Source organism: Anolis sagrei, chromosome 10 (genome assembly GCF_037176765.1).
Source record: "Anolis sagrei isolate rAnoSag1 chromosome 10, rAnoSag1.mat, whole genome shotgun sequence".
In the NCBI taxonomy this organism is placed as follows: domain Eukaryota; kingdom Metazoa; phylum Chordata; class Lepidosauria; order Squamata; family Dactyloidae; genus Anolis; species Anolis sagrei.
The window spans coordinates 4,622,742-4,755,614 of record NC_090030.1 but is presented as its reverse complement, the minus strand read 5'-3'; the positions used below and the strand labels follow the sequence as shown (position 1 = coordinate 4,755,614).

The 132,873-nt window shown below is 41.0% G+C and overlaps 2 protein-coding genes across 4 annotated transcripts in view; both read right to left on the bottom strand.

Moving 5' to 3' along the window:
* Positions 1-11,449: 11,449 nt before the first annotated feature.
* On the bottom strand, positions 11,450-82,212 carry STAG2 (STAG2 cohesin complex component). The gene is made up of 34 exons (XM_060756397.2): positions 81,891-82,212; positions 58,004-58,142; positions 57,592-57,670; positions 55,112-55,273; positions 53,337-53,433; positions 53,138-53,214; positions 51,607-51,811; positions 51,070-51,221; positions 49,817-49,890; positions 49,593-49,716; positions 48,823-48,921; positions 48,642-48,721; positions 47,718-47,825; positions 47,344-47,455; positions 45,342-45,459; positions 44,191-44,294; positions 42,810-42,902; positions 41,594-41,683; positions 41,078-41,281; positions 40,777-40,847; positions 39,563-39,650; positions 39,356-39,436; positions 38,323-38,415; positions 36,967-37,141; positions 36,407-36,546; positions 34,763-34,864; positions 31,845-31,993; positions 27,530-27,658; positions 25,315-25,520; positions 23,743-23,932; positions 23,542-23,655; positions 21,196-21,322; positions 20,576-20,653; positions 11,450-17,056 (listed from the first exon to the last, which is right to left on the bottom strand). The coding sequence occupies exons 2-34, from the start codon at positions 58,045-58,047 to the stop codon at positions 17,033-17,035; spliced, it is 3,789 nt and encodes a 1,262-aa protein (XP_060612380.2). The 5' UTR covers positions 58,048-58,142; positions 81,891-82,212; the 3' UTR covers positions 11,450-17,032.
* A 42,099-nt stretch (positions 82,213-124,311) lies between these two features.
* Positions 124,312-132,873, bottom strand: part of XIAP (X-linked inhibitor of apoptosis) — a 14,141-nt gene continuing 5,579 nt past the window's right edge. For 2 of the 3 annotated variants that reach the window (XM_067471514.1, XM_060756399.2), the window contains exons 3-7: positions 132,728-132,827; positions 130,305-130,383; positions 129,798-129,831; positions 128,435-128,623; positions 124,312-125,776 (exon numbers count right to left, since the gene is read on the bottom strand). In XM_067471514.1, coding sequence (XP_067327615.1) covers positions 125,583-125,776; positions 128,435-128,623; positions 129,798-129,831; positions 130,305-130,383; positions 132,728-132,827 — 596 coding nt within the window. In that variant the 3' untranslated portion in view covers positions 124,312-125,582. The remainder of the gene's footprint in view (positions 125,777-128,434; positions 128,624-129,797; positions 129,832-130,304; positions 130,384-132,727; positions 132,828-132,873) is intronic. The other variant, XM_067471515.1, reaches the window with a different exon arrangement.

Here is a 132,873-nt window from a genome sequence, read left to right as displayed (position 1 = left end):
GTTCTGCCTTTTCCCTACCCCCTGTCAGCATTGCCCCATCTTCTCCTCGAAGAGGCCCTATCGCCTCCTTGTTTTTCCTTTTTCCACTGACATAAGAAAAGAATCCCTTTTTATTGTTTTTAATGTCCCTGGCAAGCCTGAGCTCGTTTTGTGCTTTAGCCTTGTGGACCTTTTCCCTACAGGTGTTGGCTATTTGTTTGAATTCTTCTTTGGTGATTTCTCCCTTTTTCCACTTCTTGTGCATGTCTCTTTTGTGTCTCAGCACAGTTAGAAGTTCTTTGGACATCCATTCTGGCTTCTTTGCACTTGTCCTATTTTTTTCTCTTTGTTAGCACAGTTTGCAATTATGCCTTGAGTATTTCACTCTTGAGAAATTCCCATCCATCCGTAACTCCCTTATCTTTTAGTATCTGTGTCCACGGAATGCTGCTCAGCGTTTCCTTCACAGAGCAGAACTTGGTATCCACTTCATTGAACTTTTCACATTTCTCCACCTGAGGAAGACGTTAGACAGTCGAAACCGGTCTGGAGATCCTCTACATGGATATCCTCTTACAAGGGATTGGAAGCTCCACTCAGTAGTATCTTTAGAGAAAGTAAGGGATCTTACGCCCTTAAGAGAAGTCTGCTTTACACCAAGAAAGACTCTACTTTTGTGACTGATGTAAAATCACTGTATAAATAACAGTTTTTTGTTCCTTGTATATCGCTCAATGCTGCATTATATACGTTGGTTATACGTTTAATAGTGTATTATATAAGCTGCCAAAAAATTACCTTTGTGATTTATGTACTACAACTTGTAATGGATTTGTGTTTGTTACATTACAAGAAAAGTCAGCAACTAATTACTTGATAACAGGGCTGCTTGTTTATACAGTCGAATCACAATGCGCTGCTCTACCAAATATGCTTGCGTAGGGTGAAATCTCATTGTGTTTCCATGAGCACCTAAACCAAATAGTATTAGTAAGGTCCTGAGAAAAGGACTTTGAGGAAGCAAGGGGAAAAAGGCCGAAAACAAGCTGTCAGGAAGTCGTTGGACCGCTTTCTAGAGACTGCACATTGGATCAACAGTGACACACACTTTTTTTTTTGTTTGGCGTTCCAGTAAATGGCCATATGCAGTGATCTCAGACTTCAACGAAAAACATAAAACTAGAGGCAAATGAACCAAATAGATGTTCAGTAGAGATCCGGGACAGTATACCTTGAAATAGGAGTGTTGGATGGAGGAAAGAAGAAGAGGAGGAAGTAGAAGAAAAGGAGTAGGAAGAAGGAGAATGGGAGGGGGAGCAGGATGAGGGGAAAGAGGAGAGAAGAAGAGGAGAGAAGAAGGAGAAGAAGGAGAAGAAGGAGAAGAAGAGAAGGAGGGAGTAGAGGAGGAGGGAGGAGGAGGAGAAGGGGAAGAGGATGAAGGAGAGGAGGAGAAGAGAAGAAGAAGGAGAAAAAGGAGAAGACTGGGAAGAGAAGAGGAGGAGAGAAGGGGAAGAGGAGGAGAATGAAGGAGAGGAGAAGAGAAAAAAGGAGGAGAAAAAGGAGGAGAAGGAGGGAAGAAAAAGGCGAATGGGAAGAGGAGCATAATGAGGAGATGGAGAAGAGAAGGAGGAAGAGGAAGAGGATGAAGGAGAGAAGAGAAGAAGGAGAACGAGGAAGAGGAGGAAAAGAGAAAAAGAGTAGAGAAGAAGAGGAGGAGGAAGTAGAAGAGGAGGAGGAGGAGGAGGAGGAGGAGGAAGGAGAAGGGGAGGGAGAGGATGACAAGGAGAAGAAAAGAGGAGGAGGAAGAGGAAGGAAGGAGAAGGAGAGAAAAAGGAGAAGAAGAGGAGGAAGTAGAAGAAGAGGAGGAAGAGATATTAATGTAACAAGTAAGAATTAGTCACCTCACAAATGTTGGGAAGTCTAATGGATGCATGGTATACAACCGCACTTTCCCCCTCCAATTCCCCTATTCCCATCACTTCCCTTCCCCATACCTTATCCATTCCCCCCCTTTCCCATTTCCCAGGTATGCGTGGAATTGTAGGTTTGCATAGGTAGAGACAGATACAAATCACGATTGATCGCTATGTTTAACTTGTGGGATTATAATGTACTGAACAACGTGCAAACCATACTGTAAGTATGTATGAAAGTATGTCTATGTTCAAAAATGTGCAATAAATATTTATAAAAAGCAAGAAGAGGAGGGAGAAGGAGAAGGGGAGGGAGAGGGTGACACAGAGAAGAGGAGGAGGAAGGAGAAGAGGAGAAGGAAGAAAGAGGGGAGAGAAGAGGAGGAAGAGGAAGGAATGAAGAGAGAAGAAGGAAAAGAGGAGTACAAGGAGGAAGGAGAAGAGAAGAAGAGGAGAGAGAAAGGAGAAGAATAGGAGGAAGTAGAAGAGGAGGAGGAGGAAGAAGGAGAAGGGGAGGGAGAGGATGACAAGAAGAGGAGGAGGAAGGAAGAAAGGAGAGAAGAGGAGGAGGAGGAAGAAGAAGGAACGAGGAGAGAAGAAAGAAAAGAGGAGTACAAGGAGGAAGGAGAAGAGAAGAAGAGGAGAGAGAAAGGAGAAGAATAGGAGGAAGTAGAAGAGGAGGAGGAGGAAGAAGGAGAAGGGGAGGGAGAGGATGACAAGAAGAGGAGGAGGAGGAAGAGGAAGGAACGAGGAGAGAAGAAAGAAAAGAGGAGTACAAGGAGGAAGGAGAAGAGAAGAAGAGAGAGAAATGAGAAGAAGAGGAGGAAGAAGATGGAGAAGGAGGACAAGAAGCCCCCTCATTGGGATTGTGCAGCTCTGTCCCCAAATGTGAATTCCTGTCAATTCAAGCTGTTTACCATGGCGTTGCAGACTGCCACATGTTTTCCATACTCTCATTATTCATTGTAAATAGCCCTTGAATCAGGGAACTCATTGGAGTTGATCAAGCAGCTTTGTGAAGTAAAACCAATCAGCCAGGCTTTTCAGAACTAATAGTTCCCATTTCAATAAGCAAAAAACTTATTTGGCTCCTCTTTTTTTAATAGAGTGTGTACGACATAGCAACGCCATTGACTATCTCTCACTTTTCATGAAATGCAAATGCTCCTCTATCAACACATAGCTGATGTTTCCTCTGAATGAGCTCGGTATTCCCACTATAAGTATTCCCACTATTCAAGGTAAACTTGGCACGACATTCCTTACACTAATTATTCATTGTGGAGGGTATTCTATTGATCTGAATACCAAATATCAGCAGGAAGGAAGGAAACTGACATTATCTCTCTTCTTCTCCAGAATGTTGTATCCTCTTCTTTGTCTCGTTACTCTTCCCTACATTGTTCGAAAGGCAGGCATTGACATTTCCTTCCTTTCTTGCCACCTGTAACACGGTGACTCCATAAGAAGGGCCAGGCTTGAAAAATAATCCAAAAGCATGGCAGGAAAAGGTGTCTCCCATCAGCACATCAACCATGTCTCTTGCATCTCGTGTGGTGATGCGTCTGCTGGAGTGATACAAAGATGTATAGATCTTGGACTGGATCCAGAGACACCTTCCTACAAATGGAAAGATTCCTCTTCAAGTAGAGTGGCTTCAAAGAGCAATGATGATCACTCTGCTGGCTGTTGTATTGGATCACACGTCGGACACTTCCCTGGTTGCTGATGACACGATAAATAAATAAATGCTTAATGACATCATCAAGGACATCACCAATGTAACATCATAAGACTTGGCCTGCTTATGACATCACAAGGACCCAACGTTGGAGGCCACAGCTTTCAAAACTAGGATGAGATCTATATTCGGTTTCTTAAAAGTTGTCCCTTTTCCGACTTGGCTTCTGTGCAGAACACATTGCAAAATCTCAACCAGACCTGAAAGGGTCATTGGTCCCGATACAACCCATAGGATGTGTGTTTGGGAACACCTCCTTGATTCCCATCTCCCTGAAATAACACAAGCAAACAATGGGAGCCGGTCATCTTTGTTGACAATGGAAACAGAACTGTGCGGTGATTTTTTCCCCCCAGAAGATAACAACATTTTGAAATTGCCATCCCTTTCTCATCCAAGGCCTCAAGCACATAAGGATGGAAACACCACTTTGGAAAACAAAACAAAAAACGCTGTATTTGATGGCATAGCTGCCCAAAACAATAGGAGAGTCGTCGAAGACTTTCATGGCTGGAATCACTAGGTTCTTGTAGGTTTTTTCGGGCTATAGGGCCATGTTCTAGAGGCATTTCTCCTGACGTTTCGACTGCATCTATGGCAAGCAACCTCAGAGGTAGGCATCCTCTGAGGATGCTTACCATAGATGCAGGCGAAACGTCAGGAGAAATGCCTCTAGAACATGGCCCTATAGCCCGAAAAAACCTACAAGTACCTAATAGGAGAGTCATTTCACCATGTATTGGGAGCAATCAAAGGAAAGAGAAAACTTGAACTTTAGAGCTAAACTACATGATCAGCAGCAAATCTTGAATCTTTACTAAGGAGGTATAATGCAAGGTGGATATAATCCGCCATAGCAATGTCTCTCCTTCTCCCCTCTTTCCAATCCAATACTTCCTTCTCTGTGATATCTCAAAATCACTCAGCACGGATAGGGAAAGAGAAAGGTTTTCCCCTGGCATTAAGTCCAGTCGTGTCCGACTCTGGGAGTTGGTGCTCATCTCCATTTCAAAGCCAAAGAGCCGCCGTTGTCCGTAGACACCTCCAAGATGGCCATCTGTCAGGGGTGATTTGAATGCAATATTCCTGCTTCTTGGCAGGGGGTTGGACTGGATGGCCCAGGAGGTCTCTTCCAACTCTTTGATTCTATGATTCTATGATTCTAAGATAATATGGCCAGTATGACTGCATGGAGACTACCTTCTCGCTGGAGCAGTACCTACTGACCTACTCACATTTGCATGTTTTCAAACTGATGGGTTGGCAGAAGCTGGGGCTAACAGTGGGAGCTTACCCCGTCCCATGGATTTGAACCACCAACCTTCCCGTCAGGAAGTTCAGTAGCTCAGCAGTTTAACCCATTGTGCCACCATAGCCTCTTATAAGAGTGAAACTGCCCTAATAGTCAATTTTGAAGGATGGGGGAATTTGCTGTCCAACATTATCTACAGCTCTATATATTATTTAGTTTAGAGTAAAGTAAAGGTTTCCCCTTGACATTAAGTCCAGTCGTGTACGACTCTGGGGGTGGGTGTTCATCTCCATTTCAAAGCCGAAGAACCAGCATTGTCCGTAGACAACTCCAAGATAATACAGCCAGCATGACTGCATGGAGTGCTGCTCCCTTCCCGCTGGAGCGGTACCTATTGATCTACTCGTATTTGCATGTTTTCGAACTGCTAGGTTGGCAGAAGCTGTGGCTAAGAGCACGAGCTCATCCTGCTCCCTGGATTCAAACCTCTGACCTTTCGGTCAGCAAGTTCAACAGCTCAGCAGTTTAACCCACTAGTGGCACCTTGTATGATCTACCTCCCTGTAAATCCACGGAGTCTCTGAGCAGACCTGTAAAGGGTTGCACTATTTACTTTTTGCATGGATTTCAACAAAGCCTGAAACGAACAAGATCCAAATCATTGAAACTCTCGTGGGTGGGCAACATCAGGAAACGGCCCTGTGGCATGCATGTTCCCTTTTCCGAAAGATTACACTATCTCCTGCAAGGATTACACGATCTCCTGCATTTTGGGGATGCAAAGATGTGTGACTTCTGCTGGAATGCAAGAGCCAAACATTGCTGATAAGTGAGTGGCTCTCCTCGCACCGCTGCTGCGTGACAGATTGGATTGGACCTTTCTCTCCGTCGGCTTCCTGTTTCCTTTGCTGGGAGTGTGCTGAGAAATATTTGCATTTTCCCTAAAACAACAACACATCTTCCTCTTGGGGTGGTGGACATCCCTGTTGAACTTCCCTTCCCATCTACATTCAACAATCATTTCCTGGGGGATTTTTTTCCCCTTTCTTCTTTTGTTCTTTTTTAGCAACAGATGCAAGATCATTAAAATGCAATCATGCTTCCAATGAAATAGAGAATTATGGATTCTTATCCATTATGGAATTTTGACTCTGCAATTTCAACATTCAGTTCTTGTGCATATAGATATGCTCTCTTGGCCAAAGTATATCCATCTGCCTGTGTGGAAATTTCAGGGTTTTGCCATTCCTTTGGTTAGGCCTCAGTTTCTACTTTGTTGCTGGTCTACACAAAGGACATATAGCTCCCCCTCACACACTCTCTCTCTATATATAGATGTGGATGAAACATCAGGAGAGAATGCTTCTGGAACATGGACATACAACCCGGAAAACTCACAGCAACCCAGTAGATAGACGAGCTACCCTTTTTCCTATTTCCAACAGACCTCACTATCTCTGAGGATGCTTGCCATAGATGCAGGCGAAACGTCAGGAGAAAATGCCTCTAGAACATGGCCATATAGCCCGGAAAAACCTACGACAACCTACCTAAACTTTATTCTTTAAATGTGTTTTCTTAGATGACAATGTCTGTATCCCAATCTATCTAAATAAAAATGTACGTTTGTGGAATTAACATAACTCAAAAACCACTAGAAGAATTGACACCAAATTTGGACACAAGACACCTCTCAGGCCAACAAGTGACCATCACGCATAAAACACCGCAAAAGAGACTTAAAAAGCCACACCCCCCCCCCCAAAAAATACATTAAAACGCAGTCGCAAAACCAGATATATACACAAACACACATACATGAATATATATACACACATATATGCATATACACACACACAAAACACATACACAGAAATGGGGAAGGGAGGGAGGTAGGAAGGGAGGGAGGAAGGAGAGAAAGAGGGAAAGACAGAGGGAAGGAGAGAAGAAAGGAAGGGAAGGGAAGGGAGGAAGGAAGAAGAGAAAGAGGGAAAGAAGGAAGGAAAGAGAGAAGGGAGAGAGGAGGGAAGAAAGGAGAGAAGGGAGGGAGGGAGAAGGGAAGGAAGGAAGGAAGGAAGGAAGGAAGGAAGGAAGGAAGGAGAAGGAAGGAGAGAAGGGAGGGAGGGAGGGAAGGAAGGAAGGAAGGAAAAAAGGAGGGGAGGGGAGGAAAAGAAGGAAGAGAAGGAAGGAGAGAAGGAAATAAAAAAGTGAAAGAAGAAAGGAAAGAGAGAGGGAGGGAAGGAAGGAAGGAAGGAAGGAAGGAGAGAAAAAGAGGGAAAGAAGGAAGGAAGGAAGAAAGGAAGGTAGGAAGGAAGGAAGGAAGGGAAAGGATGGAAAGAGAGAAAGAGGGAAGGAGGGAAGGAAGGAAAGGAAAGAAGGAAGGTAGAAAAGGGAGAGAGGGAAATATAAAAGTGAAAGAAAAGAAAGAGAGACGGAAGGAGAGAAGGAAGGAAGGAAGGAAGGAAGGGAAAGGATGGAAGGAGAGAAAGAGGGAAGGAGGGAAGGAAGGAAAGGAAAGAAGGAAGGTAGAAAACAAAGGGAGAGAAGGAAATATAAAAGTGAAAGAAAAGAAAGAGAGATGGAAGGAGAGAAGGAAGGAAGGAAGGAAGGAAGGAAGGAAGGAAGGAAGGAACCAAAGAGCCAAGGAAAGGAGGAAAGAAACAGGAAAAGAAGGAAGGAAGAAGAAGGGAAAGAAGGGAAAGATGAAGTGAAAGGAAGAAGAGGGAAGGAAGGAAAGAGGGAGGGAAGGAAGAAAAGAGGGAGGGAAGGAAGGAGAGAAAGAAAGAATTAGAGAAAGAGGGAGAGAAGGTTGGCCACAGCCATCCGTGGCGTGTACAGTTTGTGTGTGTGTGTGTGTGTGTATTCCTGATACGTGTATTGACGCTAGGCAAACCTAATACAGAATCCCAGGCATCAAGTGCTGGGCCCTGTCATCCAGATTGCTGTAACAAAGCCGTTCTCCTTTGAGAGTGAGTCTCCATCACTTGATGCATTTTAGCTCACAGACTAAATCATACTTACGAAGTAAACACTTGTGGCAATCAATAAAACACTGCAGAGCACCTGCCAAACATATATATATATATATATATTTCTTTTTCGATCTCAGTCGTTTATTGTAAAGGGCTGTTTAGTCAATATGAGATTGAACGGCCAAGCAGTCGTTCCTTATTGCTTTTTTAAACACCGCCTTTAGCCATTGATTGGTGTGTGTTGTGCGACTGTTGTCTTCCAATCTGACGGTACAAGGCAAGACTTAAAGGTGAGAATTGCAGGCCTGTTCTCATTGATTGCAGACATTGGTTTCTCGATGTGCAGGCATACCTCGGTTAACAAAGCCTCTAAGGAAAAAAAATATCTCACTTAATAGATTCTCAGCTTTCCTTTTCCTCCTCTGTTTAGATAAGAGTTTGAGATACATTTGGGGTTGGGTTGCAGTAGACTTCCTACAATAATCAATGCAATATAATGCGTTGTCAAAGTTGGAAGGCGATTAGGTTTCTCGGTTATTAGACTGATATACCTGCCGTTAGGAACAAAGATATGCCAACAGCAGAATCATAGGGTTGGAAGGGATCTGGTGGGCCATCCAGTCCAACCCCATTCTGCCAAGAAGCAGGAAAATCGCCTTCAAATCACCCCCGACAGATGACCATCCAGCCTCTGCTTCAAACCCTCCAAAGAAGGATCCTCCACCACACTCCAGGGCAGAGAGTTCCACTGCTGAACAGCTCTCACAGTCAGGAAGTTCTTCCTCATGTTCAAGTGGAGTCAAACTGCATTAATTCTGCAGTGTAGAGGCACCCATGGGTTCAACAATATCTGGTGGGTGGCACAAGCTTTCATACTCCTTTCCTACAAAATCTTGTTGCCACTTTTGTAGAAACGGAAGCCACCGTTGTGTCCCATGCATTGAGGTTTTCCTCGCAAGGATGCCACCTGGTGGCTTTCATCAGAAAGAGTTCCACATAATAATTATAATTATAATTATTGTGTTGTCGAAGGCTTTCATGGCCGGAATCACTGGGTCGCTGTGAGTTTTCCGGACTGCCTGGCCCAGAAGCATTCTCTCCTGATGTTTCACCCACAACTATGGCAGGCATCCTCAGAGGTTGTGAGGTCTGTTAGAATCTAGGCAAATGAGGTTTATATATCTGTGGAATGTCCAGATATGTGGATGAAACGTCAGGAGAGAATGCTTCTGGAACATGGTCATATAGCCTGGGACTCACAGCAGCAGTTCCAAATTATTGTTTATATGTAGAATGAAAACATTTTACCACTTGATGATGAGCATGTGAGGCATTGTGCATGAGAAATGTAATGAACTTTTCAGTTTTGCCTCTCCAAAAACATTTGAGTCGCCCTCCTCTGGACACATTCCAGCTTGTCAATATCTCTCTCGAATTGTGGTGCCCAGAATTGGACACAATATTCCAGGTGTGGTCTCACCAAGGCAGAATAGAGCATGGGGAGCATGACTTCCCTAGATCTAGACACTACGACTCCTATTGATGCAGGCCAACATCCCGTTGGCTTTTTTTTGCTGTTGCATCACATTGTTAGCTCATGTTTAACTTGTTGTCCACAAGGACTCCAAGATCTTTTTCACACGTACTGTTCTCGAGCCAGGCATCATCGTCCCCCATTCTGGGCACATAGAAGGCTGGGCGACTTGGAAGGCACTGAACAGATTGTGCTCTGGGACCACGAGATGCAGAGCCAACCTTAAGAAAAGGGGCCACAAAGTGGAGTCCACGACATGCGAGTGTGGAGAAGAGCAAACCACAGACCACTTGCTGCAATGCACCCTGAGCCCTGCCACATGCACAATGGAGGACTTTCTTATAGCAACACCAGAGGCACTCCAAGTGGCCAGATACTGGTCAAAGGACATTTAATTGAATGCCAAGCTTGAAAACTTTTTCTTTTTAAAAAAATACAACACAGCTGTTCGGTTCGCTCCTGACATGATAAATAAATAACTAAATGGGTCCGAGCGTGGCACAGCAGGCACTCGCAGGAACACCTCAGCAAGCAAGAGTCCAAAAGTGGCAGGCTCAAACCCAGAACCTCAATCCATGGCTAATACCAAATGAGAGGGTCCCTCCTGGGCACACAGAAAATTGGGCGACTTGGAAGGCGCTGAACAGTGTGAAGAGCAAACCACTGACTACCTGCTGCAATGCAACCTGAGCCCTGCCACATGCACAATGGAGGACTTCCTTGCGGCAACACCAGAGGCACTCCAAGTGGGCAGCTACTGGTCAAAGGACATTTAATAGAATGCCAAGCTTGCAAACTTTGTTTTCTTTTTTCAAAAGTACAACACAGCTGTTTGGTTCGCTCCTGACATAAATAAATAACTAAATGGGTCCGAGCTTGGCACAGCAGGCACTCGCAGGAACACCTCAGCAAGCAAGAGTCCAAAAGAGGCAGGCTAAAACCCAGAATGTCAATCAATGGCTGATACCGAATGAGAGATTCCCTCTTGGGCACATAGTAGGCTGGGTAACTTGGAAGGCACTGAACAGATTTGCTCTGGCACCATGAGATGCAGAGCCAACCTCAAGAATTGGGAACACAAAGTGGAATCCACAACATGAGAGTGTGGAGAAGAGCAAACCACTGACCACCTATTACACTGCAACCTGAGCCCTGCTACTTGCACAATTAAGGACCTTCTTATAGCACCACCAGAGGCACTCCAACCGGGCAGGTACTGCTCAAAGGACATTTAATTGAATGCCACGCTTGAAAACTTTGTTTTCTTTTTAAAAAATACAACACAACTGTTTGGTTCGCTCCTGACATGATAAATAAATAACCAAAAGGGCTTAGCACAGCAGGCACTCGCAGGAACACCTCAGCAAGCAAGAGTCCAAAAGTGGCAGGCTAAACCCCAGAATGACATTTAATAGAATGCCAAGTTTGCAAACTTTGTGTATGTGTGTGTGTTTTTAAATACAATACAACTGTTTGGTTCGCTCCTGACATGATAAATAAATAACCAAATGGGTCTGAGCTTAGCACAGCAGGCACTCGTAGGAACACCTCAGCAAGCGAGAGTCCAAAAGTGGCAGGCTAAAACCCAGAATGACATTTAATAGAATGCCAAGTTTGCAAATTTTGTGTATGTTTGTGTGTTTTTAAATACAATACAACTGTTTGGTTCGCTCCTGACACGATAAATAATATTTCAGAGGAAGAAAGGAAGGAAGGAAGGTGGGAGAGGAGGCCATTGCATCATCCCTGGCTGAAGAAATTACTTAAGACCAATCATGATGGCATCACATCTCTACTTTAAATTATTAACCCAATTAGTGCTTTATTCACATTTTAAAAACTTGTACAATTTATTACAAATATAAAACAGTGCAGTTTTCCATACATTATCCCAAGTCTGAGACAAACACTTAAAAGAGACATGGAAAAAGCTTTTTAATTTTTTTTTCTTCTATCTTCTTCTTATAAACATAACATTTTGCACCATTCACACTCCTTTTTTTCAAAATTTTTCTTCCTCTACCCTTTTGATTCAAAAAGATCAAACTTACAACATACTGTAGGTTTATTTTTATTCAAAAAGTTACTTGTCTCAAGACATAAATACAAATCAGAAAACAGTACAATTAGGACAAAGAGAATGTGGAGGACGACAGGTTAAAGGTAAATATATAAAACGTCGTTTGTTTTGTTTTGTTTTGTTTTGAGTCTGAAAACGTAAAAGCGGCAAGAACTGCTTTTCCACAAAGAAAACGCTCCTTCCAAGAGGAAAAGGGGGTGGCGCGGGGAGCGGGGGAGAATCAACTTAAGTTTAAAATCATATATACAGTCCTCTCAGCAGTTCTATTTCGATGCAGTGGCGTCAAAGGAGGGAGGGAAATGATATAGAATAGGCAGTATTTTCAGACATGACTCTCAATGCAAAACGGAACTTATAGGCAGATCAGGCTCTCTGTTTGGGGAACCCATGATTTGTTTTTTTCCCAAAATATAGTTTTGTCGTTTTCATGATTCTATACAGAACGCATGGTTTATGGCTACCGCAGCCCAAGGTTTTGTTGGTTTTGTCATGGCCGGAACCACTGGGTTGCAGTGCGTTTTCTGGGCTGTGCGGTCATGTTCCAGAAGCATTCTCTCCTGACGTTTCACCCACATCTATGGCAGGCATCCTCCGAGGTTGTGAGGTCTGTTGCAAACTAGGAAAATGAGATTTATTTTTTTTGTTGTGAGAAACTGCAAGTCGCTTCTGGTGTGAGAGAATTGGCCGTCTGCAAGGATGTTGCCCAGAGGACGCCCGGATGAATTGATGTTTTTATCATCCTTGTGGGAGGCTTCTCATATCCCCGCATGAGGAACTGGAACAGATAGAGGGAGCTCATCTGTTGTTCTTTATTTACTGTTTTGATTTTGCACAGTAATGGGAGTTGTTACCTGGCCCTGACTGTTTCCCCGAGCAGGAAGCAGCCAGGCTTTGAAGCTACAAGGCTATTCAGTGCTAATCAAGGTGGCCAATTGCAATATTCACACTTGCCTCCAACAGACAAGAGTTCTTTCTCCCACTCTGGACATTATGCCACAGATACGTATACAGTCCACTTGCCTTACTTCCAACAGACCTCTAAGCAGATACCTTCACTGGTCTTCAGTCCTGCCGGCACAGGGTTTTAACCCACTGTGCCACCAGGGTCTCCCATGAGATGGGGTGAGCTCCCATCTGTCAGCTCCAGCTTCGCATGAGACACGAGATAAGCCTCCCAAAGGATGCCAAAACATCCAGGCGTTCTTTGGGCAACGCCCCTGAAAACAGCTGATTCTCTCACACCAGAAGCGACTTGCAGTTTCTCTGTGGAATGATGTCCAGGGTGGGAGAAAGAAAGAACTCTTGTCTGTTTGAGGTAGATGTGAATGTTGCCATTGGACACCTTGATTATCATTGAAAACAGGGGAATTCCAGACAGGAAACAATCAGGGCCAGCTAACAGCTCCCAACAAAGGATTCCCCCAGGCAGGAAGCAGCCGGGCTTTGAAGCTGTAAGGCCATTCAATGCTAATCCAGGTGGCCAATTGTGACATTCACACTTGCCTCAAGCAGACAAAGGTTCTTTCTTTCTCCCACCTTGGACATTAGGGATACCTATCAGCCCTTCTTGCCTCACAGGCATCCTCAGAGGTTGTGAGGTCTGTTGGAAACTAGGAAAATGGGATCGATATATCTGTGGAATAATGTCCAGGGTGGGAGAAAGAACTCTTGACTGTTGGAAGCAAGTGTGAATGTTGCAATTGGCCACCTTGATGATCACTGAATGACCTTGCAGCTTCAAAGCCTGGCTGCTTTATGCCTGGGGGGGACCCCTGGTTGGGAGATGTTACCTGGAATCCTTTATTGGGATGTGTTAGCTGGCCCTGATTATTTCTTGTCTGGAATTCCCCTCTTTTTTGAGTGTCGCTCTTTATTTACTGTCCTGATTTTAGAGTTATTTAATACTCGGAAGCCAGATTTTGTTCATTTTTGTGGCTTCCTCCTTTCTGTTGAAATTATCCATACTTGTGGATTTTAGTGGCTTCTCTGTGTAGTCTGACATGGTGGTCCAGTATTTCTGTATTCTCTAATAATATGCTAAACTCAATTTACAATCCTAGGCCACATAATCCAACCCACACAACTTTGTTGAACTTCAGTTGGCTTTGTAAATTACTGTGGATTTTAGATTTATGCCACGATATAACTCTTGTCTGAAACAGTCTGACCATGTTGGTTTAATTTACTGATGTTATGTTTAACTCACTGGTATTAGATTTAATTTGATGTTAGGTTTTTAACGCTGCTTTCATATGTGGGGTCTCTATGAGATTTTATGTCATTGTCTGTCTGTTTTAGGAAGGCATTGGATGCATGCCACTGTATGATGGAATCCGTCCTGAGTCCCTGCAGAGAGATAGAGTGGAATAGAATAAAGTTATCTTATTATATATTGCAGCCTCAAAGCCTGGCTGCCTCCTGCCTGAGGGAATCCTTTGTTGGGAGCTGTTAGCTAGCCCTGATTGTTTCCTGTCTGGAATTTCCACTGTTTTTTGAGTGTTGTTCTTTATTTACTCTTCTGATTTTGTACAGTAATGGGAGATGTTACCTGGCCCTGACTGTTTCCCGAGCAGGAAGCAGCCAGGCTTTGAAGCTACAAGGCTATTCAGTGCTAATCAAGATGGCCAATTGCAATATTCACACTTGCCTCCAACAGATAAGAGTTCTTTCTCCCACCCTGGACATTATTCCACAGATACATATACTGTCCACTCGCCTTACTTCCAACAGAACTCCAAGCAGATACCCTGACTGGTTGATTTTACAGCTGTAAGGCCATTCAAAGCTAATCAAGGTGGCCAATTCACACTTGCCTCCAACAGACAAGAGTTCTTTCTCCCACCCTGGACATTATTCCACAGATATACACTAAACCCCACTTGCCTACTTTCCAACAAACCTCACCACCTCTGAGTATGCCTGCCATAGACGTGGGCGAAATGTCAGGAGAGAATGCTTCTGGAACATGGCACACATCCCGGAAAACTAAACAGTGACCCATTTGTTGGTTCTGATTTCAGACAAAGGAAGAGGCTTTCAAAAAATGTTTAAAGTTTGTTGGAAGAACATTGTATTGCGAGCGTATTTTAAGGCGCATGGAATGATTAGGAAATAATAATAATATACCTTGAGAACTGAAGAGACAACTGACGAAAAGAGAGAAAGAAAGAGACATTATGTAATATATAAGTTAACGCTTCCTTTTGTTAAGTGATGTCTAGCTGCCTAAGCCTTGCAGAGTGGATGTCCAAATGCATGCGTGTTTAGAAAACTTGGGCCTTCCGGGTGTTTTGGACTTCAACTCCCACAATTCCTAACAGCCTCAGGCCCTTTCCTTTCCCTCTTCAGCTGTTGTATGTCAGCCCATGATTGTGTCTGATAATCATGTTGATTTTCATGATGGGAACGGGGATGATGCTCACGTTGACGTTCCTGAAGGGAATGAGGATGTTGATTCGGCTTCTGGCCCAGGGTCTGGGGATGAGAGGCCAGAGTTGCTACAAGAGCCTGAATGGAGTTTAAAAACAGGTCACAGAAGCCTAAGTTGCTGCAAGAGGATTCTCAAGACCCCGAGCTTGGGAAAGGCTTTTCATCGCAGTTCTCTGACCAGTTATCTGAGAATTGAGTTCATTTCGAGGCCCCAGGTGCAGGAGTTAATGAGGGGAGTGAGACCTTGAATAGGAAAATATGTTTCAGTAAACAGAGACAGCTCGGGCAGCAATTAAGACGCTCAGCCAGACTCCAACAGAAGTTAGTTGTGAAACCAAAATTAAGAAAGAATCCGTTCCTAGCTGTTTTGGAGTCAGGGCAGGGTTTATAAGTGATTTGTGAGACGTTGCTTTAGTTGAGGCAACGTCAGATTAACGTTAAGTTCCCTGCGTCAAGATCTACCTAGTTCATGTTTTTTCAATGGAATACACCTCTGTTCTGTTCATGGATTCAAGTGCCTATCGCTTCTGTTTTGTTCATGAATTCAAGAGTCTAGTTTCATGGATTTCTTTGGATTCTTTGTCCCTGTTTCCTTTTATATCGATTGGATGACTTTTTACTGTGGATGACTTTCTACTGCTTTGGCTTTTTATTATCTTAAATAAACTGCTTGCTGATTTTACCCAGCTGAGGGGGAAAAGGTAGAGGAATTATGGGAGTTGAAGTCCAAAACACCTGGATGGTCCAAGTTCGCCCATGCCTGGTTTAGAATGATTGAATCGTGAAAAACAAACCAAAACAAAAAAAATATATCACAAAATCTGATGTTTTAAAGCTTTAGCTTTCAAAGAATATTTTCACAGGAAGGGGGGGAGGGATGTCGAAGAAGAATTTCTTATCATCTGATTCAAATTTACATTACAGAGGAAATGTACTGTATATATAACCTGTTAGAAGTTATCATCGTTAACCTGAAGACTGCTTGCAAAGACAGAGATAGATAAAACAATATAAAATACAAATTTAAAAATCATTTTTTTAAGAGCATGAATTCCTCACGCTCATCTATTTTATTTTTTAAACATTGTTAAACTTTCAATATATTTCTGAAACCTCATAATTATTTTTATTTTAAGTTGGAATTTTTTTAAAAGTAAGAAAAAACTAAACAAACTGCGCAATTATAAAATCAGCACCAATTTATATATATATATACTTTTTTATTTAAAATTTAGACCCCCTATTCCCACACTCTAATAAGCTGTATATTTATTTTTTTTGTCGTTTAGATTTTTTTTTTCTGCAAACATACTACAATAAGCTTCTTTTATTTGGAGACAAAATACAGTGGCACTACTGGAAGGAAATTTCACAACATTACATTTTTGTTTTTGTATCTTAAAGGACAAGCAAACTCTCAGGGTTGTTAAATGGGTAAAGCGAGACTGACCTCAGTGCTTCCTGACAACAGTTCATGGTTCCTGGATACTTGTATGAATACATAGTTAAGTAAATATGGGTACGTTTTGTGTCGTCTTTATTATTTTTACGATCCTAAAATAGACGTCAACTAATCAGCTTGCACGTTATTAATTTCCATGATTATCCGAACTGGAACGACACCGCGATTGACCAGTATCTATCTCACCAAAAATGCTTCCGGCTTTTGCTTCTCTCCTAATTCTACAAATGACGTGTTATTAAGCCGCTTCGTTATTTCCACAATCGTCTAAGAAGAAGTCATTATTTGAATACATCCAACGGATTATAATTATTTAAAGGGACGGGGCTTGCAAGCGTCTCAAGCCTCTCCCCTAACAGCTATGAATCCCAAAAATGGCGGCACTGACTATGATTTGGAAAAGAAAAGTAATCTTACATAAATAAAATACTGGTTTTATCCCCAACAGAAACTATAGCTTATCCTCAAGTTGTTTACTTGTCCTTTATATGTTTCAGGCAAACAAAACTGCCCCTTCGATCAGCGCACTGGATCTTGTTTACGCACACCTTCTCCTTAGAGAAAAAAAGTCCTGTTCAGAATATTGACTGTATCTACCCCAATTTTTATTTTTGAAAATCTCTTCTTCCAAAACGACTTCACCGCGGAGTTGTTACATGCCGGGCTGGCATTAAAACATCGAGACTCCAAGAACCTAGAAGAGAAAAGGCGGGGGGGGGGGGGGGGGATATATACATTAAAGGAAACTGTGCTATGTTTTCCTCGTAAGCTTTACAAATATTATCAAACTTATATAACTGATAATATGGAACCACAGCAGATAACAGTGCCAAAGACAGGTAGCTAAAAGTAATTTCCCCCCCTGCTATTAATATTTATTTATTTATTTATTTGCGACATTTATGTGCCATCCTTCTCACCCCAAAGGGGACTCAGAGTGGCTTACAAGATATATATATATATATATATATATATATATACACACACACACACACACACACACACACACACACACACATACAATATATTATATTATTAGCATAGTACAATATCAGTACTATATATTACTATTTTGTACTATACCATTATATTGTAATACTAGCACTTTTTATCTCCTTACCCCTTGGTAATAACGCGTAAGACCACAGGCTTAAGTTTGGCCTGTGGGGGAAGGGTGATTGGGAAACTATGTTTTAATCTGTTTTATTGCATTAATATGTTTTAACTATTTTATAATGTGAAATGTTATATTTAGTATTTGTATGAATACTGAGACACTGAATTTTGTAAGCTGCTCTGATTCCCCTTCAGGGTGAGAAGAGCAGGGTAAAAATATAGTAAATAAATAAATACTAAGAGCAGGGTAAAAATATAGTAAATAAATAAATACTAGGAAAACTCTTAGCAATATGAGTTGCTATTATTATAATATCCTGTTATTAATATTTTAATATCCTGTTATAAATATTTATTTATTTATTTGCGACATTTATGTGCCGCCCTTCTCACCCCAAAGGGGACTCAGAGTGGCTTACACGATATATGTACATATAATATATTATATTATTAGCACAGTACAATATAAGTATTATATATTACTATAGCGTATTAAACCATTATATTGTAATATTATTAGTATTACATTTGATATAATATATAATTATAATATTGTATATTATTCGTATATAATACATATATAATACAACATTTGGAGAAAATATAAAAATAAACCCAAATTAAAAGATCTTTAATCTACCTTGAGTCCCCACCTGGGATAGAGAAAGGTGGGATATAAATATCGTAAATAAATTAGTTTACTGTTGTTATTATTTTGTAATTATGTCATATTGTTTTGATATATTTGCATTTGCTTGGGCATTGAATGTTTGACCTTTTTAAAATATTTAAACCACCCCCCTGAGTCCCCCTGGGGAGAGAGAGCAGTCTACGTATAAAGTTTTATTAGTATTTATTATTATACTACATATAAGGTTAGGGTGTCATCTAACCTGGGCCAGAGCGAGGGGGGGGAGGGGGGCAGGGGATAATTCAACCTTGTCTCCTGTGCTATGCTAATAATATAATATAATATAATATAATATAATATAATATAATATAATGTGATATAATATATTGTATATACATATAATATTTTATAATATTATAATGTAATGCAATATAATACTAATAATATATTATAATTATATATTTATATTATATGTAATATCAGTAATAATATTACAATATAATGGTATAGTACAATATAATAACATGTAATACTGATATTGTACTATGCTAATAATATAATATATTGTATGTATGTGTGTGTGTGTGTGTGTGTGTATATATATATATATATATTGTAAGCCACTCTGGGCCAGAGTGAAGGGGACATTTCTACCTTGTCTCCTGTGCTATGCTAATTATGTAATATAATATAATATATTGTATTATAATATTATAATGTAATATAATATAATACCAATAATAATATGAAATTATAATTACACATTTATATTACATGTAATATCACTAATAATATTACGATATAATGGTATAGTACAATGTAGTAACATTTAATACTGATATTGTACTATGCTAATAATAATAATATATTGTATGTATGTATATATTGTAAGCCACTCTGAGTCCCCTTGGGGGTGAGAATGGCAGCATATAAATGTCATAAATAAATATAAACAAATAAATCCGAAAGTCAAAGCGAGCATATGAGACTTTGGTAGAATAACTGACTCACTGCTGCCTCCGTGTGGTTTCACTCACGAACCACAGCTTTTCCAATTCAAAAGAAAGTAGTTTAGCAACTAATTGTCAAGAAACAGAGTACGTGTCTTACAAATAGGGTTATGAATGATTCTGAAAAGGACTCTGGCCATCATGTATCTATTTGCTGCATGACACGGTTTACCAAAACTGAAAAACGTCCGCTGGCAAATCTTCAAAGATTGTTTATTAGATCCTAACTTAATATATCTATATAAATAAAAATGTAATGTTTAATGTATTGTCAAAGGCTTTCATGGCCGGAATCCATGGGTTGCTGTAGGTTTTTCCGGGCTATATGGCCATGTTCTGGAGGCAATTTTTCTCCTGACGTTTCGCCTGCATCTATGGCAAGCATCCTCAGAGGTAGTGAGGTCAGGCGAAACGTCAGGAGAAAAATTGCCTCCAGAACATGGCCATATAGCCCGGAAAAACCTACAACAACCCAATGTAATGTCTGTTTGTGGAATTAGCAGAACTCAAAAACCACTGGACGAATTGACACCAAATTTGGACACAAGACACCCAACAACCCAATACATGTCCTTCACTCAAAAAAATTGATTTTGTCATTTGGGAGTTGTAGCTGCTGGGATTTATAGTTCACCTACAATCAAAGAACATTCTGAACCCCACCAACGGTGGAATTGAACCCAACTTGGCACACAGTTCTCCCATGACCAACAGAAAATGCTGGAAGGGTTTGGTGGGCAGTGTCCTTTGGTTTTGGATTTGTAGCTCACCTACATCCAGAGATCACTGTGGAGTCAAATAATGATGGATGTGGACGAATCTCTACACAAATACTCAACATGCCCAAATGTGAATGCTGGTGGAGTTTGGGGAAAATAGAATCTTGACATTTGGGAGTTGTAGTTGCTGGGATTTATAGTTCACCTACAATCACAGAGTATTCTGAACCCCACCAACGATAGAATTGGGCCAAACCTCCCACACTGAACCCCCATGAGGGCAACAGCAACGCGTGGCAGGGGACGGCTAGTGAGATAATATAAATGGGGAAAAAACAAGACCATCAAAGTTCTAATTGAATGTATATATTAAGTCAAGGAAACCAATGCACATCTTTTTAAACTGACGAGAGTTGTAGTGAAGTTCTGCAAACATAGAACAATACACCCTGCTTTTCTCCCATATGGAAGCTAAAGCAAATGTTATGCATGCAAAATAAGACTTTTTAACACTTGCTAAAGAGACGCTTGCCCTAGACCACACATGGGCAAACTTAAGCTCTCCAGGTGTTTTGGACTACAACTCCCATAATTCCCAACAACTGGTAGGCTTTTAGGAATTATCGGAGTTGAAGTCCAAAACACATGTAAGGCTGAAGTTTGCACATGCCTGACGTAGACAATAAACCTGTGACCACCAACTATTCTAACCCAATGTTTTAGATCACGTGACTTACAGACTCGTCCATGATTGATGCAGGATCAAAGAAATCCGGCTTGAGCTCTGTCCTTTCTCTCCTGTTCTTTGAAGGTGGCTAGAAAAGAAACCAGATAGGCCCACATTACATTCATATTTTTCCTTTATTATTTACTTAGCTGGTTCCAGATTAAAAGAAATTGCCTATCCGTTTTCCCACCCAGTACAAAACCTGTAACAGTAACAACAATAACACTAGTTTTGTTCCTGAGTTATTAATGTCATTTCCTCATTGGTTTTATCATAAAAACATAAGAAAAAGTTTATTAAACTGCAAAACATTTGTTTCTGCAGGAGGGACATCCTGCTATAGCACATTTGGTTTTGGTTTTGCAATGAATATCTCATCACTGAGTCTCAATCAATCAATCAAGTTTGTGGCTGACACAAAAATGACGTTTCTGGAGTAAAACGACGACTTTCAAAGTCAGGACCGCACAATTAAAAAGGAAATAATACTTCCAAAACAGGAACAGAACAATTTTTTCAAAATTTGTGACATAGTGTAATAATAGTTGTGCTTTACAACCTATTGTTTAGTAATACAGCCCATCTCAGGAAGACATTTGAGGAAAGCCTGAAGCAACTTATTTTCCTTACTAGATCTATGTCCATGGTGTCGAAATCCATGCCTTCGTTGAGATCCTCAATGCGCCCTTCTGATGACATCATAACATCTTCGACAATTGGCTCCTCGTCGTCTTCCATTAGGCTTGAGCCACGTCGACTGAAGGAATAACGTGAATATAGAATCCCGCTTAGTTATACAGTACAGACACCTGACATATCCATGCAAATGCATTCCTAGTAGGCATGGGTAGAGTTGCTCGGATAACTCGTTGCTCGTAATAATTTCGTTAAAATTACCTTTTTGAATTGATATCAAAACTTTTTTAAAAAATGGAAATCCCTTTGCCAATCTGAAGCTTTTTCTGCCATTTTTGTTACGACTCAGGAAGTGAGTCGGAAATTATTCAGCTTGTCCCCGCTTCTGGTCCCTGCCTCGGCTCAAGCCAGAGAAGCCAGATTTAAAGCCAGATAAGCCAGTTTTAAACCAGAGAAGGAAGGAATTTCCTGACCTTGGCTCAAGCCAGAGAAGCCAGTTTTAAACCAGAAAAGGGAGGAATTTCCTGGCATGGGCACAAGCCAAATAAGCCAGTTTTAAAGCCAGAGAAGCCAGTTTTAAACCAGAAAAAGAAGGAATTTCCTGGCATGGGCACAAGCCAGAGAAGCCAGTTTTAAAGCCAGAGAAGCCAGTTTTGAACCAGAGAAGGAAGGAATGTCCTCCGTTTGCTTTTCCCCACGTCTGGAGTAAAACAACTACTTTTAAAGTAAAGACCAACCATTGAAACAGGAAATAATACTTTCAAACCATTAACAAAAGGATTCAGAAGTCTTGGGAAAAGTTTGGATAATTTTTTTCTGTGAAAATCAGAATTGACTTTAGAATTGAACCACCAGCACCCCCTACATCTGAAACGAGTTTTGAACCTTTTTTTTTTTTTTTTTTTGGATCAACCAAGCATAATTCCTAGTTAGGTTGTTGTAGGTTTTTTGGGCTGTATGGCCATGTTCTAGAAGCATTCTCTCCTGAAGTTTTGCCTGCATCTATGGCAGGCATCCTGAGGTTGTGAGGTTCAGCCCAAAAAACCTACAACAACCCTGTAATTTTGGCCATGAAAACCTTCGAAAATACATTCCTTGTTAATTCTCATCCTGAAGTTTTAAAGACAAACCTGCCAATCAATTGCGCAGAAGCATCTCTGTCTTAGGGAGCCACGGTCGCGCAATAGGTTAAACCCTTGTGCCGGCTGAACTGCTGATCTGAAGGTTGGCGGTTCAAATGCACAAGATGGGGTGAGCTCCCATCTGTCAGGCCCAGTTTCCTTGTGGGGACATGAGAGAAGTCTCCCACAGGATGGTAACACATCCAGGCGTCCCCTGGGCAACATCTTTGCAGACGACCAATTCTCTCACACCAGAAGCAACTTATTATTATTAATATTATTATTATTATTATTTGGGGTGCTTCTACCTCGCCCTTCTCAACCCCCTAGGGGGGACTCAGGGCAGCTTACAAAAGGCACAGTTCTATGCCTAACAATTCACAAAATACAATACAATATACAATACACAAATTTACCATATAATGTCAACAGTTATAACTAATTAAAACAATCAACTTGCAGCATATTCTCAAGTCACTTCTGACATGATAAAAAAAAAACTCTGTCTTGGCTGGATTAAGTATCAGTTTGATTGCTCTTATTCAGACCATTGCTTTATTTCATATCAAAAGCATTGCATAAAGAATGCATCTAAATTTCCTTTTCCGTGTGGTCTCTTGGCCATCCCATTTCTGCAAGTGGACCAGCACACCATCCTCTAATGCAGGGGTCCTCAAATTAAGGTCCGGGGGCCAGATACGGTCCTCCAAGGTCATTTACCCAGCCCTTGCTCAGGGTCAACCTAAGTCTGAAATGACTTGAAAGCATGCAACAACAACAATCCTATCTCATCAGCCAAAAGCAGGCCCACACTTCCCATTGAAATACTAATAAATTTATATTTGTTAAAATTGTTCATCATTTTAATTATTGTATTGTTTTAAAGTATTGTTGTTGTTGTTTTTTTTGCACTACAGATAAGGTGTGTGCAGTGTGCATAGGAATTCATTCATTTTTTTTTTCAAATTATAATCCGGCCTTCCAACAGTTTGAGGGACTGTGACCTGGCCCTCTGTTTAAAAGGTTTGAGGACCCCTGCGCTAATGTCACAAGACTCTTTTCTGTCATCTGCTGGAGCATGTTTTGAGCATTATCCGGATCGCTGCATCAAGGGACTTGGCAATGAGCGGGGAAGAATACGGGCAAAAGCAAAAGGAGAAAAGGAATTTGAGCAAGGCCTTTCTCTCCTCTTTGAGGGGCAACTGGTGCTTGCGCTTACATGGCGTGCTGCAAATTGGTTCTCAGCTTCACGTAGTTCATGGCCGCTCTCTCCTGCTGCTGCCGGGCTGCTTCTTCCTGCTGCCTTTGAGCCAACATCCATGTGACCTGCGTACTTGAAAAAGAGAAGTATCTTCATTTAAAAGAGGCACAGACCAAGTATTTCAGGAATGAGAAAACAGTTGTTTTCAAGTGTATATACTTGTAATCAATGGGCGGTTGGTGGTGTTCAGCTTGCATGGGATAGACACCCATGTAGCTCTCTTCGGGCCGCAACCTTTTGGGTTCCCGCATGATGGTGGACGTGAGCTGAGGGGTCTGCATCATGACCGGCGTGTGCATCGTCTGCTCCCTGCTCATCCACATGCTGTCGCTACTGCTGCTTTCCTCAGCTGGAAGGAGAAAAACTGCATGAGATCACATCACAAGCCTTGCACTTCGAAATGTCAGGGCTTCTTGCACCCCAGCTAGACAAGACATCAAAATCATTAACCACCCCTCTTTTATAGCTTTGCCACATTTCTAAGTCTGAACACAACAACCAAATTATGACTTTGCTACTTTATTTCCTGTTTTTAATACAGTGAAATCTATTAATTCAGGACACTGTGCATATTTTGTTTTGATTGTTGTCTATAGGCCAAGGTGAGATCTCAATATCTATAATAATCAACCCAATTGCCAAATCATCTTATTTTTCTTTCTGGGGAGGATCAACACTTAGTCCGCTGCATAGCCAAATTCATCACAAAAGCCCTGAGAGATCTCTTTATCTCACAAAATGGGGGTCCCTTGTAATGAATTTGATTATTTATTTACATAGATTTACGGCATTTGCATCCCGCCTTTCTCAGCCTTACGGCGACTCAAGGCGGCTCACAGAAATAGCAATTTTAGTGCCATACATTCATAAAGATACAGTTAAAAACATTCAACTCAACATTTAAAAAAGCATTTAAAAACATATAATTACCGATGTCCTGTTAAAATTATTATCCAGCATCATCGTCCAGCCATTCCATGTTCATTCTTCCTATTTCATAATTTGCTTATTTCTATCTAACTTTTCTCCCAGAGTGGAACTCAAAGCGGCATATATAAATAATAAATTTAAAAAATAAATTTGATAATGAGAATGTAAAATAAGTTTTAATTTGTTTTTGTTAACTATTGTGGGAGTTTTAGCACGGTGATTAGTGACTATTTGTCTGTGTGTTTTTGTTTTTGTCTTTTATTGTCGATATGGTCAGCTGATTTTTACTTTTTTGTGTCAGGAGAGACTTGAGAAACTACAAGTCACTTCTGGCCGTCTGCAAGGACGTTGCCCAGGGGATGTTGCCAGGATGTTTTGATGTTTTACCATCCTTGTAGGAGGCTTCTCTCATGTCCCTGCATGAAGAGCTGGAGCTGACAGAGGGAGCTCATTCGCACTCTTCCCGGATTTGAACCTATGAGTCTTCAGTTCTACCGACACAAGGGTTTAACCAATTGCGCAACAGGGTGCAACTTGCTCAGCAGATAATCAATAAACAGATAGATAGATCTGTTTATTGGTCAGTGGATAATCAATAAACAGATCTATCTAACTATCAATTAATAGCTTATGTTTGAGATAATGATCTGCTGGCTTATAAAAATCAACCAACCCATAGTTTAATTCACATAGTACTCCGTTCCCTCCTTCTCCCCTTTTTACCCGACTATTCTATTTTAAATATACAATAAGGTAAGCACACTTGATGTAAAGGGGGAAAATGACGCAACGAAACCCCACCTTCAGGTAGTTTCCGTTTCCCTGTGGCCGGCTTGGTTTTCTTGCTCCGGACTGTCGACCCCCGGTTGCTCATTCCGCTGAGGACGGACATGGTGTCGTCGTCCCCGCCGGCGAGCAAAGAGTTCCTGTAAGACATGAGTGGGAGCCACACATCTTCCCTCCGGAGAGACATCTGGAAGGTCATAAACTTCTCCAGGTAAGCATACCTTTCAAAAGAAAGAAGAACAAGCCATGAGAAAACTGACTGCGATACCTTTGTTAGGAGATGTTAGCTGGCTCTGATTGTTTCTTGTCTGAAATTCCCCTGTTTTCTGAGTGTTGTTCTTTATTTAGTCCTGATTTCAGAGTTTTTCAAAGCATGGCTACAGGAAGCACCCAGGCTTTGAAGCCGCAAGGCCAGCGAACAAAGGATTCCCCCAGGCAGCAATCAACCAGACTTTGAAGCTGCAAGGCAATTCAGTGCTAATCAAGCTGGCCAATGGCAATATCCACGCTGTGTCCAGGTTGGTTCATCAGACAAGAATAAATCAGGGCCAGCGAACACCTCCTAACAAAGGATTCCCCCAGCAGCAATCAACCAGACTTTGAAGCTGCAAGGCCATTCAGTGCTAATCAAGCTGGCCAATGGCAATATCCACGCTGTGTCCAGGTTGGTTCATCAGACAAGAATAAATCAGGGTCGGCGAACACCTCCTAACAAAGGATTCTCCCAGTAGCAATCAACCAGACTTTGAAGCTGCAAGGACATTCAGTGCTAATCAAGCTGGCCAATGGCAATATTCACGCCGTGTCCAGGTTGGTTCATCAGACAAGAATAAATCAGGGCCGGCGAACACCTCCTAACAAAGGATTCCCCCAGTAGCAATCAACCAGACTTTGAAGCTGCAAGGCCATTCAGTGCTAATCAAGCTGGCCAATGGCAATATTCACGCCGTGTGCAGGTTGGTTCATCAGACAAGAATAAATCAGGGCCGGCGAACACCTCCTAACAAAGGATTCTCCCAGTAGCAATCAACCAGACTTTGAAGCTGCAAGGACATTCAGTGCTAATCAAGCTGGCCAATGGCAATATTCACGCCGTGTGCAGGTTGGTTCATCAGACAAGAATAAATCAGGGCCGGCGAACACCTCCTAACAAAGGATTCCCCCAGTAGCAATCAACCAGACTTTGAAGCTGCAAGGCCATTCAGTGCTAATCAAGCTGGCCAATGGCAATATTCACGCCGTGTCCAGGTTGGTTCATCAGACAAGAATAAATCAGGGCCGGCGAACACCTCCTAACAAAGGATTCTCCCAGTAGCAATCAACCAGACTTTGAAGCTGCAAGGACATTCAGTGCTAATCAAGCTGGCCAATGGCAATATTCACGCCGTGTGCAGGTTGGTTCATCAGACAAGAATAAATCAGGGCCGGCGAACACCTCCTAACAAAGGATTCCCCCAGTAGCAATCAACCAGAATTTGAAGCTGCAAGGCCATTCAATGCTAACCAAGCCAGCCAACTGCAACATTCATTCTTGCCTCCAACAGACAAGAGTTCTTTCTCCCACCCTGGACATCCCACAGATATATAAACCTGAATTTTCCTAGTTTCCAACAGACCTCACAACCTCTGAGGACGCCTGCCATAGATGTGGGTGAAACGTCAGGAGAGAATGCTTCTGGAACATGGCCAGATAGCCCAGAAAACACACAGCAACCCAGTGATTCCAGCCATGAAAGCCTATGACAATACTATGTCCTGATATTGCATTTGTCAACACAAATGTCTATATTATGCAATTGTGTTAATCAATCTTAGTCTTTCTCTTCTCTACCTGACCAAAACAGAAGCAGCAGAAGCAACAGCTGCTGAGTGAATCCTAAACTAAACAGAGGCATAAGACACAACCAAATTTTATGGCTGGAACGAAACACCTTGGATCTAGTATTCCATTCAATTAGAAGCCAACGTTTAAAACAGAGGTAACTCTCACGTCCTCTTCTATCAACACGCCCTGCACATTTGCAACCATACTTTATTTCCAATGCTTGTCCATTACAAAAGCAAAATAGCTAATTTAGGGAAATAATGTACAAGAATGTATTTCAAAGCCAACTAGAGGTATACAAAATAGAATATGTTTGACACAACTTTATTTCCACATTAAATCACAGCACAGACAAACACGACTTGCGAGAAAACCCATGACCAAGAATTTGCCCAAAATACTTACACTGTTTTTTTGTCTTGCCTGAGAAGTTTGGAAGAGAATTCGCTCAATATATCAAGGAATGCCAAATATAAAGGTGGATGGCTTTCACCCTGTGGATTCGGCTCTTTAAAAGCAAACTCAATCCCATCTCTGAAAAGAATTAGGAATCTAAGTCAGCATTTCCAATGAAATCTTTGTGGACTTAATATAGCAAGGGAAGCTATTGTGTCTTGTATTATTGTATTTTTTTGTTTTATTACTCTTAACACTGTATATACTCGAGTATAAGCCTAGTTTTTCAGCCCCTTTTTTAGGCTGAAAAAGCTGCCCTCAGCTTATTCTCAAGTCAAAGTTATTCATTATTTTACTCTGTTATTACTATTATTTTTATTACATTTATTATTTTAGGGTTACTCTATTATTGGTATTATTACATTTACATTATTTTACTCTATTATTTTATTACATTTATTTTACTCTATTATTATTATTACATTTATTATTTTACTTTAGTATTATTGTTATTACATTTATTATTTTACTCTATTATTGGCATTATTACATTTGCATTATTGTACTCTTATTATTATTTGTATTACATTTATTTTACTCTATTTATTTTTATTTTTATTATTACATTTATTATTTTACCGGGATTGTAGCGCAGCTGACTGAGTGTCAGCTGCATTAAGATCACTCTGACCAAAAAGGTCATGAGTTCGAAGCCACCCTGGGTTAGAGTGGGTTTCCAACCAATTGTGTGTAGCCTGCTGTCAACCTTTGCAACCTGAAAGACAGTTGCATCTGTCAAGTAGGAAAATTAGGTACCACCTTAAAAAGTGTGGGGAGGCTAAATTAACTGATTTATGAGGCCATAAAGAAGACTCCAGCAAAGCATTCCAGCGGGGAAGCATGCGGGGAATGCGGAAGTGCTTCATCAGCGTCACAGATGGACGATGAAAGCGACAGCTCCCCTGGCAGCCAGAAAAAGTTAAATAGCCTCTGTGTATGTCTGTATATGTTTGTATGTCAAAAATTGGCATTGAATGTTTGCCATGTATGTGTACACTGTAATCCGCCCTGAGTCCCCTGCGGGGTGAGAAGGGCAGAATATGAAAGCTGTAAATAATAATAATAATAATAATAATAATAATAATAATAATAATTTATTGTTGTTATTACATTTATTATTTTACTTTCTTTATTATTATTGGAAGGATACGTAAGCACATTTACACTGAAAAAGGTTAGAATAATGGTTTAATCAAAGTTGGTCAGTCTTATTTTAAATTACAGTTTTATGTAAACATTGAAAAACATTTAACCTACTGTTTCCTCAATTAAAGTAATTTTATTGGTATCTATATTTATTTTGTATTACCAGTAGCTGCTGCATTTCTCACCCTCAACTTATACTCAAGTCAATAAGTTTTCCCATTTTTTGGTGGTAAAATTAAGTGCCTCGGTTTATATTCGGGTCGGCTTATACTCGAGTATATACGGTATATCCCGACATAAGGTGCATATGGTTAAATCAGTCCCAATTTTTGACTAAATAAATTACGATTTAATAATTAAAAAACACATTTATATAATACCTAAAAATCCTATAATTCTTTTTTAAATATATTTTTATTGTTTTAAAGACTAAAATAGAAAGAAAGAAGACAAACAAAAATGTATATACTCTGGAAAGTATACAAGCAAAGTTGGAGAACAATGCAATTAGAGAAAAGTAGGAAATAGTAAGAAATGGAATTATATATAGATCAAAAAAAGAAAAGATATAAAAAAAATAAAGTAAAGTAAAAATAAAAAAATGAGGAGGTTCTTGACTTCCGGAAGTTAAACGGAAGTCCTATAATTCTTCAAAGCTAAGTACCAAAATGAAGCCAACACCAGTGCCAACTACATCAACTTTTGCAAAATGAGTATTTCCATAAAATAACTCGTGCTACTTGATTCAGTTTGTTTCCATTTTAATGTGCCGCACGTCCCAATGACTTTCTGAGTGTGAAATCAAAGTCCAGCTATCATATTTAAAGTAAACTGAATGAAATCAAATGGACATGGGGTGAGTCATCCAGTCACATCTCATTTCATTAAATGGCTCCGCGCCAAGCAGTGAGCCAATTTCTTGCTGTGAAATCCAGCAGAATTAAGTAGTTGGAACCAGGGATTCAAATATGTGCTTCCTCCATGAGTTAAAGACTTTCCAGAAAACTGTATGCACACGTAGGTAAAGGTTCCCCCTTGACATTAAGTCTGGTCGTGTCCTACTCTGGGGGTTGGGGCTCATCTCCATTTCTAAGTCAAAGAGCCGGCGTTGTCCATAGACATCTCCAAGGTCATGTGGCCGGCATGGAGCGCTGTTACCTTCCCACCAGAGCAGTACCTATTGATCTACTCACACTGGCATATTTTCAAACTGCTAGGTTGGCAGGAGCTGGGGCTAATATATAGTATAAGACGACCCCCAACTTTTCCAGTTAAAATATAGAGTTAAGACGACTCCCATGCATAAGACTACACCCGTGTATAAGACAACCCCTGACTTTTGAGAAGATTTTCTTGGGTTAAAAAGTAGTCTTATACGCCAGAATATACTGTAATATAATATAATATATATACATATACTATTTATAATTTTATAATGTAATGCAATATAATAATAATAATAATAATAATAATAAGATATTATAATTATATATTTATATTACATGTAATATTACTAATAATATTACGATACAGTGGTATGGTGCAATATAGCAATGTTTAGTGCTAATATTGGACTATGCTAATAATATAATATATTGTATGCAATATATACCTTGTAAGCCGCTCTGTGTCCCCTTCGGGGTGAGAAGGGCGGCATATAAATGTTGTAAATAAATAAATAAACAGTGGGAGCTCACCCCGCTCCTCGGATTCAAACCCCCGACTTTTCAGTCAGCAAGTTCAGCAGCTCAGCGTTTAATGCTACCTGGGGCTCCAATATGCACACACATATATACATATACAAATATCTTTGCCAGCCAGAAGGAAGGAAGCTCTAGCTCAGAAACTGGTATCAGATACAAAAGGTCTTAAAGGTCTGAGTGTGTTGTCATATAGAAAAGGGCATTGGCACTGTTTTCATATTGGCTTTGAACACATTCACTGAAATGGTCAATTTAATCCTTGCATTCTCTCCGTAGATTCCTTCCTTAATGCTTGCAGCATATAACACTTGAAGTAATACAGTATGTTTTATTTTAACTGCACGGCGCTCCATGCAGTGATGCAGACCACATGACCTTGGAGGCGTCTATGGACAACACCAGCTCTTCGGCTTAGAAATGGAGATGAGCACCACTCCCCAGAGTCGGACACGACTGGACTTAATGTTAAGGAAAAACCTTTACTTTTACTATTTTAACTGCTGCTTTACTTTAATTACACTATGTAACTTGATTTTTTTTCTGTTCCTGGTTTGAAAATGTTATTCCTGTTTAATTATGTGGTCCTTACTTTAAAAGTAGTTGCTGTCCTCCAGAAAGGATAGCAACTTTTATTTGTTGTTATTGTGGTTGCCACAAATTAGGTTGGTTGTGACTCTATGATATTAATAAATAAATAAATAAATAAATAAATAAATAAATAAATAAATAATAATAATAATAATACTTTATACCCCACCACCATCTCCCCGATGGGAACTCTGAGCGGCTTACAAGCCCGGACAACATATTACAGTAATAAAATCAAAACATAAAAACAAATAATGACAACATCAAAGTACATTACTAATAAGGAAAAAAAAAGCACTCTTAAAATAACATTCTAATAAATACAATCACGATAGCGATTATTATCATTATCATTATTATTATTATTATTTTGAAACACAACAAGATGAGTCCACAGCAGACACCCTGCTGGTTATCCTGGACGACGACCGAGCCAGTATAGACTTCATTATTATTATTATTATTATTATTATTATTATTATTATTATTCACTGTAAAACTAGAGCAAAATGTGCAAGATGTCCCTCCCACAGAAACAAAGTTTTTTGCAATTCAATAAACTTTTCCCATGTTCTTATGATTGAACCAATTAGGAAATGGTTTATAATCCAGGAACAACAATTGTGTTACACAGTGTTATTACAGACTGGCTTGAAATCCACAAGCTGCAGCAACTTCATTAAAGTTATTTTAAGATTTAACCATCCTATCTATTTTGGAACTCCCTTCCCAATTTTGGAAATTGCGAAAAGAGGAAAACAATTACATCAGTAACTCTACAGCAGGCAACATATTTGAGTACAAATCAGAAAAAAATGAGCAATTACTTGTGCAACATAGCAATGGCTTCTCTTGTTTTCAGCTGATCGAGCCCAAATGTTAAAGCAAAGCGCCGGGCTAATTCCTTAATGCCGCTGAACGTCGGTGACGATCGATCAAAATTGTACCCATTTTCTTGAATCATCTCATTGAAAAGCTGAAAAGACATATGTATTTTAGTAAATTGTTTGTGGTTAGCAAAAGTGCTTTGGAGAATGAATGCATCGTGAGTGTATTGTTACTTCACTGACTATAGTAAAACAACTCTTCTGACAGTAAGAAAACAGTTTAGAGAGACTTGTGTCTTTCAACATAAAGGGCCCATAAGAAGTGGACATAGAGTGCCAAGAGGAGTAACTAGACCAGTGTTTCTCGACCTTCCTAATACCACGAGCCCTTAATACAGTTCCTGATGTTGTGGTGACCCCCAACCATAACATTATTTTCATTGCTAATTCATAACTGTAATTTTGCTACTGTCATGAATCATAATGTAAATATCTATATACAGGATATGCCCAAATTTAAATACTGGTGGGGTTGGGGGAGGATTGATTTTGTCATTTGGGAGTTGTAGTTCCTGGGATTTATAGTTTGCCTACAATCAAAAAGCATTCTGAACTCCACCAACAATGGAATTGAACCAAACTTGTTTGGCACACAGAACTCCCACGACCAACAGAAAATACTGGAAAGTAGGGCTGGGCAACCACGGAAAAATTTGTTTCTAAACTCGATTTGTTTTTTGGGGTTTTTTGCGTTTCGATATTTAAAAGAATTCCGAAATTTTTCTTTGAAAAAGTTTGATATTTACGAAATTTCGTAAAATTACGAAACAATACAAAACGAATACGAAACAAATACAGATCGATTAGTTAATGGCGGACGCGACCGCGCAATACGCTAAAAAACCTCCATATGGGACAGGAGGAACTTCTGAAGCTTCCCTCTCCCTCTGTTGTTGACTGTTGGTGTGATATTTATAATTTTTTTTCACTGATTAAACAAACAACAGCTATAAAACTTGCCCCAGACATGCAGAAATAATAACGAAACGATTTCGAAACGATTTCGAAACGAATACAAAACAAATACGAAGCAATTACGAAACGAATTGAAAAATTCGTTTCGTTTTTTTAGATGCTCCTGAATGGTTCGTTATTGCTTCGTAACAAAAAAAAAAAAAATGAATTTTTAACGAATTACGAAATTACGAAACGAAACCGCCCAGCCCTACTGGAAAGGTTTGGTGGGCATTGACCTTGAGTTTTGGAGTTGTAGTTCACCTACATCCAGAGAACAGTGAAAGATCTGGACCACACTTGGCACAAATTCTCAATCTGCCCAAATGTGTGGAGTTGGAGAAAATAGACCTTGATATTTGGGAGTTGTAGTTGCTGGGATTTATAGTTCATCTACAACCAAAGAGCATTCTGAACCCCACCAATGATAGAATTTGACCACACTTCCCAAACAGAACCCCCTGCCTTGAAGGGACTCACTGGCACGAGCCTCCCTCCAGCCTCACATGCTCCCCCTCGCCCGCACATGCATACCATGCTGTTTTGCAGCGAGCATGCCTGCTCTCCCCTCCCCACTTGGGAGTCTTAGAAATAGCCCTCCCCTTGGCTGAGAAGCCGGCCAATCACAGCAGAGGAGGGCTTTTGGCGGGAGGATTCACCATATGTTTCCAAAAGGGCTAGAAGGCAGGATCATCAAGTTTGCAGACGACACCAAATTGGGAGGGATGGCCAATACTCCAGAGGACAGGAGCAGGATTCAAAACGATCTTGACAGATTAGAGAGATGGGCCAAAACTAACAAAATGAAGTTCAACAGGGACAAATGCAAGATACTCCACTTTGGCAGGAAAAACGAAATGCAAAGATACAGAATGGGGAATGCCTGGCTCGAGAGCAGGACGTGTGAAAAAGATCTTGGAGTCTTCCTGGACAACATGTTAAACATGAGCCAACAATGTGATGTGGTGGCAAAAAAGCCAATGGGATTTTGGCCTGCATCAAGAGGAGCCTAGTGTCTAGATCCAGGGAAGTCCTGCTCCCCATGCTCTATTCCACTTTGGTTAGACCACACCTGGAATATTGTGTCCAATTCTGGGCACCACAATTCAAGAGAGATATTGACAAGCTGGAATGTGTCCAGAGGAGGGCGACTAAAATGGTCAAGGGTCTGGAGAATAAGCCCTATGAGGAGCGGCTTAAGGAGCTGGGCATGTTTAGCCTGAAGAAGAGAAGGCTGAGAGGAGATATGATAGCCATGTATAAATATGTGAGAGGAAGCCACAGGGAGGAGGGAGCAAGCTTGTTTTCTGCTTCCCTGGAGACTAGTACGTGGAACAATGGCTTCAAACTACAAGAAAGGAGATTCCATCTGAACATGAGGAAGAACTTCCTGACTGTGAGAGCCGTTCAGCAGTGGAACTCTCTGCCCCGGAGGGAGTGTGGTGGAGGCTCCTTCTTTGGAAGCTTTTAAACAGAGGCTGGATGGCCATCTGTCAGGGGTGATTTGAATGCAATATTCCTGCTTCTTGGCAGAATGGGGTTGGACTGGATGGCCCATGAGGTCTCTTCCAACTCTTTGAATCTAGGATTCTATGATTCTATGAAAAAGGAAGAGACGGACAGCCTTCTTTGTCAAAGGGATTCCTAACACCATCAGAAATATGTGTTTTCTGATGGTCTTTGGCGAAGCCTCTGCAAAGCCCTCACTTCCACCCACCCACCCACCCAGGGCTCCTGACCCTCAGACTGAGAAACGGAAATCTAGACAATTTAAATAATTGTAAGTAAAATGTGGCCAGTCTTGAAAACAAACATCACTGAAGTGATTCTATGAATAATATTTTGGCCTCACTTAAAAATAGACGAATGCCCACAGCAGATACTTTGTTTACAGTAGCACTCACCTGTTGTAAACTGAGAATCAGTGTCTTTGCACATTGGATTTTGTCTATCTGCCTTGTTTTACTCATGGTTTCTTTGATGATATCACCATAGTCGTTGTAATACTAACAAGGGGGGGAAACACAAGGAAAATACAAGTCTGACTTTAGTTTATGGTGGAAGAAAAATGTGTCAAAACGAGCATTTCAAAAGGCTGAAAGGCTAATAGAAAACATTTATAATTCGTAATCTTTGCTTCTTGCTTTAAGACAAAGAAAAACTACTGCCCAGAATAAGTCCACATAAAATCAGGGCCCTTCCAGACAGGCCCTATTTCCCAGGATCTGATCCCAGGTTTAAACTGGATTATATGAGTCCCCACTGCCAGATAATCCGAGATGAACAGAAAATCTGGAATTTATTTATCATGTCAGAAGCAAGTTGAGGGTACAGTTAAAATGTATTTAAAACACAAACAAAGTTAAACACTTGGCATGATGCTAAATGTCCTTTGATCAGAAGCTGGACACTTGGAGTGCCTCTGGTGTCGCTGTGAGAAGGTCCTCCATTATGCATGTAGCAAGCTCAGGCTGCATTGTAATTGGTGGTCAGTGGTTTGCTCTTCTCCACACTCGCATGTCATGGACTCCACTTTATAGCCCCATTTCTTAAGGTTGGCTCTGCATCTCGTGGTGCCAGAGTCAGTCTATTCAGCACCTTCCAAGTCGCTCAGTCTTCCCTGTGCCCAGGGAGGAGTTTCTCATCCAGTTTCAGCCATTGATTGAGGGTCTGTGTTTCAGCCTGCCACTTTTGGACTCTCGCTTGCTGAGGTGTTCCTGGAAGAATCTCTGGGGATCTCAGGAAGCCGCTGGCTGATATTCGAACAGAGGATGGGCCGGAGATGTCAATACCTTTGTCCTTTTATTGCTGGCTGCTACTTCCCGACAAATGTTAGGTTATATAATACTGGCTAAACAGTATAATTTCTCCAGCAGTATTGGGCATAGACATCCTGTGACAATGCGGCATGTCTCATTAAGAGCCACATCCACTGTTTTAATGAGATGAGATGTGCCCCACACTGGGCATGCGTACTCAGCAGCATAGTAGCAAAGCACAAGGGTAGATGTCTTCACTGTGTCTGGTTGTGATCCCCGGGTTGTGCCACTCAGCTTTCGTGTGATATTGTTTCTAGCACCCACTTCTTGCTTGATATTCTTGTAAGTCGGAGCACGGTCTGGAGTGACTCCCAGGTATTTGGGTGCGCTGCAATGCTCCAGTGGGATTCCTTCCTAGGTCATCTTCACAGTTTGAGGTGCTTATTTGTTAGCAAGGGGGAAAGCACACGTCTGTGTTTTAGATGGATTAGGAATCAGCTGGTTTTCCCTGTAATAGGCAGGAAGGGGACCTAAAGCTCTGAAGAGCTTCTGTTCAACCATTTAAAAGCTCCCTGCTTAAGTACTGATGGCACCCAGGATTAAATTCTGGGATTTAGGGCCTGTCTAGAAGGGCCCTCAGTTCACAATAGAATTAAGTCTGCTTGATGACAGCACATCAATATTCACTCAATATTATAATGAGGAAATCAGGAACACGTTAATTTACTGCTAACGATTAAAATCAATCTCCCCACCCCATGACCCTTCATCTTTGGAGGAATCCAGTACCTTCATGTATTGCTTAAAAATATCCGCAGCAGTGTTCATCTCCACCACAGTGTAGACAATAAGTTTACAAAAAGCTGCAAGCAAGTTTCTTCTTTTATGCAAAGCTTCGATCTTGCTGGCTTCGTCATCTTGCTGTCCATCTAAAAAATAAGATGATTAATGAATGGTGTGAGCAATTTGAATTTGTACACTAACTTCTTCATCACCTCTAATCATGCAAACCGTTTTGCCCTCATGCTGTTATAAATGTTGTTTTAGTAGAAATAAGAGCACGAATCAGATGTTTTACAAGATGGGGGCAGAACAAGCTCCCTCCCTGCTGTACAAAGTGGTCTCATACCAAATTCTAATGCTAAGGATACAATTTTTCCTCCAGGAGAACAACTTTAGAATGTTAACCATAATATTCTTAAATCCTGGATCCTACCTTTCAGTTTACGATGGCTGATTTTTACCCTTTAGTACTATGGGAGTGGACAATATATCCCAAATAAGTAAAAGAGTGAGTAATGCATCTGTTGCTGTCGAAACGCCGAGAAGATGTTTTTGTGCTCTCCTACCTGTACTGTTGTTGTCATCATCCTGGTCAATGAAGACGTGGTCGAGGATAAAACTCAACAGTTCGGACTGCAACGAAGAATCAGGAGTGTAAACTAGTGGCTCTAACATGTCGCGTCCCCCTGACATAATCTGATGGCTGAAGATCATTAATACATCACACAAAATAGTGAAGGCCTGCAAAAAAAAAAAAAAACAGGACAAGGGAAATAAATGTATCACATTGATTTTAAACACTTTGAGCACAGAAAGAGAATTGCGAATTTGAGAGGAAAAGATACGCATGTTCAAAAGGTAAGTTTTCATGCTGGTGGATATCTGCCTTCAACCTGTATATCTCACCAGAGAATTTACCTACCTGCTTTTATAATGATGGTAACAATAATAACAATTATATTATTTGATACACAACAAGATGAGTACATAGCAAACAAGATCACAACGCTGCCTTTTGTACTGAATGACACGTTGGACCCTTCCCAAGTGTCTAGGACTGTGTGATGTATCGGTGAATAATGCGTGCAGATCTGAGTAAAGTGGCCTTTTGCAGCTGACAGGTGGTAACTTTGTCAGCGCCAATTGTTTTTAAGTGCAGGCCAAGGTCTTTAAGCACTGCACCCAGTGTGTCGAACACCAGTGGGACCACCTTGACTGGCTTTGTGCCAGTCCTTGCATATTATTATTGTACGATCCCACACGATCTCTTCGATCATCTGGAGAGGCCCTGCTCACGCTCCCACCTCCTTCGGAGGCGCGATTGGTGGGGACGAGGGACAGGGCCTTCTCGGTGGTGGCCCCGCGACTCTGGAATTCACTCCCTAAGGACATCAGACATGCCCCAACGCTGGAAGTCTTTAGGAGGAGCCTGAAAACGTTGTTGTTCCAGTGTGCCTTCCCAGAATAAGGAAAACTCTTAGCAATATGTCCTCAAATGCACTTTAATATTGATTTAGGATTATCTTTGAAAACCCTATCCTAGTTTACCCTACCTTGTTCATGCCCAGCATTTTAAATTTTAATTATTACATTTGGCCCGGCCATAGGTTTTTAAATGCTGTATGTTATTGTTATTGTTTATTGCTTATTGTGTATTTTTTGTTTCTGAGTTTTATTTTAACTGTTTTGTATTGATTATTTGTTATCGCTTTTGTTTATTGATGTGCTGTGGGCTTGGCCTCACCGAGTCCCTTGGGGAGATGGTAGCGGGGTACAAATAAAGTTTTATTATTATCATTATCATCATCATCATCATCATCATCATCATTGTTGTCATCATAATCATCATTATTACAATATGCTAACATTACTGAGTCATTTACTGTGGGAAGGCAGGACATAAATAGTATTTGCTGACTAACCTGTTCTTTCACAGCAGTATTTACGTTAGTCAGGTAGTGCTGGCAGATTTGACAGAATACTCTCATCTCCTTCTTTAAGCGTAGCAGGTTCTCCTGTGAAACAAACAATGCTATTAAACACCAATTAAGCTGATTAGGAATCGTACTTTTTCAAAATAAAAGTGTAAAGCTTTGCAAGAAACTGTAAAGCAAACTACTAAATATAATTGTAGCAAGAAAAGCAAAACAAAAACAGAATATCTGCAGGTCTGTGTTGGGTGAGAAATGAGTATCAAGGGTTATGAATTCTGCTTCAGCTCACAAGTAGCTTAGGTAAAGTTAAAGTTTGTCCCCTGACATTAAGTCCAGTTATGTCTGACTCTGGGGTGTGGTGCTCATCTCCATTTCTAAACTGAAGAGCCGGTGTTGTCCATAGACACCTCCAAGGTCATGTGGCCGGCATGACTGCATGGAGCGCCCTTACCTTCCTGCCGGAGCGCTACCTCTTGATCTACTCACATTTGCATGTTTTCGAACTGCTAGGTTGGCAGAAGCTAGGGCTGACAGCGGAAACTCACGCTGCTCCCTGGAATCGAACCTGCGACCTTTCGGTCAACAAGCTCAGCGCTTTAACCCACTGCGCCACCGGGGGCTCCCACACATGTAGCTTAGCAAGTGGGAAAAGTGGAAACTGTTCTACATATATGCGTGCCCCAAATGTGCAGTTTCACTGGTTTTCCGCAATAAGTCCCCATTGTCATGTTATACAAAAACAGCCCACTCACATCCCCATCTTATTCTTCTTTTATTTACTGGTAGAGATTTTGAGAAATAACCAAGGAGTTTTTTCTGTCTCTCTATCTGCTTCCATTCAGCAAAGGAGCAAATCACCACTGGGAGTGCTTCATGCCAAAAGTCAACTTATGCCCCCCCCCCCCCACGTGGATTTGACAGGGTTTTATTAGGAAGGAATATTCAGAGGTTAAACTACGACCATTGTGTGTGGATGTGTCTTAAAGGCCCCTCTCCACCTGCCCCAGAGCGTCTTTCTTACCTTCGTAGAACTGCTCTCACTGACTTTTGCTAGCTGCCAAAGGATAACATAATGAGTACACTGCAGTGCATGAATAACAATCTGCATTTAAAAAAAACAAAGAAAATGGTTTGTTTTAAAAAGAGGAACTACTTTTTTCATATTTTTTTTGAAGTATATATATATGTTTCATTTTGGGAGGAGGGGGAAGCACACAAAAACACAAACCTGTTCAGGCATGTCTCCATTCTCAATGCCTGTTTTTAGTAGCTTGTAGTTACAACTGAACAAGTCCCATTTTGACAGATCATGAGCACTGAAAACAGAAAAAAAGTAAACATGTTTTTTAAAGGCTCTAAAAAATTCATGCATTTTTCAATTACGCTAGGAAACGCATTTTTTGTTCTTGCTTTGAGCAACGAGAAGAGGCAGGTAAGAAATGAAATTATTTATTTATTTATTTATTTATTGACAGTATTTACATTCCGCCCTTCTCACCCCGTAGGGGACTCAAGGCGGATTACAATGTACATATACATGGCAAACATTCAATGCTATAGACACAACAACGTAAACACACAACATATATAGACAGACACTCAGAGGCTATTAACATTCCAGCTTCTGGCCAGGGGAAGCCATTTCCTGGAGATTTTTATGGCCTCCCCCCTCCCCGCAATCCAAGCCGGGCATTTTGGGATCTGAACATGAGGAAGAACTTCCTGACTGTGAGAGCCGTTCAGCAGTGGAACTCTCAGTGGAATTCTCTGCCCCGGAGTGTGGTGGAGGCTCCTTCTTTGGAAGCTTTTAAACAGAGGCTGGATGGCCATCTGTCAGGGGTGATTTGAATGCAATATTCCTGCTTCTTGGCAGGGGGGTTGGACTGGATGGCCCATGAGGTCTCTTCCAACTCTTTGATTCTATGAGGATGGAGGGAGGGGGCTCCCCTCACAAACCCCCCCTCCCTTTTCCCCTCCCTCTTTTGAAGAAGGGGCCTCCTCACTTGATAAACAATGGAGATCTCTATGCTGGGTTTTGTACTTCGTACCAAGGTTCTTGAAGGAGGAAGATCCAATTGTTTTTAAGTACAGGCCAAGGTCTTTAGGAACTGCACCCAGTGTGCCGATCACCACTGGGCCAGAGTCTTTGCAGTTCAATACAGCACATTTTGCTAACATTTTTCATTGACTATCACATTGATTCTCAACCAATTCAACCTAGTTTGTGGCAGCCACAAAAACAAAGTCTCTGGAGTATAACAACTACTCTCAGAGTAAAGACTGCAGAATTAAACCAGTGTAAGACTTTCAAACCAGGAACAGAACATTTATCAAATTGCGTTCTATAGTGTTATTGTTATCTAATTAGCTATATATTGACAGAAAATAAAATTTACACTGAATATGAAGTTAAGTAACACCTAGAGTATTCATTCCACTTACTTATGAAAAGCAGTGATTCGTTTTAATGTGGATAAGACTTGATAGGCATCATCTTCATCAGGCTCTTCACCCTATTTTGGAAAAGATTAAAGTTTCAAAAATTCAGGAAAGTAATGCAGTCACAAACAAACAGTGACAACTAGAGATGCTTTCCATTTCAGGCTATGACCAAGGAAAAACAAATACTCTATTGATTCTTGGGAACAGAATAAATCTTAGCGGATTTTTTTTTAAATGTTGTTTTGGTCAAATTCTTGCAGAACAAGAACTGTAGAAGAATAGTAAAAACAAAAAGACATGCCTCTTGCAGAAAATCTTCAAGAAGTCGGTTGAATTTGTCCGCTAGTTCGTCTATTAGCTGACTCCTTGCAATATCCACTCTGTTAAAGATGGTGAATTCCTCGTTGCAGAGCGCATGGTATGTTTTAGAGCAAGCTTCCAAAACATCGGTGTCTGTGTGCTTTTCCACAATGTCTCGGATCTGTCGCAATAAGGCATCCAAATGCTATGAAAGGCAAGTTGCACACAGGTTAGTAAGCAAGACAAGGGGGAAAGAATTCTGGTATGTTTTGATCAAACACATGAACACCACAACCACCTTCCCAACTTTCTTTAAAAAATATTAATAATCAATAATATCTACAACCCTGGCAACATTCTTTTGGAACCATTTATCCCACAGCTAAACCTAGAAGTGATGCTCGTCATGTCTACACAATCTGAGCTCTAAATACTGGATTATTTGAAGATACCGAAATATTTTATGTCCAGTTGTCTCTTCCACCTCAATTTCCGTGAGACGAGTACGTTTGCTTACCTTTTCTAATCTCCCTGTTGTGTAGATCTCCAAATCAAAATATTGTGGCAACTGTAACAAGTTGGTGACTTTCTCTGCATCTACAGAATACTGTGGAAATAGAGGGTTATAAAATCAAAGTCTAAAGATTTTTCAATGAAGCCAAGCCCTCTCCCAAGTGCACCACTGATAACAAAACAAACCATGTTTGGGAATAGGTAACAAAGCCAATGGCATTAACAGTCGTATTTACTCTCAAATCGGGGAACCTGGGAGGGCTATGTCCTAAAGTTTTCCTTTGTCATTAATATCATGCACTCCTGCAATTTAATCAAGTGCACTGAGCCACAGTGGTGCAATGGGTTAAACCCTTGTGCCAGCTGAACTGCTGACCTGAAGACCAGAAAGTTGGCAGTTTGAATTTGTGAGATAGGGTAAGCTCCCATCTGTCAGCCTCAGCTTCCCATTTGGGGACATGAGAAACCTCACACAGGATGGTAACACATGCGGGGATCCCTGAGCAACGTCCCTGCAAACGGCCAATTCTCTCACACCAGAAGCGACTGGTGTTGCTTCTGAGTTGCTTCTGACACAATTTAATAAAAAGTGGTGTATTGTCTTTAATCAGAATTTTTTAACAAAGTATGGGAAACCTCACAAATGTGTTGTACAGACGAACTTCTCCTTCTCTAAACTTTTAGAAACATTCAATACAAAAATATATTTCAATCCTAGACCAGCGCATGAGTAAAATATAATTTTAATAAATTTTAAGAATAACACTATGCAAAATGGTTTTTGATCCTGGATTATCAATGTCATTTTCTAATTAGTTCCATAATAAAAACACGGAAAAAGTTTATTAAACTGCCAAAGCTTTGCTTTTCCAGGAGGGACAACTTGCAGCACATTTTGGTCCAGTTTTTCAATGAATATCTGCAAGAGTCTCAACCCATTCAACCTACTTTGTGGCAGCCACAAAGTTTCTGTAGTAGAACAACTACCTTCAAAGTAAAGGCTGCACAATTAAACAGGAAATGACACTTTCAAACCAGGAACAGAAACATTTTCCACATTTCCCTACATAGTGTAATTGGTCAGGATTATAGCTCAGTGGGACATTGTTTGGAAATCTCTGGATTACTAACAGCATGTACAACAATGTCAGTTATTAAGTGAGACTAATCAATGTCTAGATGTATTGTAAGGCATAATTAACAATACAAATCATGCTCACTTTTGCTAATAGCTGAGGGAGTGCAACAGCAAAAAGTTCTGTGATCCTTGTTCTGTCATCCAGTTGTGCTTTCTTCTCCTTTGCTGTGAGCACCTAGATCACGAGAGCAGAAAGGTCGTCCTAATCACAACTGGGATTTACATTTATTTACCAAAACGTGTTTTAGCAAACAAAACAACTGCAACATTCAAAGAGGTAAATAGAGTTAACGTTTAAAAACACTCTCAAAATTTAGCAACGGGGTGAATAAGAACCATGTTTCTAACAGGTATCAGACATACTACTAATCTGTATATGTTCTTAATAAACAAAAACACCGCTTGCATAGAATGCTACAATTGGACCTCATGGGCCATCCAGTCCAACCCCATTCTGCCAAGAAGCAAGGAAATCACATTCAAAGCCCCCCCGACAGATGGCCATTCAGCCTCCAAAGAAGGAGCCTCCACCACACTCCAAGGCAGAGTTCCACTGCTGAACAGCTCTCCTCGCAGTGCAGAAGTTCTTCCTAATGTTCAGGTGGAATCTCCTTTCCTGTAGTTTAGAGCCGTTATTCTGCACCCTAGTCTCCAAGGCAGCGGAAAGCAAGCCTGGTAAAAATAGCAACTTTTCATCCTGGAAAGCAAGCCTGGTAAAAATAGCAACTTTTCATCCCATCCTATAAATCATGAGTCCTCAAACTAAGGCCCTCCAAGGTCATTTACCTGGCCCTCGCTCAGAATCAACCTAAGTCTGAAACTACTTGAAAGAATGCAACAACAACAGCAGCAATCCTATCTCATCTAGCCAAAAGCAGGCCCACACTTCCCATTGAAATACTAATAAGTTTATATTTGTTAAAATTGTTCTTCATTTTAATTACTGTATTGTTTTAAAGTGTTTTTTGCACTACAAATAATATATGTACAGCCTCCGTAGGAATTCATGTTATTTTCAAATTATAATCCGGCCCTCCAACAGTTTGAGGGACAATGACCTGGCCCTCTGTTTAAAGTTTGAGGACCCCTGCTATAAATGATTGTGAATCTCATCCAAATTAAAATTGCCACATGTCTTACATTTACTTCTGATTTAACACTATAATATTAGGGATATATTAATTTGAATGGTGCAACTTAATCATATGTGGGTGTTCACCACAACCAGAAAGCTTCAATAAAATTATGACCAGAAGAAAAAGTATTATCTCTAATACAAACATTTCCATGCTACTCAAGGAAGGAAGGAAGGAAGGAAGGAAGGAAGGAAGGAAGGAAGGAAGGAAGGAGGGAGGGAGGGAGGGAGGGAGGGAGGGAGGGAGGGAGGGAGGGAGGGAGGGAGGGAAGGAAGGAAGGAAGGAAGGAAGGAAGGAAGGAAGGAAGGAAGGAAGGAAGGGACATACCCGTTTTCCTGTGCCTCTTCCTACTGGGGGATGACATTCAGCTGCTTGTCTAATTGTACAGAGCATTATTTCAATTAGTGCACTTTCCTGTTTGTCTGTCAAAGCTGCAATTATTAGGGAGAAAAGAAAATATTTCAATGCATGTCCCTAACATAACAGCATATGTATTTACAAAAACTCAAAACATAACCCTAATTTTCACACTATGGCATGCAGTTTCCAAGACTTTTAGAGCTGCTGCCAGCTCATCTGTTGCCATCAATTCCTAATATTTGATCAGGAAATATTTTTCCATATTCAAGATTATGTGTCGTCAAAGGCTTTCATGGCCAGAATCACTGGGTTGTTGTAGGTTTTTCAGACTATATGGCATTCTCTCCATATATGGCATACTTTCTATTCCAGAAGCACTCTCTCCTGACATTTCACCTGCATCTACGGCAGGCATCCTCAGATGTTGTGAGGACCTCACAACCTCTGAGGGTGCCTGCCGTAGATGCAGGCGAAACGTCAGTAGAGAATGCTTCTGGAACATGGCCATAAAGCCCGAAAAACCTACAACAACCAAATTTAAGGCTATGTTTACATTAAAAATTGAGAAAATGATACACTGAGAGTTCTTCTTCACAAATGGGGAGATTATATTTTGGCAGCAAAACCAAAGAAGTGTCTATTTGATTCAAACTATCCATTTTCATGAATATAATTTCATACGCTTTAGAAAAATGTTGCAAAATGTCTCTGTTTGGTTAAAAAGGAGGAAAGGGTGTTCACATTATTTATACTATGTGCATAGAAGGAAAGCAAGAGGCAGCCTCCCAAATGTTCTGCAGCTCTATGGACATTCTTCTCTTTTTAGAAGATGAGCTACTAAGAGGAAAAAAAATCACAGTGCGACCCTTTCATTGCTCTACTGTCAAAACAGCAAAGCCCTGAATGTGCAGTTTGGTCCCAATCTTGAGACAATTACAAGAAATCCAATATTCTTGGGCTACAACCTAAGCTTACTCCATAGATCAGGACTACTTCTTGATATTATAGAACGACAACCATCACCAACAGCTATGATGACACTGATCTTTTTCACTTTCATAAGAAAAGTCCACATCTACAGCGGGGAATGTGTTTCAAAAAACACAACGAAATCTTACGTTCTTCTCCATTGAGTGGCTCCTCCAACAGAAGACTATTCATACATTCCCAGTCTTTCAAGAGATCAGTTGCACAATCCCACATGCTGTCAACCAAGTACGCTGCATGCTCGTGTAACTAAAAAAGATGGAGATGTGTTTTACATTTTGTCAAGAGCGTTAATATGCACAAAGCCCTTAAGCACCAAAAAAGCCCAAGTGCTGTTCAACCTGCAACAGGACAAACAGTCCTGGTGCCTATGGTTTGTAATTTTAAATTAGGAAAAATGCTGGGAACGAAATGATGGGCAATAGCCAAGAAACTGTTTCATGTTACTCAAATATATAACGAAGACTCAAAACTTTGAAAGTTACCATATATATTCAAGTATAAACGAAGTTTTTCAGCCCATTTTTTAGGCTGGAAAAACTCTCCACGGCTTATACTTGAGTCAAAGTTATTTATCATTTTACTCTGCTATTATTATTTTTATTACATTTATTACTTTGCTCTATTTATTATTATTATTATTACATTTACATTATTTTACTCCATTATTATTTTATTACATTCACATTATTTTACTCCATTATTATTTTGTTACATTTATATTCTCTATTTATTATTAATATTATTAAATTTACTTTATTTTACTCTATTATTATTTTTACATTTATTATTTTACTCTATTATAACATTTATTATTTCACTCTATTTATTAGTTATTACATTTATTATTTTACTCACTTTATTATTGCTCCTATTAAATTTATTTTTTACTCTTATTATTATTATGTTTATTATTTTTCTTTATTATTGTTGTTACATGTATTATTTTACTCTATTTATTATTTTTACATTTATTTAACTCTATTATTACATTTATTCTTTTATTCTATTATTGTTATTACATTTATTATTTTACTCCCTTTATTATTGTTCCTATTACATTTATTTTTTACCCTATTTATTATTACGTTTATTATTTTTCTTTATTATTGTTGTTACATGTATTATTTTACTCTATTTATTATGTTTACATTTAACTCTATTATTACATTTATTATTTTACTCTATTTATTATTGTTATTACATTTAATATTTTACTCCCTTTATTACTGTTCTTATCACATTTATTATTTTACACCCTTTATTATTATCACATTTATTATTTTACTTTATTTATTTATTATTATTATTACTGCATTTATTATTTCTCTCTATTTATTATTACATTATTTTACCCTATTATTACATTTATTATTTTTCTCTATTTATTATTACTACATTTAATTTTATTCTATTATTATTGTTATTACATTTTCATTATTTTACTCTATTATTGTTGGAAGGATACGTAAGCACATTTACACTGAAGAAGGTTAGAATAATTGTTTAATCGGAGAGTCTTATCTTAAGCTACAGTTTAATGTAAATATTCAAAAACATTTAACCTACTGATGACTCAATGTAATTTTATTGGTATCTATTTTTATTTTGAAATTGACCACTAGCTGCTATATTTCCCACCCTCGGCTTATACTCGAGTCAGTAAGTTTTCCCAGGTTTTTTTGTGTGGCAAAATTAAGTTCCTCGGCTTATATTCGGGTCGGCTTATACTTGAGTTTATAGGTATATCTAAGCATTCTGTTTTGTGAATGTATTTAAACTGGAACAGCATTTGTTTGAAAATTCTTAAAGCATCAAATTTGTCAAAGATGCCCAAGTAGGGAACTCAATTCCCCCAAAACAGGGAATGGCTGCTTTAATAACCAATGTATACAGTAAACAATTGTTAAGGAATATATCACACAGATACATTGAATATATCACACAGATACTTCGAGTCTATCACACAGATACTTCTATCTGTCACATTAAATTACTATCACACAGATACTTCTACATTACTAGGTCTTGGAGGCCATTCTTCCTAAGCTGAGAACAAGTGAAAAGAGAAAGAACCGCAAAAATCATTCCCTTAACTATCTCGATAAAAGAGACAAAGATATTCAAGCTTACCTCGCTTTCCAAAAAGAAAAAAACTAGCGTCTTGACAAGGTTAGCATTTGGACTTTGCCTTCCTCTTCTTTTGAGGATTCCCTCTTCTTCGGGCTCTCTTCGACTGAAAAGCCTTGCAAACAAGGGGAAAAAATAGCAACTTTATTTCCTATTAAGGCCTCAATTTTTATGTGTGCACTTTTGCCCATGTTTAGATCAAACTTGCTAAGGGAAAGTTTTAAAAAAGCAATGGGAGAGGCTTATACTGGAAATTGCTGATTTCACTGGAAATTGCTGATTTCACTTGGGTTTACTGACAAGAATGTCAGTAAACCCAATACAGCATGCTTCTGAACCCAGTGCCGATATAAAGGAATGCAAATGCTTCTCCTTACTTTTTATAAAGGAATTCCCCTGCAGCGACAGCCACTGGCCGATGAGCTGAGTACACCAGATGATAGACATTTTCACAGTCTTCTGCAGTCAGTACTTCTTCACTACTCCTGGAAATGCAAACGGATGAAAATGCAATCAGAATACTAAGGAAGAAAGGAGGGTTTTCGAGATATCCTTTTTAAAAAATATATCAATGAACTACATTTTTAAAAGGTGATAGTTGCGTTAAGGTCTTAAAGATCATGTGTGTGCATACTTGCAAATAAATGCACACCTTCAAGTTGCTTAGTTTGGAAGCTGTTGCTAATAGAAAACACAAGGCTGGATTGTTGAGTGGAACACCACACAGAAAGCATACCAAAATACTCTTAAAGGAAGTTTGTGTGTGTTTGTGTGTGTCAGGAGCGACTTGAGAAACTGCAAATCGCTTCTGGTGTGAGAGGATTGTCCATCTGCAGAGACATTGCTCATGGAATGCCCATGGGAATTCGAGACAAGAATAAACCAGGGCCAGCTAACACCTCCCAACAAAGAATTCCCCCAGAGAGAAAGCAGCCAGTCTTTGAAGCTGCAAGTGCAAAACATCTGGAGGGCCAAAGTTTGCCCATGCGTTATCTAGAGCAAACTTGCCCAGAATAACAAACTTAAGTACTGATGGAGTTTTTCAGGGTTAACGTGGCATGATGTGAGTTGTAGTTCACCCACAACTTTATGCATTTTGTACAATTTAAAAAAACAGATTTTTTTCAAATTACCTGGGCATTGCCAGGTTCCCAAGCTAGTTTATTTAATACAAACATTTAATACTTTTCATGATGCTGAAAAGCAGCATCACACAAAAAAGGCGCGCTGTCATTACATTTGGAAATGGACAACACGTACAAGTTAATTGCATGCATTTCGTTTACATCTGAAAAACTTACTGTAAAACAAGAGTAAGTAGTTTTATTGCTTGTACTGCAACATCGTATTCTTTGTCAAGAGTCATAGATACAATTCTATCCTGTTGGGAGAGGAAAAAAGCAATTTAAAAAAATGGAAAATGTTACAAATGGAAAGTTGAAAAATGGCAATCAAGGTCTTTGCCAGGAAACAAAGGCTCACCTTGAACCGACTGGTGAAGAGTTCCAATTTGGAATTAAGCTCTTTATTATAATAAAGTCCTTGCAAAGCTGTCAGACATTTCAGTCTTACCTCTCCTTGCTAAAAAAAAAGGAAAAGAAAACAAAGAATATTTAATACACATAGAACTAATTTTTCAGCCTAACATATGACATTAAACTGAGCATCTCACATTATGTTTTTCACAATTCTACCCCATTTTTCTACAAAATAGATGTAGTTATCCCCCAAACGGGTACAATGATTCACACACACAAAATGAAAAATTGTGGGGAATCTGAAGAACTGGTTTGAAAAATAAAAGAAAGGCTTTCATGACCAGAATCACTGGGTTGCTGTGAGTTTTACGGGCTGTATGGTCATGTTCCAGAAGCATTCTCTCCTGACGTTTCATCCACATCTGTGGCAGGCATCCTCAGAGGTTGTGAGGTCTGTTGGAAACTAGGCAAGTGGGTTTATATATCTGTGGAATAATGTCCACGGTGGCAGAAAGAATTCTTGTCTGCTTTAGGCAAGTGTGAATGTTGTAATCGACCACCTTGATTAGCACTGAATGGCCTTGCAGCTTCAAAGCCTGGCTGGTTGCTGCCTGGGGAATCCTTTGTTGGAAGGTGTTAGCTGGCCCTAATTTATTTTTTGTCTGGAATTCCCCTGCCATACAACCCGGAAAACTCACAGGAACTCAAAGTATATATAGTTTAATTAGTCTCACTCTTTGCTCTGTTAGTAAATTTGCATACTCTTGACCTCACCTTATCATGCATTGTCCATCCCACATATTTTAAATAGCTGTCATTGAGAAAGGCATCACTATACATTTTCATCCAAATCCCAATTTCTTCAATACATATTGCCCTTATTTCCGCTATTGCATCCCTGGAATGAGAGAAATATAAAGAAAAGCAGAAGCAGATTAAGAAAACGTAGGTATGCATCAAGCGAAGCTCTGACCGTTGCACTGGCCGATTGTACTTACCGATATCTATGTACAAATACGCCTTTAAAAATTGCATTCATCATGTTTTCGATTTCATCCTGATTTTCTTGAAGCTGAAAACCACAAGAAGACGAAGAAATAGGTCAATAAAATAAAGGCAGCACAATTCTCAAAGAGTTTTTCAAGAAAGGTTAGACGATGGGTTACATTCATCCAAATCCTCTTAAGCTAAATGAAACAATTCATAAACTTTTGGGAAAGGGATGATCTTTGAGATCATAGCCTTTTGGAAAACCAGAATCTCCACAGCCTTTTGGAAGCGTGACCTTGTAGAGATTAATTGAGTTGCCGCCTTGAGTTGCCGATATGGCTGAGAAAGGCAGTATACAAATACAGTAAATAAATAAATAAATAAATAAATAAATTGGCATTCATACCATTTGGAATGATCATAACCTTTTTGTAAAGTATGATCTTCCTGAGAAGAGCCAAAAACTCATTTAAGTGAATGTTCTCTTTAGCAGTATATATCCAGTAGTATTCACGCAAGGCAAATTGGGTTCCTCAGTTGTTAGACTGATAAACCTGGTTATCTCTTTGAACGGTTAGGAAAAAAGATTATGCCAATGCACAAAAATATATAGCAGATCTTCAGAAGTGTTTTTTCAGTTGCCCAAAAACATCTAGTCTAACATAAAATATATTTGGTTTTAAAACATGCTCTCAAGAGACAAAAATAAGTAGTCTTCGTTACAATAAACATTGTTTGTTTACTTACAAACTTCATGTATTCAGCATAAAGGTACACTGCTTATCATTTGAAGGTTTAAACAGTAAGGTCTCTAAGGCCTTCTGTTGCCGTCTCTTCTCTGTCTTATGTCTAATGCATACTCTCTTAATGCAAATGGAGCACAACCTAAACACAACTGACTATACAATACAGACTTCTAAATATGGAGTCTCAGTCTGAATAGTCCCAGATCTGGTCACATGGTCTGCAGCCCTCTCACAACCTCAAACAACATAGAGTTAAGGAAAAATTGCATAAATCACATATATAACAAATAACTAATATAGGAGGTTTGTAGGAGGTTGCTATTTCCAACATAGACAAGCAGATTAGAGACAGAGCCACAGAAGGCATTTCTTTGCACCCGTCAAGGAAATATGCATACAGGTAAAGCTCCCATGTACTTTTATTCATGCTACAGAAGCTTTTGCAAAACTACTTTTTAACAAACAGGACTCCCCTAATTCCCTCTTATGTGTAATTCAATAGCCAAGATGCTCACCTCTTTCCGTTTCTGTAGCAAAAGCTCCAACCTATCATTAGCCCGTTTTCCAATTATTTTATTTCGTTCTGCTTCGTACTGCCTTTGTGTATTATCCATATTAATGCTTAGATTCAATGCCACATTTACTAATGCAGTCATCAGCTTCATTGCTAGAAGGACAAGGAAGAAGGAAGAGATGGAATTATATTTGGTGACCAAAATCATGAAGAAACCAATATCCTAAATCTCCTGAATATTGATTTTTTTTTTGTTCTTTTCTTTCTTTTTTATTTTTTCCTGGTGCCTTTTTGGCACTGGAGAAGCATGAACTCCTATTTTAACACAAAACAATGGTCTCCAGGAAAATAAAATGTCATGGTGGGATTTCAGATCAAGCAAAGCACCTAGTGTGCCCACACTTTCGTCTGCCCACAGCAACACTCATATCGGCCTTTCAAACATAATCCAAATTCAGTAATATTTGGAAAACACAATAACGTTTAAGACTAATTTCATGTTAAATGAAACCACAACCACAGAATGACCAAGACATACCTGCCAGTGTACTAGTATGTCGAAATGCCCTGACTTGAGAATCGGATAATCCTGTAAGTAGCGAAATGACGGTGTCCATCATATATTCATCGTAGATGATGCTGTACTGACACTGCCGGACCAAGACCCCAATGAACTCACAAAAACTCGACTTAAACTTCTTCCACTGGGGACCAGCCATGGTAAGTGGGTAATCCCCACTATCCTAAAACACAGAATATGTACATTGTGAGTGAAGTTACAATTCTTCTATATTACTTTGCTCCTGCCTGGGGCCATGTGAAACCTTTTCCCCAAGACACTGTTAAACTGCAAGATTGTGCAGAATGCTGGGAGTTGTAATCTATTAAAATCTGAAGGCCTCACCACTTCTTTAAGTCTGCAGCTAGACTACTACTTTTAGCCAGGGAAAGCTAAATTGATTGTAGGTTAAAGGTAAGATAAAGTTTGTCCCCTGACATTAAGTCCAGTCGTGTCCAACTCTTGGGGTTGGTGCTCATCTCCATTTCTAAGCTGAAGAGCCAAGGTTGTCCGTAGACACCTCTAAGGTCATGTGGCCAGCATGACTGCATGGAGCACCATTACTACTCACTTCCTGCCGGATCTACTCACATTTGCATGTTTTCGAACTGCTAGGTTGGCAGAAGCTGGGGCTGACAGTGGAAGCTTACGCCGCTCCCCGGATTCGAACCTGCGACCTTTCGGTCAACAAGTTTAGCAGCTCAGTGCTTTAACCCACTGCGCCACCGGAGACTCCAAATTTATTGTATGGATCTTTTAATTAGCGACTATTGTTATATTTTATTGATTCTATTGCTGTTTTTAATTTTATGTTTAGTTTTAAAAGTGTTATTGGTTTTAATGTTGTAATATTGTATTTTATATGTTGTATGGCACCACTGTGTGATCTGTAAACCGCCCCGAGTCCCTATGGGAGATGGTGGCAGGGTATAAATAAAAGTTTATTAGTATTTAACAGATAAAAAGTAAAGGTAAAGGTTTCCCCTTGACATTAAGTCTAGTCGTGTCCTGACTCTGGGGGGGTTGGTGCTCATCTCCATTTGCAAGCAGGGGAGCTGGCATTGTCCATAGACACCTCCAAGGTCATGTGGCTGGCAAGACTGCATGGAGCACTGGTACCTTCCCAGCAAAGTGGTACCTATTGATCCACTCAAATTTGCATGTTTTTGAACTGCTAGGTTGGCAGAAGCTGGGGCTAACAGCAGGAGCTCACCCCACTCCCCTGATTTGAATCACCAGTTAGCAAGTTCAGCAGCTCAGCGGTTTAAACTGCTGAACCACCAGGGGCTCAATTTAACACATAGGAAATCTAGTATAATGCCAAGTTTTTAACTTTGTGCTTTTAAATACTGTATCATCAATTTCCTTCTAACACAATAAATAAATACTCCCCAAAGTGTATATCACAGTTGAAACATATAATCACATTTATATTAAACACCAATATAAGTCACAAAACAATATATGTCACAAATAACTTCTGTTTTAAAAAGTATCTGAGCAGTTTTACCTCATCAAATTCTTCAGTCATTTTTCGAATTATTTCAGAATTTTGCATATGCCGAAACATCTCTGCTGTTACAACCCCTACAAGTTAAGAGAGAGCTGAAATCAGTAACTTAAGACTTGTCTTTTTTGGGGGGGGGGGGGGGGGAGTTAGATGCCCAAAGAATCCCAAAGGAAGTAGCAGTTCCAAAATGCAACCTTACCTTTGCATCCTGAACATTGGATAAAAAAGTTGATGAGATCAAGAAGTGCTATATCCCTGTCATGTTTGTAGGATTCTATCCAGTCATCCACCACAGACTAGGGGGGGAAAGAAGCCATTATTAGTAACAAGAACATCCACCTCAAACATTTCGTACATATCTTTAAAACAATTTACTCCAAGTTGCAAAAAGTGAGTCAGAAGGGGAAAAGTAGTCTTATTTCACTGTTTAAGTTTTACAGCAAGGTCTATAAGGTTGATTTACTTTAAGAAAATTACCCATAGTTTAGGATTCAGAGATGCCGATACAGTGGAAGATTCTATCCTAGTTATATTTCACCTGGTCATTCTCGGCATTATTTTAAAATTTTAAGTATTACATTTGGCCCAGCCATAGGTTTTTAAACATTGTTGTGTTATTGTTAATGTTTACTTCTATTTTTTGTTTATGAGTTTTATTTTATTGTTTTGTATTAGTGGTGGAGGCTCCTTCTTTGGAAGCTTTTAAGCAGAGGCTGGATGGCCATTTGTCAGGGGTGATTTGAATGCAATATTCCTGCTTCTTGGCAGGGGGTTGGACTGGATGGCCCTTGAGGTCTCTTCCAACTCTTTGATTCTATGATTCTATGATTCTATGATTACTGTTGTTATTGTTTTTACTGATGTATTGTGGGCTTGGCCTCATGTAAGCCACACTGAGACCCTTGGGGAGATGGTAGCAGGGTGGAAATAAAGATTATTATTATTATTATTATTATTATTAAGATGAGAATCTCTCACCAAAATTGAAGAGGGCCCACACAGCATTTATTGCAGATCATTCTTTTACGATAACACAGACCTTTAAAATTCTACAGCCAGAATAGTCTTAAAAGTAACTTTTCCAAAGTCCAATTAAAGCACAGTTTGGCATTCCAAACAATATGTTATGTTAACTTGTCAAAGTACTGTATTCTATCCAGACATGTAAAGAATATTATTTGTGTTGTCGAAGGCTTTCATGGCTGGAATCACTGGGTTGCTATAAGGTTTTCGGGCTGTATGGCCATGTTCCAGTAGCAGTCCATAGCTTTTCCAATCTCTCTCTGCTACTAGTACATGGCCATAGAGCCAAAAAAACTCACAGCAACCCATATTTAGTAAGTTGCTGTGCTGTACGGAAATGTTCCACAAGCATTCTCTCCTGACATTTCATCCACATATATAGCAGGCATCCTCACAAACTGCCAACCATAGATGTGGGCGAAACATCAGGAGACAATGTTTCTGGAACATGGCCACAGAGCCCGGAAAACTCACTGCAACTCAATTCACAGCCTTCGACAACACAACCCATATTTATTTTATAAACTGCCAGCCATAGATGTGGGCGAAACGTCAGGAGAGAATGGTTCTGGAACATGGCCACAGAGCCCGAAAAACTCTGAGCAACCCATATTTAGTCAGTTGCTGTGCTGTACGGTCATGTTCCAGAAGCATTCTCTCCTGACCTTTCATCCACATCTATGGCAGGCATCCTCACAAACTGCCAACCATAAATGTGGGCGAAACATCAGGAGAGAATGCTTCTGGAACAAGGACGTAAAGCCCGGAAAACTCACTGCAACCCAATTCACAGCCTTCGACAACACAACCCATATTTATTTTATAAATTTAGCAATCAGTAATATCCTTAAGGTAGACAGTGTTTGGACCATTTCAGTTTTATAGACACTATCTTTGACTCTGCTGATTTCAGATCTTTCAACACTCAATTTTAAGACCTATAAAACTTACCTGCATAGCACTCTTGCCCATTTTAACAACTTCAAAGAGCATCATGTTTTCCACACCATTCTGCTGGTGATGCCCATTCATTCGATTTGGACCACCGGGCTTCCCTCCTCCGTTTCCAACTTTCCCCTTCTCTCCTGCAGGCTTCTTCCCCTTCTTACAAGTCTATACAAAAATCAAGAGCCAATATTTTTGTTAGCACAATATCACACATTAAATTGTACCAAGGCCTGAAGTATTCTGATTAATTTAAACATTAGACATGCCAAAAAGATTTTGGCAATATGGTTTCCCTGGATTTTTCCAGTTCTTTTTAGGGCTTTTTCATACTACACTATTATAGCATGCAGATTCCACTTTAAGTGACATGGTTCCATGGTACAGAATTGTGGTATTTGTAGTTTTGTGAGTAATTCAGAATTCACAAGGATTCCACAGAATGCAGCCAGGACAGTTCAAGTGGAAACCAGCCATACCTCTATAGTCTGAAAGGACCGTTGTGATTAATTATGGCAAAGTTTTATTAATTAATTAATCTATATATATAAAAATGCTCTGTGCATAATGAGTACCTTAAAAACAAAAGAACCAATGAATGAAATCACACCAAATTTGGAAACAAAATGTCTCATAACACAAGGAGTGGCCATCACTCAAAAAATTATGATTTTGTCATTTGGGAGTTGTAGTTGGTGGGATTTATAGTTCACCTACAATCAAAGAGCATTCTGAACTCCATCAACGATGGAATTGAACCAAACTTGGCACACAGAATTCCCATGACCAACAGAAAATATTGGAAGGGTTTGGTGGACATTGACCTTGAATTTGGGAGTTGTAGTTCACCTACATCTAGAGAGCACTGTGGACTCAAACAATGATGGATCTGGGCCAAACTTGGCACAAGCACTCAATACACCCAAATATGAACACAGATGGGAGTTTGGGGGAAATAGAACTCGACATTTGTGAGTTGTAGTCACTGGGATTCACAGTTCACCTACAATCAAAGAGCATTCTGAACCACACGAACAACCCCATGACCAACAGAAAATACTTAAGGCCATCCAATCCAACTCCCGTCATCAGGGCAAGAAAACATAATCAAAGTCCTCCTGACAAAGAGCCATCCAGCCATAGATATAGATAGATAGATAGATAGATAGATAGATAGATAGATAGATAGATATGATTCACACACAGAGAGATATAGTATCATAGATTTGAAAGGGACCCTTAAAGAAGAACAATGATATGTTGTATGTTCCAGGGTGGGCAAACCAGTCACTCTCCACATCAACACTGACAAAGAAACAGCAAGAAATACAGTTTACCCACAAGTATAAAAAATTACATATATTAGAAACCAACACTTTCTCATTACTTTATTTTCCAGATCAACAGACTGGGCCACAGCAACGCCTGGCAGGGGACAGCTAGTACAATAATAACAACAACAGCAACTTTATTTATAGACTGCCCTCTCTCTTTGAGGGGACTTAGGGCGGTTTACAATACAGAAAGGCAAACATTCAATGCCCAAATGCAAAACAAAATCAAACAATTAAAATAATGCAATATAATAAACATAATAATGACCGTGAACTTATTGTATAAAAATTGACTTCAACATGAAAAACAAGATACAAATAATCACATAGAAGCAGGTTATGCTAATCACATAGTCAACATTAAAACATCTCAAATGATAAAAATAATTAAAATAAATGGAAATTGGCTGATTATAGTTGTTCTTGAAGTGTACCCAAGTAGCCACGAGGTACAAGTAGGTCAGCCATCATTCCAATTGATCTAGAGGGTCCTAGTCCTCCTCCTCTCCATATGCCAAAGTACAAAGGTATGTCTTCAAAAGTTTTTTTTTAAGGAGAGAAAGGGGGGGAAGACTTCCAGAGACAGGGGGCGATCACGGATAAGGCCCCCTCTCTCGGTCCCATCAACTGAGCTTGTGACAGGGGTGGGACCAAGAGCAGGGATTCCTCTGCTGACTGCAGTACATGGGATGGACTATGTAGGGAGATGCGACCGGACAAAGAGCCTGAACCCAAACCATTTAGGGCTTTATAGGTAATGACCAGCACTTTGTATTTAGCACAGAAGCAGACCAGCAGCCAGTGGAGCTGCTGCAACATGGGGCAGCTTATAAGCATCGGTGTTAAGTTCATATGCATCAAAACAAAATTTAGTCACAAAAGCCAAGACAGAATATTTTTATATATTTAAGTGACTTTTGGATTCCCTTTCATAGCCATCTTTCTAAGGAAGCTGCCTCTAAGACCTTTGGACCATCTGAAGAACATTAAAAAATCAACTTTACATTATGACCACCACACTACATGAAACCTCTTCAGAACCTATGCATGCACACAGGAGGATTGCACATAGATACTTTTTTTAGTTCAATAATATAATACTTCAATACCACTAACTTTAAATAAAATTATCAGAATGTCAGAAATACATACCTTTCCTTTTCCCTGTTTTGGAGTTTTTCCTTCAATATCTTCAAAATCAGTATCAGAAGAAAAATGTGTTTCAGACTCCCTGAAAACATAATGTTTGGATTTTTAGTCAGAACTTTGCAATTTAAAACAATTTTATCTAAAATAATTGCACTATTACTTATGCATAATAAAGTAATCTGGAGCAAAATTAAAATTCCTTTCACACTTGGGAAGTAGCTCCCAAATCACGTGCGAAAAGATGAATCCAATACTATAAATTGGTTGATAATAAAAATATGCTTGCATTTCCAAGTTAATACAGATTACAAACTAAATCTGCTATGTAATGTTGTTTTCCGTCTTTAATACTAGGAAATGAATAAATAAGATAAGATAATTGAAGTTTTATAATTTCATAATTTCTGTTACTTACTGAATAAGGGCAAAATTGGTTGTTGGTTCTTGAGCTGCTATCATTTCTTTATCATCTTCTGGAGCACAGATGTTAGAAATACATTCGAAAAGTAGATGTAGGTGATAAATGTGCTTACTTTTCACTTTCTTCTCCACACCTGTTAAAACAAACCAATGGTTAACTTCCTGTAAAAAGTATCTTCTGATCTGGGTTGCTCTGACAAGGTATTTTTGTCTGCTTTAAAAAATAGTTATCTCCTAAACTTTCTTTACCAATAAATACAGCTTAGTTATCACAAATGAAGACGCAAAATTGCAGATCCCTAGATATTTTCTCCTATTCTTAAGAACAGCCCTAAAAGTCAATTTCTTTTATCAAGAGTCCTGTTATCAACAATAATGAGCAAGATGCTTCTGGTGGTGAATCCACAATGCAGAACTAATGCTATGTTCAATGCTAGAGAATTGTGGAAATTGTAGTCCGGTTAGGCACCGGTACTCTCTGGCAGACAAATCTGAAGACTCTGTAAAACTTCAACTCCCATGTTGAAGCCACAGAAGTTGAAAATATGTCAAACTGAATCCATTCTATAGTGTAGATCAGTGGTTCCCAACATTTTTTTAAACTAGGGACGACCTGACCAAGGACCACTTTGACCAGGGACCACACTGACCAGGGACCACTTTGATCAGGGACCACTGTGACCAAAGACCAAACATTAGTACTCTCCAACACTAGTATCAAAAGGGCTATGAATCGGTTTTTGGTCAACTTTGGATTTGGTTGCGTTATTTTGGTTGTTGATTCAGAAAATTGCATTGGATAGATCACATCAGCTCTAGTTTCTGATACAGAACATATGCTATCAAGTAGTCGCCATCTCCTCATCCACAGAAAACCTTATTTAATAAGCCTCGACAATATAAGAGGGTTTTGCAGGACCAGTCACTCTTGTTGCAACGGTATAGTAATAGTGAGGCCACAGAGCATATTTTAGTTCTTGTAGACCACTGGTGGTCCACGGACTACACGTTGGGAACCACTGGTGTAGTTGCATCCTCAGAATCTAGAATAGATGATAACAAAACCAATATTTTCAATTGTGCTAAACCCGTGCAAACAAAAGCCCGATCTAACAGGAGAATGATATACTATGCTTAGAGAAGCAGACACCAAGACCCACTAAAGTAGTTGTATTTTTTACAAACACCTCCACAAAGAAACAATTTTAATCACAAGGCATTAATTATTATAATTAAAAGTAAACATTTCACATTTGAGTTATTTATGTGTAATTATGTGTATTGTTTATTTGTTTATTTATTTATTTAAAACTTTTATATCCCGATCTTCTCTACCTCCATAGAGGGACTCAGGCCGGCTGACAGCAAGTGTATACCTTGAAGGTCTCCCAGAGTTGCCCACTTTCAAATTTACCTATTTGACTTAATACTTTTTTGCAACTTTATGCAATTTAATAGAAAACAAAATGGCTTTAAGCCAGCTGTCAACTTAAGCAACCTCATTAATTTCATATGCAAGAAACATTCAGAACTGGTTTTGGCAGCTCATTTCTCTGAAATGCAGCCAACAACACTTTAGCTTCCAAGATCAAACAAAATTTGGGTTTTTCGGGTATTCAGAAACAGGTACCCATCCGTGTTTCTTCACACACACACACACACACCAATCTCTTACCGTGCAACAAGGTTTTGAATATTTGTCTTCTAATATTTAAATCACCTTATTTTGTTTTAATGCTTTCAGCAGGATGGTAATCTTGCTCAACCTTTAAAAAACATGTTTATAATGTGTGTGCGCCTTTGTATTATTCTTATTTAGAAAAATGTATTTAGATTTCTTAGTCCTATTGATTCTGTTCGTTCACCATGATAACATCCCCTATGAGAAGGTAATGGTTTCCCCTGGCATTCAGTCTAATCGTGTCCGACTCTGGAAGATGGTGCTCATCTCAATTTCTAAGCCAAAGAGCTGGCGTTGTCCATAGACACCTCTTAGGTCATGCGGCTGGCACTGTTACTTTCCCACCGAAGCGGTACCTATTCATCTACTCACATTTACATGTTTTCTAACTGCTACGTTGGGAGAAGTTGGGGCTAACAATGGGAGCTCATCCCATCCACTAATCTGAACTGTCGACCTTCCCATGAGTAAGTTCTGCAGCTCAGCAGTTTACCCCACTGCGACCCAGCATCCTTGTCTTTAAATCTCATACATTGAGATTAAACACAACACTTTTCTGTCAAGTTATGCATACTGCATTTTAGCTTCCTGAGGTAACAGAGTTACTTTCTTTTTGTAAAGCATCCTAATATTGTGATTTCCCAGTTTTTCCATTCCAAACCACTGCTACAATGTTCTGTAGAAATTTGTGTGAATGCAACCTTTTAGCAAATTTAGAAACTGTGTTTTAAACCTTATGCATGTAGCTACACATATGGATACAAGGAGCAAAGTGGCAAGTGTATATACTGTATACACTTGCAACATTAATGAGATTTCCTTTTCTGAATTCTCCCTCTATCTTTTCCCTCAGTTCTCCTATGCTTTTATTGTATGTTCCAAAATTGCCTACTTAGTCTTATATTTTCAGTAGAAAGATGAGGATACTTATTTTAAAAATAATGTTACTTCTATAGATAAGCAAACAGCTTTTTACAATACAGAAAAGAAAGCTTTTTCTGTAGTTTACAAAGTAATTTGGTAGCATTTTGGTCACTAACAAAATACTTTAGTTGTTTAACCAGTTGTATCATGTATGAATCTCTCCACGAGTAAAACAGATTTTTTAAACAAGAACTATAACCTCTGTCCAGAAGGGAAAAGTAAATATTTTACACATGCCAAAATCAAATCAGGATGTTTTACTATGTTCTTGCACTGTATAAAATAAGAACCGAAAGAAATTCCTAATCCCAACTATACAAAACTCACTGGTGCAATGGATTCAATAGTTATCTTATCACTGGAATGAGCTATTCAGGTTAAACCAAGATGTTTCTTCTCTAATGACTGAAAACACAAAGCAAACTGAATTGGAGAAATGAACAGTGCCAACAAGACTATGATATTAATCTCCAATTTCTGTGTAAAATAATGCCATGGCAACTACTGGTGAATCACAACATGCTGCAAGTCCTGAAACAATTCCCAAACCGAAGATGATACACAAATGTCAGAGCGTTGCCTAATGTTGGACTCCAAATCATCAACCTGGAGCACTGTAAAGGAAACGAAATGCCAGGCTGCTGAAACTCTAAACCAGGAGAAGCAGCTAAAACCCAGATTGCCACTAAGGGATGCTAAAACATAATCAGCTTAGTTTTTGTTGAAAGAAAATGTATCGTGCTGAAAGATCACTTGGTGGAGCTCTAGCCCAAAGCTAAAGAAGACAGGTCACCAAGACATCGCTATTTCTTGACAGGAAGTTTCATGGAACTGCACAGAACAATAACTGAATTCTGGAAACTTGCAAATAAATCACCAAAGAGGAGAATGATTTCATTCAAGTTAGACCGAGTCTATCAAGAATATAAGTATCGTCTCCCCACAGGTGAGTGTTTGAAAACAGGGAAGGGGAACAATTAGTACTTTCACAAAATGAGATAACTGGGACTTGCTTAATAATGAAATGAAGCCATTACTATTTTTGTGACTTCAACACTACAAATGAGAGACCTCCAAGTCCAACATCATCAACAGCCCTGGTTTTCTTAATGGAGTTTCTCAATCTGAAATTATTGTTTTGTTCTGGTGAGTCATGTCTTCTCGTGATATGTCCGAAGTACAACCATCTTCTAGGGAAGAGGTCAAGCTTGGTTTCTCTGTCTGGCAGTCCACAGTACAGGGTGACGCGGCATAACTTCCTTTTCTAAAATGCAAGCCATCCAGTCGGTTGAAGACGTAGCGGAGCGCTAGTGGTCTCATTCGAGAGGCGGGAGTATGAGTTTTGTCCTGACACAGTTCAGTCACCATCATGCGTTGGAACAGAGAGGAGTATGCTTTTGCCGTTGAGGCCTACTTTTAGAGCGGATTTGGAGTGGCCGGCCCGCTCTCCAGATTTGGCCCCTTGTGATTTTTTTCTATGAGTTTTTTTTTTAAATTCTGTGTTTATGTGCATTGTCCAAGGCCCCTACAAGATTTGAAGACCAACATCCAGGAAGAAATTGCCAACATAATGCCTGCTATGCTGGCAAGAATTATGACAAACGCCAGAAATCGGTTTACTCAGTGTATGGAGGATGGAGAATGGGGGACATCACCTACCTAATTTGATCTTCAAAACTACGTAAAACAAAAACTTTAGGTATGCGCCTACATTATAAAAATATTCTGATTCATACAATGGGTTTTATTAAGTTTTGAAAAAATGAAATTATGCTGCCTCACCCTGTATTTACAGAACTCCCAACATCACACATGATATGAGCTAATCTCCTTCTTATTATCATCATCCTTCACTGTTCAGTGTCCACAACTATATACAAAAATTAGAAATATGAAAGCATGGACAGTCCTAAATTTGGTATTCTTAGGAGCTTGTCTAGTTCCTTCTATCTGTAGTCATTATTTTAGTTTTCTTGTTCAACTGTAAATCTTCCTTGCCACTTTATTCCTTGACTTCTTTCAGTAATCCTTCCAAGTCTACACTATTTTCTACTAGCAGTAGGGCATCATGTGCGTATCTTAAATTGCAATGTTATTTCCTCCAATTTTCATGCTTCGCTCTTCTGAATCTAGTCCTGTTTTATAGAATATATTCAACAGATTTATCTGACCCCACTGCCATATTGAAACAATTCCATTTTCCACAATTTATCTTGATGGTTGCCTCTTGTCCTGTGTCTAGGTTTGAGTGCTGGACTAAGTCTGAGGGAGATGGACATGCAAATCCCCACTCAATCATGAGTGGAAGAAGACACTAGTGAATCTCTTTTAAATAAACAACAACCCTAATACAGGATTGCCACAAGTCAAGGTCAACTGAAGGCACATCAGAGAACCAATAATTTAGATTATTAAGAAGTCTGCACTAATAAGCAGTATTTATTATTACATTTATGATACAATGTTCAAGGAATTAATTACCATGCGCTGAAATGTAACATCTACCAAACAGCCCTCCCCCCACCCCACCTCCAAAACCCCCTTATACCTGAGATGATCACAGACAACTTAGAATTGCCATTAAGTCAGAAACAACTTGAAGGAACACAACAAGAAATCATCTCTAGCAGGGCCAGTGGCCAGGGATAATTGTTGCTGTTCAAAATATCTATAGAGCATCAGGTTGATAGTCCTCCCCTGCAGCAAATGTTCAATAACTATTTATAAATCAAATTTATATATTAAAGGTATCACAATACTGGGTTACAAGTGTTTCTCTTTCTATTTTGGAGATGCTTCTGCTTGGGGTGAAGAATTATTTACTTTTTTTCGTGTCAGGAGTGGCTTGAGAAACTGCAAGTCGCTTCTGGTGTGAGAGAATTAGCCGCCTGCAAGGACGTTGCCCAGGGGACGCCAAGATGTTTTGCATCCTATGGGAGGCTTCTCACTCAAGTTTAGTAAAGCAATTTTTTTGTCTTTTACAAATGCTTTTCTTACATTAGCTTCTTAACTGTAAACGTCCTTTAGAAGAATGTGAACTATATTGAATTAGGAAATACCATCACCCAAATGCTTCTCAATAAATGAAAATGCAGACAGCACAATGCTTCTAAATATCTCATGTTCTTGAGGAGACCGTACATTTGGAAACAAACCAGCTGTGAGGGAGACTTCATTTAGCCATTAAAAAAGAAAATTCACACATTCAGTATCTTTCCCTGTGAACCTTCATTTTTGGCTGTGTTCTGAGAAGGAGATGTAAAAAGGTTTCCCTGTTCAGAAGCCACACTACATCTTCTCCAGTAGCATTTGCTCCTTTCTATCTCCTTTAATTGCCTAGGGCAGAATTTAAGAATTGCCTGTAATTTTCTGGTCACTCAAGTGTTGATTTTTTTTAAAGGCCATGTCAGCCAATTCCTGACAATGTTGGTAAAGAGCTGGTAATATTTTAAAAGACTCTACTGAATGACATTATTGTATTTTGCATTCTATCCACTTTTTCCACTTTCCAACCCACAAGCTGCAGTGTATAGCAGTACCTAGGATGCTGTTTGGACTTCCCTTCCCTTAACAGCCAAAGCAGGGTGATGATGTGATTAGAAGCAAGGCTACAGTGTGCATGCTAAGTATTCGCTGTTGTTCCTACAAAATTAGATCTAATGTGTAAAAACTATTATAATTTATCTTGAGTATCCTTTATCCAAATTGCTTGGGAAAAGAAGTGCTGTTAATTTGGGGTATCTTTTGGATTTTGGAATATCTACATATACATAATGATATATTTTGGCGATGACATAAGAAGAAAGGGGGAGAGGTTGGGTGGGTCCCTTGTTAAGTCATATAGTGTTATTCCAGATCTTCTTGCAGGAACTGGCTCCCAAACAGCCTTACGAATGGGTCACTGACAAATATATTTGGAGATCATTTAATTATTACACTACAATCTGCAGTTGGACAGTGTATTTTTCCCAATTCACAAAGTAGTATGAATGAGCGCCTACAGGATAAAACATCCACTGAGAACTGGGGAGAAGTACAAGGCAACTAACATGCATTCACTCTGCCAAAAGCTTAACAAAGTTTTCAGAACAGTTCCTTCTTCCATTGCATTTCCCCCTTCAGCCTCTCTAGAGATACTTCTTGAAATGTTTGCCCACTGGAGCTGATTTTTCATATCCCATCTCATTCACAAAGCATCCCTAAGTGATCTTGGGCCCTTCACAATCTCTAGGTCTAACCTACCTTCCAAGACTTAAAAAATGTACACGTTCCAACTTATAAACAAATTCAAACAAATAAACCTACAGAACTTATCCTGTTTGTAACTTGGGAACTATCTATATTGTCAAGTGTAATTTAAAACAATTTATAGACATTTTATGAATTTCTTCATCTAGGTTTGCTGTAGTTTACTTCTTTAAAAACTCATAACATTAAACATGTTAACAGACAATATTTGGAGTTCTAATTCCTAGATATATTTTCTATAAAGTGATAAAACTACTTTGAATTAAGCTAAAAAAACTGGTCTCTTACTTCAAAAACATTTCTGTCCATTAAACATTCAACCCAACTCAACTATGTAACTGAAACAGAAGCAATTTTACACAACTGTTATCTCTAGAGAAACCGCACAAAAGTATTTCATTCTGTAATCTATCAACTATAGATGTCCATGCAGCGACTATGTGGTAGGGAAACAGAATATTCAGTCTCTATTCCTGCTAACCGTCTCTCAAACTCTCCATCACTAAAATTTTAGTTAGTCTGAAAGGCATCTGTACACCCAGCCTTCAGTGCTCCATGTGCGCTCTATAATCTGTTGGTTCAGCATGTGTATCTTTTGCCTTCTAGCGCCTGAATTTCTAGTGCATCAGGAAGCCATCTGTTCCAACTCACTTTTTTCAGCAGCAAAGATCATAAATTTGTTTGCTGCCCATTAGCTAAAACTAGCGGGGGGAGGGGGAATGCTGTGCAAATCGGCTACTATAAATTGGCTATAGAAATCACACAACACTAACAACTCGTAGCTTAATCCTTTTCAAACGAAGCAATCTCTGCCGTTTTAAAAAAACCACGAGAGCAATATATATGGATTCTCACCTGCCAATAGTTCCTGCTTGACGTTTCTAAACCTCAACTAATAATGGCCACAGTTGGAAAGACAAATCTTACACAGTCATTCAAATGAACTCTAATGCAGGACAACCACCAGGAAAATATGTGAACACCTGACATTCAAAAACGGTGTGCATAATTCCAACTGATGTTCTGATAGCAATATCAAGGACAATTTCCTACAGGGAATCTCAATTGTAATCATGATGATAAATAGAAGTGGAATTGGGAGGTGAATGCAAGCAAAGAGCAATACAATTTTCACAATATAGGAAGTGGAAACAAATAGTGATGGTGGAAAACAAAATACACAGGCATACAATATCCGGTGGGGCGGGGGGAGTAGCTTTGACTCCTGAGTTCAGGTAATACTACTTGCAAGGAAGTGCCTCCAGGCCTGGATTGCAGAATAGCAGGATCCAAAATCTGCCGGAAGTGAGCACTTTTATGATTTGCCACATCACTGATTTTTTGGCAGCAGATTGTACCACTGAATCTTGTCAGCATATTATTGTTATGACTTCCTTAGGGAATAGGGAGCCACGTGTGGTTCAAAAGATACATTTTGACTACTATATTTATATCCACCTCCTGCAAAATCAAACCATTGCTCCAGTTAGCTCATTATTGTATACACTGACTGCCAAGATTTCAGTCAGGAGTAGTTCCCTGAGAAGGAACTGAGCCTGTGAAAACAAGTTCTCCACTGCTGATCCCTTTTACGTCTTGTTGCTGTTACTTGTTAAACCATGTCTCTGCCTCATGGAATCGTGGTTTGTTCCTTGGCTGACACCATCCTGCCACAAAAGCATATTCTTACAATTGCCTCCTTGAGCATTTGGGGAATGCTCCTTCCCTCACTGATTTTTTTTAAAATCTCAATTGGATATTTTATTTTTTAAAGCTTTGCAAACTTTAGTGTTACATTGTTGTGTAGTCTTGTATATTTTGATTACATCAGTTTGCTTTATATCACATTGTGTTTTAATTTGCATTTTATCGACATAGCTTGTTTTGCATTTGTATTGTATATTTTGTTATTGTTCCTTGTGTGTATTCATATACAAATATATTTTAGATTGCATGCCTTTGACAGGAATTATTTTTGCTGGTTTAGTTGGAAAGCACGGTGTACATTTGACGGCACTATATAAATAAAAACAATGCAAAGAATTGCTTTCTCTATTCAGGCATAATGTTCGATGTTCACTAAGGTGGTTAAACTTTAGTGCCACTGAAATTAATGGATCAATTAAATCAATCATGCAGTCAGTAGGACAAAGATCTAAGATTAGATCTAAGATCTACAGAGACACTCACTGGAAAACCTCAGCAAGCGAGAGTCCAAAAGTGGCAGGCTCAAACCCAGAACCTCAACCAATGGCTGATACCAAATGAGAGACTCCCCCCTGGGCACACAGAGGACTGGGCGACTTGGAAGGAGCTGAACAGACTGCGCTCTGGCACCATGAGATGCAGAGCCAACCTTCAGAAATGGGGCCACAAAGTTGAATCCTCGACATGCAAGTGTGGAGAGGAGCAAACCACTGACCACCTGCTGCAATGCAGCCTGAGCCCTGCCACATGCACAATGGAGGACCTTCTTGCAGCAACACCAGAAGCACTCCAAGTGGCCAGATACTGGTCAAAGGACATCTAATCAACTACCAAACTCACAAATTTTGTATTCTGTATTTTTATTTTTGTATTTGTGTGTGTGTTTGCTTTGTTCTGTTAGAAATGTAATATAATTGACTGGTTGCTGATGACTCGATAAATAAATAAATAAATAAATAAATAGAAGGACAAAATATTATTAATGTAGATTGGATCCACCCCATAACATAGTAGTCTTGTCTGTTAGAGAGATGGGCCAAAACTAACCAATGAAGTTCAATAGGGACTAATGCAAGATCCTCCACTTGGACAGAAAAAAGGAAATGAAAAGATACAGAACGGGGGACGATGCCTGGCTTGATAGCAGGACCTGTGAAAAAGATCTTGGAGTCCTCGTGGACAGGAATATGAACATGAGCCAACAATTTCATACAGCAGCTAAAAAAGCCAATGGGATTTTGGCCTGCATAAATAGGAGTCTAGTGTCTAACTCCAGGGAAGTCATGATACTCCTCTATTCTGCCTTGGTCAGACCACATCTGGAATCACACTGTCGAATTCTGGGCACCACAATTGAAGGGAGATGTTGACTTTAGCTGGAATATGGTCAGAGAAGGGTGACTAAAATGATCAAGTTTCTGGAGAACAAGCCGTATGAGAAGCAGCTTAAAGAGCTGGGCATGTTTAGCCTGCAGAAGAGGAGTCATGATGATGGCCATGTACAAATATGTGAGGGGAAGTCATAGGGAGGAGGGAGCAAGCTTGCTTTCTGCTGCCCTGGAGACTAGGGTGCAGATCAATTGCTTCAAACTACAGGAAAGGAAGGAGATTCCACCTGAACATTAGGAAGAACTTCCTGACTGTTTGTGAGAGAGAGCTGTTCAGCAGTGGAACTCTCTGCCCTGGAGTGTGGTGGAGGCTCCTTTTTTTGGAGACTTTTAAACAGAGACTGTCAGAAGTGCTCTGAATGCGATTTTCCTGTTTCTTGGCAGAGGGTGGACTGGATGGTCCACGAGGTCTCTTTCAACTCTATGATTCTATGGTTCTATGAAACGCAGCCATCCATTCAGAATGGCTCATTATTTTTGTGCCCAAAGAAAGGTGCAAAAAAATTCATTTTCCCCTAATAAACATGTTTTATAATGTACACCTTGTTCTATAAAGGGAATTTAAAAAAGAGAGATTTAAACCACATTGTGAAGGAGCTAACTGTCACTTGAGACAAGTTTGAAAATATTTTTTTCTCAGCTTTTTATCAATAGTCTTGATTTTGACACAGTCATAATTGAGGAAGAATGCTCATTCAAGAATAATTACATCTAAAACAGAGATTTGCTTTTTAATACCTTTTCATGGTTCAAGCTCCAGTTTCTATAGTTTCAACACAGTGGTATGTACAATATTTTGGTAAGCAATGTAATGTCTGCCTATGTAGAAAATGCAACATGTCATGTCAACTAATGAAGTGTATAAAAATGCATCTTACATTGCTCCTCATTCTAAAATGACACAACATTCTCCTCAGCTAAATGATAAAACCAAATCTCTGGGGAACTTTTAACTTTCACACATGCGATTACTAAAGATGGAAGATTGCATCCTGTATCCAGTAAACAATTGCTAGTTATTTTATCCTTAAGTTTCTCACATTCAATCCTTTACATTTAGTGCCAAGTTTACAAAAATAGACACATTATCTCAACTCTTATGCAGAGTTATCCTTGCAGACTTAATGAATATTCAAGATCAATGTGACAATTAGAAAGGATTGCACAGACTATGTTTGGAATCATTCCAATTTTTAAAGGGAGAACAGCAAAAAAGATGTTCATTTGAAATCATAACAAATTTGTTGACTTTTTTTTTCACTGACTGAAGAAAAAGATACTAGCAAAAATCAAAGGAATATGTTCACTCTATTGTTTTCAATCACCACATTCTATTCCCTCATGTATCATGAATAGTCCACAAGCATCATGCTTGGATAAGCATCCAAAACTACACTAAACTGCCATCATGCACAATTTCCCCAAGCTCTCTACACAAAAACATTCCAGATTCCCACAGCAAACCTCAATTAGAAGCTGTTAACAAACAGCAGTAGTAGCAAATCCTACTCACGCTTACCTTCACCATTCAAAAGGCTTTAACACTGATAGGCAGGCAGCACTGGGTAGCAGCCAAAAGCTGGCTACTAAGACAAAGATTTTATGAATCATATAAATGAATGCATTGTTTTCTATCCAGTATACCATATTTTACACAGGAAGATTTCTAAAAATGCTTTTTTGCTCAGTTTGTAGATGAAATAGTAATAATAGAAATGACATCTTGCCCAATTCATGTTATTTCATCTTTAAGATGGTAAACATACTTAACATTTAAACTATGAAATCAACAAGATTCTCCAAAACAAAATTCAGAGAATAACTTGATAAAAACGGGAAAAAACCATGGCTTTGCCTTCCTACATCAGCTAACCAGATTCTATAGGCAAGCTACAGAAAATATGATCATAATGCCCACCTACTGAGCCTGACGAATTTGTTAGTCAATACAACGGAGACTGTGGTCACATCTATTATGGTTAAGAACCCATCAGTAAATCGTCCTCCACAATTTTATCTTAAAAATTTATTAGAGAAATGGGTCAACAAAAAAGCAAGGAAATAGTACAACCAGTGACTAGGACTATGCTAACAGGAAAGAGAGAAGCTTGAACAGTGCAATATCTTCTTTACAGTAGTGTTCTTGCAAATAAAAAGATAGTGCTCTAGGTGGTTAAAACAGAACAAATGATGCAGTAAGTTGATTAGAGCCCAAAATAGATAAAGGTGATGTAAAATAATATTCAAATGACCTGCATCCAAGAGTACTTTAAAAACTTGCAGATGTAGTCTCAGAACCACTACTGGTCATTTTTGAGAATTTTTGTATAACAGGAGAATTCCCAGAAGACTGGAGAAGCGCAAATATTGCTCACCACTGAAAGACTGTTCATCATTCAGTTTTATATCAAAACCAGAATAGATTCTAGAACAAATAAGTAAGCAGTCCTTAAACACTTTGTTTAAATCGATGGGAAGAGTGCTATCCAGTATGGGTTTTTCTGTTTTTGATAGAGTTAAAAACATGATAAATCAGGCAGGTTTGGGAATAGATTGCATGTTTTGAAAGAGTGCTCTCATATTCTCTCAAGTAGGAAGATGAACTGTAGACAAATGATACTAGTATTAGGTGGATTTGCAATTGGTTGATGAATCAAACAATGGCTTCTCTTCATCTGCCAGGACACTGAACTTGGAGGACAATCTTACTCGGACAATGAGGGATCGAAGTAAAAGTAGACTCTTCCTCCTGGATGGAAATAACTAGCAATGACACTCAGGATTATGTCCTGGTCCCAGTCTTGTTCATCACCTTCTAAAATGATGTTACAAACCCTGTGCCATATCACAAAAAGTTCCCAGATGTTTCATATCTGTAATCCACAAGTGGATGGCAGGAAGTTATAGTTTGTAAATCACTGGGATAAGAGTTTGCTTGGCTTTTTAAAAAGTGTTGTGGGATTTACACAATTTAAATGTTTGCTTTCAATAACAGATAAAGGGACAAAAATGAGTAAGAAGAAGGTACTCTTTATCCTTTTTCTTTCACTGTATCCATGGCCCCTTTTGTTTCCTTATCAACAGAAGGGGAAGTGTGAGAAGCAGGTGCTCAAACCCAGAACAGTTTTGAACCAAAGTAATACAGTGGCTGAGGAGTCACCCACTCACCCTGCCTCTCGCTCCAACATGGCAGCAGGTGCCCCTCTTTCCCCTCTGCAACAGCAGTTGAGACAGAAGAAAGGAGCACGATGGAGGTTCTCTCTATATGTGTGCATAGGGGAAGGAGATGTATAGTAAGGTAGGAACTGATGAAGAGAAAGTAGTGGAGACAAGTGAGCAGAAGCATTCGGTGCTTCTTTTAGGTTCATTAGGACAGACTGCACCCTCAATACTCAGAGAGGGGAATGTGTTTTTTGTTTTTCGATGAGAATACAACATCTTACTTTTTTTAGAAAAAGCATTCCTTTCTGAGTAGAATGGTAAAAGGCCTTCTGAACACCTGGGTAGGAAAATGGCAGCAGAGGCAGCCACCAGGGATGGCTGGCCTTGATGCAGAAATTGCACCTTCCTTTCTCTGCAGAATGACTCACGGATTATCCACAGGTCATATCAAAATTTTGCCCATAGAGCAAGTGCAGGACACATAGAGCATTTATAAAATGGTTGGTGAAACTTGGTAACTCATTAAACTTTTTGAAACTACTTTATATAGTTGTTAACATGTTGCCATCACGAAATATACTGTTTTTGAAACAGCCTGTACATTGGAGTCACTCTTTTAGACAATATATTTTCAAGACTAAAGAGCACTTTATTATAAACTAGCTTGGGTACCCCGAGTTGCCCTGGTTATTTGAAAAAGTCATTTGTTTATTTTACAGAATGCATAAGGTTGTGGGTGAACTACAACTCACTTCATGCTAAGTTAACCCCCTGAAACTCCATCAGTGCTTAAAGTTTATCATGTTGGGCACGTTTGTCCTCTAGATGCATCATCGGTGGAGTCCATGTGATCTCTGGCTGCAGGATAAACTACAGCTCCCACTATGGTGAGTCAGTCCCCTCAAACCCCTCCAGTAGGTTTAGTTGGTCATGGGTGTTCTGTATGTCAAGTTTGGTCCCGGTCTATTGTCAGTGGTGGTCACAGTGTCTCTGTCAGTCCCTCGACCCCCTCCAGTATGAGAAGCTGCTGTTCAATTCCTCTGTGTTTGAAGTGTGCCATAGGAAAGAGTAGGAAAGTGTTATGGGAGAGGCAGTGGGTGAGGTCATGCAAATTCCACACCAATTGAGAGAGAGAAACACTGGGATGTCTGTGGTGGAGGAAAAACATAAAACCAAGGGTGAAATGGTCCCTGTATGAAAGCCTTCACTTGGGTGGGGGGCAGTATTGTGTTTGTGGAGGGCATTTGGCAGGGATTTGGACATATTCATGGCACACACTATAACCTGCAATGTCATTGGAGGGAGGGCCATTGGTATCTCCTGTGTGGTGGGAGCTATAGATGTTTGTGCAGGCAGGAGCTTGTCTGTGTAAGTAGACATCCCAACCACATACATATGTGTATAGAATACAATAGCATAGAAGATTAACACCAGCACTTTGAAGTGAACTATAAAACGAATGTAATAATATAGTATTTCATAATTTGACCATAACCTCCAATTGCAGTCAGTGCCTACCTATCAAAATGTCTTTCATGAAATTCCCAGACCATCTTCAGTGCAAATCTACATCCAGCACGTTACATTAATCTTAACAAGTTATCAGGGCATAGATCACTGAATCTCATCTAACTAAGCTGGTAAAGGAGCTATGTGTTCCTGAGAATACCTGACTACTTAATGGCAAAGATGGATCTCCAGTTATCTCCAAGCTATGAACATGATTCCCTTAAGAAATCACTATCTTTTCCAGAACAGATGTAATGACAATGTCCATCATAGGTTATCTGTCTTCTTCTACAAAGTACTGCATACTGTGTTGGTGCTCCACTTGTTTATTCTGTTCATCAGAAGTTGTAAGCCACAGTGCTTACAACATCGGGCTTTATTGATCTGCTACCTTGAAAATAAGTGCAAGAGGAAGGAAGTATACAGCTTGACAATCACAGAGAGCACCAGGCTTCTGTGAATTAGGATATAAGAATTCAAATATAACAAAGCAAAACTTTGAATCAAGAAAACCAGCAACAATAAAGTCCAAACAATTGCCTAGAGGTGACCTTCAGAAATGGCAGAGATACAATGCACTTATTAGACCCGTGATGGCTATTTTTGATGACACCCGGCCACATGCAGTTGCATACAGAGAAGTACACCTTATAAGAGCCAATCTAATTCCATTCTTAAATTTGTAAAAGGCTCTACACATTTAACATCTGCATGTTTGAGCATTGCTCACTCCACAACTCAGCATGGAATATACATTTTTCTTATTTAAACTATAAATATTGCAAAATTATGGGGGGTTTTCTCAAAGTTGACACCCCACCCAAGTTATGCTCAGGTTTTTGGCAAATTTTGACACACCAAGCTCAAAAGGTTGCCCATCACTGTATTAGACAGTTGTCCACACTGTCCATGTATCTTTTGCATTTCAACAGAAATGATATTTTGAAGCAGGAAAAGCCTAGTCGGCCAATGTATTTGCACCAGTGAAGCAATAATTATAGAATTATAGAGTTTGATGAGACCAGAAGGGTGAACTAGTCCAACCCCCTGCCATGCAGGAAAATATAATAAAAGCACCCCCGGCAGATGGCCATCCAGCTTCTGCCTACAAAACCAAAGAGCAGACCCCATCACTGTTGAACATCTCAGCTCTTACTGTCAGGAAATTCTAAGAACAACAAAATAAGGAGAAAGAATATGGCTTGTCCTTCATTACCAAGGAGCACAAAATCTTTCACATCATTACAACAAACTAGAAAATTCCTCTGTAAAATTAACAGAGAGATTTCACTCTTCAGAGACCTGAGGAAAAAGGATCAAACAAGAATAGAAATGACCAAGCTGGGAGAAGTATGTACAAATATGAAAAAAAATTACTAAAGAAACTGTTTGGAAAAATATGCCTTGCCACCAAGAGGAATTCTAACAGCTTCATAATCCATTCCTGTAAGCAAGCTGCTGAAATGTTTGAAGGGATTAGAGAAATATATAAGCATCTGTTTGTCGAATTGTGAATGGGACAGGCATGTTGAGAAATTAATAACATTTTGCAGGCACTGCTTCTACTCAAGATTGTATTTTAATGAAGCAGAACATGAATAGAGCATACACTGATCACTTTGGCAGATGATCCACTCCTTATACAGTAGAATTATACTGCAAAATGACTGTATAAATAGGACTAATGTTAAATTTTTATTTACAAATGAATTAACAATGAAAATGAATTTTCTAGTAGACAAATATAAATATGAAAGGCTGTCGGGGGGGGGATAAAGAATAACGTTAAAGTTTAGGTAGTTTAAAGTTTAAAAGTCATCAATCTATTGGGTTGCTATGAGCTTTCCTGGCCATGTTCCTGAAGCATTCTCTCCTGATGTTTTGCCCACATCTATGGCAGGCACCTTCAGGGGTTGTGAGGTCTGTTGGAAACTAGGCAAGTGGGTTTATATATCTGTGGAGTAATGTCGAGGGTGGATGAAAGAACTCTTTTCTGTTGGAGACAAGTGTGAATGCTGCAATTGTCCAGCTTTATTAGCATTTATTAGCATTTAACAGCCTTGCAACTTCAAAGCCTGGCTGCTTCCTGCCTGGGGGAATATTTCCAATATACCGCACATCCTCTGAGAATGCCTGCCACAAATGTGGGTGAAACGTCAGGAGAGAATGCTTCTGGAACATGGTCATACAACCCAGAAAACTCACAGCAACCCAGTGATTCTGGCCATGAAAGCCTTCAACAACACATCTATCTACTATTAACGACTGGGCTATTAACTATTTATTCTCCTAAAGCCCCTTCCTGGAGAAAATGCTTACCCTCTACTGATAACCAAGGAAACATCATTTACAAACTGGGATGACATACATGATCTAGCTAGCATCCAAGATAGGTAGAGAAACATTCCTCAGACATTGATAAGACTTTTTCGTGAGCTAAAGAAGAGCAGTTATATAACTAGGATTTGGGGGGGGGGGGGGTTACCATCATAACTATATGAATAACCAGGAAAGAAGTCTTACTGAAAGGCAGGAATGGCCTGAAACCCTTCAGTGTTTTTTAAAAATGTGATCCTGGCATACCTAAATCTGCTTTTTGTCTTTAAACACTTGAATAAAGGACCTGAGGAGAGCTGAAAATAACAAATATAGGGCAACATTCTTAAAAAGACAGTTTTAGACAGCTATAATACTAAGCATATCTCCATCATCACACTATAAAGCAGGGGTCCTCAAACTAAGGGTCGAGGGCCGGATGCGGCCCTCCAAGGTCATTTCCCCGGCCCTTGCTCAGGGTCAACCTAAGTCTGAAATGACATAAAAGCACACAACAACAACAACAATCCTATCTCATCAGCTAAAAGCAGGCCTGCACTTCCCATCAAAACACTAGTAAATATATTTATTTATTTATTTATTTATTTACTTACTTTACTTCTATACCGCTGTTCTCAGCCCGAAGGCGACTCACAGCGGTTCACAGCACATAGGAAACAGCAAAATTCAATGCACCAATATAAAAAAACAGTTAACAACATATCTAATACACAGTTAGTACACAATTACTATAATAACCATTCACTAACGTCTCATCACTAAAAACACAATCCAGATCCGTCATCCATTGTTCCATTCCTATGTCATTACCAATCATTGTACTAACTACTTCAACGCCTGCACAAACAACCAGGTCTTTACTTTTTTGCGGAATACCACCAGAGATGGTGCTAATCTAATGTTCGTAGGAAGGGCGTTTCACAGCCGTTAAATATTTGTTAAAATTGTTCTCCATTTTAATTATGGTATTGCTTTTAAGTGTTTTTTGCACTGCAAATAAGATATGTGAAGTGCATAGGAATATATTCATGTTTTTGCAAATTATAATCCGGCCCTCCAACAGTTTGAAGGACTGTGACCTGGCCCTCTGTTTAAAAGGTTTGAGGACCCCTGCTATAAAGCGTTAATACAGTGTGGAAAGTACTGTATTCTGCCATTATCTCTTGAAAAAAAACAGTACACAAGTCAAATGTGTGTTTTAATATCAATACTGCTTTATAATTATTTTTGAAAAGAAATAATATATGTCTATCTTCTAATTCTGGGCCTGGTACAGTTACAGTAAACATATGGAAAGAACAATATTATGAGGCAACTCTGGAATACAAATGGGATGTATGTGTGTCATATTTACTCCTGACTGTTACCATCTGACAGGTGTCCTGGAAACCCTGAGCCAGCCTACTCTGTGGGAATGACAATACTAACCCAACTTCCACCCATCTACGCAAACTCAATAGTTAATAAAAGGCTAGATGGAGATCGTGATTGAGAGCTAACAACAAATCCCCCCCCCCCTCCGAGAAATCTTAGAATAAAAAGGGAGATGGGGGATTGTAAACAATCTGGGCCGCTTTTGAAAAAGACAGCCAAAAACAGAAAAATGAGGTAACTGGCTTAACCCAGTCAGCCATTCAAATATCCAGGCTCCTGTATGGGAAATAAACCTTTCCTAACACATGTCAAACATGGGTTAATATTATGGAATCTGTCCCTGCAAGCCCTACCAAAATGCACAATCTGAGGCTATTAACCACAGCTCCCATCATAATTAACACATATACTTGGAGTGGGGTGGGGACAGAAAGATGGGAGGTGGAGTAGAAATTACTAATAAGAATAATCACACCTTAACAAAACTATAAGCAGCATTCTTCTATGTTAATAAAATGGCTGATTTGACCTGAAAAGGCTGATGTATACATAACTTTGGAATTACTGGTCCCTGGCTGAAATAGAACAACCTAAAATCGTCTTTGTGTGCATGAAAACAAGACGTGAGAAAAATACTGCTGGAATGTATCATCACATCGGGGTTGTTTATATGTGCAGGTCAAAATGCTAAAGCTACACATGCCACAAAACTTAACCTGTATTACTGGAAACTTTGATTTTCAGGCCAAAGACACAGGAGATGCTAGATTTAAAAGACCCCAAACAGTTGTTGTTTGTTGTTGTTGTTCATGACCCCAAGGTATGGATTTAAATGCCGTCCTTAAAACAAGGTCTCCAGGAGGCAACAAACAGAATCTGCAACACCACGATCCTCTCCGCACACCCACTCATATTGATGAATCTCAGGCCCTTTCCCCAAGCGCACTGAAGCCCGCTGTACTCTTGCCTGGAAAAAGGAGACTTGGAGCTTTCTGCCAGCAAAGCTGACCAATCCGGGAGAGCAGGGGGAGGGGATTATTTTTGCGGAGATGGAAAAGCAGGCCACTGTGGAGCAGGCCCCATTATGATCCAGGGCTGCCTATGACGCACTTCGGGAACCCGACTCCCCCCTCCCACAGGGCTGGCAAAAGAGCCCTCCTTCCCTCAAGATGACAACACAAGACTGGGCCCGGCAGGTCACCTCCGCAAACAGAGCTTCGGAAGGGGAGGGAAACCTGGCTGGCCTCTCTCGGGAGAAGGAGGCCTGGCCGAGCCTCAGATGGAATTTAACAAACCCTGGGAGTGGCAAGCGATGCGCCGCCCCTCCGTCTCCCTCCCCTTCCTGGGCCCAGCGAACTGCCGAATAAGGGCTGCAGCAAGAGTAGGGGGAAACTGGAAAGCTGGCGGTGTTTGGGGAGCCCCACAGCAGCTTTCAGGGGTTCTTAACCATGGGTCCACGGAAAGATTTCAGGAGGGTTCATCAGCTTGAATTGAAAAAAAAACTTATTTAATTTCTCTGACCTCTGAGTGAAGTATAGGGGCGTCTATCTACCACTACATCCAGAGACAGGGGTCTGTGGTTTTCATCTGGCTAGGAAAGGATCCCTGGAACAAAAAAAGGTTAAGAACCCAAGGTAGCAGGTTGTTTGCCAAGTTGAGGAGTGGCTTAGGTTAGCTGGATATGTTTATCCTGGAGGAAAGAAGGCTGAGAGGGGACATGCAAGCCATGTTTAAATATCTGACAGGTTATACCCACAAGAAACTAGTGATTCCAGCCATGAAAGCCTTCGACAATACATTGAACATCTCTACGGGGAGAAACTGTTCCAAGACACACGGAAATTGGAGAAACTAAGGACCTCTGAGGATGCTTGCCATAGATGCAGGCGAAACATCAGGAGAAATGCCTCTAGAACATGGCTCTATAGCCCGAAAAAACCCACAAGAACCATCTGACAGGTTGTCACATTGAGGAGAGGGAAAGCTTATTTTCTGTTGCTCTGAAGACTAGAACACGGAACAATGGGTTCAAATGGCAGGAAAAGAGGCTCCACCTAAATATTAGGCAGAACCTCCTGAACTGTTCAAACAGTGGGATATGCATCCTTCCTTCTCTGGGGGTTAAGGAGAGAGTGCTTTGATTGTGTTAACTTTGAATATGTTTTAATGAGTTTTGACAGGGAATTTTAAAATACTATTTATATTTAATCCTGTTTTAAGGTTCGTATATTTTAAATGGCCATGCTGATGCTTTTATATTAAGCAGCTTTGAGTCCCCTTCGGGGGAGGTAATGCAGGTTATAAATAATAGTAATAATAATATTAATGTGTCTTCCTACCTGGCAGAATGGGGTTGGGTGCCCTTTGGGGTTTCTTCTGACTCTATGACACTATGATCCATGTCCCAAAGGGAGTCAAAGCATCTGGGATAGGATGCCACCAGAAAGAAAGTGCAGCCTAAGAACCTCAGCAATCAATCGGCCTCCAGATCAAACGGGGGGGGGGGGGGGGCGCGCTGGTCATATAACCCATCATGAAACCAGCAGCTCTTCAACTTAAAAAGAGATCAAACACTTCCGGAAAACCAGGAACACTTCCTACCTGCACAAGGGCTAAGTTTCTAAGCAATGAGGAGAAGAAGGAGGAGGGGGTGAGAAGCAAGTGTTCTAAAACAAAAAACAAAAAAGTGGCGCCAAAGAGGGGGAGGGACACCCTCAAGTCATTAAGAAAGCTCCTTCCGCCCACACAGCGGGGTTGCCGGCATTTCTATCCACATCAAAGCCCCCAGATGTGGGGGTCCCTCTCTCCGACAAGGAATGCGAACAGAGCACCATAAACTTAATGACAGGGAAGAAGAGACACGGCAATGGAATAAGGGAAGTGAACAGCATTCAATTCAGGGCAACTAACTTACGAGGACTTCACAGAATTGGAAGGAACCCCCAAAGACCCTCCAGTCTAGGCACGGACACACAATCAAAGCCCTCTTGGCAGATGGCCATCCAGCCTCCAGAGGAAACTCTGAACTGCTCTGACCTGACTGACAGGAAGTTCTTCCTAATGTTTAGGTAGAATTCTTTCCTGGACATCCAGGACACTCTAGTCTACAGAGATGCCGAAAACAAGCCTGGCTTCTTTTCCAATCTTTAAGACATGGCTATATCTCAGCCTCCTTTTCTCTGAAGGCCCTTCCACACAGCCATATAACCCAGAATATTAAGGCGGATAATTCACAATATCTGCTTTGCACTGGGTTACCTGAGGGCCCTCCCACATAGGCCTTGTATCTTAGGTTTTCTACTTTTAACCAGATAATATGAATCCAAACTGCCAGATAATCTAGGATAAACAGAAAACCTGGGATCAGATCCTGGGATATAGGGCCTGTCTGGAAGGGCCCTGAGTCCACACGTCCACGTAATCTCTTTCATGTCATTTTGGAACTGTTTATTTTGTTATGTTATGTGTTAATTTTGATTTTTCTTCTTCTTTGTATTTTATTTTGTTGTACTTCTACTTTATTTTGTTGTGACTTTGGGCTTGGCCTCATGTTACCCGCCTCGAGTCCCTTTGAGGAGATGGTAAGGTAAAGGTTTTCCCCTGGCATTAAGTCCAGTCGTGTCTGTCTATATATTATATATTACATCTAATATATAATACAGCTAATATTAGGTAAAGGCAAAGGTTTTCCCCTGACATAAAGTCCAGTCGTGTCCAACTCTGGAGGTTGGTGCTCATCTCTATTTCCAAGCCGAAGAACCGGTGTTGTCCATAGACACCTCCAAGGTCATGTGGCCGGCATGACTGCCTGGAGCACCGTTACCTTCCTGCCGGAACGGTACCTATTGATCTACTCACATTTGCATGTTTTCAAACTGCTAGGTTGGCAGAAGCTGGGGCTAACTGTGGGTGCTCACGCCGCTCACTGGAGAGATGGTAGCAGGGTATAAATAAAGTTTATTATTATTATTGCAGTTCCAAAGGCTGGCTGCTTCCTGCCAGTGGGCTTCGACAACAATATTATTATTATTATTATTATTGCAGCTTCAAGGCCTGGCTGCTTCCTGCCAGTGTCCTTCAACATCATCATCATCATCATTATTATTATTGCAGCTTTAAAGCCTGGCTGCTTCCTGCCAGTGGCTCTCGACAATATTATTATTATTATTATTATTATTATTATTATTATTCCAGCTTCAAAGCCTGGCTGCTTCCTGCCAGTGGCCTTCGACAACAATATTATTATTATTGCAGCTTCAAAGCCTGACTGCTTCCTGCCAGTGGCCTTTGACAACGATATTATTATTATTGGGTTGTTGTAGGTTTTCCGGGCTATATGGCCATGTTCTAGAGGCATTTTCTCCTGACGTTTCGCCTGCATCTATGGCAAGCATCCTCAGAGGTGGAAAGACCAGGGTGGGACCAAGCTCCAGCAGAAAAAAGTCCTTTGTCCCACCCTGGTCTTTCCACAGATATATACACCCTTTTTCCTACTTCCAACAGACCTCACTACCTCTGAGGATGCTTGCCATAGATGCAGGCGAAACGTCAGGAGAAAATGCCTCTAGAACATGGCCATATAGCCCGAAAAAACCTACAACAACCCAGTGATTCCAGCCATGAAAGCCTTCGACAATACATCATCATCATTAATAATAATAATAATAATAATTTGCAGCTTCAAAGCCTGGCTGCTTCCTGCCAGTCGCCTTCGACATTATTATTATTATTATTTCAGCTTCAAAACCTGGCTGCTTCCTGTCAATGGCCTTACAACAAAGTAAGGGGAACTTTATTCACTATTGTTAGTATTGATTGCTAGGGGCGCCGCTTGAGCAACTCTTCCCTATGCTAAAGATACTCTCAGGGCTCGAAAGGCCCCACGGACAAGTTTCGAGCTGCATGTCACTTCCTGCGGAGTAAGGAATGTGGCCTCAAGTTTCCCACTCGCATTCCTGAGCGGGGTTTGGGGGGGCAGTTCATTTAGGGGGGGGGGGGAGAGACATAAATAAATACGATGCTAACAGTATGTAATAAAGTCTGAAGAAGAGGCCAGTTCACTTATCGGGGGAAATATAAATAAATACGACCCTAATAGTATGTTTAAAAAAAGTCTAAAGAAGAGGCCAAAAGGGGCCTACTCTCTTCCTTCGCCCTAAGGATAAGGAAGTCAACTTGGGAGGAGGAAAGAGGCCGTTTCCTCATATTCGAAACAGTACAACAAAACAACAACAAAACAACAACAAGGAGGAAGCTCGCCTCGTCCTCTTTCTCCATAACAGGCCTTCCGAGGCCTCCATCTTGTCGGCGGAGGGAAGAGTAGGCCTCGAGCAAGGCGCCGGGCTCCATTTTGCCTGGCTCTCCCTTCCTTCCCTCCCTCTCTCCTGCTTTCCCTTCTCTTCCCTCGCTCGGCCTCTCTCTTCTCCTCCTCCTCGGCGTCCTCCATCTTGCCTGCGCCGCCTTTCCTCTTCCTCCTCTTTGTAGGCCTCTCCACCTCCGAGGCCCCATTTTGTTTGGTCCCCCGAACCGCCTCCGCTCGGATCTCCCCTTACCTGGAGGTGGGAGCAGGCCTCCGCTTGGCTCCTCCGCCGGAGTAGGCCTCACTTCCGCGGCCTACGCGCCCTTTCGCCTCACTTCCGCGGCCTACACAACTCCGCCAAGCGCTTCCTCGATTTGCCTCACCGGGGATTCTTTTTTTGAAGAAAGGAAAAGAGTGGAACCAAAAGGAGGCCGAAGGGGGGGCCCCTTCCAAGCCCGAAGGGGGGTTTTCCGAACCGGGCGAAGGGTTTAATTCGACGGCGCCGGGGATTGTTTGCGGGGCTGTTGGCGGCTCGGCGGCGGGCGGAGGAATGGAGGGCGCAGGCGCCACCTGGCGGCCCCCGCGCCAGGCCCCATCCCACGAGCCGACAGCGGCCCCTGCCGGACGGAGCGCGCCACGGCGCCTCTCTACGCTCAGCCTCCATCCGGGACCGCAGCGCAGAACGAGGTAAACAAGGTGCGGCGCATGCGCACGCCCCAGCACGGGCTCCACCCTCCTCCTCCTCCTGCTCCACTCCGTCGCCACGCCCACCGCTTTCTACGTCACCACCCCTGGCTGTTCTTTCGGCGCGCGCGGGGGAGGCTCGAGGAGGCACGTAGCGAAAGGGGAGGGGGGACGGAGGGGCGGGCGCGCGCGCGCGGCGGGAATGCACGAAGCATTCCGAAGTTGTCCGAACGCTTTCTTAAGGTCTCTGCAGGCACACACGCTCTTGGGGCTTCGTGTCTGGACTTCTCTCCCGCGACATACATACACACACACACACACATATATACATTAGCATCACAATATTAGTATTACACACACACACACACATATATATATTAGCATCACAATATTAGTATTACACACACACACACACATATATATATATAATTAGCTTCACAATATTAGTATTAATAAAGCCTGGAGAAGACAGAAGACAGAGGAGGGCGACTAAAATGATCAAGGGCCTGGAGAACAAGCCCTATGAGGAGCGGCTTAAGGAGCTGGGCATGTTTAGCCTGCAGAAGAGGAGTTATGATGATGGCCATGTATAAATATGTGAGGAGATAATGGAGATAATACAATATAATAATATAATGTAATACTAATATTGTGACATGCTAACAATGTAATATATTGTATATACATATAATGGAGATAATACAATATAATAATACAATATAATGTAATACTAATATTGTGATATGCTAATAATGTAATATATTGTATATACATATAATGGAGATAATACAATATTATAGAATACAACATAATGTAATACTAATATTATGATATGCTTATTTATTTTATTCCATAGAATCCTAGAATCCTAGAGTTGGAAGAGACCTCCTGGGCCATCCAGTCCAACCCCATTCTGCCAAGAAGCAGGAATATTGCATTCAAATCACCCCTGACAGATGGCCATCCAGCCTCTGTTTAAAAGCCTCCAAAGAAGGAGCCTCCACCACACTCCCTCCGGGGCAGAGAGTTCCATTGCTGAACGGCTCTCACAGTCAGGAAGTTCTTCCTCATGTTCAGATAGAATCTCCTCTCTTGTAGTTTGAAGCCATATCTGAAATACTAGTATTGTGATGCTAATAATGTAATATATTGTATGTACATATAATGAAGACAATACAATATAATAATACAATATAATGTAATACTAATATTGTGATATGCTAATAATGTAATATATTGTATGTACATATAATGGGGAAAATACAATACAATAATAATAATACAATATAATGTAATACTAATATTGTGATTTATTATTATTATTATTATTATTATTATTATTACTTTATTTGTACCCCACTAGCATCTCCCGAAGGACTCAATGCAGCTTATACAGGCCAAGGCCTCAAAACACAACAATACAAAACAAAGACAAATTAAAAAAATTAAAGCAATATAAACAACAAGCAATAAACAATACATCGAGACACAATAAAACTGGGCCGGGCCAGAGTAATGGGTACAAGATTAAAAGTGCTGATGTGACAGGTGGGATATAAGGCTTATAGGGCAAGTGCAGTGTGCGGCAATCTTAGTTCTAATAAAGTGCTTATGGGACTTGGTATTGGAGACTTCCTATTCGGGGAAGGCACATCAGAACAGCCAGGTCTTCAAGTTCTTTCTAAAGACAGCCAGGGTAGGGACCTGTCTAAGATCTTTGGGGAGGGTGTTCCAGAGTCGGGGGGCCACCACAGAAAAGGCCCTGTCTCGCGTCCCCACCAAACGCGCCAACAACGCAGGCGGGATCACGAGCAGGGCCTCTCCAGATGACCGAAGTGAACGCGTGGGTTCGTAGCCGGAGATGCGGTCACGCAGGTAGGATGTATATACATATAATAGAGATAATAATACAATTTGTTGTTGTTCATTTGTTCAGTTGTCTCCGACTCTTCGTGACCTCGTGGACCAGCCCACGCCAGAGCTCCCTGTCGGCCATCACCATGATGGCGGAGCGCCCCCGCCAACTATTGGCCTGCACTGCAGCGGAGAGTTCCGCAGTTCCTGGTTGTCACGATTGGAAGAAGCTGGGGAAATGTGCTCCAGAGGCAGCTCAATAATAAGACTATTAATAAGACTCAGCCTTTCTTCGCTTTCCCTTCTCCCTACATTGTAACATTCCCCTAATAAAGCACTTGAAACTTGCAACATTTAATCTTTCCGCTTGATACTTTTGTATCTTTCCTGCCTCAGACTAATTCAACATTAAAATAACCCTTTTCCTAGGCTCCAGAGGGCCGTGAGCCTGCGGGAAGGTGCCTCCAGGCACCCCCCGGACCCAGGATCTGTGTTCGCCCAATTCGCGGATACCGAAACCGCCATTTTGGACCCCAGTAACCACTAAAACAGTAATATGGCGGATCGGCGCCGTTCTAATTTTGTATTTTTCTACCATTAATTCTAAGACTAACTGCTATCTTGCTTTCCTCATTTTTGGGCCCCTGCGCTCGGGGAATAATCGTTTTGTTTAAAGTATTATTATTAGACAGAAACAGCTGATTGTCAAACTGGCCAGGCTCTTCGCTTCTTCTTGGCGGCGCTCGCTCCCGCATGGATCCAACAGCCAGGGACCCACTGCGACCACCCGCAGGAATCCCGGAAAGGCGGCCAGGCATGGGCCCCAGCCCCTGATCAGGGAGATGTGGTTTCCCAAAGGACATTGCCCCACCATTTGCAGTTTGGAAATCCTCTTCGGACTCTTTTGCCCTCACTTATTGACTTTCTGCCTTATTGTCTTGGACTGTTTCCCTGCCATACTTTTGGACACAAACCTCAGACTGGGCTTGCCTGGAGGGACAAGCAGCCTCAGCCTACGTGCGCCTTTACCAAGAAGACTATGGTTCCGACAGAAATGAAATACATTTATTATTATTGTTTTTAATGAACTTTGCTGGGATGGGGATGGGAATTCATTTATGAGATGTATGAAGTATTTGGAATATATAAAATGTATGTAGTGGGATATCATATGAAATGTATCCTGATTCCCCTCCCCGCCTTTCCCTCTGAACTTCGCCCCAAAAAGGAATGTGACCTAAGATTACTGCAAAGAGGAAATCCTTTGTCCTCTCGAAACTGATCATATCTACATCTGCATGGGCCGCAGGGTTGGCCCTTCCTCAACTGGCTTTCAGAGCAGACAGCCTAGAGCGGGAAGAGTCAACAAAACTCAGGAAGAAAGATTGATTAACTCAATTTTTGGTATTTGTTGATCCCTCTTGTTTACAAGGCCCCTTGTTTACAAGACTCCTGAGGTCCGAATACCATCAATAGCTCCTTCTTTCACCTTTTCATACTTCCTCCCAAATCCAATCATAAGACCAGGAAACTCATTGTTTCCCTTGTCTGCCACCCCGCCGATGAGAACAAAGGCTAAATAACATCTGGCGGATGCCCCCTGGGCACTCCGTTTCCCCTGAGCTGTCAAACTTCGTCCCGCCTCCTGGCTGCGGATTGGACCATCTTCGGAGGCGCTAGGAAGGCGCCGATTGGCCCCCTAGAGGCAGCAGAGCCCACTGATTGGACAGGAGGCGGGGTGCACGGCCAAGCCTCCTCCCAGCTGTTCCGTGGCCAGCCAATCAGGGCGAAGCCGGCCGGCAGAGGGCGGGCGGGATTTTTTGAAAATGTTTCCTTTGTCTGTATGCTATAAAAATGCCTGGAACTTCTTTGAATGTATGCTTGTATGTGAATGATCACTGCAATCGCATCCTTTTCAGCTGAATCGCAGAAATAAACGCTTCGGTCACTGAACCTCTTCAGCCTCTGGTGGGATTAATTCTTAATATTTTTCGTTCTTTGGATTGGCTTTCGCTGGCTGCTCACCGAGGTTTAAAGACCCCTTTAGCGGTCTTCAGGGATCTCTCCCGCTGGGAGACCCTCCAAAAGAGCTCGATATCAACCACCCCCAGCTCCTTCAAGGTCAGTCCAGTCACTTCAAGGATGCCATCCATCCATCTTGCCCTTGGTCGGCCCCTCTTCCTTTTGCCTTCCACTTTCCCCAGCATCATTCCCTTCTCTAGGCTTTCCTGTCTCCTCATGATGTGGCCAAAGGACTTCCACTTTGTCTCTAGTCTCCTTCCCTCCAGTGAGCAGTCGGGCTTTATTTCCTGGAGGATGGACTGGTTGGATCTTCTCGCAGTCCAAGGCACTCTCAGAACTTTCCTCCTCCCATGACACATATATATCTGTAATACTAATATTGTGATGCTAATAATGTAATATATGTCCAGCACTTTTAATTTTATTCATTACATTTGGCCCGGCCCTTAGTTTTAAATGTGTCATGATGTTATTGTTTTAATGTTTTATTGTAATTGCTTTAATGTTTATTGGTTTGCTTTATGAGTTTTATTGTTGTATTTGTTATGCTGTTGTTTTATTGAGGGTCTTGGCCTTTGTAAGCCGCACCGAGTCCTTCGGGAGATGTTAGCGGGGTACAAATAAAGTTAATAATAATAAGTAATAATATATTGTATAAACATATAATGGAGATGATAATACAATACAATACAATAATAATAATACAATATAATGTAATACTAATATTGTGATATGCTAATAATGTAATATATTGTATATTCATATAATGGAGATAATATAATACAATAGAATATAATAATACAATGTAATATATATGTATTTTAATTTTTAAACTGTTACATTTGGACCGGCCATAGGTTTTTAAATCCTTGTGTGTTACTGTTTATTAGTTATTGTTTATATGTGATTTGTATTAATTGTACAGGCTGCTCACTGGAGCGACATATAGGGAGCATACCACCTCCCTGCTGTGTCAGCTCCACTGGCTGCCGGTTCAGTTCCGAGCCCAATTCAAGGTGCTGGTTTTGACCTACAAAACCCTGTACGGTTCCGGTCCAGTGTATCTGTCCAAACATATCTCCCTCTACGTCCCGCCCCGGAATTTGAGATCATCTGGGGGGGCCCTGCTCCCGACCCCACCGCTATCCCAATTGAGGCTGGTGGGGACGAGGAGCAGGGCCTTCTCAGTGGTGGCCCCTCACCTGTGGAACTCACTCCCGGGGGAAATTAGGACATCGACATCCCTCCTTTCCTTCAGGAGGAAGGTAAAGACGTGGTTGTGGGACCAGGCCTTCGGGCAATCTGCTAACTAGAGAAGGACAACCAGACGAATAGGACTGACAGGACTGACAATTGTGGAATTGGAATTTGAACTATGAGATAGCGAACGCTGACCAGCAATAAGGAGTAATTGGTTTGTATGATTTTTATTGATCTTATTGGTTTTATCGGTTTATAGATGTAATGTATAATTGTGGTTTGATTGCTAATTTATGCTATTTTGTTCTATTACTGTTGTATGATACGGGCATCGAATTGTGCCTTGTTTTTGTAAGCCGCCCTGAGTCCCCTTCGGGGTGAGAAGGGCGGGGTAGAAGTAAACCAAATAAATAAATAAATATTGCTTTTGTTTACTGATGTACTGTTGGGCTTGGCCTCATGTAAGCCACTCCGAGTCCCTTGGGGAGATGGTGGCAGGGTATAAATGAAGTTTTATATTATTATTATTATTATTATTATTATTATTATTATTTAACATGTAATATTGCTAATAATATTACAATATAGTGGTATACAACAACAACAAAACTTTATTTTTTATTTATGTTACCTTCGGGTAAGCTGGCAGATGGACAAAATACAATGATGACCAGATTAGGAAAGGACAATGTCAATGCTGGATGGATTATGGATTTATAAATCGGCGAACATTGATCACAAAATGATTTTATTGCTGTTATTGTATTGATTTCATTGTTTTAACTAGTAATAACTGTTAAACCGGCAGGAAGGCAACGGTGCTCCATGCAGTCATGCCGGCCACATGATCTTGGAGGTGTCTATGGACAACGCCGGCTCTTCAGCTTAGAAATAGAGATGGGCACCAACCCCGAGTCGGACACGACTGGACTTCATGTCAGGGAAAACCTTTGCCTTTACCTAGTATTAGCTATATTATATATTACATGTAATATATACAATCTATAATATATATAATATATTGTATATAATATAGATAATATTGCTAATACTTTTACAATATAGTGGCATAGTACAATAGCCATATAAAAGGCTAATATTGTGCTATGCTAATAATATACTGTATATACATATAATTTATATAATATAGATAGTATAAATTATATATTACATATAATATTACTAATAATATTACAATATTGCCCAATTTACATTCATTTTTTAAAATGCAAAATGCAGTGTTCCCTGATAAAATTGCATTTCAATATCCAATTTGACTTACTGGCCCTGACTATACTGCCATATAATGCAATTCCAATTTGTACTGTATGGTCAGTGTGAGTTCAAAATATGCTATTGAACTGCATTAGACGAGTCTACACCATCTAATGGACCAACTTCGGCCAGTAGGCTGTTAAGAATTGTGGGAATTAGAGTCCAAAACACCTGGAGGGTGTATTTACAAAGTTACAACTTGACATTTATAGAACATGCGATCGAATAAAATGCAGCAAAACAAACTATATTGTAATGTGGATGTTTAATGCTCTCACCGATGTAATGGTATGTCCCCTTTAAATGTTATATATGTTAACGGAAATACTGGTATGTAACCAAAATTGCCCAGGCCCCTCAAATGCAGAATTCAAGAGAAAGCAGAAAGGAATAATAATAATAATCAGAAAACACAGTTTTTGGGAAGTGTTTATTCTTGGAAATGAACAACATTAGAAAGGGATTGATTGAGCTCATCGGTTGGGTGTCCTTCGAAAAGGCAAGGTCTTCTCCTCTTCTCCTCTAAGATCCTCTTCCTTCCTTCGCTCTTGTCCAACGGGAGCCCCTCCAGGGTTTCAAAGGCAGGAAATGTGAGAGAAAGCAGGGGACAGGAGGGCCAAAGGTCTGCCTCAGCATCTCACTTGTAGGGAAGGGGGATGCAAAGGATGTAGTTTGCACCAAGATCTACCTGGCCACACATGAAGAAGGGGCTCCCACATGCCTGGATTTTCATAAAGAATAAGGATCCCCGTGTGCAAGGTCTTGAACTCTTAATAGGGGGTCCCAAATATCCCTGGGCTTTACATTAGGAACAGGGGGTCTCCCATACACCAGGGCATATATTACCAATGGTGCATCTCCTTTTACCAGGCTTTGCATTAAGAAGAGACATCCCTATATGCCTGGCTTTTCTTTAAGAATACGGGGTTCCCCCAATGTCTGGCTTAGCATTAAGAATACATGTCCCCATGTGTCAGGCCCTACGTAAGAAAAGGGGGTCCCGATGCACATGGCTTTGCATTAAGAATAAGGGATCCCATATGTCTGGCCTTTGATTAAGAATAGAGGGCCCCACATGCCTGGATTTGCATTAAGAATAGTAGGTCCCCCAATAAGTCTGCATTTAGAATAGGGACTCACACTTATGCCAGGCCTCACATTAAGATAAAGGGGTCCCTCTTATGCATAGCTTTCCATTAAGAATACAGGATTCCCCCATAAAACTGGCCTTATATGAAGAAAGGAGGTCTCCAAATGCCTCTGGATCTGCATTATAAATAAGTCTCGAATTTGCCTGGAATTTGCTTAAAAATAGAGAGTCTGCCTTTGTCAGCATTTTCATTAAGAATATAGAAGATCCCTATATGCCTGGACTTACATTAAGAATAGGGGGAATTCCCATTGCCTGGCCTTACAACATTAAGAATAGGAATCCCCATATGTCTGGTCTAACGTTAAGAGTAGGGGATCCCCGCATGCCTGGCCTTGCATTAAGAATAGAAGATCCCCGTATGTCGGGCCTTACATTAAGAGTAGGGGATCCCCATATGCCTGGCCTTACATTAAGAATAGGAGATCCCCGTATGTCGGGCCTTGCATTAAGACTAGAAGATCCTCATATGCCTGGCCTTACGACATTATAAATAGGGATCCCCATATGTCTGGCCTTATATTAAGGGTAGGTGATCCCCATATGCCTGGCCTTACTTTAAGAATGGGAGATCCTCATATGCCTGGCCTTACATTAAGAATAGGAGATCCTCATATGCCTGGCGTTGTATTAAAAATAGGAGATCCCTGTATGTCGGGCCTTACATTAAGAGTAGGGGATCCCTATATGCCTGGATTTCCCTTAATTAGGAGTCCCTATACCCCTGGCTTAACATTCAAAATAAGAGGTCTTCATATGCCTGGCCTTAAATCAAAAATAGAGGATCCGCTCTAATCAGTCTTTGCATTAAGAATAGAGGTCCTCATATTCCAGGATTTCCATTAAGAATTGGGGGGTCTTTTTTACCAGACCTTGCCTTAAGAATTGTTCCCCCATATGCCTGGCTTTAGATTAAGAATGGGGGAAGACCTAGATGTCTGGTATTACAGTAAGGTTACTGTAATACTTGATATTGCAGTAAATACATGCCAGGCCTTATTATTAAGCCTTGTATGAAGAATAGACGCCCCGACATGCCTGGCCTTTCATTAAGAAAAGGGGGTCCTTGATGCCTATCTTTGCATTAAAAAAGAGGTTCCCCATTTTCATTAAGGACAGGGGTCCCCTTGTGTTTGGCATCTAAGTCCCACTCAGGGATGCATGGGGTGTCCCTTTGCCCTAGACAGATTAAGGAGGCACCTTCGTATAGAGGCAATGGGGGTCATGGGGGGGGGGGGAAGCGGGGGGTCCAGCTCTGGCACCGTGGGGAACACTTTGGGGACCTGGGAGGCCGCGTCCAGCGCAGGTCAAGGGCAGGGTGGGCATTGGGGATGGGAACCTTTCGGCTTTGTTCTGCCCAGCAGGCAAAGACTGACCTATTTAAAAGGTTATGCTACCCTATTTGAAATGGTGTTAGTAGGTTAGTCAATATATTAGTGCTTTTATTTCAAGCTATCGTCTTAAGTTCTAAGGTCATTTTAAAATGCCCATAACGTATGCTGAGTGCGGCATCACTGCTCCTCAGAGTTCCCCAAGGTGCAAGGGCTGGACCCCTCTTCCTCCCCCCACTGACCCCCCTTGCCAGAAACAGGATGGCTCCCACAATTCTGCATGGACTCAGAGACAGAGGGGCCTTGAAGGCCTCAATCACTAGGCTACCCCACTCCTCAAAAGATAATCAGGAAGAATTGGATTGCCAAAACTTCCCGGAAACTGAGATGGACACTGCCACTAATTAAAGAATCGGAACCCCCATGCTTTTGCTTTTAAATAGACGTCCCCATATACCAGGCTTTGCATTAAGAATAGGGGGCCCCATAGGCCAGAGTTTGTGTTAAGAACAGAGGTCCCCAAAGACCAGGGTTTGTTTTAATGATACAGGGACACATCTGCCTAACTTCATCTTAAGAATAAAAGGTACCCTTAGACCAGGCTTTGCATTAAGAATAGAGGATCTCCTATTACCAGGCTGGGCATTAAGAATAGAGGACTCTGATATATAACTGGAATGAGATTAATAACAGGGGATTCCCATAGGCTAGCTTAAACAAAGACTAAGAGTCCAGGTATGACTGGCTTTGCATTAAGAATAGGGGAAACTCTTATGTTAAGAAAAGGGGGTGACCTTTAGTACATTTATTATAGGGGATCTACTCTTTAACAGGCTTTAAATTAATTGTAGCCCCCCCCCCAATGCCAGGCAATGCACTAAGAATAGGGTGCCCCACATATGCCAGGCAATGCATTAAGAATAGGGTGCCCCACATATGCCAGGCAATACATTAAGAATAGGGTGCCCCACATATGCCAGGCAATGCATTAAGAATAGGGTGCCCCACATATGCCAAGCAATGCATTAAGAATAGGGTGCCCCACATATGCCTGGATTTGCATTAAGAATAGGGTGCCCCACATATGCCTGGATGTATCAGACCTTACACTAAGAATTGGTGTTCTCCTTTATCCAGGGTTTGTATTAGGAATAGATGTCCCCATGTTCCAGGCCTTTTACACCTGGAATTCCATTACGAATAGGGGGTTCCCACATGTCTGGCTTTGCATTCAAAATAAGGGGTCCTCCTATGCCAGGACTGAGATTAAGAATAGAAGACACCCTATGCCTGGGTTTGCATGAAGAATAGGAGTCCCCATGTACCTGGCATTACATTAAGAATAGAGGTTTCTCTTATGACTGGATTTCCATTAAGAATATGGGAGCTCCTTGAACCAGTCTCTGCATTAAGAATAGAGGTAGCAGGCCTTTTTATAAAGGCATGCATTAATATGGGGGGTCCCCATAAACCTAGCACCGGTTCTCTTTGGAAGCACTTGCCAGGAAGCCCAAACTGGTTGAATGGCCAATCCCTGGAGTGTGAGTTCCTGGTCTGTTGGGGGAGGGAGGGAGTGCGTGTGGGCCACCAGCTCTGTGTGTGTCTGCAAGGCAATCTTGGAGCCCATTCTCCAGGGCTCTTCTGCAGGGATCTCTTTCTCAGAAGTTGTGGGGTTGCATTCCCCACAGCTGGTAGCATTTCATACGAAGGAGGGGAAAAACAAGCATGCCTGCAAAAATACAAAATGTATTTATGTTCAAGTGTGTCTCCTAATCATGTTTCACACATGGGTTGTACTGTGTTTTAACTTGTGGTTAATCCTCTGCTGGGATTAAACACGGAAACATATTCCTTTTAAATGGTGAAAAGACATACCTGCTTCTAGATGTGGCCAACGATTCCAAGCAGAAGAGCCGTGTTCGGATCCAGGCAGAAGGTTCCCTCTCCGCCGTTGGAGACAGCGTCCAGCAGGAACCATCCGGGATTCCAGGTGGAGTAAGTGGGAGAGAAGCAGAAAGCAGTGGGTCAGAAGGGACAAAGGTCTACCTCGCCTTGCAATAACAAAAGGGGTCCCCCCCACACATCTGGCCTCTCATTAGGAATAGGAGGATCCCATCTACCAGGCCTTGAATTAAGAATAGGAGATCTCCTTATAGAAGTCCTAATGTCCCAAGCCATACATTAAGTGTTTTCCAGGCTTTTCAATAAGAATAGGGGATCCCCCCAAATGCATTAAGAATAGGAGGTTGGATTTTAATTTAAAATGTGGTGTTCCCATATGCCTGGCTTTGCATTCAAAATTAGGGCTCCCCTTATGCGTGGCCTTACATTAAAAATATAGGACACCATGTGCCAGATTTGCACTTAGAGAATCTCCTTTTACCAAGTTGGCATTAAGAACAGAGGTCTTCATGAGCCAGGCCGTACATTAAGAATAGGAGACCCCCATATGCCTGGCTTTGCATTAAGAATAGGGATTCCTATATGCCTGGTCTAACATTAAGAATAGGAGATCCCTATATGCCTGGCTTTACATTAAGAATAGGGATTCCCACATTGCTAGCCTTGTGTTAAAGAATAGGAGATCCCTATATGCCTGGCTTTACATTAAGAATAGGGATTCCCACAATCCTGGCCTTGCGTTAAGGAATAGGAGATCCCTATATGCCTGGCTTTACATTAAGAATAGAGATTCCCACAATCCTGGCCTTGTGTTAAGGAATAGGAGATCCCTATATGCCTGGATTTACATTAAGAATAGGGATTCCCACATTGCTGGCCTTACATTAAGAATAGCAGATCCCTATATGCCTGGCTTTACATTTAAAATAGGGATTCCCACATGCCTAGCCTTGTGTTAAGAATAGGAGATTCCTATATGCCTGGATTTACATTAAGAATAGGGATTCCCACATGCCTGGCCTTGTGTTAAGAACTGGAGATCCCTATATGCCTGGATTTACATTAAGAATAGAGATCCCCACATTTCTAGCCTTACATTAAGAATAGGAGATCCCTATATGCCTGGCTTTACATTAAGAACAGGGATCCCCACATTTCTAGCCTTACATTAAGAATAGGAGATCCCTATATGCCTGGCTTTACATTAAGAATAGAGATCCCCACATTTCTAGCCTTACATTAAGAATGGGAGATCCCTATATGCCTGGCTTTACATTAAGAATAGGGATCCCCACGATCCTGGCCTTACATTAAGAATAGGAGATCCCTATATGCCTGGCTTTACATTAAGAATAGAGATCCCCACGATCCTGGCCTTACATTAAGAATAGGAGATCCCTATATGCCTGGCTTTACATTAAGAATAGGGATTCCCACGATCCTGGCCTTACATTAAGAATAGGAGATCCCTATATGCCTGGCTTTACATTAAGAATAGGGATTCCCACATTTCTGGCCTTACATTAAGAATAGGAGATCCCTATATGCCTGGATTTACATTAAGAATAGGGATTCCCACATTTCTGGCCTTACATTAAGAATAGGAGATCCCTATATGCCTGGATTTACATTAAGAATAGGGATTCCTATACGCCTGGCCTTGCCTTGTGTTAAGAATAGGAGATCCCTATATGCCTGGATTTACATTAAGAATAGGGATTCCCACAATCCTGGCCTTATGTTAAGAATTGGGGATATCTATATGCCCGGATTTACATTAAGGATAGGGATTCCCACAATCCTGGCCTTGTGTTAAGAATAGGAGATCCCTAATGCCCTGGCTTTACATTAAAAATAAGCATTCCCACATTCCTGGCCTTACATTAAGAGTAGGGGATCCCCGTGACCCTGGTCTTGCGTTAAGATTGGGAGATCCCCTTATGCCTGGTCTTATATTAAGAATGGGAGATCCCTACATGCCTGGCCTTACATTAAGAGTAGGGGATCCCTATATGCCTGGCCTTGTATTTAAAATAAAGGGTCCTCATTTTCCTAGCCTTACATTAAGAACTGAGGATCTCCTTTCACCAGCCATTGCATTGACAATACAGATCCCTATGTGCCTGGCTTTTGATTATGCCTGGTCTCACATTAGTAACAGGGATCATCCTCCAGGTTTTGAATACAAAACACAGGTCTCCTTATGCTAGAACTCAGTTGAAGAAATCTGGGGTCCCACTCAGGGAATGGATGGGTCATCCCTTTGCCCTATACAGATCATGGAGGAGTCTTCCTATAGAGGCAGAGGGGGTGACGGGGAGAAAAAAACGGGGGGTCCAGCCCTGGCACCATGGGGAACACTCTGGGGACCTGGGCAGCCGCTCCCAAAACAGGTCAAGGGCAGGGTGGGCATTGGGGCCAACAGCCCTTCAAGAGGCCAGGAGACCCCCCCCCCCCCCAGTTCTGTTCTGCCCAGCAGGCAAAGACGGTCCTATTTAAAAGGTTATGCTGCCCTATTTAACATGGTGTTAGTAGGTTAGTTAATATATTAATGTTTTTATTTCAAGCGATCGTCTAAGTTCTAAAGACATTTTAAATGCCCGTCACATGTGCTGAGAGTGGCATCACAGCTCCTCAGAGTTCCCCAAGGTGCAAGGGCTGGACACCGCTTCTTCCACACACACACGCACACACACCCCACCCCTCCAGCCAGGGACAGGATGGCTTCCACAATTCTGCATGGACTCAGAGACAGGGAGGCCTTGAAGGCCTCTACCACTAAGCTACCCTCATCCACAAAACATTAATCAGAAAGAATTGGATTACCAAAACTTCCCGGGAACTGAGGCACACAATGCCAGTAACAAAATATTCAGAGTCCCCATGCCTTTGCATTCAGAATAGAGGTCCCCTTAGACCAGGCTTTACATTAAGAACAGAGGCCACCACATACCAGGCTTTGCATTAAAAATAGGTAATCTCCTTGAACCAGGCTTAACACGAAGAACAGTGGTCGTCATGTGCCAGGCTTTGCATTAATAATAGGTTATCACCTTTTACCAGGATTTCCATTAAGAATAGAGGCCCCCATGTGCCAGGCATAATATTAAGAGTAAGGGATCTCCTTTAACCAGGATTTGCATTAAGAGTAGAGGTCCCCATGTGCCAGGAGGTATATATATTAATCATAGGGATCTCCTTTTACCAGGCTTTGCATTAAGAATAGAGGCCCCCCTGTGCCAGGCATAATATTAAGAGTAAGGGATCTCCTTTAACCAGGAGTAGAGGTCCCCATGTGCCAGGAGGTATATATATTAATCATAGGGATCTCCTTTTACCAGGAGTAGAGGTCCCCCTGTGCCAGGAATTATGTATATTAATCATATGGATCTCCTTTTACCAGGCTTTGCAGGCATTATATTAAGAGTAAGGGATCTCCTTTAACCAGGATTTGCATTAAAAATAGGTAATCTCCTTGAACCAGGCTTTACATTAAGAACGGCGGTCGCCATGTGCCAGGCTTTGCAGTAATAATAGCTTACCAGGACTTCCATTAAGAACAGAGCCCCCTCCCCCCCCCCCCAGTCAGGCATAATATTAAGAGTAAGGGATCTCCTTTAACCAGGAGTAGAGGTCCCCCTGTGCCAGGAGTTATGTATATTAATCCTATGGATCTCCTTTTATCTGGCCTTACATTAATTGTAGGGGCTTTCCTTTTATGAGGTTTTGAAGTAAAACTAGGGTTCTTATTATGCTTGCATTTCCATTAAGATTAGAAAATCCCAATATGCCTGGCTTTGTATTAAGGATAGGGGGGTCCCCATATGCCTAGCTTTAAAAAGGGGTCCCCCACATATGTCTGGCCTTACATTAAGAACAGAGATCCCCATTTCCCTGGCCTTACATAAAAAATAAGGGATCTTCCATATGTGTGGCCTTACATTAAGAGGGGTTCTGCTTATGCCAGGCCTTTCATTAATAGGGACTCCAGATATGTCTGGATTTCCATAAAGAATAAGGACCCTCATATTCCTGGTCTTACATTCAAAAGAGGATACCATGTGTCTGGATTTAAATTACTAGAGGATCCCCTTAAAGCAGACTCTGCATTAAGAATAGAGGTTTCCATGTGCCAGGACATATATTAAGAATAGAGGACCTCCTTTTGTCAGGCTATGCATTAAGAATAGTGTGCCCTCCCAAATGCTTGGTTTTAGATGAATAAGCCAGGCCTCACATGTACAGGGTCCCAATGTGCCTTGCCTTACATTAATTGTAAGTGATCTCTTTTTACCAGAGCTTGCATTAAGTATAGGGGATCCCCACATACCTGGCACTGGTTTCATTTGCAAGCAATTCCCAGGAAGCTCCAGACTAATTCAAGGAATTTATAATTGCTAATCACTGAGTGTGAGATCCGCACTTTTTTGTTTTAGGGGAGGGGGGAGTGTGTGTGTGTGTGCAAGACAGCCTTGTAGGCTGGAATGACAGTCTCACCTGTCTTCAGGGCTCCTCTGTGTGTGTGGATCTCTTTCTCAGAAGCTACCTTCTTTGCTGGGCATTGCTCACAGTTGCTAGCATGTCACTCAAAGGAAGGAAGAAACATCCAACCCTGCAAAAAATTCAAAATGTGTTTCAATTCATATGTTTCCTATTTTTTTTCTAGTCGCTTCTGGATGTGGCTCTTAATGAGACATGCCACATCATCACGGGGTGTCTGTGCCCTACACCACTGGAGAAATTACACTTTTTAGCCGGTATTGCGTCACCTGACATCTGCCAGGAAGTAGCAACCAATAGTGAAAGGACCAAGGCAGAGACATCTCTGGCCCACCCCGTTTGGGTATCAGCCAGCACGCCAATGACTTAAATCAAGAAATAGGTTTCTAAGATCTACAGAGACACTCGCTGGAACACCTCAGCAAGTGAGAGTCCAAAAGTGGCAGGCTCAAACCCAGAACCTTAATCCATGGATGATACCAAATGAGAGACTCCCCCCTGGGCACACAGAAAACCGGGCGATTTGGAAGGCGCTGAACAGACTGCGCTCTGGCACCACGAGATGCAGAGCCAACCTTCAGAAATGGGGCCACAAAGTGGAGTCCACGACATGCGAGTGCGGAGAAAAGCAAACCACGGATCACCTGCTGCAATGCAACCTGAGCCCTGCCACATGCACCAGGGAGGACCTTCTTGCGGCAACACCAGAGGCACTCCAAAGGGCCAGATACTGGTCAAAGGACATTTACTAGAATACCAAGTCTGCAAATTTTGTGTTTTGTTTCTTTGTCTGTTTTTTAATGCAATACAACTGTTTGGTTTGATCCTGACACAATAAATAAATAAATATTTTTTTTCACTGAATGGTTGCACTGCATTTTAACTTGTGGTTAATCCTCTGCTGGGATTAGACAGGGAAGAATCTCACTTTTAAATTGTGAAAAGACATACCTACTTCTAATGTGGCAAATGCTTCCAAGCAGGAAGAGCTGTGTTCGGATCCAGGCAGAAGGTTCACTCTTGGCCGATGGAGAATGTGTCTGGCAGGAGCTCTCCGGGATTCCCAGCGCAGAAAACAGGAGAGAAAATAGAGGGTCAGAAGGGACAAGGATCTACTTGACCTTACATGAAGAAAAGGGGTCCCCCACACACCTGACTTCTCATTAGGAATAGGAGAACCACAGTTGCCAGGCCTTACATTTATATCAGGCTTAGCATTAAAAATAGAGACACCCCCCCCCCCCCCTTGTGCCAGGCTTTAGATTAAGAACAGAGGATCAACTTTTTCCAGGTTTTAAATTAAACATAGGGTCCTCTTTTACATGGATTTTCATAAAGAATAAGGGATCCCCATATGCCTGGGCTTACAATAAGAATAGAGGATCTCCTTTTACCAGGCTTTGTATTAATTAATGCATGTGCAAGGCCTTGCATTAAAAATAGGAGATTCTCTTATGCCTGGATTTCCATTAATAGAGATCCCTTTGTGCCAGGCCTTACAATAAGAATAGGGGGTCCCCACATGCCTGGCTTTGCATTCAAAATAAGGGATCCTCGTATGCCTGGTCTCACATTAAGAATGGAGGACACCATGTACCTAGATTTCCATTAAAAATAGAGGATCTCCTTTTATGAGACTTTGTATTAAGAACAGAGATCCCCATATGCCTGGCCTTACAAGAAAAAAGGCTTCCTCTTATGCTGGATTTCCATAGGGGATCCCCATATGCCTGAGCTTAAACAAAGAATAGGGAGTCCTAATATGCCTGGATTTCCATTAATAGGGGGACCTCCATATGCATAATCTTATGATGTCTCCATACCCTTAGCTTTACATTAAAAGTTGTTCCCCGTGTGCCACACCTTACATTAAGCACAGAGGTTCCCCTTATGTCTGGATTTCCATTAAAAACAGGGGTCCCCACATGTCTGGCTTTTAATTCAAAATAAGGGATCCTCATATGCATATATACTACTACTAATAATAATAATAATAATAATAATAATAATAATAATAAGATATTATAATTATATATTTATATTACATGTAATATTACTAATAATATTACAGTATAATTGATATAGTACAATATAGCAATATTTAAAACTGATATTGTACTATGTTAATAATATATTGTATGTATATATACTTTGTAAGCCGCTCTGATTCCCCTTCGGGGTGAGAAGGGCGGCACATAAATGTCGTAAATAAATAAATAAATGGTGTTATATTAACAATGGAGGGCACCACGTGCATGTATTTGCATTAAGAATGGAGGCTCTCCCTTTACCAGACTTTGAATTAAGAATAGTAATACTAAGTGCGCCTGGCTTTTGATAAAGATTAGGGGGGTCACCCATATGTCTGACCTTATATTAAGAATAAGAGTTCCCCATATGCATGATCTTTTATTATAAATGTATTGTAAATGCCATGAACCAGTTCGGGGCATCCCAGAAAGTGTTTGCAAAGGGAATCAGTGCTACACATTATAGGGGCTCCCCTTTTACCAGGTTTTGTATTAAGAAACCTCACCTTACAATAAAAATAGGGGTCCCTCTTATGATGAATTTACATTAATGGGGGATATGCCTGGATTTTCACTGATAATGGGGTGTCCCCACATGCCTGGCCTTACATGAAGAATAAAGGGTCCCCATATGCCTGGCCTTACATGAAATATAAAGTATCTGCTTTTATCAAGTTTTGCATTAAGAATAGAGGTCCCCATGGGATGAGCCTTACATTATGATTAGGGGTCCTCATACGTCTGCCTTTTCATTAAGAATAATGAATCCTCATAAGGAGTCCTTTTAGCCTTGAACTAAAAATAGGGGGTCCTCCATATGGCTGTTCTTATATAAATAAGGCTTCCTCTTATGCCAGGCCTTACATTAAGATTAGGGTTCCTGATATGCCCGCCTTTTCATTAAGAATCAGGAGTCCGCATATGCCTAGCCTTGCATTAAAAAGAGGAGGACCTCCATATGCCTGGTATGACATTAATGGGGGTTCCTCTTATGCCAGGCTTTACATTAATAGAGGGTTCTTATATGCTTGGCTTTGCATTCAAAATAAGGGACCCTCATATGCCTGTCCATTAAGAATGGAGGGCACCATGTGCCTGGATTTGCATTAAGAATGGAGGACCACATATGCCTAGCCTTACAATAAAAATAGGGGTTCCTCCTATGCTCGATTTCCATTGATTATAGGGTCTCCCCATACGCCTGGCCTTACACTAAAATATGGGGTCACCATATGCCTGGCCTCACATTAAGAATGAGGGGTCCCCATATGCCTAGCCTTACATTAATTATAGGAGATCTCCTTTTAAGAACAGAGGTCCCCTTGTGTCTGGCTTTTGATTAAGAAAAGAGGGTCCCTCATATGCCCAGCTTTACATTAAGAATCAGGAGTCCTCATATGCCTAGCCTTGCACTAAAAATAGGGGAACCTCCATATGCCTGGAATTAATTCAATTTGGGGGGAGGGGGTCCTCTTATGCCAGGTTTTACATTATTAGGGGTTTCCCATATGCCTGGCTTTGCATTCAAAAAAGGAGTCCTCATATGCCTGGCTTTACATTAAGAATGGACACCATGTGCCTGGATTTGCATTAAGAATAGAGGATCTCCTTTAACCTGGCTTTTCTTTAAGAACAGAGCTCCCCCCCCCTTCCCCCTTGTGCCTGCCCTTACATTAATTATAAGGTAACCCCTTTTAGCAGGCTTTGCAATAAGAATAGAAGTCACCATTTGCGAGAACTTAAATTAAGAACAGGTGTCCCCTTATGTTTGGCATCAAAGTACTACTCAGGGATGGATGGGTCATCCCTTTGTCATAGACACATTATGGAGGGGGCCTTCCCATAGAGGCAGCAGGAGTCACAGGGGGGAAGAGCGGGTGGCCCAGCCCTGGCACCGTAGGGAACACTCTGGGGACCTGGGAGGCCGCTCATCATACGTCAAGGGCAGGATGGGCACTGGGGCATGGAGCCCTTCTGCAAGAGGCCAGGAGGCCCCCTTCTAACTTTTATTCTGCCCAGCAGGCAAAAACAGTCCTATTTAGAAAACTACAATACCCTATTTGAAATGGTGTTAATTAATTAATATATTTAGATTTTTATTTCAAAGTTATTGTCTAATTTCTAAGGAAATATTGGGAGCCACCTTTGGTCCCATTTGGGATGGAATTAATCATGCTGTCCATGCTACGGCTGCGTTTTGGGGGCCTCAAGGGAGGGAAGCTGGGCGCCTAGAGCTTCCTTCCCTGAAGGGTTCTTCTTTCCCCTGAATGAAGGCGTGGCATGGAGATAATGTATGCTGACAGCGGCACCACAGTTCCTCAGAGATCCCCAAGGTGCAAGGGCTGGACCCCCTTCTTCCTCCCCCCCTCGCCCCTCCTGCCAGGAACAGGAAGGGTTTATTTATTTATTTATTTGCAGTTCTTATATTCCGCCCTTCTCACCCCGCAAGGGACTCAGGGCGGATTACAGTAAACACATATATGGCAAACATTCAATGCCAGTTTGACAAACAACGTTTAACAGACAAATACACCGAGGCTATTTAACTTTTTTTTCTGGCCACCAGGGGAGCTGCTGCTTTTCATCGTCCATCAACGACACCGATGAAGTTCTTCCGCATTCCACATTCCCTGGAGTCTTTTTTCTTTATGGCCTCATAAATTAGTTAAATTTAGCCTCCCACACAAGGTGGTACCTTATTTTGCTACTTGACAGATGCAACTGTCTTTCGGGTTGCAAAGGTCGACAACGGGCTACACAATGGCTGGACACCCACTCGAGCCCGGGCTGGCTTCGAACTCATGACCTTTTGGTCAGAGTGATCTTAATGCAGCTGACACTCAGCCAGCTGCGCCACAATCCCGGTGTACAAATTCTATCTACATCACAACAAATTTGACAAATTATCTATAGAGGATAAAAAGATGGCAAAGGGTTCCACAATTCTGCATGGACCCAGAGACCAGGAGACCTTGAAGGCCTCAATCACTAGGCTAGGCCACTCATATAAAAAAATCAGGAAGAATTGGATTGCCAAAACTTCCAGGAAATGGTTGGACATCGCCACTAACAAAAGAATCAGGGCCCCAATGCCTTTGCATTAAGAACAGAGGTCCCCATACCTAGGCCTTACAGTAACAACAGAGGCCTCCGTTTGCCAGGGTTTACACTGATAAAAGAGCTCACCGCATGACAGGCTTTGCATTAATAATAGGGGATCTCCTTTAACCAGGTTGTACATTAATACGGGATCTCCTTTAACCAGACTTTGCATTAAGAACAGAGGTCCCCATAAACCAGGCTTTACATTAGTAAGAGGGGAACTCATTATACCAGGATTGGCATTAAGAAGAGAGGTCCCCACATGTCAGGCTTCGCATTAAGAACAGAGGTCCCCATAAACCAGGCTTTACATTAATAAAAGGGGATCTCCTTCACATTAAGAAGAGTGATCCACATGTGTCAGAATTTGCATTAATAATCAGAGATCCCCTTTGTCCAGGCTTTACATTAAGAACAGAGATTTATTTACTTTACTTTGCTTATATACCGCTGTATCTCAAGCCCGAAGGCGACTCACAGAGATCCACGTGTGCCAAGTTTTGCATTAATAATAGGGGATCTCATTTAACCAGGCTTTGGATTAAGAATAGGGTGCCCCTTCCCATATATCTGCTTTTAGATTAAGAATATGCTAGGCCTTGCATTAAAAATATAGGTTCCCCATGTGCTAAGAACAGGAGACCCTCAAATCCTAGCCTTTGCATTAAGAATACATAAATAATCAGTCCCCATATACCTGGTGCTGGTTCCCTTTGCAAGCAACTCCCACAGAAGCTCTAAACTAGTTCAAGTTATTTGGAGCGTGAGACCCTGATCTGTGTGTGTGTGTGTGTGTGTGTGCAAGGCAGCCTTGGAGGCTGGAAGGAGGGTCTCACCTGTCTTCAGGGCTCCTCTGCACGGATCTCTTTCTCAGAAGCTGCCCTCTTCACTGCTCATTCCCCAGAGTTGGTAGTATGTCATTTGAAGGAGGGAAGTAACAGCCATACCTGCAAAAATTCAAAATCGGTGTCTGCTCAAGTGTGTTTCCTATTTATTTTTCGCACAATGGCTGTACTGCGATTTAATTTGCTATTGATCCTCTGCTGGGATTAGACAGGAAAGAGCCCTTTTAAAACGTAAAAATACGTACCTGCTTCGACTTGTAGTAAACGCTTTCCAAGCAGAAAAAGTTGTGTTCCAATCCAGGCAGAAGGTTCCCGCTCGGATGATGGAGACAGTGTCCATCAGGGGCACTCCGGGATTCCAGGCACAGAAAACGAGAGAGAAGCAGAAATCAGTGGGTCAGAAGGGACAAGGATCTACCTGACCTGACCTGACCTGAAGAAAGAGGGTCCCCCACATGCCTGGCATCTCATTAAGAATAGGAGGACCCCAGGTGCCAGCTCTTACTTTAAGAACGGGGGGGGGGGGGGCTTAACCAGGTTCTGCACTAAAAATAGAGGTCCCCATGTGCCAGGCATTACATTAAGAATAGGGGTTCCTCTTATACCTGGATTTCCATAAAGAATATGAGATCCCCATATGCCTGGGCTTACATTAAGAATAGGGGTTCTCCTTTTACAAGGCTTTGCATTAATAAAAGAGGTCCCCATGTGACAGATCTGTTTACATTAAGAACAGGGGATCCTCTTACGGCTGGATTTCCATTAAGAATGGGAGGTCCCCACTTGCCTGGCTTTACATTAAGAATAGGGCTTCCTCTTATGTCTGGATTTCCCTAAAGAATCATAGAATCAAAGAGTTGGAAGAGACCTCATGGGCCATCCAGTCCAACCCCCTGCCAAGAAGCAGGAATATTGCATTCAAAGCACCACCGACAGATGGCCATCCAGCCTCTGTTTAAAAGCTTCCAAAGAAGGAGCCTCCACCACACTCTGGGGCAGAGAGTTCCACTGCTGAACGGCTCTCACAGTCAGGTAGTTCTTCCTCGTGTTCAGATGGAATCTCCTCTCTTGTAGAAGAGGAAATCCCCATATACCTGGGCTTACATTAAGAATAGGGGTTCTCCTTTTACCAAGCTTTGCATTGATAAAAGAGGTCCCCATGTGACAGATCTGTTTACATTAAGAACAAGGGATCCTCTTATGGCTGAATTTCCATTAAGAATGGGAGGTCCCCACTTGCCTGGATTTACATTAAGAATAGGGGTTCCTCTTATGTCTGGATTTCCATAAAGAATATGAGATCCCCATATGCCTGGGCTTACATTAAGAATAGGGATTCTCCTTTTACAAGACTGCATTAATAAAAGAGGTCCCCATGGGACAGATCTGTTTACATTAAGAACAGGGGATCCTCTTATGGCTGAATTTCCATTAAGAATGGGAGGTCCCCACTTGCCTGGCTTTACATTAAGAATAGGGGTTCCTGTTATGCCTGGATTTCCCTAAAGTGGAGGAAATCCCCATATATCTGGGCTTACATTAAGAATAGGGGTTTTCCTTTTACCAGGCTTTTGCATTAATAAAAGAGGTCCCCATGGGACAGATCTGTATACATTAAGAACAGGGGATCCTCTTATGGCTGGATTTGCATTAAGAATGGAAGGTCCCCACTTGCCTGGCTTTAAATTAAGAATAGGGGTTCCTCTTATGCCTGGATTTCCATAAAGAATATGAGATCCCCATATACCTGGGCTTACATTAAGAATAGGGGTTCTCCTTTTACCAGGCTTTGCATTAATGAAAGAGGTCTCTATGTGCCAGGCCTGTTGACATTAAGAACAGGGGATCCTCTTATCACTGTATTTCCATTATGAATGGGAGGTCCCCATATTCCAGGCCTTACATTAAGAACAGGGGTTCCTAATATGCCTGGGTTTCCATTAATAATAAGGTATCCTCGTATGCCTGGTCTGATATTAATGGAGGATACTATGTGCCTGGATTTACATTAAGAATAGAAGTTATTATTATTTATTTATTATTATTATTTTTATTATTATTATTATTATTAGAAACACAACAAGATGAGTCCACAGCAGACAAGATCACTCTGCTGGATGTTGTTATTTATTATTATTATTATTATTATTATTATTATTATTATTATTATAAATATTTATACCCCACTTTCTCTCTCTAAAGGGGAATCAAAGTGGCTTGACATAAAAGCATTAGTATCCAATTTAAAATACACAAATATACAAACATCAAAACAGAACTAAACACAAGCAGCACTAACAAAAATCAGTTTAAATCTTTCAAAACATATTCAAAGTTAAAAATCACTGTAAAGGATCCTCTTCAACCTGGCTTTTCTTTAAGAACAGAGGTCCTGACGTGCCTGAATGACATTAAGAATAGGGGTTCCTCTTATGCCTGGATTTCCTTAAGGAATACGAGATTCTCCTACGCCTGGTCTTACGTTAAGAATGAAGAATCTCCTTTTACCAGGTTTTGCATTAATAGAGATCCCCATATGACTGGCCTTACAATAAAAATAAACAATAGGGGGTTCTCCATATGCCTATCCTTACATTAAAATTATAGTTCCTCATACGTCTGGCCTTACATTAAGAACAGGGGTTCCTCTTATGCCTGGATTTTCATTAAGATCAGGAAGTCCCCATTTGCCTGGATTTCCATTAAAGATAAGGGGTCCCCATATACCTGGTTTTTCAATCAAAACAGGGGGCCTCATAGGCCTGGCTTTACATTAAGCCTGAAGTTGCATTAAGAATGGAGGTTTTGCATTAAGAATATGGATACCAAGTGCCTGGTCTTTAATAAAAAAATAGGGGGTCCCCCATATGCTTGGCAGTATATTAATAAGGGTTCCCCATAGGCCTGGCCTTCTATGAACTATAAGGCATCTCCTTTTATCAGATTTTGCATTCATGTGGACTTACATTAAAAATAGGGGGTTCCTCTCATGTCAGGCCTTACATTAAAAGCAGAGGTCCCCATATGCCTGGCCTTACACTAAAATGGAGGGTCCTCACAGGCCTGGCTTTACATTAAGAGTTCCTCTTATGCCTGGCCTTACATTGAGAATAGGGGTTCCCCATATGTCTGCCTTTCCATTAAGAATAAGGAGTCCTCATATGCCTGGCCTTGCACTAAAAATAGGGAACCTCCATATGCCTGGCTTGTATTAATGGGGTTCCTCTTATGCCAGGCGTTACATTAATAGGGGAGTCCCCATATGCCTGGCTTTGCATTCAAAGGGATCCTCATATGCCTGGCCTTACATATGCCTAACGTTGCACTAAAAATAGGGGAACCTCCATATGCTTGGCCTTATATTGATGGGGTTCCTCTTATGCCAGGCATCACATTGATAGGGGCTCCCTATATGCCTTTTTTTGCATTCAAAGGGGTCCTCATATGCCTGGCCTTACATTTCAACGTATACTAGGCATCACATTAACAAGGTTCCCCCATATGCCCAGCTTTGCATTCAAAATAAAGGGTCCTCATATGCCTCTCCTTACATTAAGACTAAAGGACAACATGTGTCTGGATTTGCATTAAGCACAGAGAAGTCGCTTTTAATGGGATCTGCATTAAGAATAGAGGTCCTAATGTGCCTGGCTTTACATTAAACATAGGGGAATCCCCTTTTGCCAGGTTTTGCATTAATAAAGGTCCCCATGTACTAGAACGTAAAATTAAGAATGGGGTCCCCTGATGTTTGGCATCTAAGTCCCACTCAGGGATGGATGGGCTGTCCCTTTGCCCTATACAGATTATGGAGTGGCCTTCCTATAGAGGCAGCGGGGGTCGCGGGGGGAGGGGGGAGTGACGGGTCCAGCCCTGGCACCATGGGGAGCACTCTGGTGACCTGGGAGGCCGCTCCCAGCACAGGTCAAGGGCAGGGTAGGCATTGGGGCTGGGAGCCCTTCTGCAGGAAGCCAGGAGGCCCCCTCCCAGCTTTGTTCTGCCCAGCAGGCAAAGAAGGTCCTATTTAAAAGGCTATGCTAGCCTATTTGAAATAATGTTAGTAGGTTAGTTAATATATTAATATTTTTATTTCAAGCTATTGTCTAAGATCTAAGGACATTTTAAAATGCCCACAACATATGCGGAGAGCGGCATCACAACTCCTCAATGTTCCCCAAGGTGCAAGGGCTGGACCCCCCCCCCCCTTGCTGCACCCCCAGACCCCCTCACCAGAAACAGGAAGGGTTCCACAATTCTGCATTGACTCAGAGACAGAGAGACCTTGAAGGACTCAATCACTAAGATAGCCCATTCCTTAATCTGGAAGAACTGGGTTACAAAAACTTCCAGGAAACTGAGACGGACAATGCCAGTAACAAAAGAATTGGGGTCTCCATGGCTTTGCATCACAACAGAAGTCCCCCTATGCCAGGCTTTGTATTAAGAACAGAGGTTCCCATGTGCTATGTTTATTAAGAACAGAGGTCCCCATGTGCCAGCTTTGCATTAAGAACAGAGTTCCCCATGTGCCAGGCTTTACATTTACAGGTCATAGAATCAAAGAGTTAGATGGGCCATCCAGTCCAACCCCATTCTGCCAAGAAGCAGGAATATTGCATTCAAATCACCCCTGACAAATAGCCATCCAGCCTCTGCTTAAAAGCTTAGAGGTCCCCATTCACCAGGCTTTGCATTAAGAATATAGGTTCTAGTTCAAGGCATTGACAATGGCCCATCTTTGAACAGTAAGCCTGACCTTTTTTCTTTTGGGGATTGGGTGTCCTTGCATGTGTGACTACAAGTGGTCCCCATGTGCTTGGCTTTGCATTAAGAACAACGGATCTCCTTATATCAGGCTTTGCATTAAGAATAGAGGATCTCCTTATAACAGGATCTGTATTAATAGAGGATCTCCATATACCAGGTTTTGCATTAATAACAGAGATCCATTAGGCCAAGCTTTGCATTAAGAAATGGGGCCCCATATCCCAGGCCTTATATTACAAGCAGGGTATCTCCTTATACCAGGGCTTTATATGAACAGAGGGTCCCCTTAGGCCAGACTTTGCATGAAGAAGAGACCCCCACGTGCCAGTCCTTACATTAAGAACAGGGGGTCTCTTTTAACCAGGCTTTGCATTAAGAATAGAGGTCCCCATTCACCAGGCTTTGCATTAAGAGGAATATAGGTTCTGGTTCAAGGCATTGGCAATGGCCCATCTTTGAACAGTAAGCCTGACCTTTTTTCTTTTGGGGATTGGGTGTCCTTGCGTGTGTGACTACAAGTATCTTCCTTCTTCTCTTTTGTCTTCTGTTTCTTCCCATCTTCTCCCTTTTCTTCATTCTGACTTGAACGCTGCACTCGGAGAACGGCAAGAGGGAAGAAAGGATTAATAAAACAAGAATTTCCCTCTTTCCGCTTTGCAGGGCCTTTCTCCTTCTCTGTACAAAAGCCTTGTCATAATTTTTGTGGCCATTTCTGAAGAAAAAAATGAAATAAAGAATATTTAAGATACAAGTGAAAACACCTATCTCCTCTTCCAGCAGGCCTACACACAAATGATGTATTTTAACTTATTTATTTATTTTATTTATTATTTACTTTACTTCTATACCGCTCTTCTCAGCCCAGAGGCGACTCACAGCGGTTCACAACACACAAGAAACAGCAAAATTCAATGCACCAATATAAAAGACAGTTAACAACCTAATCTAATACACAATTAGTACACAATTACTATAATAACCATTCACTAGCATCTCATCACTAAAAAAAACATGATCCAGATTCGTCATCCATTGTTCCATTCCTATGTCATTACCATTCATTGCACTAATTTTACCATTCATTGCACTAAACTTCTGGTAGGCCTACCCAGAGAGTTTTAATGATTAATTTTAAGTTTTAATGATTAATTTTATTTCACTTTTGAGGTGATTTCTGAGGTCAAGATTTGAGTTATGACCATGTATTAATACATGAAATAGGCATTTTCTTCTTTCTATTTCACAAGGTGTTTTTCCTTCTCCAGAGAAAGGCCATGTAATAATTTTTGATGTGATTTTTGAGGTAAATGCTTGAGATAAGGACAGGAATCACCAAAATAACAAGGAAATAAACACAAATAAAGTGAAAAGAAATAATCCAGATGACAAGAAAGCCATATTCTAAGGAAAAAGTACGTATTGCTAAAAGCAAAGAAATGTGGCCCTCAAGGCTCCATGTGGGTTTTAAGGCTGGGAATCAATCAAATTAGTAAGTAAAATATGACATTATTTTGCTCATTCCTTCAAGATTGCCATGATAATTTTAAAAAATATTGGCCTTGTTTCTTCCTTGTTTCATACAGGCCTTGTAATTTTTGAGGCGAGTCTCAAGCAAAAGTTTGGGAAAGAATAAAATATTAAATAAAATAGGGTTTTCCTTCTATTTCACAAAGTTTTATGCTTCTCTGGACAAAGGCTTTGTGGTTTCCAAGGCTATGCCTCTCAAAGATACAGAATGGGGGACAATGCCTGGCTCGAGAGCAGTACGTGTGAAAAAGATCCTGGAGTCCTCGTGGGGAGGAAGTTAAACATGAGCCAACAATGTGATGTGGCAGCAAAAAAAGCCAATGGGATTTTGGCCTGCATCAATAGGAACATAGTGTAGATCTAGGGAAGTCATGCTACCCCTCTATTCCGCTTTGGTTAGATCACACCTGGAATATTGTGTCCAATTCTGGGCACCACAATTCAAGAGAGATATTGACAAGCTGGAATGTGTCCAGAGGAGGGCAACTAAAATGATCAAAGGTCTGGAGAACAAGCCCTATGAGGAGCGGCTTAAGGAGCTGGGCATGTTTAGCCTGAAGAAGCGAAGACTGAGAGGAGATATGATAGCCATGTATAAATATGTGAGAGGGAGCCACAGGGAGGAGGGAGCAAGCTTCCTTTCTGCTTCCCTGGAGACTAGGATGCAATGGAACAATGGCTTCAAACTACAAGAAAGGAGATTCCATCTGAACATGAGGATGAACTTCCTGACTGTGAGAGCCGTTCAGCAGTGGAACTCTCTGCCCCGGAGTGTGGTGGAGGCTCCTTCTTTGGAAGCTTTTAAACAGAGGCTGGATGGCCATCTGTCAGGGGTGATTTGAATGCAATATTCCTGCTTCTTGGCAGGGGGTTGGGCTGGATGGCTCATGAGGTCTCTTTCCAATTCTTTGATTCTATGATTCTTATGATCTCATATGGGTCTTAAGGCAGGAAATAAATCAAATTAGTAAATAAATTGCAATGTTATCTTGCTAATTCCTTTGGTAAAACTGTGTAAATGTTCAAAAATGTTGCCCTAGGTCTTTCTCTGGACAAAGGCCTTGTAATTGTTGAGGTGATAGAATAATAAAGTATTAATAAATAAAGTAAATATTTTCTATTTCACAAGGCCTTTATTCTTCTCTGGAGAAAGGCATTGTGACATTTGAGGCCATTCCTTGGAGGGAAAAGTTTGAGATATCCAAAAGTATTATTAAATGAAAGCGTCATGTACTTCACAAGGCTTTTCCTTTTCTGGAAAAAGGCTTTGTGACTTTTGAGATTTTTGATAAAATAAAAGTATTACTGAATAAAATAGGCCTTTCTTCCCTCTATTTCACTTTTGAGGCAATTTCTGAGGTAAAAGTTTTGAGATAAAGAAATCAGCGAAATAATAAGTAAACCAACAGAAATAAAGTGAAACAAGGTCATTTGAATTAGAAGAAATACATTTCCTGAGGTAAAAGTTATTGCCAAAAGAAAGAAAATGGGGCTTTTTAGGCTGCACATGGTTACTCAGTAAAGCAAGCCATTATTCACCTCTCCAGCTCAACAGAGGAGTTTCCAAAACTTTGCTTTGGTTTCTATGAAAAAGGGGCTCTTTTCCTTCTCTTTTCTCTCTTCTTTGTAGTGCTATTTTAAAAATTATAATAATAAAAGAATAAGATATTAAATAAAAAGTAGGAATTTCCTTCTATTTCACAAGGCTGTTTTTATCCTTCTCTAGACAAAGGCTTTATGATTTCCAAGGCTATTTCTGAGGTAAATATTTGAGATAAAGAAAGAACTCACCAAAATAACAAGGAAACAAACATGAATAAAGTGAAAAGAAGCTACCCAGTTGACAAGAAAAACACTTTCTTAGGTAAAAATCATTGCTAAAAGTAAAGAAATATGCCTCTTATGGTCCTATATGGGCCTTAAGGCAAGAAATAAATCAAATTAGTAAATAAAATGCAATGTTATCTTGCTAATTTCTTTGGTAAAGCTGTGTAAATGTTCAAAAATGTTACCCTTTGTCCTTCTCTGGACAAAGGCCTTGTAATTGTTGAGGTGATAGAATAATAAAGTTTTAATAAATAAAGTAAATATTTTCTATTTCACAAGGCCTTTATTCTCTGGAGAAAGGCATTGTGATATTTGAGGCCATTCCTTGGAGGGAAAAGTTTGAGATATCAAATAGTATTATTAAATGAAAGAGTCATGTACTTCACAAGGCTTTTCCTTTTCTGGAAAAAGGCTTTGTGACTTTTGAGATTTCTGATAAGATATAATAAAAGTATTACTGAATAAAATAGGCCTTTCTTCCCTCTATTTCACTTTTGAGGCAATTTCTGAGGTAAAAGTTTTGGGATAAAGAAATCACCGAAATAATAAGTAAACCAACAGAAATAAAGTGAAACAAGGTCATTTGAATTAGAAGAAATACATTTCCTGAGGTAAAAGTTATTGCCAAAAGAAAGGAAATGAGACTTTTTAGGTTGCACATGGATCACAAGGCAGGAAAATAAACCAGGTTAGTCAATAAGAGGGGCCATTATTCACCTTTCCAGTTCAAAAGTCGAGTTTCCAAAACTTTGCCCTGGTTTCTATGAAAAAGAGCTCTTTTCCTTCCTTTTCCCCTCTCCTTTTTTACTATTTTAAAAACTACAGCTTTGTTGTGATATTGATCGTGTCTCTTCAGGGCTTTCAAGCCATGCTTGAAGAAACCAGGGCCTGCTCTTTCCTTAACAATGACTGCCAACCAAACTCCCTTCTCTTTGAGGCAAGAAAATATTTGAGATTAAAACATGGCATAATTTTCTGAGGTTAATATTATGACCAACAAGCCCTTTCTCTCCAAGTTTCCTAAACGTTGCCCTGAAAAGGGGCTCTTTTCCTTCCCTTTCCTCTCCTTTGTAGTGCTATTTTTAAAACCACAGCTTTGTTGTGAATTGTGTGAAGAGTGCCTTCCATGCAATGTCTCTCTCCTTAGAGCCTTGAAACCATGGCTCAGGAAACCTGGGCCTGTTCTTTCCTTCTTTCTTTCTAGCCTTAACAATGGCTGTCAACCAAGTTGCCCTCTCTTTTGAGGGGAAATACACGGCAGGCAAAAGAAACATTTGAGTGCAAAGCATGTCATAATTTTCTGAGGTAAATAATTATGGCCAACACTTCCCAAAAGTTCCCAAAACTTTGCCCTGGTTTCTATGGGTTCTTTTCTTTCGTTTCCCCTTCTCCTTTGTAGTACTATTTTAAAAACTAGTTTTGTTGTGAATTGTGTGAAGGGTGCCTTACATTCAAGCTGTAACTGAGGAAACCAGGGCCTCCTCTTTCCTTAACAATGGCTGCCAACCAAACTCCCTTGTCTTTGAGGGGAAATACACAGCGGTCATGCTGGCCACATGACCTTGGAGGTGTCTATGGACAAAGCTGGCTCTTCATGATGAGCACCACATCCCAGAGTCAGACATGACTGGACTTAATGTCAGGGGACAACCTTTACCTTTTTTTACACAGCAGACAAGAAAATATTTGAGAGTAAAACATGGCATAATTTTCTGAGGTAAATATTATGGCCAACAAGCCTTTTTTCTCTGAGTTTCCTAAACTTTGCCTTGGTTTCTATGAAAAAGGGCTCTTTTCTTTCCCTTTCCCCTCTCCTTTGTAGTACTATTTTAAAAACTAGTTTTGTTGTGAATTGTGTGAAGGGTGCCTTACATTCAAGCTGTCATTGAGGAAACCAGGGCCTGCTCTTTCCTTAACAATGGCTGCCAACCAAACTCCCTTCTCTTTGAGGGGAAATACATAGCAGGCAAGAAAATATTTGAGATTAAAACATGGCATAATTTTCTGAGGTAAATATTATGGCCAACGAGCCTTTTCTCTCTTGAGTTTCCTAAACTTTGCCCTAGTTTCTATGAAAAAGGGCTCTTTTCTTTCTCTTTTCTCTCTTCTTTGAAGTGATATTTTAAAAACTACAGCTTTGTTGTGAATTGTGAGAAGAGTGTCTTCAATTCAATGTCTCTCTCCTCAGAGCCTTGAAACCACGATTCAGGAAAGCTGGGCCTGTTCTTTCCTTCTTTCTTGCCTTAACAATGGCTCCCAACCAAGCTGCTTGAAAAAGGGCTGTTTTCCTTCTCTTTGCTCTCTCCTTTGTAGCAGTATTTTAAAAACTACAGCTTTGTTGTGAATTGTGAGAAGTGTGCCTTCCATTCAATGTCTCTCTCCTCAGAGCCTTCAAACCATGACTGAGGAAACCTTTCCTTCTCTTTCTAGCCTTAACAATGGCTGCCAACCAAGCTGCCCTCTCTTTAAGGTGAAATACATAGCAGGCAAGAAAATATTTGAGATTAAAACATGGCATAATTTTCTGAGGTAAATATTATGGCCAACGAGCCTTTTCTCTCTTGAGTTTCCTAAACTTTGCCCTAGTTTCTATGAAAAATGGCTCTTTTCCTTCTCTTTTCTCTCTTCTTTGAAGTGATATTTTAAAAACTACAGCTTTGTTGTGAATTGTGTGAAGAGTGCCTTCCATTCAATGTCTCTCTCCTCAGAGCCTTCAAACCATGACTGAGGAAACCCTTCCTTCTTTCTTTCTAGCCTTAACAATGGCTGCCAACCAAGCTGCCCTCTCTTTTGAGGGGAAATACATGGCAGGCAAAACGAGTATTTGAGTTATTTAACTTTCTGAGGTAAATAATCATGGCAGAAAGCTCCTATGTCTGCTCTCCAGAGGAAAGTGTCAACAAATGCCAAGAAGAAGCCTCGCCTCAAAAGCGCCCGCCTTTTTTCCCCTTGGACCCGCCCTTTCTCCCTGTTCTGCAACTCCATTGGACGATTTTCCTGCACGTCACAGGCTCAGAAAGAGGCGGGAAGGGAGCTTCTTGACGCATGCGCATTGCAACTCTCTCGACGTCTTTTTTCCCCCATCAAAACATTTTCTATTGATCCCGCCCCCTTCTCCCTCCTTTCCCAAGCACTCATTGGGCCGCACTCCTGTCTGTCAAGGTCCTACGCATAAAAAAAGGCTGCTGCATTACGCATGCGCGGCTCAGCGTCTTTTTCTCCCGCCCTTTTTTGTTCTAGCTTCGCCAAGGAACAGGGAGGGGGAAAACTGGTCAGAATCCGCATGCGCAGTAGAGGCTCCTGGCGAGAGACTCTTCTGCGCCTGCGCTTTGGAGATGGACTGGCTCTTAATGCAAGGTGAATTGTTGTGGATATTATAGCTATAATAATAATGCAATATAATAATCTATAATAATGCTAGAATATAATAATCTATATTAATACAGTGTAATAACCTATATTACTAATCCAATATAATAATCTATAATAATAATAATGCAATGTAATAATCTATAATAATAATCCAATGTAATAATCTATAATAATACAAGATAATAATGCAATGTAATAATCTATAATAATAATCCAATGTAATAATCTATAATAATACAAGATAATAATCCAAAATAATACAATGTAATAATCGATAATAATAATAATGCAATATAATAATCGATAATAATACAGTATAATAATCTATAATAATGATACAATATAATAATCTATTATTATTATTATTATTATTAAACTTTATTTGTACCCCGCTAGCATCTCCTAGAGGATTTGATGCGGCTTACACAGGCCGAGGCCTCAACAACACAACAAAACAATACAATCAAGCAAATCAAACAATTAAAACAAATTAAAGCAAAGTAAACAACAAGCACAGTACATTAAAACACAATAAAACTGGGCCGGGCCAAAAGATGGGTACATTATAATCTATATAATGTAACACAACTGTCTGGCTGCTCCTGACACGATAAATAAATAAATACAATGTAATAATCTATAATAATAATAATACAATGTAATAATCTAAAATAATAGTGTAATACTAATATATTAAATATAATACTACTGATAATATATAATGATGTACTGTTTTGTTATTCCACATTTGCATATTTTGCATATTTTTGCATCTCAGCAAGCAAGAGTCCAAAAGTGGCAGGCTATGACTCAGAACCTCAAACAGTGGCTGATACCAGATGAGAGACTCCCCCACTGGGCACACAGAAGACTGGGCAACTTGGAAGGCACTGAACAGACTGCGCTCTGGCACCACGAGATGCAGAGCCAACCTTCAGAAATGGGGCCACCAAGTGGAGTCCGTGACATGCGAGTGCAGAGAAGAGCAAACCACAGATCACTTAATACCAGTGGTTCTCAACCTTCCAAATGCCGCAACCCCTTAATACAGTACCTCATGTGGTGGTGACCCCCAACCATAACATTATTTTCATTGCTACTTCACAACTGTAATTTTGCTCCTGTTATTAATCATCTTGTAAATATCTGGTATGCAGGATGTATTCTCATTCATTTGACACAAATACTCGATACGCCCAAATTTGAATACTGGTGGGGTTGAGAAGAGGATTGATTTTGTCATTTGGGGGTTGTAGTTGCTGGGATTTATCGTTCACCTACAATATCAAAGAACTCCACCAATGATGGAATTGAACCAAACTTCGAGACGCAGAGCTCCAATGACCAACAGAAAATACTAGAAGGGTTTGATGGACATTGACCTTGGGTTTTGGAGTTGTAGTTCACCTACATCCAGAGAGCACTAATATATCTGGATCAAACTTGGCATGAATACTCAATATGCCCAAATGTGGACACTGGTGGGTTTGGGTAAGATAGACCTTGACATTTGAGAGTTGTAGTTGCTGGGATTTATAGTTCACCTACAGTCAAAGAGCATTCTGAACTCCACCAATGATAGAATCGAGTCAAACTTGCCACACGGAACCCCCACGACCAACAGAAAATACTGTTGTCCTAGATGTCCTAGTCATCCGCAAACCAGATCAACAATTGGGTCACACCGTTTACAGAAAACCCACACACAGAGATAGATATCTACATCAAAACTCCAACCATAACCCAAGTCAAAAAAGAAGCACCATTAAAGCCTTGGCAGACCGTGCAAAAAGAATCTGCGAAGCCCACCTCCTCCAAGATGAACTGAACCACCTCAACTGGGCTCTCCAGGCCAATGGAGACTCCACCTCAGACATCAGAAGAGTGGCAAGACCAAGAACAAGCCACGAGAGTAAAGATGACGATCCACCCAGAGGAAAAGTGTTCTTGCCATACATCAAGGGAACCACTGACCGCAGAGGGAAGCTGATGAGGAACACAACATACAAACCACCTACAGACCCACCAAGAAAATCCAACCAATGCTCCATTCAGCAAAGGACAAGAGGGATCCTCTCACCTCTGCAGGAGTCTACCATTGTATACCATGCAGCTGTGGACAAGTCTACAGAGGGACCACCAAACGAAGCAGCATTGCCCAACACACGAATCAAGGAACATGAGAGGCACTGCAGACTACTTCAACCAGAGAAGTCAGCCATAGCAGAGCACCTGATGAACCAGCCTGGACACAGCATATTATTTGAGAACACAGATATGATGGACCATTCTCACAACCACCATGTCAGACTACACAGAGAAGCCATTGAAATCCACAAGCATGTGGACAATTTCAACAGAAGAAAACCATTTCAACAGGAGAAAACCATGAAAATGAACAAAATCTGGCTACCAGTATTAAAAAACTCTAAAATTAGAACAGCACAACAACAGAGAGGAAACAAACAAGGACATCTAATCACCTTTCAACGAAAGATTGCCCCAGGCACTGCCAGGCCATCAAATGCTAATCAAGGTGGTCAGTTGAAACATTCACACTTAGCTCCAGCAGACAAGAGTCCTTTGTCCCACCCTGGTCTTTCCACAGAAATATAAACCCTTTTTCCTAGTTCCAACAGACCTCACTACCTCTGAGGATGCTTGCCGTAGATGCAGGCGAAACGTCAGGAGAGAATGCCTCTAGAACATGGCCATATAGCCCGAAAAAACCTACAACAACCCAGTGATTCCGGCCATGAAAGCCTTCGACAATACAGAAAATACTTTTTTTTCTAATATTCTTTGGCAACCCCTCTGACACCCCCTCATGACCCCCCCCCCCGGGGCCCCGACCCCCAGGTTGAGAAACACTGACTTAATACAATGCAACCTGAGCCCTGCCACATGCACAATGGAGGACCTTCTTATAGTAACACCAGAGGCACTCCAAGTGGCCAGATACTGGTCAAAGGACTTTTAACAGAGTGCCAAGTTTGCAAACTTTGTGTGTGGTTTTTCTATACATTAGAACTGCATTCTCAATTCGTTTCTGACACGATAGATAATAATATATGGCTGGAGTTACACTTTCAAAATATCCCTGTCTCAACATACATACAAATGTAACTTAAGAACAAATCTATGGAACCTCTCTTGCCCATAAATTGCGGATTGTCTGTAAATTAATGCTTTTCAATTCAAAAATTTAATTCTTCTGTTCTTCTTTTGTTCCTGAATAGAATAATCCAAAAAAATAGGCAAGAATAAAGCAGCTTTCCCATACTGGAATGTTAATACTCAGGCTCGTCCTTTATTTCCCCCAATTGCAACTGCAGTCGGCGAGTAAAACGCCCAATTTTGCATAATACACACAAGACTTTAAACCCATCAAAAGTCTTTCTGCGCCAGTGAAATCCCAGGATCGTAAAATAAAAGGTTTGCTCCTCTATGAAAGCTTGGAATCTCAACCTTTGAAGACGATAAGTACCCGCTGCAAGCGCAGATGGCAGCGGAACTACAAAGCAAGTCAGTGAGACATAAAAACCTAAATATTAATATAGGCATCACATTTCAGGGTGGGATGGGAAAATGAATTCAAACTGAACGTTCTTTAACACTTCTAACAATGGCATTTGAAGTATGCATCCATCGAGGAGGCAAAAACACGCCTATTTCTCTCTGATCGTTAAGGCTGGAATGACCATGAAGGATGGGACTCAACACAAATTGGGAGTCCAAAAGATCAGGCTTTTCTGCAAAGGTTGTTTGCTTCATGAACTATGATTCCTCTCCTTTAGATAAAGGTTTTCCTGACATTAAGTACAGTCGTGTCCAAGTCTGAGGTGTGGTGCTCATCTCCATTTCTAAGCCAAAGAACCAGCGTTGTCCATAAGCACCTCCAAGGTCATGTGGCCGGCATGACTGCATGGAGCACCGTTACCTTTATACGACCCATTTTTTAAATGAAATCATCTTTATTGTGTTTTTTTTTAATTTTTTTGCATATATTACAGAAAGAAAAAATAGATTTACAGATGGAGGGAGGGAGGGAGGTATGGGAGAAGGAAGGGAAGGAAAGGTAGGGAATGATATAAAGAGAAATGAAGATATAGTAGGAATCACAACAAACAATACAGTCTCTTCTCGATCTGTATTGATTTATTTTCCTTGAGATATCGTCTCAGCTGTTGCCAGTCGGTTGTCTTCTTTATATTTTGGTCATACACGTTGTGCGCCAAATAGTCCATGTCCATATATTCCCTTATCTTGAGGATTCAAAGGATGGGAGTTCTTTGTTTTTCCACCTACTTGCTAAGATAGATCTCGTGGCTGTTGTCATATAGTATAGTAACTTGTCATTGTTTTTCCCTAATTCAAAATCTATTAAATGTAGTAAATAATACGACCCATTTTATAATGTAGGCTCATGAGTATCCCAACAACATACTCTCTGCAAATCCACTTAGAAGCTGATTCTACTTATTATATAATATTCATAGATCTAGGCATGAGAATATATAGCAGTTCATACTGGTTGACTCTTAAGGAAGTTGATTGCAGGAAATATAGTACTTCAGTGGAAAAAAACCAACACATTGGGAAACTAAGTTAGAGGTAAAGGTTTCCCCTTGACATTAAGTCTAGTTGTGTCCCACTCTGGCTGGTCATACTCATCTCCATTTCTGTGCCAGAGAGCCGGTGTTGTTCATAGGCACCCCCAAGAACATGCGGCTGGCATGACTGCATAGAGCAGTACCTATTGATCTGCTCACATTTTGCATTTTTTCAAATTGCTAGGTTGGCAGAAGCCGGGGCTAACAGCAGGAGCTCACCTTGCTCCCTGGATTCATACCGCTGACCTTTCGGTCAGCAAGTTCGGTAGCTCAGCAGTTTAACCCGCTGCACCACCACAGCTATTAATCTTACAGTATTTTCCATTTTAATACAATGAAAGAATGGGGGGGTTTGAAGTGAGGGGGGAGAACACGCCAATTTCAAGACAGTTAAGTGGTTGTTGTTGTTCATTTGTTCAGTCGTCTCCGACTCTTTGAGATCTCATGGACCAGTCCACGCCAGAGCTCCCTGTCGGCCGTCACCACCCCCAGCTCATTCAAGGTCAGTCCAGTCCCTTCAAGGATGCCATCCATCCACCTTGCCCTTGGTCGACCCCTCTTCCTTTTGCCTTCCCCTTTCCCCAGCATCATTCCCTTCTCTAAGCTTTCCTGTCTCCTCATGATGTGGCCAAAGGACTTCCACTTTGTCTCTAGTCTCCTTCCCTCCAATGAGCAGCCGGGCTTTATTTCCTGGAGGATAGACTGGTTATTTATTTATTATTTACTGCACTTGTAGACCGCCGTTCTCAGCCCTAGGGCGACTCACGGCGGTGTACAACATATAAAAACAGGTACAATTTGCAACATAAGCAGTATCACAAACAACAATAAACAACATCACTATCAATAATACAATTACACTAAATCATTCGCGACGTCTCATCATTGAATCACAATTCAAATCTCGTTATCCATGTTCCGTTCCAATCGTCATTGCCAATTGTTGCAGCATTTACTCAAACGCCTTCTCAAACAGCCACGTCTTTAGTCTCTTGCGGAATGTCATAAGGGAGGGCGCCAGTCTGATGTCCACAGGGAGGGTGTTCCACAGCCGGGGGGCCACCACCGAGAAGGCCCTGTCCCTAGTCCCCGCCAGGCGTGCCTGTGAGGCAGGCGGGATCGAGAGAAGGGCCTCCCCGGACGATCTCAAAGTCCTCGTAGGCTCATAGGCCGAGATGCGGTCAGACAGGTATTTTGGGCCGGAACCGTTTAGGGCTTTGTAGGCCAACACCAGCACCTTGAATTGGGCCCGGTAGCAGATCGGCAGCCAGTGGAGCTGGTACAAGGGCGTTGTATGCTCCCTGCGTCCTGCTCCTGTTAGTAACATGGCTGCCGCGCGCTGGACTAGCTGGAGCTTCCGGGCCGTCTTCAAGGGCAGCCCCACATAGAGAGCGTTGCAGTAGTCAAGGCGGGATGTGACCAGAGCGTGTGCTACCGTAGCCAAGTCAGACTTCCCAAGGTACGGGCGCAGCTGGCGCACGAGCCTGAGCTGTGCAAATTCTCCCCTGGTCACCGCTGAGACCTGGGGATCCAGGCTCAACGATGAATCCAGGATCACACCCAAGCTGCGAACCTGCGCCTTCAAGGGGAGTGTGACCCCATCCAGCACAGGCTGTAACCCTATACCCTGTTTGGCCTTGCAACTGACCAGGAGTACCCCTGTCTTGTCTGGATTCAATTTCAATTTGTTCGCCCTCATCCAGACCGTTACAGCGGCCAGGCACCGGTTCAGGACCTCGACAGCCTCCTTAGTAGCAGGTGGGAAGGAGTGACAGAGTTGGACATCATCTGCGTACAGATGACACCGCACCCCGAAACTCTGGATGATCTCACCCAGCGGCTTCATGTAGATATTAAACAGCATGGGGGACAATATAGAGCCCTGTGGAACCCCACAGGTCAAAGGCTGTGGCGTTGAACAGGTGTCCCCCAATGACACCTTCTGGGTGCAACCCTCCAGAAATGACCGGAGCCACCGTAGGTTGGATCTTCTCGCAGTCCAAGGCACTCTCAGCACTTTCCTCCAACACCACAGCTCAAAAGCATCGATCTTCCTTCGCTCAGCCTTCCCTCAGGTCCAGCTCTCACATCCGTAGGTGACTACAGGGAAGACCATGGCTTTGACTAGGCAATGGATCTTGGTTGCCAGTCTGATGTCTCTGTTCTTTACTATTTTATCGAGACTGGACATTGCTCTCCTCCCAAGACGGAAGCGTCTTCTGATTTCCTGGCCACAGTCTGCATCTGCATTCATCTTTGCACCTAGAAATACAAAGTCTGTCACGGCCTCCACATTTTCTCCCTCTATTTTCCAGTTGTCAATCATTCTTGTTGCCATAATCTTGGTTTTTTTGATGTTTAGCTGCAACCCAGCTTTTGCGCTTTCTTCTTTTGCCTTGATTAGAAGGCTCCTCAGCTCCTCCTCGCTTTCGGCCATCAGAGTGGTGTCATCTGCATATCTGAGGTTGTTAATGTTTCTTCCAGCCAATTTCACCCCAGCCTTGCATTCCTCAAGCCCCGCACATCCTCGCATGATGTGTTCTGCATACACGTTAAAAAGGTTGGGTGAGAGGATGCAGCCTTGCCGGACGCCTTTCCCAATCTTGAACCAGTCTGTTGTTCCGTGGTCAGTTCTGACTGTTGCTACTTGGTCCTTGTACAGATTCCTCAGGAGAGAGGGAAGGTGGCTTGGGATGCCCATTCAAAAAAGGGGAAATGCGAAAGACTGCTCAAACTTCCGTAGAGTGGCCCTTATTTCTCATCATGCCAGTAAGGTAATGCTGAAGATCCTGCAAGGAAGACTCCAGCAAGACATGGAGCGAGAGTTGCCAGATGTTCAAGCTGGGTTTAGAAAAGGCAGAGGAACGAGAGACCAGATCGCCAATATCCGCTGGAGAATGGAGAAAGGCAGGGATTTTCAGAAAAACATCTATTTCTGCTTCATTGACTATTCTAAAGCCTTTGACTGTGTGGATCATAATAAATTGTGGCAAGTTAAGTGGTAGAAAACTGTAAGAAACATCTCTTTATTAAAAATGGTCAAACTGGGTTTGCAAAACAGTTCTGATACTATATAATTAGAAGACTCTAAAATATAATTTGTACATCCATATATAAATATATTGATTTCTCAACTCCAAGCTTGTAATTGAGGGGTAGTATTATTTGTTTAATCAGCCACCTTCACAACCAAGCTCATTACATAGTTTGATTTCAAATCTGCTTTATAAATAACCACGTTACATATACAAAACATACACAGATAATAAAAACAGAAGAAATTAAAATGATTTTTTTGAAACATGATGGGAGGAAAAAAAAACCTGTGAACAAATGCTGTGAAGTGCCTTCCCATAGAACAATATTTGGTTACGTTGCCAACACAAAATGGAAGAGCAAGAACTTGGTTATATAGGAAGGCCAATGGCCAACAAAGAGTGCGATTTGTTCATGATCTTAATTTCCTTTACCTTGTGCTCTTCCGCAAACCTCGTTGAAGTCAGCAAAGGTTAATTAGCAGCATTATATGGATTTTACTCAATTCGTGCAGCTTTTAGATTACTGTCATATAAACAGGAGAAAAAAGAGAGATCGCGTGTGTCAGTTTGATCACTGGTGATTTATTCATTTCCGCAAAATGTGTTTCAATGTGTTGTCGAAGGCTTTCATGGCCAGAATCACTGCATTGTTGTGAGTTTTCCGGGCTGTCTGGCCATGTTCCAGAAGCATTATCTCCTGACGTTTCGCCCCCATCTATGCTAGGAATCCTCAGAGGTTGTGAGGTCTGTTGGAAACGAAGCAAGTGGGTTTATCTATCTGTGGAATAATGTCCAGGGTGGGAGAAAGTTGTCTGCTTGAGGCAAGTGTGAATGTTGCAACTGGCCAGCTTAATGAGAATTTAATGGCCTTGCAGCTTCAAAGCCTGGCTGGTTGCTGCCTGGGGGATCCTTTGTTGGGAGGTGTTAGCTGACCCCGATTGTTTCCTGTCTGGAATTCCTCTTTTTTCTGGGTGTTCCTCTTTGTTTACTGTCGTAATTTTAGAGTTTTTAAAATACTGGTAGACAAATTGTGTTCATTTTCATGTTTTCCTCCTCTCTGTTAAAATTGTCCATGTGCTTCTTGTGGATTTCAATGGCTTCTCCGTGTGATGGTAGTTGTGGCTACCAGTATTAAAATCAGGACAGTAAATAAAGAACAACACCCAAAAAAAACAGTGGAACTCCAGACAGGAAACAATCAGGGCCAGCTAACACCTCCCAACAAAAGATTTCCCCAGGCAGCAACCAGCCAGGCTATTCAATGCTAATCAAGGTGGCCAACTGCAACATTCACACCTGCCTCCAACAGACAAGAGTTCTTTCTCCCACCCTGGACATCATTCCACAGATATATCAACCCCACTTGCCTAGTTTCCAACAGATCCCTCAAGTTCTGAGGATGCCTGCCATAGATGTGGGCTAAACGTCAGGAGAGAATGCTTCTGGAACATGGCTAGTCTGCCTGGAAAATTCACAGCAACCCAAAATGTGTTTTGATTTAAATGTCAGTTTTCGACAAGCCATTTGACACCCGATCAATGGACGCAGAGGATACTTTGTCAATCGTATTTAGGTGTTTTGGACTCCAACTCCCACAATTCCTAACAGCCTCAGACCCTTTCCTTTTCCCCCCTCAGCCGCTTAAGCGGCTGAGGGGGAAAAGGAAGGGGCCTGAGGCTGTTAGGAATTGTGCGAGTTGGAGTCCAAAACACCTGGAGGGCCAAAGTTTGCTCAGGACTGTTCTAGAGCAACATTACAGCAGTTGGTTTTCTACTGTTTAACGCTAAGAGACCCGTGTTAGACATAAGTGCTCATGTAGGGTGAACAACAAGGGTGAACAAGTAGTAGCATATGTGTAGATTTAGCTGGAATGATGATGTCATATAATATAATGGGTATTCTGCTATGTAAGAGCCATAGAAGCTGTGCAAAAGCTGTGTATAAAAACATAATTAAAGGGATGAAAACAGCGTATGGGATTTTGGAAGACCTATTCGTGACATTAAGGAGCAAAACACAATTGATCAAACACAAAAAGTGAGCATCCAGGTATACCAAAACATTTGGACGTATGTCTGGGGAGACAGACAATGCTTGCATCTCCAACAGGAATGCATTCTCACATAACTGACATCTCAGTTGAAGAGAAAATGCCACTACTGGGAACCAAATGGTAGACTTAAGAATTAACTAGAAGAATTTAAAGCAAAATACACCATTGTTATTGCAAAACTATTGCTATTTGGTGCGAAAAAGCTCACAAAGTGATATTTTGCTTATCTTTCTAGCCCATTTCCTTTTTCTGCTCACGGATTGTGATGTGCAATAGGTGACTAAACCTTCTGATTCTAACCCACCTTCATATTACATTAAAGAAATAGGACTCATTAGTCATTGCATATACATAGTCGGTGTCCATTTAAATAGTGACGAGACCTCACCGCTACCTGCATTGACACCGAGCAGCCCAACTGTTGCAACGTTCGTTTTGGTAGCTTATCTGAGACATAATAATAGCAGCTTAATTAAATGTGCTTTATGAGAACTTCAGAAAAAGTTGGGAAATGCCAAATGGTTTGAACGGAAGAGCATTACATCTATGAGAAACTCTGACAAGTAACTAAGCACAGTTTATAGCAGACTAGAGCAAGGACTGGCTGCAACTCCCATCAGCTTTTGTCACAAAGCCGAATAATGTGCAATAATGGGATTTGTAGTCCCACAGGACCTGGAGGGTTACGTGTTACTTATCAACAACAGGGCATTGAAGCTATATTGAACTTTGCAGTCTTGTCATCCATTCAATCACAGTGTCTTCCCCTTGAGTCCATTTCTGTGCTAACATTGCATATATGGTCGATCTCCGGAAAGGAAAGCAAGCTTTCACACTTGCGCAGTGCTTCCGACTAAGACATAAATATCTTCTGCCTTTTCACAATCGCCGTGCAACACAGAGGGCACTTCTCCACCGCTTCGGCACAGTCCTTGCAAGCAACCAGGTGTCCGCATGGAAGGAGGACCACCGAGATGGATTTATCCATACAGATTTTGCAGAGCTTTTCCTCCTGCAAACGTCTCAACTTCTCTTCGGTGGTGAGTTCTAAAGGGAGGAAGGAGGGGGGAAAAAACAACATCATATATCATCAAGTAACAACTGTAAAGCAGGCAAAAGCAGACATTCCATGCTTTGTCAGGAAAGGAGTGATAGAGATGGCAACGAACTCCAAAACTCCGGATGATCTCCCTTAGAGGCTTCATGTATATGTTAAACAACATGAGGGACAATACTGAGCCCTGCAGGACTCCACAAGTCAAAGGCTGCGGAACTGTCAGGCGCTTTGGGTATTAAGTTATGCCTCATACCAAATACTTCTTTTCCACCATAATTTGCAAATAAATTTGTTAAAAATCAGACAATGTGATTTCTGGATGTGTTTTCTCATGCTGTCTCTCATAGTTGTGCACCAGCTGTGCCTGTACCTTGGGAAGTCTGACTTCGCCACGGTACATCCCATATAGACTACTGCAACATATAGAGTATATTTCCCCACCTGTATGAAGGTCTATATTTATGACCCCGTTTCTTCAAGTTTCTCCCCCACAAACAATCTGCTCCATCCTTATCTCATCCTGATTTTAGTATTTTTAGTATCTTAGTTTTATCTTGCACATGCGGCCCGCTCATTGTTATGTTATGTTATTTTACTGTGTATGGTTTTGCTTTATTGTTTTGTACTCATATGTTGTATGTATTTTAATGTGTTGCTATTTTGTTTTGGTTCTACTTTACTGTAATGTGCTGTTGGGCTTGGCCTCATGTAAGCCGCCCCAAGTCCCCACTGGGGAGAGAGATGGTGGCAGGGTATTCAATTAAGTTTATTATTATGATTATGATTATTATTACGTGGGGTTGCCTTTGAAGACTGCCTGGAAGCTTCAAATGGTCCAACGGACGGCACCAGATTACTAACAGGAGCGGCACTCAGGGAGCATACAATTCCTCTGTTGCGCCAGCTCCACCGGCTGCCACCATTTAGCCTAGAAAGCCCCAAACGGTTGTGGCCCAACCTACCTGTCCGAATGCATCTCCCCTTATGAACCATCTAGGACTTTAAGATCATCTGGGGAGGCCCTGCTCTCAATCCTGTCTGCGTTGCAATTACGTTTGGTGGGGATGAGAGACAGGGCCTTCTCAGTAGTGGCCCCTTGGCTATGGAACACCCTTCCTAGGGACATTAGATTGGCTCCCTCCCTTCTAACGTTCCAGAAAAAGGTTCAGACTTGGTTGTTTGAGCAAGCATTTGAAAATGCAGTGTAACAGACATAGGAAATTGGGACTACTGGATGAAGAGACTGGACAAAGTTTTTAACTAGGAGACGTAAATGCTATAAGTTTTATTAATTTTGTTATGATTTTATATTATATGTTAATATTTTTAAATGTCTTTATGGTGTTGTGGGCATTGAATTGCTGCCTCTATAAACCGTCCTGAGTTGCTTGTGGCCTGAGAAGGACGGTATACAAATAAAGTAAGTAAATAAATAAATAGCTCCACTGGCTACCAATTTGCTACCGGGCACAATTCAAAGTGCTGGCTTTAGCCTTTAAAGCCCTAAACGGTTCTGGCCCGACCTATCTGTCCGAACGCATCACCCCCTATGAACCAGTTAGGACATTAAGATCGTCCGGGGAGGCCCTGCTCTTGATCCCGCCAGCCTCACAAGCATGGCTGGTGGGGACGAGAGACAGGGCCTTCTCAGTGGTGGCCCCTCGGCTGTGGAACGCCCTTCCCGCAGACATTAGATCGGCCTCCTCCCTGCTGGCGTTCAGGAGAAGAGTAAAGACCTGGCTCTTTGAACAGGCGTTTCATTAAGCAGTGCAACCAATTGATTGATCTTGGAACTTGGAATAATGGACGAGGAAATTCGGATTATGACTTTACTGATGAGACGTGATGGATTAGTTATATGGATGTATTGATGTTATATGGATGTATTGTTATATTGATGTAGTTGCCTTAGTTACTGTTTTAAATGCTAATGTTGTGCACTTTGTATATTGACCTGGCTGTAAACCGCACTGAGTCGCCTACGGGCTGAGAGAGTGTGGTATACAAATAAATAAATAAATAAATAAATAGTTGAGGTCTACCTCATACCAAATACTTATTTTCCACCATAATTTGCAAATAAATTTGTTAAAAATCAGACAATGTGATTTTCTGGATGTGTTTTCTCATGTTGTTTCTCATAGTTGAGGTCTACCTATGATGTCAATTACAGGCCTCTCTCGTCTTTTAAAGTGGGAGAACTTGTATAATTGACATCTGACTAAAAACCTTTTCTCCACTGTATGCATGTGCATATTTAAAAAAACCATAGAAATTTGCTTTAAGGCAGCAAAGAATGACAATAAAGAAACTGGAAAATCATCTCAACTTTTTAATGGTGAGGCACCCAGATAGAGCAACAGATACTAAACAGGAAGCATTCAGATAATGCAATAACCTGGAGCAAAGTGTTTCTACCTCTGCCCAGAGAAGCCTAGGCCTTAGAAAAGTTATTTTTCAGACTAAATCAAAATGCTTCCACCAATGCCATACAGAGTGGGAAATTCTGGGAGCTGTAGTCCAAAGAAATAACTTTCCAACATGCATATAGGAACAAAATCTATGTCCCCAATACACATCAGTTGCAATCCCATAGTAATTGTTTTCCTTTAACTTGGGGATGTGCGGCAACATCTTAATGCGCTCACCTTTTTCCCAGGATTCACTGAGTATTTTCTCTCTCTGGGCATTTATTAAATCTGCCACCAGAGCCTCCACGGATCTGTAGCTCTCTGCAGACAGGTGTCGCTTTCTCTCTACTGTTTTCCTAATTTCTTCCAAGGTGAAACCCATATGCATTGCATCCTGTACCATTTGGCTCTGTAATAGCTCCTCATCTTCAGCGGCAGCAAGAGATCAATAAATAAACAAACCAAACCAAGAAAATTTGATGTTAAAATGCAACGTGTGTTCTGAGACACCAAATAATTGCAAATTTTAGCTTTTTCAAGCTGGATACACACAAGTGCAACTAACTGTTTCACCTGCATGAAGCAAAGTTAAAATTTGTCTGTGCAGCCTGCTCCATCCACATGAGTTTATTGGATGTAAAAGAATACACTTTCTGCAGTAAGCTATCCTTGATCAGATCCATCCGCACCGGGATTGTGGTGCAGCTGGCTGGGAGTCAGCTGCGTTAAGATCACTTCTGACCAAAAGGTCATGAGTTCGAAGCCAGCCCAGGTCGGAATGAGCTTCCGACCAATTGTGTAGCTTGTTGTCGACCTTTGCAACCCGAAAGACAGTTGCATCTGTCAAGTAGGAAAATTAGGTACCACCTATGTGTGGGGAGGCTAATTTAACTAATTTACGAGGCCATAAAAAGATTCCAACAAAAACATGCAGGGGAATGCGGAAGTACTTCATCAGTGTCGCAGATGGACGATGAAAGCGACAGCTCCCCTGGTGCCCAGAAAAGTTAAATAGCCTCTGACTGACTGTCTATGTAGTGTGTCTTTGGCATTGAATGTTTGTCATATATGTGTACATTGTAATCCGCCCTGAGTCCCCTGCAGGGTGAGAAGGGTGGAATATAAATACTGCAAATAAATAAATAAATAAATAAAGTTGGATATAGACAAAGCTTTGCATGGAGTGCCATAGCTCCTGCTCACAGGATCTTTCATTTCAAGTTAAAAGCAGAAAGTAGCAGGAAATGAGAAAAAAAGCTATTCCACAGACCAACTGTCAACTGAAGCAAACAGTGTTGACCTAGATAGGCAATACACACACACGCGCGCAAGCATACACAGTACATACATGTAGGCCTTCTTTTGAGCTACTCAACAGTCCCTCTCAAACAGTCCAAAGTCACCTAATCATACAGATCTCTTTCAACAATCTAAGCAAATTTTGTAATAAATTATTGGCTTTATGGATGGAGAAATGTCGAGTTAATGTTTTCCATATTAGTTTTAGTTTCGTTGCTCATTAATCTGTAACACATTAATCTGTGTTGAGTTTGCCAGTTAACAAATTAAGCATGTCAGTTGTAAAAAATGCTACACAAACCTTTAGTAAGTGATGTCTTCTCAGTCTCCTCTATCTACAAAGAAAATTTGAAATGAGATCCCAATTAGATTAGTTTAGAGACCAACTGACTTACAGATTTAACAGCTACACCAATACTTCAATTTGAGTTCCTTATTTGTGCCTTGGCATGAACTGACCGCAGCTCCTGACACTACAAAGTAGATGTTTAATAATAAAAGCTCAGCATTTATCTGCAATGTCAAGAGCTCAGTGGTTTATTTATAAATGCAAAAATATGTTTGTGCCCATTCCTATCCTTGAGGCACACCTAGATATGAGTATTAAGCTTTAACTTCTGTTGCATACATGAAAGGGAGATACATCTTGTTAAATATCCCATATAGCAACCACGGTCCTGCTATTTAATGAGGTCTACGAATTCATAGTTTAAAACAATATATTTGAAAACAGATCCCCTGTGGAAGTATCCCAAATTCCTGATTAGCGGGTGAGTGAGAAGCACTGGGATGGGTTAGGAACACTTACTGTAGAATCCTGCAATGAATGAGTTAAATGAACTCTGTTTACAAAGTCTTGCCCCTTTTCTTCTAGCAGGTATTTGCACCTAGGTACAAAATAGGTCAATTAAATAAGTTAGAGTTGTAAATACTTTAAAAAAAGAATGGTTCAGAACTTATAGATATCTGGAATAAAACTGCAGCAAATGAAATAGAATTGCCATTTTGACTTGAGTCTCATGCGCCATGAAATAACGATTTTCAAAACCCCCAAACAAACAAAAAAGTATTTGCTACCGAATGTAAAGTGGAGCAGCAAAAAATGTGTTCTATGTCAGGTGAATATCGGGTTTAAGAGGTATTTCTTCTTATTATTATTATCTTTATTTGTACCCCGCTAGCATCTCCCGAAGGACTCGATGCGGCTTACACAGGCCAAGGCCTCAATAAAACATAGCATAACAAAATACACAACTTAAAGCAAATCAAAACAATTAAAGCAATATCAAACAACAAAACAATACACCAAAACACAATAAAACGGGCCAATGTAATGGGTACAGGTTAAAAGTGCTGATGTGACAGGTGATATATCGGATTTTAGGGTAAGTGCAGTGTGCGGGCAATCTTAAACTCTAATAAAGTGCTTCTAGGACATGTTACTGGAGTTTTCCTATTCTGGAAAGGCACATCGGAACAGCCAGGTCTTCAAGTTCTTCCTAAAGGTACAGAAAATTTCCACACAGCTGCTTAAAATATTCCAAGCAGTGTCAAGGTCACTGATAAAGCACAACGGTTGCCCAATTTGAAAATAAAAAGAACCAAAAGAGAATGAAGTAAAAAAGCACAGGTATTCCCTTATCTTTTGTAGCCCATTTATCCTACCCCTCTTTCCCTTTCCCAAACAGGGATTAGTCACACCTCAAGGAAAAGTGGAGGGAGGGAGAAAGAATTCTGTTTCAGTTCAGAACAGGAAGCAAGGCCACCATTTGACCTGCAAGCCTCAAAAGGCAGATACTTCCAGCTGCCTTGCCACACATCTCTTTCTCAACAGCAATGCCTGGAATGGCTCTCTTTCCGCTCCCAAAAGGACAAGACTGAAGCCCAGAACATGATTCTGCGTCATAAGTCAGGAACATACAGGCAGTTCATGACAGCGATCACAGAGATCAAGGCTTTTGGGTGCATCCGGAGGTGGCCATGGCATTTGACACAATTCCACCTGGCTTATTTATTTATTTACTAACTTTATTTCTATACCGGCCATCTCGGCCTTCCGGCGACTCGAGGCAGTTTACAAGGCAAAATTCAATGCCACAAAAACACAGTACAATTTAAAACATTAACAGCAATGAAATCAAAGCAACAGCAATAAAAACGTAAGTTAGTAAATCTTAGCCTTATTTCAAATACTGATATTTTTGCAAACTTTGCAACTCTTGCAAATGAAATGCATTTTAAGTCTTCAAGCTGATACCTCTAAAATATGTGAAGTATGGGATCCAATCACAAGGACAGTAAAAAAGGCCATGAAGATAGGATGTGAATGTGTACATATCCTCTGCCCACAGATAATTCTGTTTAAATAGATAAACTATGAGGTGCGGCAGAGCCAATGCATTAGTTTGGCAGATAAAACAGGGCATGCCAATTGTCATTTGACAGCCACTGTTCAATCAGTGCCAGATGGGAAAGACAGATGGGAAATAGCCATTCATAGAATCAAAGAGTTGGAAGAGACCTCATGGGCCATCCAGTCCAACCCCATTCTGCCAAGAAGCAGGAATATTGCATTCAAATCACCCCTGACAAATGGCCATCTAGCCTCTGCTTAAAAGCTTCCAAAGAAGGAGCCTCCACCACACTCCGGGGCAGAGAGTTCCACTGCTGAACGGCTCTCACAGTCAGGAAGTTCTTCCTCATGTTCAGATGGAATCTCCTCTCTTGTAGTTTGAAGCCATTGTTCCTTTGCGTCCTAGTCTCCAAGGAAGCAGAAAACAAGCTTGCTCCCTCCTCCTCCCTGTGGCTTCCTCTCACATATTTATACATGGCTATCATATCTCCTCTCAGTCTTCTCTTCTTCAGGCTAAACATGCCCAGTTCCCTAAGCCGCTCCTCATAGGGCTTGTTCTCCAGACCCTTGATCATTTTAGTCGCCCTCCTCTGGACACATTCACTGAGCACAGCTGATGTGGTGGCCATCTTTGGCCCTTCCTCCTCTTCTTGAACTACTTCCACTTCAGCTGGTTGTTATAAGAACCAGTTATAAAGTAAGAATCAACATTTGATTTTGTTTTTCCCCCCTTGCCCTATCCCCCTGTCACACAGGCACAATGCAAAGCGTTTATCACAATTATGAATACAAACTACAACTATAAAACAGCAAACCAGTCAAACCATACGGTGTATACGCTTCAAATTAAATAAAAGTCATAAAATGAAGACCCTTACCCAGGATACCACTTTGCATGCTGCTCCCAAGGATCTTCATACGCCTTCCATTCTTGCAGTGCACCACCACAGTGAAAGCATGCCACGCTATCACCATTCCCTATGTGCAAACAGGGATTTGTTTTCATCAAGTATTTGAAAATGGC

Excerpts from the sequence above, each read along its gene's own strand:
- STAG2 (XM_060756397.2), bottom strand. The coding sequence starts at position 58,047 with ATGATAGCAGCTCAAGAACCAACAACCAATTTTGCCCTTATTCA. Across the intron at positions 49,891-51,069 it reads TGCTACAGAAACGGAAAGAG|CTTCAAGAAAATCAGGATGA; the intron begins GTGAGCATCTTG and ends TGTGGTTTTCAG. Across the intron at positions 41,282-41,593 it reads CAACAGGGAGATTAGAAAAG|CATTTGGATGCCTTATTGCG; the intron begins GTAAGCAAACGT and ends TGCCTTTCATAG.